The following is a 144,179-nucleotide window of genomic DNA, read 5'->3' on the forward strand; positions in this document are numbered from 1 at the left end:
AACACCAAACGTGTTTGCTAATTTTTTTCTTTAAGCAATGGCTTTTTTCTGACCACTCTTCCGTAAAGCCCAGCTCTGTGGAGTGTACAGCTTAAAGTGGTCCTATGGACAGATACTCCAATCTCCGCTGTGGAGCTTTGCAGCTCCTTCAGGGTTATCTTTGGTCTCTTTGTTGCCTCTCTGATTAATGCCCTCCTTGCCTGGTCTGTGAGTTTTGGTGGGCGGCCCTCTCTTGGCAGGTTTGTTGTGGTGCCATATTCTTTCCATTTTTTAATAATGGATTTAATGGTGCTCCGTCGGATGTTAAAAGTTTCTGATATTTTTTTTATAACCCCACCCTGATCTGTACATCTCCACAACTTTGTCCCTGACCTGTTTGGAGAGCTCCTTGGTCTTCATGGTGCCGCTTGCTTGGTGGTGCCCCTTGCTTAGTGGTGTTGCAGACTCTGGGGCCTTTCAGAACAGGTGTATATATACTGAGATCATGTGACACTTAGATTACACACAGGTGGACTTTATTTAACTAACTATGTGACTTCTGAAGGTAATTGGTTGCACCAGATCTTATTTAGGGGCTTCATAGCAAAGGGGGTGAATACATATGCATGCACCACTTTTCCGTTATTTATTTTTTTGAAACAAGTGATTTTTTTCATTTCACTTCACCAATTTCGACTATTTTGTGTATGTCCATTACATGAAATCCAAATAAAAATCCATTTAAATTACAGGTTGTAATGCAACAAAATAGGAAAAACGCAAAGGGGGCTGAATACTTTTGCAAGGCACTGTAAGAATGATGGAGGCCACTGTGTTCTTGGGGACCTTCAATGCTGCAGATATTTTTTGGTACCCATCCCCAGATCTGTGCCTCAACACAATCCTGTCTCGGAGCTCTACGGACAATTCCTTCGACCTCATGGCTTGGTTTTTGCTCTGACATGCACACACAACAGGTGTGTGCCTTTCCAAATCATGTCCAATCAATTGAATTTACCACAGATAGAAACATCTCAAGGATGATCAATGGAAACGGGATGTACCTGAGCTCAATTTCGAGTCTCATAGTAAAGGGACCCCTTTTTTTGCTTTTCAAGAATGTATAAAAAACTGTTTTTGCTTCGTCATTATGGGGGATTGTGTGTAGATTGATGAGGATTTTATTTTATTTGATCAATTTTAGAATAAGTCTGTAACGTAACAAAATGTGAAACAATGTCTGAATACTTTCTGAATGCACTGTAAGTGTTATCTGCACCTAATCTTTATCAAATATTGTTTATAAAGTATTGAAAAATGTATATGTATTAACTGGGCACCATGGCCAGTAAAGATGATCCCAGATTATAATCATACTGCATTAGTAATATAGTTTTCTAGCCCAATATAGTTCATAAAGAGTGGGTCCTCTATGATAAAACAGCCCTCAGTTTCCCAAATCATACCACTGATAAATCAATGTATCACTTGATTCATTTGCATAAAAATCCAGATTGGTCAACATAACTACCTTGTTTGATCTACTTTATGAAGAGCTCTCACAACGTTGGTTGTGAGTGTGAGTGGGCTCATGTGACTGGGCTGTGTGAGATAAAACCACTGACGGAGCTCAGTGTCAGCAGGGAAAGTGGTCCTCTCACATTCTCATTCTCTCACAGCTATTCATTATCAGTGGTCCTGCTTGTTTCCAGGAGTGAACCCTCTGCTCTCTAATGCAGGGACTTCTGAGCCCTGTACAGGATAGTGAGTGGATCCTATCATCATGCTATCACGCTGATCTCTCTGTGCCCCTGGCACTGCCCATTTATCTGCTGCGGGTGGGCGGGCAGGGAATGTCAGGGCAGCCAGTCACAGCCCAGCGTCACAGCTAGCTCGAGCCACCAGGGCTCCCCTCTGTGTGCCACTTCAAACACTGCAGAGATTACTGTTAATTACCCTCTTCTCTCCTCCACTACCTCCACCCCATCCACCTCACTCTGAACACACTCTCTACTCTCAACATTAGCCCAGTCAGTCACAAAACAACCACTTTTCCACTGAAAACCAGGGTTTTGAAAACTGATTGTGCGGCTTGCCTTGAACTTGAATGTGTTGTGAAATGTTTATATGGAAGGTGAGCTGAAGAGAACAAAGAGGCCCCTCCAAGGAGCGTGGCCACAGCCCCTCTTTGTAGCCAGTGTAGGAACCACTCAACCCTCCCTGACCATCATTTCAGTGTCCCTGCTGAAAAATGCTGGGCAACTCAAAGATGACATCATTGTTAGGCCTGAGTAAAGGGCAGGTGGCCTAGAGACTGTGTAATGTAGCGACAGGAGGCGCTGCCTGGCTGGTGCTGCAGTCTGAAGTAGCAAGACGAGGAGGCTCTTCAAACTGCCTTCCTCTTCAAGGAAATTGCTGGCTGGCTACGGAGTGATTAACAGCGCTTGATTGCATTAACATTTTTCATCCTTTATATGCTAGATGGAAAGACTTGATCCAGCAGCACAATTCTGATTCAGAGAGAAATTACGTGTTCTGTGTTTCTGTTCCTCACGAAGTCATCTCAGCAGGAGGAGTTAAAGCCCCTTCTCTCCTTCTCTCACTCTCTCTCTCACACACACCAATCTGTACCGCTACTGTAGGCCTCCCATACTATGCTGCCTCTCTCCAGCTAGGCAGTGCGTGTGGGAGCCCCTCAGTCCTCCTCCTGCTCCCTCTGGGGGCTAGGTCTAAATAAAGTCCCAGGCTTGATGAAGTCCTGCTTGTCAGATGTGGAGGGCCCAGGGCCAGCAGACTCAATGCTCAGAGAGGTGGAGGAGGTGGAGGTGTCCTTGCTGGATCCTTCTGCCTCTCCCAGGTCATCCTTATGGAAGGGGATGCATGCTGTAGAGTAGAAGGACACACAAATAAATAAGATGTTAACTTGTCTTTTGATTTTCCCTTGTAACATTTTAGAACTGGTTCTTCATTTTATGATGTTCTTCATTTTTTCTACATTAATGTATCCTCATTATAAATCATATGCCCTAATAGACCAAGTATTAACTATGTTATGGTCAAGTGATTTCAATCCAATTTGGCCCTATATGCCTAGTGGCCATTGTTGTTAGAAGGGCAATCTGATGCTCCTAGGCTAAAACTCCCCTTTTGAATATGATCTAGCTCAGTGATACCTTGTGTGGCTGATATTCTACCTACATCACTAGTATATAGTACCATCTTACTGAAAACTTAAACTCAAAACATCTTCATTTTCACTATATTCATTCCACTTTTTAAGCCATTCTGTCTCAATATAAGAGTTGGAGGGGAAATATCTGAAACACTTCCGGGGCCAATTTACACAGAAGTAAAAATAACTCTAAAACAATTGCAATTTCTAATATCTGCTCTCCTATCCTACTTTCCGTTAATAAATCAATCTGTGTTGGTCTCTCCCGAAGTTAGTGGCGGTCACACAGACGTTGTGAAAGGCAGTGCAGGAGCAGAGGACACAGAAAGTAAAAGTGACATTGTGGCTCTGGGCTGTCTCAAAGGATTAGGCATTACAGCATTCACTGGCATGTGCTTTTGCTCGTTCCCATTATATCTGCTTGTGACTCTTTCCAGATGAGTTCTTCCCCAAACTGATCCGGCAGGCTAGATAATTGATTAATATTTCTGGAGGGAATGATGACTAACTGTTGCTGTGGTTGAGCCCAAACACTTGGGCATCTCGAGTTAAACACAGTCAAAATTATAAATACAAATTCAGGGGGGTTTATTACTTGATAATGCCTGGGGAACAGATGACAGTGAGTCCAGTGAAACACTGATAAAGCAGAACACAATAGTATTTAATTGTAACTTTAATCAGGAGTGACTTTTCATCAATCTATATTTTCAGTGTTGTTTGTTTCATTAATCCATTTTTCAGTGACTTTCCATTAATCCATTTCTCAGTCCCTATGAAATATATACTGTGAAATATGCTACCTACTATACCTACACCATCTAATATGACACGTTAAACTGGGATACTGTGGAGGTCAATAAAGATGATATAAAGCAAAGATTTTGTGTCAATGGGAGAATTACATGCATTTGATTTGTGCAATAATGGGTGGAGTGAATGGAACCATCTTAGCATCTTAATAACTTCTCATGTGAGGCTGTTTAAAAATAATCATTACAACACTTCCTGGAACCATCTCCTCCCCTCCCTTTGTTTATCAATCAGCTAATTACACATTGACAGTAATGGGCCTGCTGATTCCCACAGTTAAATGAACAGCACTGAATGGGCCTTTAATCATTAGCCTCTGTGTGTTTCTCCCATACACTCCAGACTCCATCCATTTCACTGGACCACAGGAGGACATTCAAATCAAAACACTCAGAAGAGGGCTGGAACACTTAAACACTATTAGCACCTGACTGGTAGGGCTGTTCAAACCAGCTACTCTGTAGTAGTGCAGTTTGGTCCTGTAATGCAGAACTGAACATAGAATAACCAGTAAAGAGGATGACAGATCAATGAAGAAAACAATCATCATATGATCTATAAATAAATGGGATGCATGTGAAGCATCAGAAGAACGTTGTTCAAAAATGTATCAGAAACCTGCTAAAAAATCAAGCCTCCCACCAAAAGACCTTTGACCAAACTGTGTGTACTCGTGCATGTTCAGCCCATCTGAACAGCGACTCCACCCTGAAATTTTGGTGGAGCAGTGGTGGTGGCAGGGGCAAGTGGGTGGAGGTGGGTATTTTGAAGGACGCGAGAGGGGAGCGGAGTGGAGCGGGAGAGGGCGAAATAGTGCGGTGGGCTGCATTTCTGTCAGCAGAAGTGATGGCTGAGTGGTGGCGTTATTTGTCTTGTGCTGCCATACAGCCCTCGCACCAGCCTGGGCATTAATGAGAAAGGGCCGGACCGGCGGGCAGGAACACGCAGGGCCTCAGACGCAGGTGATCTGTCACACAACAGACCTGCTCCAACTTGACCAAGGAGACACACAAAGATGGAGAGTCAGGGGGACAGGGGAGGCTGGGGGCTGAACCCACCATGGGCATCCACTTGGGTCCCATGATAGAATGTAAAGCTGCTACGTTACATGCCAAACAGCTGCCAAAGATCAATTGGGGGGGATATCCACAAATGATGGTTGCCAGAAAATTATGCAATAAATGGTTTGCATAAACCAATCATTTACTGAGTCCACTGGTCCCACTCACACAGAACTACCTTACGCCCTGACCTCTTTCTCCCCTCTCTCTCCAGATGAAATCCTGCGACTAGTGATGTCCGGCCGCCCAACAACCTGCTCACTAGACTCCATCCCTTCCTCCCTTATCCAGAACATCTCTGGAGACCTTCTCCCATTCCTCACTTTCCTGACCTGGCTGCTTCCGCTCTGACTTCAAGATGGCCAGAGCCGCTCCCCTCCTCAAGAAACCAACACTCGACCCCTATGAAGACAAAAACTACAGACCGGTATCCCTTCTTTCTTTTCTTTCCAAAACACTGGAGCGTCCTCCGTAATGGCGCCGGAGGAGATGGCTGCCGTTTTACGGGCTCCTAACCAATTGTGATATTGTGTGTGTTTTATTTGTAACTTATTTTGTACATAATGTTTCTGCCACCGTCTCTTATGACCGAAAAGAGCTTCCTGATATTAGAACAGCATTTACTCACCTCATTCTGGATGAATAATTTTTCTGTAACGAGTCGGATGCGAAGGATTTACTTCAGACACCAGACAAGGCCCAAATTGTCACGACTTCGGCCGAGGCTGCCTCCCCTCCTTGTTCAGGCAGGCTTCGGCGTTCGTCGTCACCGGCTTACTAACCACTGCCGCCCCAATCATCATCACATTTGTCTTGTCTTGTTAATCACACACACCTGGTTCTAATTCCCTCATTAGTCCGTGTATAAGTGTTCCCTCTGCCCCCTTGTCCTTGTGGGTGATTGTTAGTTGTGAGAGTAGTATAGCTCGGTGGAGCTACTCGTACATTTTGTTGCCAGGGTAGAATTTCCCCTGTGCCTATGTATTATTGGATTCTACCATTACAGTGTATTTGCCAGGGATGAGAGTTTCCCCTGTGCCTGTTTCATTGATCGCTATTTGAGCGCAATTTGTGTCAACGAAGGAATAAACTCTGTATTCGGTGATTACCCTGCTGCGCCTAACTCCTTTCATCACACTCATCACAGAATCACCCACCCGCTATGGAGTCAGCGGGAGAAGAGCGCATGCCTGGAGTCGTGGCACGGGTCCAAGAGCATTCCACGATGCTGGCCAGCTTGGGGGAAGCGATGGATCGGGTTCTTCAGGTCGTCCAACGCCTGGAGAGGATTTGGCGCACGCGTGCGACTAAATTATCACCTCATCGGGCGGGGGATTCCGCGATAAACCTTCAGGTAGACGCTGTACCTACCAGGAGTCATGTGTACCCCCTGTCGCAGGCTGAAACGGAGGCTATGGAAACATATGTCTCTGAGTCCCTGGGCCAGGGCTATATACGTCCCTCCACTTCACCCGCCACCTCGAGTTTCTTCTTTGTGAAGAAGAAAGACGGTGGTCTGCGCCCGTGCATTGATTATCGATCACTGAACAAGAAGACGATTAGATTTTGTTATCTTCTCCACCTCATTCCTTCAGTGATTGAGTCAATGCATGGGGCGCGCTTCTTCACTAAGTTAGATCTCAGGAGTGCATACAACCTGGTGCGTGTTCGGGAGGGGGATGAGTGGAAGACAGCATTCAGCACAACCACGGGGCATTATGAATACCTGGTGATGCCCTACGGTTTGATGAATGCTCCATCCGTCTTCCAGTCCTTTGTGAACGAGGTGTTTCGGGACATGCTTGGTCGCGGTGTGGTGGTCTACATCGATGACATCCTGGTGTATTCCACTACTTGCGCCAAGCATGTGTCCCTGGTTCGCAAAGTGCTGGCCCGACTGTTGGAAAATGACCTTTATGCCAAGGCAGAGAAGTGTATGTTTTTCCAGTAGTCCGTCTCCTTCCTCGGATACCGCATTACCACCTCAGGTGTGGAGATGGAGGGAGATCGCATTTCAGCCGTGAGTAACTGGCAGACTCCAACCATGGTTAAGGAGGTGCAGCACTTCCTTGGCTTTGCCAACTACTAACGGGGGTTTATCCTGGGCTTTGGCAAGGTTGCAGCTCCCATTACATCCCTGTTGAAGGGTGGGCCGTCCCGGCTCCGCTGGTCTGCTGAGGCTGACCTGGCCTTCAGGAGACTGCGGGGTCTGTTCACCTCAGCTCCGGTACTGGCCCAGCCCGATCCATCACTACCATTCGTAGTGGAGGTGGATGCGTCCGAGGTAGGGATAGGTGCTGTCCTGTCCCAACGCTCGGGCACGCCACCCAAGCTCCGCCCCTGTGCCTTCTTCTCTAAGAAGCTGAGCCCGGCGGAGCAGAACTACGACGTTGGTGATCGGGTGCTGTTGGTTGTTGTCCGAGCTTTGACCGTGTGGAGGTATTGGCTCGAAGGGGAGAAACACCCTTTCCTCATCTGGAAGGACCACCGTAACCTGGAGTACATCCGGGCAGCGAGGAGGCTGAATCCTCGCCAGGCCAGGTGGGCCCTATTCTTCACCCAGTTTGATTTTACACTGTCAAACATTCCAGGTACAAAGAACATGAAGGCAGACGCACTGTCCCGGCTGTATGACACAGAGGAGAGGCCCAGAGACAACACCCCCATACTCCCGGCCTCCTGCATTGTGGCGCCGGTAGTATGGGCGATGGACGTGGATATAGAGCAGGCATTACGCACAGATCCATCTCCACCCCAGTGTCCAGCTGGGCTGTGGTACATGCCTGCTCTTATCCGTGATCGTCTGATCTTCTGGGCACACATGTCACCCTCCTCTGGTCACCCAGGTATCGGTCGTACAGTGCGCTGCTTGATCGGAAAGTACTGGTGGCCTACCTTGGCTAAGGACATGAGGGTGTACGTCTCCTCCTGCTCGGTGTGCGCCCAGAGTAAGGCACCTAGGCACCTCCCAGCGGGTAAGCTACAACCTTTACCAGTTCCACAACGACCATGGTCTCACCTTAGTATTGATTTTTTGACTGATCTTCCCCTCTCCCAAGGTAACACCATCATCCTGGTCGTTGTGGACCGCTTCTCCAAGTCCTGCCGCCTCCTTCCTCTGCCCGGTCTCCCCACGGCCCTGCAGACTGCGGAGGCCCTGTTTACTCACGTCTTCCGGCACTACGGGGTGCCAGAGGATATAGTGTCCGACCGAGGTCCCCAGTTCACATTCAAGGTTTGGAAGGCGTTCATAGAACGTCTGGGGGGCTCGGTCAGCCTGACCTCTGAGTTCCACCCGAGTCAAATGGGCAGATGGAACGGGTAAATCAGGATGTGGGTAGGTTCCTGCGGTCCTACTGCCAGGACTGGTCAGGGGAGTGGTCGGTGTTCTTGCCATGGGCAGAATATGCCCAGAACTCTCTCCGCCACTCCTCTACTAACCTAACACCATTCCAATGTGTTTTAGGTTACCAACCGGTTCTGGCACCATGGCACCAGAGCCAGACCGAGGCTCCTGCGGTGGATGACTGGTTTCGGTGCACGGAGAAGATGTGGGACGCTGCCCACGTTCACCTCCAGTGGGCCGTGCATCGTCAGAAGGCCAACGCTGACCGTCACCTCAGTGAGGCCCCGGTCTTCGCACCGGGGGATTGGGTCTGGCTCTCGACCCGGAATCTGCCCCTCCGCCTGCCCTGCCTGAAGCTGAGCCCGCTGTTTGTGGGACCGTTCAAAGTCCTGAGGAGAATCAACGAGGTCACGTATAGGTTATTACTTCCCCCTGATTACTGTATTAACCCCTCGTTTCATGTGTCTCTCCTCAGGCCGGTGGTGGTTGGTCCGCTCCAGGTTGGTTCCTCCACCTCCTCTGGACATCGAGGGGGCCCCGGCGTACTCTGGCTGCTCCATCCTAAATTCGAGGCATCGGGTGGGGGGCCTTCAGTACCTCGTGGAGTGGGAGGGGTACGGTCTGGAGGAATGGTGCTGGGTCCCGGTGAGGGATATCCTCGATCCCTCCCTGTTGCGGGATTTCCATCGTCGCCATCCGGCTCGCCCTGCTCCGCGTCCTCCTGGCCGTCCCCGAGGCCGGGGTCGGCGCGCTGCTGGAGCTGCACATCAAGTGGGGGGGGGGATACTGTCACGACTTCGACCGAGGCTGCCTACCCTCCTTGTTCGGGCAGGCTTTGGCGTTCGTCGTCACCGGCTTACTAACCACTGCCACTCCAATCATCATCACATTTGTCTTGTCTTGTTAATCACACACACCTGGTTCTAATCCCCTCATTAGTCCATGTATAAGTGTTCCCTCTGCCCCCTTGTCCTTGTGGGTGATTGTTAGTTGTGAGAGTAGTATAGCTCGGTGGAGCTACTCGTACATTTTGTTGCCAGGGTAGATTTTCCCCTGTGCCTATGTATTATTGGATTCTACCGTTACAGTGTATTTGCCAGGGATGAGAGTTTCCCCTGTGCCTGTTTCGTTGATCGCTATTTGAGCGCATTTATGTGTCAACAAAGGAATAACTCTGTATTCGGTGATTACCCTCCTGCGCCTGACTCTTTTCATCACACACACCACACAAATACCCGTCATTCGCATTAAGAAGAGACAGAGATATTGGGGACGTAGGTCGGGGTGCCTTGAAAGAATCCGACGGCGCGAGGGTAATCCGCCTCTACCATCCATCCTATTAGCGAACGTGCAATCATTGGATAATAAACTGGATGAACTCCGATCAAGACTATCTTACCAACGGGACATTAAAAACTTTAATATCTGGCTGAACGACGACATGGAAAACATACAGCTGGCTGGGTTTTCCGTGCATCGGCAAGACAGAACAGCTGCCTCCGTTAAGACAAGGGGTGGCGGTCTGTGTCTATTTGTCAATAACAGCTGGTGCACGAAATCTAATGTTAAGGAAGTCTCAAGGTTTTGCTCGCCTGAGGTAGAGTATCTCATGATAAGCTGTAGACCACGCTATTTACCAAGAGAGTTTTCATCTATATTTTTCATAGCTGTCTATATACCACCACAAACCGATGCTGGCACTAAGACCGCACTCAACGAGCTGTATAAGGCCATAAGCAAACAACAAAAATGCTCATCCAGAGGCGGCGCTCCTAGTGGCGGGGACTGTAATGCAGGGAATTTAAATCTGTGTTACCTAATTTCTACCAGCATGTTACATGTGCAACCAGAGGGAAAAAAAACTCTAGACCACCTTTACTCCACACACAGAGATGCATACAAAGCTCTCCCTCTCCCTCCATTTGGAAAATCTGACCATAACTTTATCCTCCTGATTCCTGCTTACAAGCAAAAACTAAAGCAGGTACTACCAGTGACTCTCTCAATACGGAAGTGGTCAGATGAATCAGATGCTAAGCTACAGGACTGTTTTGCTAGCACAGACTGGAATATGTTCCGGGATTCTTCCGATGGCATTGAGGAGTACACCACATCAGTCACCGGCTTCATCAATACGTGCGTCGATGACGTCATCCCCACAGTGACCGTACGTACATACCCCAACCAGAAGCCATGGAATACAGGCAACATCCGCACTGAGTTAAAGGGTAGAGCTGCCGCTTTCAAGGAGCGGGACTCTAACCTGGACGCTTATAAGAAATCCTGCTACAACCTCTGACGAACCATCAAACAGGCAAAGCGTCAATACAGGACTAAGATTGAATCGTACTACACCGGCTCCGACACTCGTCAGATGTGGCAGAGCTTGCAAACTATTACGGACTACAAAGGGAAGCACAGCCACGAGCTGCCAAGTGACACGAGCCTATCAGATGAGCCTAATTACTTTTATATGCGATTCGAGGCAAGCAACATTGAAGCATTCATGAGAGCACCAGCTATTCCGGTGTGATCACGCTCTCCGCAGCCGATGTGAGTAAGACCTTTAAACAGGTCCAGGACGTGTACTCCGAGCATGCGCTGACCAACTGGCAAGTGTCTTCACTGACATTTTCATCCTGTCCCTGACCGAGTCTGTAATACCAACATGTTTCAAGTAGACCACCATAGTTCCTGCTTTGAAAGGCTGGTCATGGCTCACATCAACACCATTATCCCAGAAACCCTAGACCCACTCCAATTGCATACTGCCCCAGCAGATCCACAGATGACGCAATCTCTATTGCACTCCACACTGCCCTTTCCCACCTGGACAAACGGAACACCTAAATGAGAATACTATTAATTGACTACAGCTCAGCGTTCAACACCATAGTGCCCTCAAAGCTCATCACTAGGCTAAGGACCCTGGGACTGAACACATCCCTCTGCAACTGGATCCTGGACTTCCTGATAGGCTGCCCCCGGGTGGTAAGGGTAGGTAACAACACATCTGCCACGCTGATCCTCAACACGGGGGCCCCTCAGGGGTGTGTGCTCAGTCCCCTCCTGTACTCCCTGTTCACTCATGACTGCATGGCCAGGCACTACTCCAACACCATCATTAAGTTTGCCGATGACACAACAGTGGTAGGCCTGATCACCGACAACAACGAGACAGCCTATAGGGAGGAGGTCAGAGACCTGGCCGTGTGGTGCCAGGCCAACAACCTCTCCCTCAACGTGATCAAGACAAAGGAGATGATCGTGGACTACAGGAAAAGGAGGGCCGAGCACACCCCCATTCTCATTGACGGGGCTGCAGTGGAACAGGTTGAGAGCTTCAAGTTCCTTAGTGTCCACATCACCAACTATCATGGTCCAAACACACCAAGACAGTCGTGAAGAGGGCACGACAATGCCTATTCCCCCTCAGGAGACTGAAAAGATTTGGCATGGGTCCTCAGATCCTCAAAAGGTTATACAGCTGCACCATCGAGAGCATCCTGACTGGTTGCATCACCGCCTGGTATGGCAACTGCTCGGCCTCCGACCGCAAGGCACTACAGAGGGTAGTGCGTACGGCCCAGTACATCACTGGGGCCAAGCTTCCTGCCATCCAGGACCTCTATACCAGGCGGTGTCAGAGGAAGGCCCTAAAAATTGCCAAAGACTCCAGCCACCCTAGTCATAGACCATTCTCTCTGGAGCGCCAAGTCTAGGTCCAAAAGACTTCTTAACAGCTTCTACCCCCAAGCCATAAGACTCCTGAGCAGCTAATCATGGCTTCTCGGACTATTTGCATTGACCCCCCCATTTTTATCTATGCATAGTCACTTTACCTCTACCTACATGTACATATTACCTCAATTACCTCGACTAACCTGTGCCCCCGCACATTTCTCTGTTCCGGTACCCCCCTGTATATAGCCTTGTTATTGTTATTAATATAATTTTTTACTTATGTTTATTTAGTAAATTATTTTTTAACACTTATTTTTCTTCAAACTGCGTTGTTGGTTAAGGGCTTGTAAGTAAGCATTTCACTGTATGGTCTACACTTGTTGTATTTGGCGCATGTGACAAATAAAATGTTATTTGATTTGATTTGCTGTCTCTGACCAACTCTCTCATTGTCTCTCTCAGAACGATTATCTTGAACCTTACCAGTCAGGCTTCAAGGCTGCTCACTCAACTGAGACCGCTCTCATCTCCGTCACAGAGGCTCTCCGCTCTCCGCTCTGCCAAAGCTGACTCTCTCTCCTCTGTTCTCATCCTCCTATATCTATCCTCTGCCTTTGACACTGTGAAGCATCAGATCCTCCTCTCCACCCTCTCAGGGTTAGGTGTCTCAGGCTCTGCACACTCCTGGATTGCATCCTACCTGGCAGGTTGCTCCTACCAGGTGGCGTGGAGAGGATCTGAGTTTGCACCACATGATCTCCCTACTCTTTTCACCAAGTCACTCGGCTCTGGATATATTGGAATTAATGGATATATGGAGGCTTAAATATCCTGACCTAGTGAGATATACATGGCAGAGGCTCAATCAAGCTAGTCGTCCTGACTACTTTCTTATGTCATTCTCGCTAGCACCAAAAAAAAAAAAACATGTTGATGGGGAGAGAATGCAGTCAGACCATCAAATAATTGGCATATACATTACTCTTACAGAATTTCTACGTAGGCGAAGGATATTGGAAATGTAATCAAAGCCAATTGGATGATAACTTGTTTTTAACTAGGACAGAAGAATTTGTAACTGACTTTTATTTGACATAACATACACTACCAGTCAAAAGTTTGGACACACCTACTCATTCAAGGGTTTTTCTTTATATAGGCAAAGGGTGGCTATTTGAAGAATCTCAAATATAAAATATATTTTGATGTGTTTAACACTTTTTTGGTTCCTACATGATTCCATATGTGTTATTTCATAGTTTTGATGACTTCACTATTATTATACAATGTAGAAAATAGTAAAAATGAAGAAAAACCCTTGAATGAGTAGGTGTGGTAAAACTTTTGACCGGTAGTGTAGGTACAGCAGATCCCCTTATTGTATGGGACACTTTTAAAGGTGCCTTTAGAGGCCATGCAATTCAATACTCATCTCTAAAACAAAAGCAATTTAAGTCAGAGTCCATATTAACAAAGGAAATAGAAGGACTAACAGTACAGATAGATAGCAATAAAAACTGTACCATAGACGCACAGAATAAGTTAGAGGGAAAACAAAAAGGAATGGAGGAACTTATTCAAGAAAGATCAAGTGTAATATATTATAAAACTAATGCGAACTGAATGGATTATGGGAAAAAATTCACCAAATTCTTTTTTAATCTTCAACATAAAATAATGTACTGAAACTTGTTACAAATGATGGAGTCACCCATGATTCAACAAACAATATTTTGAAAGAGGAAGCAAAGTACTTAAAACATATGTTTTCATTTCAGTCTCCTCTATCTCCACTAAACGAAGTTAATTGTTTGGATTTTTTTCTATTAATAATGTAAAATGAACAGCTGTACAGAAGGCCAATTACAGAGGAGGAACTTCTTGATGCAACTAAAGCCTTTACGTCTGGGAAAGCTCCTGGGCTGGATGGCTTACCAGTTGAGATATACCAAACCTTTTTTGATGTACTCAGAGGACCGTTATTAGCATGTTTTAACCACTCCTATAAAAATTGTAGATTATCAGATACTCAACAAGAAGGTCTGATTTCATTATTACTGAAACAGGACCCAAGTGATAAATATAAAGATCCAGTCCATTTAAACATTTGAGGCCCCTTACAATTCTAGCAAAATGCATAGCGCATAGAATTAAAAAGGTATTGTCGGATATTATTCATCCTAATCAGACAGGTTTTTTACATGGACGATACATTGGAGATAATATACAGTGGGGAAAAAAAGTATTTAGTCAGCCACCAATTGTGCAAGTTCTCCCACTTAAAAAGATGAGAGAGGCATGTAATTTTCATCATAGGTACACGTCAACTATGACAGACAAAATGAGAAAAAAATATCCAGAAAATCACATTGTAGGATTTTTAAGGAATTTATTTGCAAATTATGGTGGAAAATAAGTATTTGGTCAATAACAAAAGTTTCTCAATACTTTGTTATATACCCTTTGTTGGCAATGACACAGGTCAAACGTTTTCTGTAAGTCTTCACAAGGTTTTCACACACTGTTGCTGGTATTTTGGCCCATTCCTCCATGCAGATCTCCTCTAGAGCAGTGATGTTTTGGGGCTGTCGCTGGGCAACACGGACTTTCAACTCCCTCCAAAGATTTTCTATTGGGTTGAGATCTGGAGACTGGCTAGGCCACTCCAGGACCTTGAAATGCTTCTTACGAAGCCACTCCTTCGTTGCCCGGGCGGTGTGTTTGGGATCATTGTCATGCTGAAAGACCCAGCCACGTTTCATCTTCAATGCCCTTGCTGATGGAAGGAGGTTTTCACTCAAAATCTCACGATACATGGCCCCATTCATTCTTTCCTTTACACGGATCAGTCGTCCTGGTCCCTTTGCAGAAAAACAGCCCCAAAGCTGTTTCCACCCCCATGCTTCACAGTAGGTATGGTGTTCTTTGGATGCAACTCAGCATTCTTTGTCCTCCAAACACGACGAGTTGAGTTTTTACCAAAAAGTTCTATTTTGGTTTAATCTGACCATATGACATTCTCCCAATCCTCTTCTGGATCATCCAAATGCACTCTAGCAAACTTCAGACGGGCCTGGACATGTACTGGCTTAAGCAGGGGGACACGTCTGGCACTGCAGGATTTGAGTCCCTGGCGGCGTAGTGTGTTACTGATGGTAGGCTTTGTTACTTTGGTCCCAGCTCTCTGCAGGTCATTCACTATGTCCCCCTGTGTGGTTCTGGGATTTTTGCTCACCGTTCTTGTGATCATTTTGACCCCACGGGGTGAGATCTTGCGTGGAGCCCCAGATCGAGGGAGATTATCAGTGGTCTTGTATGTCTTCCATTTCCTAATAATTGCTCCCACAGTTGATTTCTTCAAACCAAGCTGCTTACCTATTGCAGATTCAGTCTTCCCAGCCTGGTGCAGGTCTGCAATTTTGTTTCTGGTGTCCTTTGACAGCTCTTTGGTCTTGGCCATAGTGGAGTTTGGAGTGTGACTGTTTGAGGTTGTGGACAGGTGTCTTTTATACTGATAACAAGTTCAAACAGGTGCCATTAATACAGGTAACGAGTGGAGGACAGAGGAGCCTCTTAAATAAGAAGTTACAGGTCTGTGAGAGCCAGAAATCTTGCTTGTTTGTAGGTGACCAAATACTTATTTTCCACCATAATTTGCAAATAAATTCATTATAAATCCTACAATGTGATTTTCTGGAGAAAAAAAATCTCAATTTGTCTGTCATAGTTGACGTGTAACTATGATGAAAATTACAGGCCTCTCTCATCTTTTTAAGTGGGAGAACTTGCACAATTGGTGGCTGACTAAATACTTTTTACCCCCACTGTAAGACAAGTACTTGAAACAATAGAAAACTATGACAAATCTGGGAAACCAGACCTGGTATTCATAGCTGACTTTGAAAAGGCTTTTGATAAAGTACGACTGGAATTTATATATAAATGCCTGGAATAATTCAATATTGGAGAATCTCTTGTTAAAATCATGTATAGTAACCCTAGGTGTAAAAAGTAAATAATGGCTACTTCTCAGAAAGTATTAAACTGTCAAGAGGAGTAAATCAAGGTTTTTCCACTATCGGCATATCTATTTATTATAGCCATCGAAATGTTAGCTATTATAATCAGATCCAACAATAATATCAAGGGGCTGGAAATCCAGGGCTTAAAAACAAAGGTTTCATTGTATGCTGATGATTCATACTTTCTTTTAAATCCAAAATGTGGATCCCTCTACAGCTTCATAGAGGATCTAGATACTTTTTCTAACTTCTCTGGATTACAACCAAATGTACTATATTACGTATTGGATCACTAAAAAATACAACTTTTACATTATCGTGTAGTTTACCAATAAAATAGTCTGACGGTGATGTGGACATACTCGGTATTCATATCCCTAAATAAATAAATGATCTCACTACAATACATTTTAATTGAAAGTAAGCAAAAATAGATAAGATCTTGCTACCATGGAAAGGAAAATACCTGTCTATTCGTGGAAAAATCACCCTGATTAACAGACGCCTCACAGGTCCTCAACTGGCAGCTTCATTAAATAGTACCCGCAAAACACCAGTCTCAACGTCAACAGTAAATAGGTGACTCCGGGATGCTGACCTTCTAGGCATAGTTGCAAAGAAAAAGCCATATCTCAGACTGCCCATCTTAATTTTTTATTTGTATTAGCCAGTCTGAGATATGGCTTTTTCTTTGCAACTCTGCCTAGAAGGTCACCATCCTGGAGTTGCCTCTTCACTGTTGATGTTGAGACAGGTGTTTTGCGGGTACTATTTAATGAAGCTGCCAGTTGAGGACGAATGAGGTGTCTGTTTCTCAAACTAGACATTCTAATGTATTTGTCCTCTTGCTCAGTTGTGCACCGGGGCCTCCCACTCCTCTTTCTATTCTGGTTAGAGCCAGTTTGCGCTGTTCTGTGAAGGGAGTAGTACACAGCGTTGCACGAGATCTTCAATTTCTTGGCAATTTCTCGCATGGAATAGCCTTCATTTCTCAGAACAAGAATAGACTGACGAGTTTCAGAAGAAAGTTATTTGTTTCTGGCCATTTTGAGCCTGTAATTGAACCCACAATTGCTGATGCTCCAGATAGTCAACTAGTCTCAAGAAGGCCAGTTGTATTGCTTCTTTAATCAACACAACAGTTTTCAGCTGTGCTAACATAATTGCAAAAGGTTTTTCTAATGATCAAATAGCCTTTTAAAATGATAAACTTGGATTAGCAAGCACAACGTGCCATTGGAACACAGGACTGATGGTTGCTGATAATGGGACTCTACGCCTATGTAGATAGTCCATAAAAAATCAGCCGTTTCCAGCTACAATAGCCATTTACAACATAAACAATGTCTACACTGTATTTCTGATCAATTTGATGTTATTTTAATGGACAAAGAAATTGACTTTCTTTCGAAAACAAGGACATTTCTAAGTGACCCCAAACTTTTGAACGGTAGTGTATATATTTACAAAAATATATATGGGGGACTAGAAATCATGACACCCAGGTGGCGACACGCATCTCTGCGTGCCTGGCAGACATCTAAGCTTGGATGTCGGCCCAACACCTCAAGTTCAACATCAAGAAAACTGAGCTGCACTCCCTCCCGGGAAATGCCTGCCCACGCCAAGACCTCTCCATCACGGTTGACAACTTCACGGTATCCCCCTCCCAGAGTGTAAAGAACCTTGGTGTGACCCTGGACAACACCCTGTCATTCTCTGCAAATATCAAAGCAGTGACTAGCTCCTGCAGGTTCATGCTCTACAACATCCGTAGAGTACGATGACCTTTCCTCACACAGGAAGCAGAGCAGGTCCTAATCTGTCACGAGAATTTTGTATCTCAATGTTCAAACTGAACTATTTTATATCTCTGTCTGAGTCCTGTAGGTTGTAAAAGCTCCAGTTCAATGAATCAGATAGAGTCCCAACATACAATGATCAGTATTTATTCAGAGTGCTCTGCCACAAAATGGGCGCACATTCTTTTTATACTCACACACACATACACACACACACACACACACACACACACACACACACACACACACACACACACACACACACACACACACACACACACACACACACACACATGTTCTTATCATAGCCTACTCCTTGCTCGGGCAGGCTGCATTTTTTCTCTATTCCCATACATAGTTATCGCTGTTCTCACAATATTCTGCAAGCCTCTCACTCCCCCTCCCTGTGTGGGGACATCTGTTTTTTGAAACCGGTCTTCTGTTATTGGTTTCAACATTTGCACTTCTGCTTGCCTAATTACAAGACACAAATACTTTGTTGCTGGGCAAATATGCATACTTATTTCCCTCATTAACATCCAAATCAATGTATAATTCTCACTGTTCAAATAAACCTACCATTAAAATTATAGACTGATCATTTCTTTGTCAGTGGGCAAACGTACAAAATCAGCAGGGGATCAAATACTTTTTTCCCTCACTGTAGTTCTTGCCGTATACTGTATCCATTCCAACCATAGATTCTGGTCCTTATAACCAGTCTCCACCTCTAATACCTCCTTCAGGTCTATAGTTTGCACTATCTTCACCACGGCCCCAGTCTCACTCCCTCCCTCAGAAATGTTTACTCTATAGGGTGCCCCAGTTGAAGAAGATATTTCACCTGTCGGGACTGTGTATAGAGATTCACATATCCCCCCCTCTCGGTATGAGCAACTACATGGTCCCTGGATGTACATAGTGACATACATGTTTGCTCATTTGTACCCCAGTATCTCTATTTGCACATCATCTCTTGCACATCTATCATTCCAGTGTTAATACTAATTGTAATTATTTTGCACTATAGCCTATTTTATTGCCTTACCTCCATAACTTGCTAAATTTGCACACTGTATATTATATGTATTTCTGTTGTATTTTTGACTTTGTTTTGTTTTACCCCATATGTAACTCTGTGTTGTTGTTTTTATCGCACTGCTTTGCTTTATCTTGGCCAGGTCGCAGTTGTAAATGAGAACTTGTTCTCAACTGGTTTACCTGGTTAAATAAAGGTGAAATAAAATAAAATAAAATAAATACATATATATCTCCCGTCCTTTATAACACTACCAGCCAACCTTGGCTCGAGAGACCACAACTGGTCCGTGAACACCTCAAAGGTGATGTCCTTTCCTACAGTCACTAGTACTTTCCCTTTCCCTACGTCAAGCTGTCTTTTCTGCATGTTTTTTTGCCTTCCCCGGGCATTACCTTCCTGTATGGTCTCCCAAATACCTTCTCGAAGGGGGATAACCCATCTTTATCTGGGGTTACTCTAATGGTGATCAACACTATTGGTAGGCATTGTACCCAATTTCTTCCCTTCACTCCGTGATAACTCTATAAAATCCATTTCCAATTGCTGGACTGGATATTTTGCCAGGGGATATTCCCCCTGGGGTGCTCTCTGTCTATCCTGGTGATTATTCTGTGCACAGATGACACATCTGGAACCAAAAATATCTTTTTTTAGTTATTCGTTATACCATAGGCCACAAAGTGTTTCCTAACCTGCTCTACCATCCCCCCTGTTGACACATGCCTTTACCCATGTGTCAATATTTCCGTATATCAAAACAGTGACTTTAATAAAATTAATAATTTATCCTTATGCCAGACATTATCTCGTAGGATTGCCCCTTTCATTTTCCACATGTTCAATTCTTTATCCTCACTTCTTTACTTGATCAATAACATAGGAAATATCTGTTTCCCCGTATTGTTCCTGCCACCCTTCTTAATGTCATTTTTCACTCATTTGCCAATATAATCCCTTACTCCGTGTAAGTAAGCAGTGATATTTTATCCCAGGCATCTATTTAAAAAGAAAAATTATACATTGTCTCCTACTGTCCCTTAACATATACTGTAGGGGATTTCCATCAATCCTGGGAAAAAAATTAAAAAAAACTCCCCCTCAGAACACATTGGATAACTCCACGTTTCATTAAATTCACTAAACCTATAAATAACAAACCCATAACCACTTTCCGGTAATCTACTGATTTAAACCTGTTGCATTAATTTATTAAAATATAAACCTATTGTTTAATAAATCCAGAACCTACGAAAAATATTTACTACGCCATCAGCCTAATAGTAAAAACGATCTCCCATTGTTCAATGTGAACTGTCTGCATAACTCACTGTTGTATAAACAAACTGTTCAGACATCCGCTTCACATTACCCTCTGCTTCGTTTACTAAATCCTATCTACACTCCACCAAAAACAAATAACATATTTGCATACACATAACTAGAAAGCATGAATTTAATACCATTCTTGCTTAAACAATGCAATTCAACATTTCTCATCACCCAATTTCTAGTACTTTCACACAGGAAACCCTGTACAATCTCTATCCTCTACCGCTGTCTTTCCATCTAACATTACTTTAACAGATAACCAATTATTTTTAAGTTATAGTCAAAACATTTATTCCCCGAGATGCAACTTAAACTACTATGTTATACTATCCACCATGTGTTGCTAGGACGATCTCTTTCGTATAAACTTATCAATTAGACCAGTCAGTAGTGGTTATCTTACATACTCTGCTTCCTTCCAACACTGCTTCATTATTCTTAGTGTTTAATAATCCTATTATTCTCTGAGTTCCCTTACTTCACTTCCCATGAATATAAGACATTCGCTTCTCTAGGCGTCGTAAAATACCTCCTATTACCTATGTTATCAACTGAAATTATAGCCACCTCTTATGAAACCCCCAATCCGTCATTATTTAGAATACAGCAGATCTAGGCAACTGTCCTTTCTAAGTAGGCTACAAGTAACACCAAACCCTTGCTGTATTTTACCATCATATATTGAATTCATATCCATATTATCAATATCCAATTTATTTATAGACATTACGCCACCATTCCCAATCATTTAATCTAGCAAACCCTTAGGCAATAATAAAAAAAAAGGACTACCACGCAAACGTTTCAAACCTTCCCTTCTACATCACCAAACAAAATACTCTGTAGTATTCGTTCCAGCAACACATACCAGCAGATAATTTACACTCATAAAGCCACATTTATTAACTTTATGTGATTAAAATGACAAATAAATCCCACTACTATCACAATTACAATGGTTTGTCGTCTTACCATCTGATACAAAATGACGTTCCTTCACTTACTACACCTAAGCTCCACTCTGATAATTAGCTTAATGGAAACCCTAAATTGGCTTTGTACAATATCATAACTTACGTCTTTAACCACATTACTTATGGTCAGTTTATTAATTAATCCTTATCTCTATTACATTATCCATGTCACACCCTGGCTCTGGGACTCATTATGTTGAGCCAGGGTGTGTTCATTCTATGTGTTCTGTTTCTATGTTCCGTGTTCGGTCATTGATACCGTGGACGTCACGAGTCGTGTTTTGTTTTGTATTTTTGACGCTTTAACTAATTAAAGTCATGTTTGTTCATCCCGCTGCGCCTTGGTCTACTCCTTACCTCGTCCGTGACAGAAAAACCCACCATGCAACGACCAAGCAGCGTGTCCAGGGGCAGCCCTTGGGGTGGACATGGGAGGAAGCGCCGGGAAAGGCCCTGGCGAAAGAGGAGCAGCGTGTCCAGGAGCAGGCAGCCTGGACATGGGAGGAGATATTGGACGGTAAAGGGTCCTGGACTTGGGGGGAAATCCTGGCCGGGATGGATCGCCGGCCATGGAGTGAGACAGTGGAGAGGCGACGGAGAGAGGAGCAACGGCGTGATCAGGGTCGTCGTCGGACGGTCGTGAGGCAACCCCAGAAATTTTTTAGGGGTGGGGCACACGGCATGGACGACGGGGCTGACGGAGGAGAAAAGGGGGCGGATCCAGAAGGCCACCAGGCCAGGGGTTCACCGCCCTGTACCTCCTGTGCGGATGCCTCACACAGAGTGTGTGAGGGTAGGCATTCAGCCAGGACGGGTGGTGGCCGCTCTTCACTCCAGGCCTCCTATCCGTCTCCACAGCCCGGTTCGGCCTGTCCCTGCTCCACGCACCAAGCCTACGGTGTGCGTCGCCAGCCCAGCCCGGCCTGTCCCTGCTCCACGCACCAAGCCTACGGTGTGCGTCGCCAGCCCAGCCCGGCCTGTCCCTGCTCCACGCACCAAGCCTACGGTGTGCGTCGCCAGCCCAGTCCGGCCTGTCCCTGCTCCACGCACCAAGCCTACGGTGTGCGTCGACAGCCCAGCCCGGCCTGTTCCTGCTCCACGCACCAAGCCTACGGTGTGCGTCGACAGCCCGGTCCGGCCTGTTCCTGCCACCCGCACCAAGCCTACGGTGTTCGTCGCCAGCCCAGTCCGGCCTGTCCCTGCTCCACGCACCAAGCCTACGGTGTGCGTCGACAGCCCAGCCCAGCCTGTCCCTGCTCCACGCACTAAACCTACGGTGCGCGTCGCCAGCCCGGCCCGGCCTGTTCCTGCCACTCGCACTAAGCCAGGGGTGCGAGAAGTCAGCCTGGTAAGGCCCGTTCCTCCTCCACGCACCAAGCCAGGGGTGCGAGTCGTCAGCCTGGTAAGGCCCGTCCCTCCTCCACGCACCAAGCCTACGGTGTGCGTCGCCAGCCCAGTCCGGCCTGTCCCTGCTCCACGCACCAAGCCAGGGGTGCGAGTCGCCAGCCCGGCCCGGCCTGTTCCTGCCACTCGCACTAAGCCAGGGGTGCGAGAAGTCAGCCTGGTAAGGCCCGTTCCTCCTCCACGCACCAAGCCAGGGGTGCGAGTCGTCAGCCTGGTAAGGCCCGTCCCTCCTCCACGCACCAAGCCAGGGGTGCGAGTCATCAGCCTGGTAAGGCCCGTTCCTCCTCCACGCACCAAGCCAGGGGTGCGCGTCGTCAGCCTGGTAAGGCCCGTTCCTCCTCCACGCACCAAGCCAGGGGTGCGCGTCGTCAGTCCAGCACAACCCGTGCCTGGGTCACCGGTGCCTGGTAAGGTACCGGTCAACTGCTCCACTATGGAGCTGAAGCTGACCGCTCCTGCTAAGTCCAGTTCGGCTCCAGCCGGCGGGGCCAGACTGGACCAGGGGCGCTATGGGGGGTGTATTGGAGGGTGGTGGTCAAGGCCGGAGCCAGAACCGCCGCCGAGGAGGTATGCCCGCCCAGCCCTCCCCTGTTTTGTTTAGTTGAGGCGCGGTCGCAGTCCGCGCCTTTAGGGGGGGGTACTGTCACACCCTGGCTCTGGGACTCATTATGTTGAGCCAGGGTGTGTTCATTCTATGTGTTCTGTTTCTATGTTCCGTGTTCGGTCATTGATACCGTGGACGTCACGAGTCGTGTTTTGTTTTGTATTTTTGACGCTTTAACTAATTAAAGTCATGTTTGTTCATCACGCTGCGCCTTGGTCTACTCCTTACCTCGATCGTGACAATCCAATTACGGTATAAACTTAGAAAACCTATATTAATTATGTCTCACCCATGACGTATGTCTACGTTTGGGTGAGCAAGTTAATATATCATTATTATTCCAATTATTATTTTATGAAATCTCTAGCCTCTCATTCAACACAAATCCCCTTCATCAAATATACTCCCAGCAGAAACGACAAAAAAAACAGATTGTGATTTCCAGGACACTGCACCTTTGTTCTGGCCTCCTATCTCCCCGAGAGTTGGCATGAGATACTCAACTCCCTTCAGGTCTCTCTCACTCCTCTTTTCTCTCCCATTCTGCTCATGGTGAACGGCATACATTTTAACCTCAATCAGTGTTGCTATTCCCCAGCCAATTAGGGTCTTTTTTATTGTTTGAGAAATGTCAGGCCTCATTCCGCCTAAAAAGGCTATTTTTAATTGTTGATGATACTGCCCATCTGCTACCTGTTTGCACTCACGGATTTTAGAAGAATCAGCATGTATATGGCAGTAATCTCTAAAATTGTTACATAGTTGATGAAGTTTATCTCGATACTCTCCGTCTACGGCCCACTGTAAAATAACTCTGTCCCCCCTTCCTGGGGTCCAGTCTCCCTTCACAGCTGCCCAATCTTTTCCTACCACTATCTGTCTCACTGCCCTTTCCAATTCCCCTGTGTTGAACTTAAACCTTGCAGTGAGCCCTTCCATATCTCTCCTGAATCTCTCTATTCCTGTTTTCGGGTGTACCACCTCCCCAGCCCGTGGGTTAGGCAAGGTTATCATTGGGTATTGCCCCCCTCCTGTTCCCTCATCTCCTGACTCATACTGACTCTCTCCTGAGCTCTGTTCTGAGTCCTCCTGTTCCTCCCTCCTGACTGGACTTTTGTTGTGGGGTTCAAGTCTCCTTAGAGGCATGGGTTTTCCACCCTTCTGTCCCTTGATCCCCTTTTTGTACCCTAGTACTCTAGTTACTTCCTTAGCCTTCTCTTTTCGTCTCCCTCTCTCTCTCTTTAATTTCTGCAATTCCAATTGGGTTCGCTGCTGTTCTTCCAGAAGTTTCTTAAGAACCTCAACTGTATTTTCTGCCTTTACCTTATCCTCTCCTACTCCCTGTCCTCCCTCAGCTTCCCCTTGGTTCTGCTAAGGGGGTGGAGGCTCCACGGCAGCAGCCTGCTGTGGCACCCTTCGCCCTATCACCACTACTTCATCGTCTGGATTTTCCCTCCAGGCCTGATCTGCCAAGGAGGGGTATACTCTGGATCCAGACCGTTCTACAGGGGGAGCTGTGGATTCTATCTTAGACCTTCCTTTCTTACTTTCTCTTTAACTTCCGTTTTCTGTCTCTCACCCTCTTCTCTCTTTCGAGACTCAGAGAGCCACACCCTGGCCGTATCTAGCCCTTCCACTCGCTCTCTCTCTGCTCTGCCTTTACACACCTTGTGCATCTGTTTTACCATGGATTCGAATTTGTCTTCGTCCAGACGCCCCTTGAATCCATACCTCTCCCTCCACCGATTTCCATAATGGAGGTTTCCTCTATCCCTTGACCCCATATACCTTTCATCCCCGGTTAACTCTGGGACGGTTAACCCCCCCCCCACCCCCCCCCATTGTCCTTATAATCTAGTAATAATTCACTCAAGAATTACTCTCCTTTGGACTTATTATTAGGTGCGACTTTTGAGCAAATGTTATGATCAACTTTTGTAATTAACAATTTAAATTATTCAACCCGTAACCCGTGTTTTAAGACCCCAGTTTCATGAAACGGATGGGACAACCATTCTTTCTCACGCGACCTATTTTAGTCCCTTCCTTGAAACAATTGATTATCGCGACTTTCGATGGATCATTAGGTCTCACACGTATACAACCTTATATGATTATTAGTTAACACTATCGGTAACCCAGAGTTTGTAAGGCTCCAGTTTCATGAAACGGATAGAGTTATGGCAAATCTACAGTTGTTTATGACTTTTGACTTGTTTAATGTATCTATCTCACACGATAATAGTTATTTCCCTTCTTGAAGTTTCACCCCCGTTTTATATTTATCTAGAATACTGGCGCATTGGGTTTTCTCTAGATAAACGTCTAAAAACGCCGAAGTTAACTTCCTTCCTTCCTGGTTATATTGTAAAGACTGTATCTTGTACAATCTCAATATTACCTAGTTTATATTGGTAGGCCTATTACCTTGAGTCAATTGCGGACCCACTTCCTTCCTGTACTATACCACTCACATCTTATATTTATCTAGAATACTGGCGCATTGGGTTTTCTCTAGATAAACATCTAAAAACGCGATGGCAAGTCTTACTGGATTTTGGTAATCATTCTCTGCCCTTTACAAGAATTACAGCAGTATTTCTATATTATTGCAAGTTCAGATCATTCTCCCCCAAAAGCCATGAATAAAGACTACTGACCTTATCCTTGCAGCTGGGATATCAATTTTTGTTAGATCTCGTCACCGTTCCTGTCGTGAACCAGTTCACCACCGGCCTGAAATAACCCTCAATCTCAGAGGTCAGGTCTTTGTCTTACGGATCCTGGATCCATCCGTGCACGGTTTCGGGGTTCCCTGGGACGTCAACAACGGGTGTTGAGATCCGGCTCGAAGGACCAAGTTGTCACGAGAATTTTGTATCTCAATGTTCAAACTGAACTATTTTATATCTCTGTCTGAGTCCTGAAGGTTGTAAAAGCTCCAGTTCAATGAATCAGACAGAGTCCCAACATACAATGATCAGTATTTATTCAGAGAGCGCTCTGCCACAAAATGGGCGCACAGTCTTTTTATACTCACACACACATACACACACATGTTCTTATCATAGCCTACTCCTTGCTCGGGCAGGCTGCATTTTTTCTCTATTCCCATACATAGTTATCGCTGTTCTCACAATATTCTGCAAGCCTCTCACTCCCCCTCCCTGTGTGGGGACATCTGTTTTTTGAAACCGGTCTTCTGTTATTGGTTTCAACGTTTGCACTTCTGCTTGCCTAATTACAAGACACAAATACTCTCTTGCTGGGCAAATATGCATCTTATATAAGCACATATGATTAACTCTTTAAGCTCTAGTCTTCTAATAGTCATACATTATTAGTTTAACTGAGGGTGTGACATTTTAGTAAAATCTTACTCACACATTTCTTTATCATAATCCAGGCACTTTTCTTCTCCCGTCTAGACTACTGCAATTCTCTGTTGGCTGGCCTCCCCACTTGTGCCATCAAACTCCTACAACTTATCCAGAATGCTGCAGCCCGCCTGGTGTTCAACCTTCCTAATTTCTCCCATGTCACCCGCTCCTCCGCACACTCCACTGGCTTCCAGTCAGAGCTCGCATCCTCTTCAAGACCCTGGTGCTTGCCTACGGAGCAGCAAGGGGAACTGCACCTCCTTACCTTCAGGCTATGCTCAAACCCTACATCCCAACCCGAGCACCCCATTCTACCATCTCTGGTCTCTTGGCCCTCCCACCCGTACTGGAAGTCAGCTCCCGCTCAGCCCAGTCAAAGCTCTTCTCTGTCCTGGCACCCCAATGGTAGAACAAGCCTCCCCCTAAAGCCAGGACAGCTGAATCCCTGCCTATCTTTCGAAAACGTCTGAAACCCTAACTCTTTGAAAAGTATCTTCAATAACTCTCACAGTGCCCCCGATGCTGACTTTGCTGATAAATACTTTGTTGAGGGAAAATGTACATGATATGATTGCGATGTGTTGTTGTCTCACCTAGCTATCTTAAGATGAATGCACTAATTGTATGTTGCTCTGGATAAGAGCATCTGCTAAATGACTAAAATGTAAAATGTACACAGATGCAAAATGGATAGAAACCAAGAAACTAAACCCATGCAATTTTTTTTTACTTATATGTCTGACTACTACCTAAAATAAAACTTTGACGTACCGAGGATACATTTACAAGCTTCTTGAAAAAGGTTAGTGAGTTGGTGCTTATTATCATCCCTTATTCAAATGAAGAGGAAGGGCATTGTGCAAGACAGCAGGGGAAGGGGGAAATTGGAATCATTAATTAGTTTGCATGTGAAACAAGCCAAGGGTATTAAAATCCATCAGAATCTTTACACTCACTGAATTATCCCTGCCAATGCCATACAATTAATTATACTTTATGCTAAATGTAGGTGAACCAAATGAAACATGCCCAACATAGGTCTCTTTTGATGGAATAGTGTACATTGAAACCTTTTCTTAATTTTCTTTTCAAACCTTTAAAACTTCCGTAAATCTCCCTCAATAATCCACTTTTTTCTTTCTTTTTTTAAAATGTAGAATTGAAGTCAAGATCTGAACACAGTATGCAACTTAAAGGGACAGTGTCTACATAATGTGACAATGGCACTTTTCTACGTTCTGAAGTTTAAAAAAATTACTCCCATTGATGTCAAGGTCACACAGGAGAACCCCAACCATGGCATTTTCTGTTCGTTTTTTTGGAAGGATGTTGTTGACTTTTTTTTATTGTTGGATTGATGGTAGTGAGAAGTGTACAGAATGGCCAATTTGAGCCTGAGAAGTGGAGTGGTCATCCAATACAAACAGATACCTGGGTTGATAAGTTATTTCACAGCCAGCTTCAACACTCAAGCTGGTAAGTACTAAAAGTATAAAGATGGAAGACACAGCAACAGCTGGGTTCTGTCTCAGCAATCCCCTCAGGAATCCTGGGAGACACCTCCCACTGCAGGCCATTCTCACTCCTTATTACAGAGATGAATTCAACCACAAAGCAAAAAAACTCACGGCCCAAATTCATATATTGTGTTTCTATACTTGAGGAGAAGAGACAAACAGACAATCTGCATGTGTATGTCTAAAGGAATTCTCTACCTCTCAGAAATGCCCTTGCAAATTCAATCTGACAAAATTGTTTATAAGGAAAACAACCCATTTAAATGATAAACTATTAAAGAAAACAAATGTGTGTGAAGAATAGGTCATTCCATAAATCACTCTGGACAGACTCCAGAACCAGGAAAAACACCGCTCAGAACAGTGGCATTGAGAGAGGAGGAAAATACTGTAAGCTTAAGCATTTCACTTCAAAAGGGTTGGGAATATATTAATAACTTTAATGAGGCCTATTAAGAATGTTAAAAAGCTCCCTCTTAATAGACATTATTATTTATTGAGAATTATTTATTAATTCCTCACCAAGTTGTCTGTTTGCACCTAGTCTACTTACAGAGTGTGTCATCATTTCTTTGGTGATTTTATTTGAGGTTTAATACAATATTTTCTTCAGTTGAACATAAACCCTATGTGTCAGTTCCAGCAGCTGGCTGTGATGGTAACTGAATGTCTCTCCTGGGGGGAATGTTGAGGGATCCCCCATCCCTGCCTCTGCATGGAGAATAAACATGGTGAATATGAGGGGTCTTTAAGGGCCAGGGGTGAATCTTTTTTAGTTTTATGGGAAGTGGGTGAGCGCCGGGGAGGTGAAGGACAGAGTCGCTGGCTATTCCATCACTCAGTGCAATAAATGGATGCAGTCTGCATCCCAGTTGAGCATTGGCTCTTTTTAAATTCCACCTCTTTTATCCAAATGAATGATGTACCCCGGTACAGTGCACTGTGCAGCAATATTAATATACATCAGGGGCCAGCGCCCCTCACTAAATCAGGGAACCACCGGCATTTGTTATTTAAATGACAAACAGAGGCTTCAGGAGCGGAGCAGGGAGAGGGGACTTTGGAAAAGAGGTGGACAAACCAATTCAGATTTCAATCCGGCAAAGATGCCAGGCCCGGAGCCATCAGTCTAATGAAAAAAGGCAGCTCTATGAGCCTAAATGGACGAGGGGGCTGCTGCAGGGGGCCACCTCTAATACGGCCTACTTCCAATGATTTATATACACACTAGATGACTAACAGGGGGTACTGTTTTGAAGTCACCGCGCCTCCATCTTGGCACTACCCCACCATTGTAAAACAATTTTTTGGAAGCTATAAAATTGCATTTACTTATGTCTACATTTGTTTTGTGTGTTCTATTACAGACACCTTAATGCATACTTTTAAATTATATTTTGTGAGCTAAACATAAAAATACAAAATATATAAAAACATTTTCAATAAAGTATAATTGTTTTAAAGTACTAATGTTACTGTGCCCACTAAAACAAAAAAGTACTTAAAAACATGTAATTTTGTCCTTGAAACATTTAAATGACACACTGTAGAATTCCATTCATTCCTACAGAGTGCCAATATGGCTGACCGGTGGCTTCAAAACCTCTCATTGGCCAATACATAGCATAAGCAATCCAAGGTTTATATACACATCATTGCCTGCTTCCCATCACACTTTCCCCAGACTCATTCAGACCACTTCCACATGGGAGGACAGGCAGGATGCTCACAGAACCCTGCTCTATCAATAACGCAGCACACTAGTCAAGTCTGAACTCTTCCCTCAGCTAATAAAAAGTAAACACAGTCTCACAAATATTGGAGACACTATTTGAAATGAAACTCATGAATTCACATATATCCTATATTCCTATATTAATGGATGTGATTCACATGTATCCCATATTTTTTGTTATAAAGGATAATCTAAAGTAGGATAAAGGATAATCCATTGCCCCAAAGCACTCACTTCTGTCATCATGAAGTGCTTTGAGAGACTAGTTAAGGATCAATTTGTATACCACCCCAACAGATCCACGGATGACGCAATAGCCATCGCACTGCACACTGACCTATCCCAACTGAACAAGAGGAATACCTATGTAAGAATGCTGTTCATCGACTACAGCTCAGCCTTCAACACCATAGTGCCCTCCAAGCTCACCACTAAACTCGGGGCCATGGGTCTGAACCTTGCCCTTTGCAACTGGGTCCTGGACTTCCTGATGGGCTGACCCCAGGTGGTGAACGTAGGCAACAACTCCTCCACCACGCTGATCCTCAACACGTGGGCCCCACAAGGGTGCGTGCTCAGCCCACTTCTGTACTCCCTGTTCACCCATGACTGCGTGGCCACGCACGTCTCCAACTCAATCATCAAGTTTGCTGATTACACAACAGTGGTAGGCTTGATTACCAACAACGATGAGACAGCCTATAGGGAGGAAGTGAGGGCCCTGGCGGAGTGGTGCCAGGAAAAATAACCTCTCCCTCAATGTTAACAAAACGAAGGAGCTGATCGTGGACTATAGGAGGCAGCAGAGAGAGCACGCTCCCATCCACATCGACGGGGCCCACAGTGGAGAGGGTGAAAAGCTTAAAGTTCCTCAGCGTGCACATCCCTGACAACCTGAAATGGTCCATCCACACAGACAGTGTGGTGAAGAAGGTGCATCAGCGCCTCTTCAACCTCAGGAAGTTGAAGAAATTCAGCTTGGGCCATAAGACCCTCACAAACTCTACAGACGCACCACTTGAGCATCCTGTCAGGCTGTATCACCGCCTGGTATGGCAATTGCCCGTCCGCAACCGCAGGACACTCCAGAGGGTGGTGCGGTCAGCCCAACGCATCACCGGGGGCCACAGCCTGTTCACCTCGCTAGCATCTAGAAGGTGGAGACAGTACAGGTGCAATTATGTTTACATACTGTTTTACCCACTTCATATGTATATACTGTATTCTAGTCAAGGCTCATTCTATATACAGTGCATTCGGAAAGTATTGACACCTTGACTTTTTCCACATTTTGTTACGTTACATTCTAAAATTGATTAAATTGTGTGTTTTTTTACCTCATCAAGCTACACACAATACCCCACAATGACAGAGCAAAAACAGGTTTTTAGAAATATCACATTTACATAAGTATTCAGACCCTTTACCCAGTACTTTGTTGAAGCACCTTTGGCAGTGATTACAGCCTTGAGTCTTCTTGGGTATAACGCTACAAGCTTGACACACCTGTATTTGGGGAGTTTCTTCCATTTCTATCTGCAGATCCTCTCAAGCTCTGTCAGGTTGGATGGGGAGTGTTGCTGCACAGCTATTTTCAGTTCTCTCCAGAGATGTTCGATCGGGTTCAAGTCCGGGCTCTGGCTGGGCCACTCAAGGACATTCAGAGACTTGTCCTGCGTTGTCTTGGCTGTGTGCTTAGGGTCATTGTTCTGTTGGAAGGGGAACCTTCACCCCAGTCTGAGGTCCTGAGTGCTCTGGAGCAGGTTTTCATCAAGGATCTCTCTGTACTTTGCTCCGTTCATCTTTCCCTCGATCCTGACTAGTCTCCCAGTCCCTGCTGCTGAAAAACATCCCCACAGCATGATACTGCCACCACCATGCTTCATCGTAGGGATGGTGGCAGATTTCCTACAGATGTGATGCTTGCCATTCAGGCCAAAGAGTTAAATTCTCTGCCAATTGCACGCTCCCTCAAAACTTGAGACATCTGTGGCATTGTGTTGTGTGACAAAGGTGTCCAAAGTGTTCCACAAGGATGCTGGCCCACGTTGACTCTAATGCTTCCCACAGATGTGTCAAGTTGGCTGGATGTCCTTTGGGTGGTGGACCATTCTTGATACACACGGGAAACTGTTGAGTGTGAAAAAACCCAGCAGTGTTTGTAGCGGGTGATTTAGGACGGAGTCAGGCGCAGGAGAGGAAATCACAGAATAAATGGTTTATTCGATAAACAGTGGTACACAGCAATGCGTAATACACACCAGTGCGGCAAAACGGCGCACTGGGGAAAACAAGGCACATGGGTGAATATCCTGGCGATACACAATTCCTTGTCATCTATCGCCCTCCAGGTTCCCTTGGAGAGTTCATCAATGAGCTTGACGCCTTGATAAGTTCCTTTCCTGAGGATGGCTCACCCCTCACAGTTCTGGGGGATTTCAACCTCCCTACATCTACATTTGAATCATTTCTCTCTGCCTCCTTCTTTCCACTCCTCTCCTCTTTTGACCTCACCCTCTCACTGTCCCACCCTACTCACAAGGCAGGCAATACGCTTGACCTCATCTTTACTAGATGCTGTTCTTCTACTAATCTCACTGCAACTCCCCTCCATGTCTCCGACCACTACTTTGTATCCTTTTCTCTCTCGCTCTCCTCCAACACTACTCACTCTGCCCCTACACAGATGGTAATGCGCCGTCGCAACCTTCGCTCTCTCTCTCCCGCTACTCTCTCCTCTTCCATCCTATCATCTCTTCCCTCTGCTCAATCCTTCTCCCTCCAATCTCCTGATTCTGCCTCCTCAACCCTCCTCTCCTCCCTTTCTGCATCCTTTGACTCTCTATGTCCCCTATCCTCCCGGCCGGCTCGGTCCTCCCCTCCAGCTCCGTGGCTTGATGACTCATTGCGAGCTCACAGAACAGAGCTCCGGGCAGCTGAGCGGAAATGGAAGAAAACTAGACTCCCTGCGGACCTGGCATCTTTTCACTCCCTCCTCTCTACATTTTCTTCATCTGTTTCTGCTGCTAAGGCCACTTTCTACCACGCTAAATTCCAAGCATCTGCCTCTAACCCTAGGAAGCTCTTTGCCACATTCTCCTCCCTGTTGAATCCTCCCCCCTCCTCCCTCTCTGTGGATGACTTCGTCAACCACTTTGAAAAAAAGGTTGACGACATCCGATCCTCGTTTGTTAAGTCAAATGACACTGCTGGTCCTGCTCACACTGCCCTACCCTATGCTTTGACTGCTTTCTCCCCTCTCTCTCCAGATAAAATCTTGCGACTTGTGACTGCAGGCCGCCCAACAACCTGCCCGCTTGACCCTATCCCCTCCTCTCTTCTCCAGACCATCTCCGGTGACCTTCTCCCCTACCTCACCTCGCTGATCAACTCATCCTTGACCGCTGGCTATGTCCCTTCCGTCTTCAAGAGAGCGAGAGTTGCACCCCTTCTCAAAAAACCAACACTCGATCCCTCTGATGTCAACAACTACAGACCAGTATCCCTTCTTTCTTTTCTCTCCAAAACTATTGAGCGTGCCGTCTTTAGCCAACTCTCTTGATATCTCTCTCAGAATGACCTTCTTGATCGAGCTGGGCATCTCCGGCGCAGCTTACTCTTGGATTGCGTCCTACCTGACCGGTCGCTCCTACCAAGTGGCGTGGCGAGAAGCTGTCTCCGCACCATGTGCTCTCACCACTGGTGTCCCCCAGGGCTCAGTACTAGGCCCTCTCCTATTCTCGCTATACACCAAGTCACTTGGCTCTGTCATATCCTCACATGGCCTCTCCTATCATTGCTACGCTGACGACACACAACTAATCTTCTCCTTTCCCCCTTCTGATAACCAGGTGGCGAATCGCATCTCTGCATGTCTGGCAGACATATCAGTATGGATGACGGATCACCACCTCAAGCTGAACCTTGGCAAGACGGAGCTGCTCTTCCTCCCGGGGAAGGACTGCCTGTTCCATGATCTCGCCATCACGGTTGACAACTCCGTTGTGTCCTCCTCCCAGAGTGCGAAGAGCCTTGGCGTGACCCTGGACAACACCCTGTCGTTCTCCGCTAACATCAAGGCGGTGACCCGATCCTGTAGGTTCATGCTCTACAACATTCGGAGAGTACGACCCTGCCTTACACAGGAAGCGGCACAGGTCCTAATCCAGGCACTTGTCATCTCCCGTCTGGATTACTGCAACTCGCTGTTGGCTGGGCTCCCTGCCTGTGCCATTAAACCCCTACAACTCATCCAGAATGCCGCAGCCCGTCTGGTGTTCAACCTTCCCAAGTTCTCTCACGTCACCCCCCTCCTCCGCACACTCCACTGGCTTCCAGTTGAAGCTCGCAGCTGTTACAAGACCATGGTGCTTGCCTATGGAGCTGTGAGGAGAACGGCACCTCCGTACCTTCAGGCTCTGATCAGTCCCTACACCCAAACGAGGGCATTGCGTTCATCCACCTCTGGCCTGCTGGCTCCCCTTCCTCTGCGGAAGCATAGTTCCCGCTCAGCCCAGTCAAAACTGTTCGCTGCTCTGGCACCCCAATGGTGGAACAAGCTCCCTCACGACGCCAGGACAGCGGAGTCACTCACCACCTTCCGGAGACATTTGAAACCCCACCTCTTTAAGGAATACCTGGGATAGGATAAAGTAATCCTTCTACCCCTCCCTTACCCCAACCCATAAAAAAAATATAAAAAAAGAAACAATAAAATTAGAATAAATAAATAAAAAAATTTACATAAAAAACTAACAAAACAAAAAAAACACATTGTAAAGTGGTTATCCCACTGGCTATAAGGTGAATGCACCAATTTGTAAGTCGCTCTGGATAAGAGCGTCTGCTAAATGACGTAAATGTAAATGTAAATATAATCTAGCTCCACCGAGCTATAATATCATCTACAATAAACAATCACACACAAAGACAAGGGGACAGAGGGAACACTTATACAGGTACTGATGAGGCGATATGAACCAGGTGTGTGTAATAAATAAGACAAAACAAATGGAATGATGAGATGAGGAGCGGCAGTGGCTAAAAGGCCGATGACGACGAACGCCGAAGCCTGCCCGAACATGGAGAGGAGTCAGCTTCGGAGGAAGTCGTGACAGTGTTACAGTTTTTGACACAAACCGGTGCACCTGGCACATACTACCATACCCCGTTCAAAGGCACTTAAATTGATTGTCTTGCCCATTCACCCTCTGAATGGCACACATACACAATCCATGTCTCAATTGTCTTAAGGCTTGAAAATCCTCCCCTTCATCTACACTGATTGAAGAGGGATCATGGAGCAGGTGTACTTAATGTTTTGTATACTCAGTATGTATATATATATATATATATATACAGTACCAGTGAAAAGTATGGACACACCTACTCATTCAAGGGTTTTTCTTTATTTTTACTATTTTCTACATTGTAGAATAATAGTGAAGACATCAAAACTATGAAATAACACATATGGAATCATGTAGTAACCAAAAAATTGTTAAATAAATCAAAATATATGTTATATTTTAGATTCTTTAAATAGCCACCCTTTGCCTTGATGACAGCTTTGCACACTCTGTAATGCTTATCCAACAGTCTTGAAGTTGTTCCCACATATGCTGAGCACTTGTTGGCTGCTTTTCCTTCACTCTGCCATCCAACTCATCCCAAACCATCTCAATTGGGTTGAGTTCAGGGGATTGTGGAGGCCAGGTCATCTGATGCAGCACTCCATCACTCTCCTTCTTGGTAAAATAGCCCTTACAGAGCCTGGAGGTGTGTTGGGTCATTGTCCTGTTGAAAAACAGATGATAGTCCCACTAAGCCCAAACCAGATGGGATGGCGTATCGCTGCAGAATGCTGTGGTATCCATGCTGGTTAAGTGTGCCTTGAATTCTAAATAAATCACAGACAGTGTCAACAGCAAAGCACCCCCTCATCATAACACCTCCTCCTCCATTCTTTACGGTGGGAACTACACATGCGGAGATCATCCATTCACCCATACCGCGTCTCACAAAGACACGGCGGTTGGAACCAAAAATCTCACATTTGGACTCCAGACCAAAGGACAAATTTCCACTGGTCTAATGTCCATTGCTCGTGTTTCTTGGCCCAAGCAGGTCTTTTCTTATTATTGGTGTCCTTTAGTAGTGGTTTCTTTGGAGCAATTCGACCATGAAGGCCTGATTCACACAGTCCCCTCTGAACAGTTAATGTTGAGATGTGTCTGTGACTTGAACTCTGTGAAGCATTTATTTGGGCTGCAATTTCTGACGCTGGTAACTCTAATGAACTTATCCTCTGCAGCAGAGGTAACTCTGGGTCTTCCATTCCTGTGGCGGTCCTCATGAGAGCCAGTTTCATTATAGTGCTTGATGGTTTTTGCGACTGCAATTGAATAAACTTTCAAAGTTCTTGACATTTTCTGTATTGACTCACCTTCATGTCTTAAAGTAATGATGGAGTGTCGTTTCTTATTTGAGCTGTTCTTGCCATAATATGGACTTGGTATTTTACCAAATAGGGCTATCTTCTGTCTACCTTGTCACAACACAACTGATTGGCTCAAACGCATTAAGAAGGAAATAAATTCCACAAATTAACTTTTAAGAAGGCACACCTGTTAATTGAAATGCATTACAGGTGACACTTATTTGGTTACTACATGATTCCATATGTGTTATTTCATAGTTTTGATATCTTCACTATTATTGTACAATGTAAAAAATAGTAAAAATAAAGAAAAAACCCTTGAATGAGTAGGTGTGTCCAAACTTTTGCCTGGTAGTGTATATATATTTTATAAAGGACACATCCTCTGTTTAAACCTGTAAGTGGTCTTGGGGATTAGTTACTGTATTGTTAGCAGGACGTGTAATAAAGTAAGCGTCCCAATGAGAGGTTAAGTGAATGTTGAACAGGTCAAATGTGCAGTAGTCGTGGCGACAGGTACCTGATGTTGTGGTAGGTGCGGTGACCGCAGTGGTCTTCCTCCTCGCCCGGATTTTGTTCCATTTTGTTCTGTTTTGTTGAAACGTTGACAGAAATATCAGCAGAGGAAGAAGGAGGTGTGGGGGTTGTGTGTCTCTGTCACTGCCAGGTCCAGAAAAACAAATGACCCCTGCTGTGGACATCCTGTGTCATATGTCAGGAGCCCCCAAACGGGAAGGGCCCACCACGGCCACTCCTAGCCCTGATTACTGGAATGTAAAGTTAAGGTCAAGGTCCCCGCCATGGCTGGGGGGAGGGGTTGAAGTTACCAAGAGCAGGCAATGTGAAAGGTTGACTCTGTGTGTTTGTGTGCGTGTGTGTGCGTGCGTGCACTCGTATGTGTGCATGTGCATGATATCACCATCTCACATTTAGTTTCACAACACTGTATCCACTTTGACAACAAAGGTGTTCTTTGGTTAAAAGCACCTGTATAAATACATCTGTAAAAAAAAGGAATTTCTGCAGTGCAAAACAACAAAGGAGGACCATAATACAGCAGACCCCGGTTAACGGCGGTGTCTCATCTTGAGCGGCCAGCTATATAAACCTCCCTGGCCAAACGTGTGCTAAGATAGGATAGGGTCCTGTCATGGCAGCCTTTTAACAGCCTGCGTGTTCCATCCATGACCTCAACACCCATTAATCACATGATGGCGCAGCAGGAGGGGGTGCAGAGAGCTATATGGGGAACGCTTTGAACCATGTCTCTATGTTGTATAATCAATAGGTATAAAAATAAATGGCTTGACCGTTATTCTCTCTCTGCTACCCCTCTCTAATAAAATCTCAGTAATGCATATTTCATTTACTTTTATACTTATTGATTACCTGTACTCCAGTTAGTAAATCACGCACCTATCGATCCCTCAATCGTACCTCTGTCGGATAACACATAATCAGCCATTTGCGCCCCTGATAAAGAGCTCAGACATTAAACTCCCTACAGTAAATCTTTGCAAACTAATTTTTTAATTCAAAAATCGATCCGTGCTTAAACGTCACATTATTTCTCGAGGCACACCTGCAGTATTAAAAGTAATACCCTGATGCATTATGGTCTTAATACATGGAGGTCCATCCTTCCATCTCTCCCCTCATTACAAGGAGCTCTGATCGGGCAGGCGCTCTGGGGCCTAGGCTGAAGCCTGGAGGGAGAGATCCTGTGGAGGGAGGCCTGGCTGCCTAGCCCCATCCCCTGCTGCTGCTCCAGGATCCAGGCTCCAGGCTGAGGAGCAGGGAACACTCAGGGACCACAGGGAGCCCACAGAGACACCCAGGCACATGCTAATCAAACACTAGAATACCATCAGCTGGCTCATTAGGCTAAACGAGACAACTCGTTTAAAAAATGGAACCAAAAGGCCTCTGGCAACAGGCTTGTTATGCATGCTTTGTAGCTGTTTCAGTAACTCGCTGCTGGATAACACAGCTAAAATTGAACTTAAAGGTGTAATAATTTGGAAATTGGTTTGCAATAGAGTTGGCCTTAAGATGTGTTCAAGAGAAGCAGTTAACAGATAAAAGATACAATACATGTGAGTGATCTTCTTGCAAGATTTACAGAACAGGAATGAAATCATCAACCTGTATTGATCATATATTTACTAATGCTGCAGAAATTTGTTTGAAAGCAGTATCCAAATCCATCGGATATAGTGATCACAATATAGTAGCCATACAGTGGGGGAAAAAAGTATTTAGTCAGCCACCAATTGTGCAAGTTCTCCCACTGAAGATGAGAGAGGCCTGTAATTTTCATCATAGGTACACGTCAACTATGACAGACAAAATAAGAAAATAAAATCCAGAAAATCACATTGTAGGATTTTTAATGAATTTATTTGCTAATTATGGTGGAAAATAAGTATTTGGTCAATAACAAAAGTTTCTCAATACTTTGTTATATACCCTTTGTTGGCAATGACACAGGTCAAATGTTTTCTGTAAGTCTTCACAAGGTTTTCACACACTGTTGCTGGTATTTTGGCCCATTCCTCCATGCAGATCTCCTCTAGAGCAATGATGTTTTGGGGCTGTCGCTGGGCAACACAGACTTTCAACTCCCTCCAAAGATTTTCTATGGGGTTGAGATCTGGAGACTGGCTAGGCCACTCCAGGACCTTGAAATGCTTCTTACGAATCCACTCCTTCGTTGCCCGGGCGGTGTGTTTGGGATCATTGTCATGCTGAAAGACCCAACCACGTTTCATCTTCAATGCCCTTGCTGATGGAAGGAGGTTTTCACTCAAAATCTCACGATACATGGCCCCATTCATTATTTCCTTTACACAGATCAGTCGTCCTGGTCCCTTTGCAGAAAAACAGCCCCAAAGCATGATGTTTCCACCCCCATGCTTCACAGTAGGTATGGTGTTCTTTGGATGCAACTCAGCATTCTTTGTCATCCAAACACGACGAGTTGAGTTTTTACCAAAAAGTTATATTTTGGTTTCATCTGACCATATGACATTCTCCCAATCCTCTTCTGGATCATCCAAATGCACTCTAGCAAACTTCAGACGGGCCTGGACATGTACTGGCTTAAGCAGGGGTACACGTCTGGCACTGCAGGATTTGAGTCCCTGGCGGCGTAGTGTGTTACTGATGGTAGGCTTTGTTACTTTGGTCCCAGCTCTCTGCAGGTCATTCACTAGGTCCCCCCGTGTGGTTCTGGGATTTTTGCTCACCGTTCTTATGATCATTTTGACCCCACGGGGTGAGATCTTGCGTGGAGCCCCAGATCGAGGGAGATTATCAGTGGTCTTGTATGTCTTCCATTTCCTAATAATTGCTCCCACAGTTGATTTCTTCAAACCAAGCTGCTTACGTACAATGTGATTTTCTGGATTTTTTTTTCTCAATTGGTCTGTCATAGTTGACGTGTACCTATGATGAAAATTACAGGCCTCTCTCATCTTTTTAAGTGGGAGAACTTGCACAATTGCTGGCTGACTAAATACTTTTTCCCCCACTGTATCTAGGAAAACCAAAGATCCAAAGGCTGGGCCTAATATTGTGTATAAGAGGTCATACAATACGTTTTGTTGTGATTCCTTTGTTGTTGATGTGAAGAATATTTGTTGGTCCGTGGTGTGTAATGACGAGCAACCAGACGCTGCACTTTACACATTTATGAAATTGCTTATCCCAGTTACTAATAAGCATGCACCCATTAAGAAAATGACTGTAAAAGCAGTTAAATCCCTGTGGATTGATGAGGAATTGAAAAATTGTATGGTTGAGAGGGATGAGGCAAAAGAGATGGCAAATAAGTCCGGCTGTACAACCGACTGGCAAACGTACCACAAATTGAGAAATCATGTGACTAAACGGAATAAAAAGAAGAAGAAACTACACTATGAAACAAAGATAAATTACATAAAGAATGATAGTAAAACGCTTTGGAGCACCTTAAATTAAATTTTGGGCAAAAAGGCAAACTCTGCTCATTCATCACAAAACCCACTGATATTGCCAACTACTTTAATGATTTTTTCATTGGCAAGATTAGCAAACTTAGGCATGACATGCCAGCAACAAATGCTGACACTACACTTCCAAGTATATCTGACCAAATTATGAAAGACAAGCATTGTCATTTTGAATTCCGTAAAGTAAGTGTGGAAGAGGTGAAAAAAGTATTATTGTCGATCAACAATGACAAGCCACCGGGGTCTGACAACTTGAATGGAAAATAACTGAGGATAATAGCGGACGATATTGCCACTCCTATTTGTCATATCTTCAATTTAAGCCTACGAGAAAGTGTGTGCCCTCAGGCCTGGAGGGAAGCAAAAGTTATTCCACTACCTAAGAATAGTAAAGCCTCCTTAACTGGCTCAAATAGCCGACCAATCAGCTTGTTACCAAAAATGGTGTTTGACCAGATAAAATGCTATTTTACAGACTTTCAGCACGCTTATAGGGAAGGACTTCCAACAAGTACATTACCTACACAAATGACTGATGATTGGCTGAGAGAAATTGATGATAAAAAGATTGTGGGGTCTGTTTTGTTAGACTTCAGTGCAGCTTTTGACATTATCGATCATAGTCTGTTGCTGGAAAAACGTACACTACCAGTCAAAAGTTTGGACACACCTACTCATTCAAGGGTTTGTCTTTATTTTTAGTATTTTCTACATTGTAGAATAACAGTGAAGACATCAACACTATGAAATAACACATATGGATTCATGTAGTAACCAAAAAAGTGTTAAACAAATCAAAATATATTTTATATTTGAGATTCTTCAAATAGCCACCCTTTGCCTTGATGACAGCTTTGCACACTCTTGGCAATCTCTCAACCAGCTTCACCTGGAATATTTTTCCAACAGTCTTGAAGGAGTTCCCACATATGCTGAGCACTTGTTGGCTGCTTTTCCTTCACTCTGCAGTCTGACTCATCCCAAACAACTGGCCAAGGCAGCAGCTAATGGGGATCCAAAAAAAATACAAATACATGGCAACATTACAAAATGAGTGGCAAAAAATTCTGGTGAAAAGTTATGTTTCCTTGCACATGGGAACATTTAAAATGTCAATGTAATGTAAGGGTAAACTAGAAGAGTCCTACAGAAAGAAAGGAAAGTCATAGAATTTGGGATTGAAAATGTATCTCCAGCTAAGAATAGCAGAGCTGTATTGAGCAATGGAAAAATAACCCAATATTCAATAAAGTAGACGAACAACAACTAAATTCTCCCAAAGACATGTCGAGGACATTCAAGAAAATGTCTGAGCAATAGATTTTACAGGTCATATGAGTCATACAAAGACAGTCCTAAATGCAGCGTGGTCCCTTAGGTAGGGAATAAAACAACAGTGACACAGGGTTAATTGTAATTCAGGCGCACACATCCAAAAGCAGATATATCAATTAAAAATAATACATCAAAAGAAGCGAGCGGAGCAGCAGTAACAAAATGGCCATCTATTTTCATTAGGCTACGTGGCGCTTCAGGTGTGAGCAGGATCGCAAGATGAATAGAGGTATTCAAATGAATCAGAAAGGATTAGGGTCTCCTGGGAAGCCAATCAATAGCCCCAAATCAATAATCAATAGGCCACTCACACCAATATACTAACTGCTGACACCGAGATCTCACAATTAAAATGAAAACTGGGAGTGGAATGGCGTAAGACTATGATTTATCTTGCGGCGCAAATGTCATTTAGAAATAAATACGTCAATAGATATAACCGGAGTGTGGCCGGCACAGGTGGGAGGCAGTTATGCATTCTAACATGGCCACCATCCCAGAGTCTTAGAGCTAAATCCCACTGTACACGGTGCCCATTCACACAGCCATACAAGGACAAATAACATGGAACCACATATAGCCTTTTAGCACTTCATATCAAATCCCTGATTGTTGCCATCAACTCTCCCAAAACAGGAGATGACAGGTTTTATTAATCCAGTATCATTTCAATCTCTGCAAGGTACAAGATTAATGTTCATACTTTCCTTACAGACCAAAACACTTTTCTTTCAAGTGTATTTTGAAACAAAGAAAATGTATAGACACATGAGAGCTCAGTGATAAAAATTGATCATTCGAAAAAGTTCCTCAAAATCAAAATAAACATACTGAAGCCAATTGTGGTAAGTGTAAAATGTGCAATGAGCAAGGTGTTATATAATACTGTTATTGACTCTGAGTATCGATGCTCTCTGTTAGAAAGAGACATCACTATATATCTCCACCCTTTTAGTACCAATGCTGATGCACTATATAAGAATATTGATGAAGTTTATGTAAGTGAGTGTGTGTGTGCCTGCGTACATCTGCATATGCATTGGTAAGCGTGTGCAATGTATCTGTTGGGTGACTTGGTTAGGGGTGTGTGGGGGGGGGGTGAGTCTGGACAGTTTGGGGGCAGGGTCATAGAGCAGTAAGGACAGAGACGCCATCTCACTGGAGGATGGATTTGAGCAGCTTGGAGAGATGGATTCAGGCTTGTGCCATCCAACGGGACACATCAGAAACACCACTCGTCAATCCCCCTCTCTCCCTCGTTCATTTGGGAGTATGATTTATACTTTTTGAAGTGAAGGGTCTTCGATCCCTCTATAAAGGAATTAAGAGGTTTCCCCTGAGACGGCATTCAAATGAGAGCATGCCAGAGATATGAGGGCTTTTTAATAGATCGAAATTAGTATTCACAATGCCTCAAACTGGAATCTGAAGGAACCTTTCAGGTGGAGAAGAAAGGGCCAGTTAAGAAAAGAAAGCTCTAAGAAGTTTAGCCTTTTCATAGCAGTCGTGTTTTTGCCCCTCATCAAGGAATGGTGGAGGGCTTTCTGAAATAGCCCAGGAGAGAGAGAGAGGGCTTGAAACAGAATTAAAAATGCTCTGTAAATAGGCACTGTGGAACTGGAAACAATGCAAGGAAGAGTCCCAGGCTGAGGGCTGTTCAGCTCCTCAAAAATCCCCATGCAGATCCAACCTTACAGGAGCTGACTTGGAGTCTTTGAGCAAAACTCTTCATATAAACTTCTGCATTTATTTATATTTTTGCATTTTCAGAAACACTGCAATTCAGAGATTCTACATGAATATATTCTATGTTTGAGAAAGACAACCTTGAAAAATACAGCAGTTATTATTAATTGGAGTCGTATATCCCACTGCAGAGTTGTCTGGGGTATAAAGCACAGGTCAAGCTTGCCCCATATACCTGACTGTGCTAGCTAGTCTTTCACAGGAGGCTGTGATGGGGACGTGGCTAATATCACAAAAGTCAGATAAGTGTTTCTACAGCTTTACCCATGTCCTCATCCTAACATGACCTTCTCTGTGGCACCATTCCTCTCATACACTAAAGACAAGGAGAGCCCACACCAATAGCAACAAAGCAGAACTTTACCATGTTACCCCAGCTGCTTGATGTGATGTCATCTACATGAACACCAGAGTCTGGAGGTCATAAGGTCACGCTTTGAGCTCCTGTCGCTGAGGAGTTGTTCAATGTTCTAAACCTCACAGACATTGAACACACGTCTCTGAAGTACAAACTTTGATGTAGCATGCATTGGTTAAAACACGACCTGTGTTTAGTGACTGGTTCATTTAAGAGAGTTAACCATGTCTGTCAATATATTGAGCTTCAGAAGGGAATGGGCTCAATGGCTCCAACAGGCCCAGGAGAGGCGGAGTCTAACCATGCCGCCAATAATGAGTGCTGTGCTGTGCTCCTAACTGGTTTTGCAGATGGAAGAGGATAATTTCCGATGAGAGCTGTCTGGCACCATGTCAATGGGATAAACAGGTAACAGACACAGAGGGCTGAGCTGGAACACATTTAGAATGTGTTCATCCAGACCTACCAAAATAGGGCTAGATAGCTGAAATGTCTTATTCAATAGTCAACACAAATATGCCTGGCTCCGGTTTCGTTTTCCAATGGAAGGCAGCCATTGGTAGGCGTCCTGAGAGAAATGCTTAATTCTCTCCACAGACACTGATATACTGTTGTCCTGCAACACACAACATTGTTGTGTACAAAACATTAGGAACACCTTCCTAATATTGAGTTGCACCCCCTTTTGACCTCAGAACAGCCTCAACAGAACAGCCTCAACAGCCTTGTTGGGGCATGGACTCTACAAGGTGTCAAAAGCGTTTCAAAGGGATGCTGGGGCATGTTGACTCCAATGCTTCCCACAGTTATGTCAAGTTGGCTGGATGTCCTTTGGGTGGTGGACCATTCTTGATACACAGCAGCTTTGCAGTTCTTGACACACTCAAACCGGTGCGCCTGGCACATACTACCATACCCCATTCAAAGGTACTTAAATCTTTTGTCTTGACCATTCACCCTCTGAATGGCACACATACACAATCCATGTCTCAGTTGTCTCAACGCTTAAATATCCTTCTTTAACCTGTCTCTTCCCCTTCATCTACACTGATTAAAGTCGATTTAACATTTGACATCAGTAAGGGATCATAGATTTCACCTGGATTCACCTGGTCAGCGTATGTCATGGAAAGATGTTTTGTACACTCAGTGTCTTTATCACATAACTTGTTAGATACCAGCATTAAAAGCCTGGTAGCCATTCATGTGGGAAGGATTGTGTCGATAGTGTGCCACTCTGCCCTCACCTTGCTGGGCAGATGGGCATGGCACCCTGCAACACCAAACCTCTGTTACCCAATCAGAATAGGAGAGCCTGGAGAGACACATTTACAGTGGAAGTGCATAGTATTTTGTATTAGTTATCAAAAGGCAAGACCATCACCTCTCTGAGTGAGGCGTGCATGCTGTAGGAAGGTGGGTGGAGTCTAGTACCTCCAGGACAGGAGGTGTGTCTGGGACCCAGCTGGGCAGCAGGCTGGGAACGCCCATCCCCCCCGCTCCACACTCCCCCTCAAAGAACGAGTCACTCTGCTCATCATCACCTACAGCACAGGCAGGAAATACAACACTATTAGCCACAATGTATACATTGGGCAATTCCATAACAATTCAATAGGATTCTGCATGACATATATATTTATTTTTTTCAAAAAAGTATTCATGGATGGCCTGCACCAATTTATAATTTAGTGGTGTACAATTAGCCATGGAATGAAGTACTGACTGCATGAGGGCCTATTTCCTAATTGGCCTGCATCACCCTCCCTCTATTTGTTGACAGACTCTCCACCACCACCACACCACCACAGAGCAGACAGACAGACAGAAGACCACCCGGGTCTCTCCACAGACCTGTCAGTCAGCGGGGCGCAAGCAGGGGGCATGCCTCTCACAGTCAAGGTGTAGTGACAACTGTTAAATCAGGGGCCGCCTCGCCCCACCACGGCTAATGAGATTAGCAGAGGCTTCAGTGCTCATTAACACGACATGACAACGCCTTATTAGAGCCGCCTGGGTGCCCGGCAACCAGCCCATTGTATCAGAACCTCTTTCTGTCTAGTCCCAGCATTCTGTTACACTTACAAAGAGCAAAGGCATTTCTCCTTCCTTTGAAACTTCTGGTAATGCTAGAATTAAAAGGCTTATTACATGCTTTTTGTTTTCATTTTGCTCCATTACTATAGTTGTATCTTATTTAATTTGCACATACCTGTTATGTACACTGAGTGTACAAAACATTAAGAACAGCTGCTCTTTCCATGCCATAGACTGACCAGGTGAAAGCTTTGATCCTTATTGATGTCACTTGTTAAATCCACTTCAAATCAGTGAAGATGAAGGGGAGGAGACGGGTTAAAGAAGGACTTTTAAGCCTTGAGACAAAATATTTAAGTGCCTTTGAACGGGGTACGGTAGTAGGTGCCAGGCACACCGGTGTGCGTCAAGAACTGCAACAGTTTCCCGTGTGTATCAAGAATGGTCCACCACCCAAAGGACATCCAGCCAACTTGACACAACTGTGGGAAGCATTGGAGTCAATATGGGGCAGCATCCCTGTGGAACGCATTCGACACCTTGTAGAGTCCATGCCCCGACAAATTGAGTCTGGTCTAAGGGGAAAAGGGGGGGTGGAACTCAATATTAGGAAGGTGTTCCTAATGTTTGGTATACTCTGTGTAAATGCCACAGAGTAATAATATTACATTAATACCTTGTCTTTGCTCGTCGTTAGTGAATAGGCCAGGATCACTGCTACATATGCTGCTAGTTTCACTGCAAAAGAGGAAGAATAATATCATTGTCAGTATGCATTTCATGTTGAAATTAGAAAGCAGTCTTTTTGTAGCGACAGTACTCATGTGTAACAATAAAAATGATTTATGTTGTGATGAATCATTTCAAAATTAACATTCAATAACCAAATAAAAATAATTCCGGAGCTAGGTCGACATAAATATAAAATGACACAAAAAGACAAGGGGAGCTCTCCTCACTGGTTACCATCCCCAACACAAAGGTATGGGGAAGGACTCTGATCGAAACCACTGAGTGACATGCACAATCTAATTGAATATCCTCCGCTGTCAGCTCCAATCTAATCTGTGCTGTGTTCTGGAGGATGACAGGAGCGCAGCAGATTCCCCTGCCTTCACCTCCGTCTGTAAGCAGGATACACGGACAACAACTGGCCAGACTTTGCTGTGAAGGCTGCTCCAGCCCAGGCTGCTCCATTGCTGGCCCTTTCTATGCCACCCGGCGGCCCCTGTGTCATCTCTCCACCCCCCCCTCTGCCCCGGGCCCCTACCCGGGTCTCTATGTCTCTGTCACACCTCTGCAACCTTGGGCTGGGAGTTAGATAGAGCCACCAAGGTCAAACATGAGTAAAAGGTCCAGTGGCAATTTTAGCATGTAAATCTTGGTGGGGCAAAACAAATAATAAGTGGGATGCATGCCAGCAAAGTCAATACACAACACAACACTAAACAATACATTAATTGCACTATAACGGTGACAAACGGTGCCCACAAACTGTGAGGGCCTACATAAAGCTGTCCGAACAGCAGAGTCCCAACAGCAGTCCCAACACCTTACCACTACTACACCTGGCTATCAGCGGAGCCTTGTCTGGCAGCGAAACAGTTCATTCAGCCTCATTTACTGCCTTTAAAAAAAACATAGCTGATATGGCTGACTTGCTTAAACAAATGTGGTTTCTAATGACAATTGAGATGTACAAACTATGGCATAAGGGGATGACAAGCGGATAAGAGGCAATCCGTAATTTCGATTAAGACATTAATGAGTGAGCTAGGACGGACGTAGTCAATATAACTATTTGTTTAGCACTTTTGAAATGTACAGCGACAGAATTCAGAACATCTGCCGTTCTTACAGTGTTCTCCCTGTACACCAAGTCAGAACTGTAGGATAAATAAAGGGGGTATATAAGTAGACAATGAAAGCTCTTACAATATTCGATGATTACATTTCTCTAAAACAGATTATAGGCTGCATGTGCACCACCAAGTCAGAACTGTAGGCGGAATTAAGAAGGGAAAATAGACCAAATTATTAGGGTGAGGCACATGGGCTACTAACAGCTTACTACACAACATTTAATTAGTATTACTTTCTTACAGTATACATATCTCCCTGGCATGTTACATCATTTACAGTGGGGGAAAAAGTATTTAGTCAGCCACCAATTGTGCAAGTTCTCCCACTTAAAAAGATGAGAGAGGCCTGTAATTTTCATCATAGGTACACGTCAACAAAAAATCCAGAAAATCACATTGTAGGATTTTTAATGAATTTATTTGCAAATTATGGTGGAAAATAAGTATTTGGTCACCTACAAACAAGCAAGATTTCTGGCTCTCACAGACCTGTAACTCCTCTGTCCTCCACTCGTTACCTGTATTAATGGCACCTGTTTGAACTTGTTATCAGTATAAAAGACACCTGTCCACAACCTCAAACAGTCACACTCCAAACTCCACTATGGCCAAGACCAAAGAGCTGTCAAAGGACACCAGAAACAAAATTGTAGACCTGCACCAGGCTGGGAAGACTGAATCTGCAATAGGTAAGCAGCTTGGTTTGAAGAAATCAACTGTGGGAGCAATTATTAGGAAATGGAAGACATACAAGACCACTGATAATCTCCCTCGATCTGGGGCTCCACGCAAGATCTCACCCCGTGGGGTCAAAATGATCACAAGAACGGTGAGCAAAAATCCCAGAACCACACGGGGGGACCTAGTGAATGACCTGCAGAGAGCTGGGACCAAAGTAACAAAGCCTACCATCAGTAACACACTACGCCGCCAGGGACTCAAATCCTGCAGTGCCAGACGTGTCCCCCTGCTTAAGCCAGTACATGTCCAGGCCCGTCTGAAGTTTGCTAGAGTGCATTTGGATGATCCAGAAGAGGATTGGGAGAATGTCATATGGTCAGATGAAACCAAAATAGAACTTTTTGGTAAAAACTAAACTCGTCGTGTTTGGAGGACAAAGAATGCTGAGTTGCATCCAAAGAACACCATACATACTGTGAAGCATGGGGGTGGAAACATCATGCTTTGGGGCTGTTTTTCTGCAAAGGGACCAGGACGACTGATCCGTGTAAAGGAAAGAATGAATGGGGCCATGTATCGTGAGATTTTGAGTGAAAACCTCCTTCCATCAGCAAGGGCATTGAAGATGAAACGTGGCTGGGTCTTTCAGCATGACAATGATCCCAAACACACCGCCTGGGCAACGAAGGAGTGGCTTCGTAAGAAGCATTTCCAGGTCCTGGAGTGGCCTAGCCAGTCTCCAGATCTCAACCCCATAGAAAATCTTTGGAGGGAGTTGAAAGTCCGTGTTGCCCAGCGACAGCCCCAAAACATCACTGCTCTAGAGGAGATCTGCATGGAGGAATGGGCCAAAATACCAGCAACAGTGTGTGAAAACCTTGTGAAGACTTACAGAAAACGTTTGACCTGTGTCATTGCCAACAAAGGGTATATAACAAAAGTATTGAGAAACTTTTGTTATTGACCAAATACTTATTTTCCACCATAATTTGCAAATAAATTCATTAAAAATCCTACAATGTGATTTTCTGGAATTTGTTTTCCTCATTTTGTCTGTCATAGTTGACGTGTACCTATGATGAAAATTACAGGCCTCTCTCATCTTTTTAAGTGGGAGAACATGCACAATTGGTGGCTGACTAAATACTTGTTTTCCCCACTGTATGCAGCAGCATACAATACATTTTTGGACTCACCTTGTTGTGCTGTGCTCACTTCAACAGGAAGGTGGCGCGGTGGTCCTTCGTGGGCAAATTTTTTCATCAAAGTCTGGCATTCCCTGGAGATGCATTCAATGACAACTGGGAACTCAGAAAAAAACAATGTCGAATCATGATGATGTCAGTGATCTTCAGGTCGTAGCTCTAGAAAGAGGCCCGAGGTCCAGATTTACAATTCCGAGTTGGATGACCGTTCAAAACTTATTTTCCCAGTCGGAGCTCGTTTTTTCCTGAGTTCCCAGTTGTCTTGAACTCACTGAAGTCAAGTTTTCGCAGTTCCGACTTAACAGTTGTTTTGAGCGCGACACAAATCATGCTTCATTGACAGCATGGCCAATATTGAATGTTTATCATTTTCAATTTGGAAAAGAGATCCTTAATCCCAGATTTTGGACCACACAGCCACTCCACTGAATGGCAGGCTAGTGATTGCTTTGCAATGCTTGCAGTTAGCCACTGATTCCTTCCAAACCACTCATTGTTGAATTTGCGATTTCCAACTTGTTGTGTAATGTTTATGTCCAATGGCTGATGAGCACCGATACCTTTTATCTATAATTTCTCTTCATTTTTACTCTTCATATGACAAGGATTAAAAAGGATTTGCCAGTAGATTGTCGACCATTTTTACAATTATTGTCTTAATGAAGTGGGCATTGATGGAGTTCATGTAGAACTGTGTTCTGTTTGACAAAAGGTGTGTTCTGTTTGACATTTTGCTAAAATTACATATTTAGTTTTTTAGATCATTAGATTCAAACTGCCATGGATGGAATAAAGTCACAGATTTTGAAATGGCTTAAATTATCTCACAGCATGCCAAGTGGCAATTGTAACACAAACGTCCAAGCTCAGTCCTTTGAGTCTTTTTGTCCAGTGGGTCAGAGGAAGTCTGACCGTCTTGTTCGCGGTGCATTTTGCTTTGTGGTGATCAGCGTTGACATTGTTCATGAGGGAGAGAGACTGGCAGGGTCAGATACACGCTGATATGGTTCTTTGCCATATTGCACAGGCGTGGCGGTGACGGCAGGCTCAGACTAGGCTGCTGCCAGATGGTACAGCACCATTTTCCCTCACACACCCAAGAAGCAGATGTGAGAGGGACCATGCCTCTCCAGGGAATGTGGAAGACATTTGGCCTAACCAAACACTGGACCATCCCTTCCTTCCTCCCTCCCCACCCCCTTCCCCTGGTTCCCCAGGCCTCTCCTCAGCTGTCCTCCACCTCTGAACACACGGCTGAGCATCTGGAGCACACTGCTTTCTGTTCAACAGCAGTAGAGGGCATATCTCCTCGCCATGCGTCCTCCTGGCTATATGCAGCAGCCCCTATAATAAGCACTAATGGCCCTTTCAGGACGATTGCTACTTTTCCCACAGCCCATCTAGTTCTCTCTCTCTGTCTCTTTATTTAGTCCCTCCAGGATTTCGGTGGGATTTGCTTGATTTTGCTGCGGCAATTCTGACATTTTGCATGGCAATATGCGATGATTTTGTAAATGTGTGGTGATTGGTTGAATTTGCGAGCCCTCTTTTTGTATTTCGGTGATGGGTCAGTTTTACGCGATAATATTGCGATGATTTGACTGTTTTATGCGGAAATAGTGCAGTGATTGGTCATTTGCAAGCCCTTCGCATAATATGCAGAGAATTGTTGATTTGATGCAACCAAAAAAAATGGGATTGCAGAATCCTGGAGGGACTGTCTATTATATAAATATACTGGTTTTAAGGAGAATATTCTGAGGACAGTTTACACATGTATAATAGGGCCGGGAATTTCCTGGGACTTCACAATGCGTTATTATCACGATACGTAGGTGCCGATACAATGTGTTTTGATGATTCTATATGTATTGCAATTCGATACTGCGATTTTATTGGGATTCGATGTTCCAAACATATTGCTCACTATATGTCCCTGACCTGTTCACCGGACGAGCTACCTTGTCCCAGACCTGCTGTTTTCAACTCTCTCTCTCTACCATACCTGCTATTTCAACCTCTAAATGCCCGGCTATGAAAAGCCAAGTGACATTTACTCCTGATGTACTGACCTGTTGCAACCTCTACAACCACTGTGATTATTATTTGAGCCTGCTGGTCATCTATGAACTTTTGAACATCTTGGAGAAAAATCTGGCCTTAATGGCCATGTACTGTTATAATCCACCCGGCACAGCCAGAAGGGGACTGGCCACCCCTCAGAGCCTGGCTCCTCTCTAGGTTTCTTCCTTTCTGCCTTTCTAGGGAGATTGTCCTAGCCACTGTGCTTCTACATCTGCATTGCTTGCTGTTTGGGGTTTTAGGCTGGGTTTCTGTATAGCACTTTATGACATCTGCTGATGTAAAAAGGGCTTTATAAATACATTTGATTGATTGTTTGATGTCTGCTGCAGGGGGACAAGTCATAAAAATAAAAGTGCTGAAAACAAATTGGCTCAATATTTTAAAAGAAGATGGAGTGCAAGCTAGGGTAATACTGTAGTTTTGGTGCCAGTACAGCTGACTAGCGTAAAAACATTGCAATATTGTAAACATGAATATAACGTTATAACATCCAAAATAATATATCAATATGTAACTGTGTCGATTTTTCCCCCATCACTAATGTGTAATCTTAATCTGGCTCCCAATACTCTTTCTCTTGAACCCTTTACACTCGTGGGAATTGGCCTATATGGATAGGGCTAAATTGACATGATTCATACAGAATATGAAATGCATTCCAATGCATTTACATATGTATTAGCATAGTACCAATTAAAAGGGAACAGTTTGGAGATTATGGGAAAATGATTAGACCAAAGTTGAGGACACAACAGTTCACCTGACACAAGACTGAATCCAAACATTAAACTGTTGATTTTATGTACATTTTACATTTACCATACTTTTCGCTGCATTTGTGGATAACAAAATCTGAAAATATTCTGGATACATTCAGTAACATGATAAGAATATTAGTGGAAAATGTAGGGTAGGTGCAACATAAGACAAAAAAATGACAAGGGTTTGAGTGAGAGGACTAACTGGTGTCTCTAAGTGGCCACACGCCTCTCCAAAGTGTGGCCACTAGTTGCTTTGTTTGGAACACAGCCCTGCTTCCCCGCCATCACACAACTACTGTTGTTGTTTAGGCAATCCAAAAACAGACCGTTATAAATCGCAACCTGGGTCAGGTGGGCATCATTTGAAAGCTTGTTCTATTGCCAACATGACCAGCTAAATTATAAAATACGATCTTACAATGTTAAGCTTTCACAGGTCAATTCAGAGAAACGGATCATAATTTTGTTGAGCATAGAAAGGAGTCCTGTGTGCCTCAGGTGTGTGTTCCGCGGCTAATTTTCTTCACAATAGAGAAACATAGGCTCATTCTGCTCAGAACATCCCAGGGTATGGCACCATGTCATCTTGTAACTGTACATCAAACATAGTGATCATAAACGTTGCCACTGTATATGACATGAGTTTTATGATATGAAAATGTGAAGTGCACATTTGGACTCACAGGGGTTTGGCTTGCCTGTATGACTTCAACACAGCATTTATTATAATCCTCAACGTTTCATCTTTCAAAATAATTTGAGTCTTCTTCATTTACAGCATTTTCCTCAATCAGAATATATATATCTTTTTTTTACAAAAGTTGCCCAATTAGCAGGAGGGATGGGGGCAACTTCTCAGAATGGCTGTCAGTCAAAACCATACAACACTGTGAAGCGCAGAGCCTGAGCTCTGGCGTCATTTATAGCATGTTATTGTACAGCCACTGCATTCCAATTTAGCCTCTTATCAGTGCCCAAATCTGCCATTTTCAACCTGTATACGGGTACGAGTGTAACAGGTTAATAGCAGAACATTTAGAAATGTGCACCTCCAAAAAGAAGGTATGGCTCACAGATGGCAGTGGTACAACAGCTTCTTCCATTTCTGAGTTGAAAAATGTGTTTGCTTCCTATAGGGGGATTTGGTGCAAAGTTAGAAAAAGATCACACGTATAAACAATGAATTAGAGCCACACATTAAGTATTTATCCATATTAAAGGTCTAATGTGATGTCGCAGGTAGCAGCCCTGAGCCAATGTGAAACCGTTTCCATATAAGTGCTATCTAATTAATTCCATGAGTAATTGAGACCTCCATTTTTCTTGGGACCAGTAGAAACACCTCTCTCTTTCATCTCCCATGAACTTTGTCAGGAAAAGTTGATAAACATTTTAGTCAAACTTAGTCTGTTTTACTTACACTTACGAGAAAAGGGATCATCCCTGTGTTAGTATCAACTACAGGTAACGCTCATCAAAACACTTGCCTTCCATTTCTTAATCCCAGAGAAATACCATCACATACTTTGCATCAGGCACCATGTCACTAAATAAGCCTTCACACTGACGTTCCCTACAATCATGGTGGCACTCAATTAATACAAGGACGGTTACATGTTATAAGACATGAAAACTGCATTCCAGTATCGAACAAAAGCTCCCTTCTTTTCCGTGAAGCAAAAACACACTATCCATTAGGATATAATCCCGGGCTCCTGGGAGAGGCAGGCTAGTTTACTCAGAGATTACGGGTCGGCTGCCATTTATTGAGCCTGGGCTCATTCAGCAGAGGAATAAAGAGGAGACAGAGACAGAGGGGGGCAAAGCGCTGATAACAATGGATCTGTGGGCTCTTCAAACAAGCCGCCCCAGCCCAAATCCATGCCCTCTTCCATGGGTGTCTGATTAGAAGGTTATCCCACCCTCCCTGAGCTCCTGTAATTGGATTAGTCTCAGAGATTTCTGAAAATAAACTTCAGCAAATGGAATACAGCTCTAAACCAAAAACTCCTCGTAGAGTTTTCAAAAAATCCTAATTACAAAGTCACGGAGTGGAGTGTGACGAATGCACGCCAATGGCTTGTGTTTTTCGGTGACAAGGTTGTCCACCAACAGTACCACCACCACAGCTGAAGACAGAGGCTGTGTACCTGTGTGCCTCCACCCACAGGTGAGGCCTGCTCTCTGGGCCAGACTGGGCACCAGGTGGCCATCCTGCCAGCAGGCCAATGCTACTCTAATCAAGGATGTGGAGCCCAGCTGGAGCTGCCAACATCTGCTCCCCATGCACTTGAGTGGCTAAAGGCAGGCTCTGGTCTGGGCACATACTGCAAGAGCTGTGACCTTGAGGCAAGGGATGTTTAAGGGATTAGATGCAGAATATGAAGAGGTTAATGGAACGAACACAAACCACAAACAGAGAGAGACCACTGAAACCTAAAAGGTTAAAAGACACTTTAAGAAGTAACTGAACTCTAAGACATCAAATGAATCATAGCTTTTCCTGGTGTCTAAATATGGCTGTTGCACCACTGTCAACCGCCCATTACTTGCTACCATTTTTCCATCTCCTTGAGCTCCAGTAGGACTTAACCCAAAGATTGTTCAGTCCTCAGTACAGAGCGGCAGTCTACTGAGCAGCAATCAGGAGCGTGCTGTTGTGTAAGTGAGAAATGATTGACAGTGTGCCACGGTGTTCCCATTTATTTATTCTCCGGAGCTGTTTTCTGTCAGAACGGTTATTGATTTTTCCATAAAGTAAGAAAACAAGTACCATTGAGAGGTCAGCACAAATGAAACCAGAAGATGTAAAGCCCTCTGTCTCCCTATTATTGGTTACCACAGACGTCTTCTCCCTATTTTATATATAAGCCAACAGATAATGAGATCATCAAGGGGAATACCCAGTGGAAGCAGGAGTCTAGCAGTGGGAGGGACATGGGAGGAAAGAGACCAACCAGATTTACACACAGGCAGCACTATGGACTTCTATGGGACTAGCCTATTGCGCCATGGTCCAACTTTCTATATTCGTACTAGTGTAGCATACTGACACTGATGATTTCCTCTCTGTTGAGGGTATCAGAGGTTAGGCTTGATCATTTATGTAAAAATGTTGACCTCTGGCTCAGGCCTACAGTGGCCAGGCAGGACTGTATAAGCCTATTTAGTAAACCCATTATTATAATGAATATGACAGCATGGTAATTGATTGGTTCCAATGTCACTTATAGAAAGTCACAGTTGTATATCTAATTTTGATCAAATAAATGCATTGGAATGCAATCAGTTGAACTCAGGACAACTATAGCTTCAATTATGAAGAATAAGATAGAAATTAACTTTGAAACCAATCAATACCTCACCAAGTGACATTCATTTGTGGCAATATTTCTTCCAACAAAGTAATGAGCTGAGTGATGCCTTGCGGCCAAAGAATCAGAGATCCCTCCCAACTGATCACCTCAGAGAGAGAGGAGATGAGCAGGAGAGGGGAATGCCATTCATTTTGAATGTCAATTTCATACTTAAAGGTGCAGAGGTATCAATGTGATACACTTTTTGTTTTAGATGAGGCCACATTGAATATTGACAACTAGATGAAGACAGGCAGTATAGATCATTTTAAATGTCGCCGTGTTTAATTGCCTCTGTCAGATAGTAGTTATGCCCATGACTTTTATATTACGGGCCAAACTGCCTCAGTAACTTCACCACATAAAGGGTAAATGGAGCATGTGATATTTAGGGGTAATTTGCAGTTTGACTTGGTCTGTGTCAACAAAGGCTAGTGATAACATATTTTACAATGGATATGTTGTAAATATTGCAAAGGTTGCAAACATGATGTAATATTTAGAAAAGTCTAAATGAAACCTCTTCATGTAAAAACCAAGACTATTTCTATCCTATAGGATGTTATATTATTGTCCTGCCCAAATAGATATTTTCTCACACAAAAATAAAATAAAAGTGATGTTAAGGTATATGCATAATGTTTAGAACATTACCCTTCAGACATGTTCTCTTAACAAGCCTCTCATTGCTCCTTGGCCTCTCGGACCAGTGGGATCTTATCCGTCCAGCACTCCTCTACCCTGAGGCCCACTCCATCAGCCTCCCTGTTCACTCCCACTCCCACCCAGCCTCCAGCCCCCTTCTTCAGCCTGGACAGATGCTGCTTTTTGGACGACCTGTGGTTCCCACCCGACTTGCTATCCATCATGACACCGTCAACTTCTGCTGCAGGCTGACCGTCACGTCTGAGGTCATGCGTTTGACCTTCCGCCTTCTCCTAAATGGCCGTCCTGGGGTGTTCGCTGTGAAGGTGTCCGACTCAGGCCATGAGTGCTGCTTGGTTTTGATGGCCTTGCTGTTGCTGGAACAGGAGGGCCAGCACTTGGCCACCATCATGTCGTCTGAGTCACTGTAGTTGGCGGTGGCGGCGGAGAGGGCCGGATCAGCATTCTCCCGGCAGTCTTTGGCTGCTTCATCTAGGCTGGACTCGGAGGCCTCGCTGAGCCAGCGGCCGTGCTCCATGGGGTGGAGGGAAGAGTCACAGATGCGTTTCCATCCCGACGTCGGCGGATCTGCCTGCGCTGCTGCAGAAGGGCTCAGAACCATCTCCTCCCAGAGCTCCTCTAGCTTGGTCTGCTCTGAGGTCAGCTCCAGGGCTGACACCAGGTCATGCACCAACATACCACGGCTAAGGGCTGTTCTTAGGCACAGCCCTTAGCCATGGTATATTGGCCATATACCACAAACCCCCGAGGTGCCTTATTGCTATTATAAACTGGTTACCAACGTAATTAGAGCAGTAAAAATAAATGTTTTGTCGTACCCGTGGTATACAGTCTGATATATCACGGCTGTCAGCCAATCAGCATTCAGGGCTCGAACCACCCAGTTTAAAACAGTATATACATCATGTCAGGTCAACTTTATGTTTCCTTGACCAGGCAAGCAATAGATGCCTACCTGTAGTCCAATATTATAGTTAGTATGAAAAAAGTATTCCCAGTGGGTTGCAGAAAACTTCCCTCAAAGTGACATTGTTCCTTGTGTGTGGAGCAAGACCAATACATTTAATGTATATAATACTTTTTTAAACAATAGAAATAAGTGTTTTTAGAATGTCTGACAAGTGCCAGTAATGGAAGTTTTCCTCAAAGCCAATGTGTGGCTGAATGAAGTGAAAAGTCCTTTACCACTCCTTTCATCTCTCAGATGAAGGCTGGCTAAATAATGAAAAAAATAAAAGTCTCTGCAAAAATGAGCACAAAGGCCATTTAATCTCTCTCATCTTCCTCTTAATAACTGCAAATTTCCCCTTGGGCCCATGGGAGAGGGCCTCTCTGTGCCGCTGCCACCTTATCTGTCCCCTCCATATTTCAGCGTGCTGAGCGGCTTCCTCAGTACCGAGCCCCCGGCCTCCTCTCGCCGGGCCTGTGGGAGAGCTGGGCTCCTGGGCCCGCCATTGTTCTGGCCTGGGAGGCAGTCCGGGGAGAGGCCTGAAAGCCGGAGAGGGGGAATAAAAAAAAATCTGCCACCGCTTCATTAAGCGCCAGCCTTTCACAAGCAAACATATCAGAAACAGTCCCCTTTCAGAGTCGGTAATTAGCAATTTGAAAACCTTGCCCCCTCAGGATATACAGTTTCAATTTAGTCGGCAGGACAGCTTTAGATTCTAAGGCACTTAATATTCATTGTTTCTACCATCTTCCCAATTTCTCAACGTACATTGTCTAGCCTTTCACTGGTGATAAAGTGTTTTATCTGTCATGTAATTCTTCTTTTCAAGTTAATTTTTATAAATCATTTTCAAAGGGATTTGTCAAGAATGTGTGGGATATGATAGCAAAGCGCTCTTCAAGAAGCACCAAGCTGGAAATCCTGTAGAGTTGTGCATGCTTGATTAAGTTGAGAAGTAAATAGTCTATGAGAAAACTTGAGGTAACTCCTTCTAGCCAGTAGCTCTGCCACAGAGAAGACTCTCCCCTCCACAGGAGAGGGCATATGGGTATTTGAATTTCAGGTCAAAAAAACCAGAATTTTTTTTTCAAATATGACTGTGATGACCAATGGATATTGTAAAAAAGGTCATCTTCAGACAGCTATTCTAGCACAGCCTGGGCATCCTTATACTGTAGTGCATGCTGTTGTATCCGGCTCGAAGGACCAGTGCTGTAATAGAGATAGCCTTTTTTTACAGATAGTGATACTGTAGTTTTACAGTATATGACGAAGTTTTATAATGTCTAATACTTTAACAGTATGGTAGCTGAAATTATTACCATTACTTTTTTGTATCATTGTTGGTACTGCTATACTACTTATTTTGCTGCCTGGATGAGAGGCCAAATGTTTGCAAAGTGTTTAATAACCCAAGCCTCACGCTTTACCTCAGGGGGCAAGAATAACACTTATCTGGGGCACTCTGAATCCTTTGTTTCTAAATGCTACCCATTCCATTGCAATCTGCTTTGTCTAATAAAAATAATTGATTTTTGCCTCTCACATAAATGAAAAAGGAATGTGATTAAGCATTTTGTCTCAAAATCTAAATTCAAGATCCTCATCAAAAATGGAAAAATATACAATTCATTAAAGCCAGAAAGAAATGGCTTAAAATGTAAAAAGAGGGACAGGGAATGAAATAATGAAGGGAGTCCGAGTGAGCTATCTTTCCTAGGCAGAGCGCCACTAGGGATGTAAACTCCCAGCCAGCAGAATGAGCTACCTATCTGTGAAAAGAGTGACTGTTCCATCCTATTTGATTTGGCTTCCCTATCATCTCTTAAGAAGATGTCAGCCTGACTTCGTCTATTGCTCTGAGCCTTTATCAACCCATAGACGCTCCGCTGCAAAAAGGGGAGCCTCATTTCAATGCCTTTCAAGGAGCAACACTAAAGAATAAGTGTTATGCGATAACAAGAGGGTTGTTAAATAGATCTGTCTATTTGTATGGTAATAATGATTGCTTAAAGACCTGGGGCGCCATTACTTGTAGAGCAAGGAAACAAATCTGTATTCAGGTATTGTGTTAACATGCCTCTCCAAATGACCTTGTGAAACTTTTACACAGTAACAAATGAGTTGCATGCTACGTTTTTTCATTTAATATTTTTCATTATTTTCTCTGCTCTAGTCAGACCGAAAGCAGCTTGGTATGGGAGCATCCTGTGGCTGCTCAGCACAACTCACTGTCTTATGATTTGATAGAAAATGTGGCTCAATGTTCCCCAATTGATACAATGTTTCCCACAATTATTGTTTGTTCTAGTCACATTCTGGGCTTAAAGATGACTCTGTTAGTAATGTTGACAAGGTCAGAACAATTTTCTTCAGAGGAAATCATCCTGACATTTCCCAATCCTTCAAAAGGAAATAGGCCTACCATTTTAGTAATCATTGTTGATTAAATAAGCTATTATCCTTAGTTGCTAGTGCTACATACATTTTTTGTACTTATAAATTAATGATATATGCCCATTGATTCTTGAAGAACATAACTTATAACTGCCTCATGATCTTAGTTCAACTGATGTACCCCTCAAAACATGGTTTAAACTATAATGTTTATATCATGGATGGTCAGTCCTTGCATCCATAGCTCTGTCTATAAATGTGAGAGTGGTTACATTTCTCCAGGCCCATCCCTCAGCTTTTTACCAAAATGGAGACAGGTTATTGTTTCAACTAACGATTCTAGCTTTAAGTCACTGCTAGCTACAACAATGACCGTATGACAAAAAACATCAACTGAACAATATGACAAAAGCCAATCTCTCATTAGGATTCAAATGATCCTGTTTTCTGGCCCCAGTTGGAGTAAGCTATTAACAACATTATCTGAAAAGCTGGTCCACAGACCTCAGGAGCATTGTTTTTGTTGTTAAGGAAATCAAACGGTTGTGAGTGTGTTTGTTGTGGGTCTGTACCTGAAGACCTCCTTGAAGCACATTGTTTCAGATGTGTTGTTTGCTACAGTTAGTGATGTCAGTTAGTCCCAACGAAGGCAGGGTTGACATGTCAATTTGGCAGAGGGGCGGGCCAGGGTTCACCTCAGTCATTTGATCCTTTATCTCCCCTTTTGATATCTCAGTCTTGTGTCAGTACAAACAACAACAGCCCGTCCAATGACGTCTGCCAGAGAGTGGCTGATGAACATGATTGATTCTTCAGGCATACCAGGGGATGAGTACAACAATGACATGAACACTTGATGAAAAAGCTCCCTTCTCTCCATAGAGCAGCTGGAGTGAGTCAGGGTGTATGCTTTGTGGCCAACCCTCTCAATAAAAATGATCTAATAAAAACACACAATAAAGGCCATGTCCATTTATTCAAATATCAATACACCTTGTGACATTTGTCCCTGAAAAGCAATGGGTTTCTCTGTATATTCTGTGTGGCCCCTACATGTCTCCATAGAATATATTGGGAAGGAAGGGAATGGAAGAACTGGGGATAAAATAGCTAATTTATCCATTAGCAACCCCTGGTTGACCTGTGAGTAATCTTTGTAACCCAGAAGTAAAATCTTGCGTAACTGGGTCAGCTGCGTGATTAACTTGTGTTCATTTGTGTTAGAAATTGTCCCGGCAAAAACAGTCTCCACCCTTCTGATCCATGTGGGCACACACGCAAAGCCAGGGGCGCAACTTTCACTGGGGACGGGGGGGGGACATGTCCCCCCCCCCCCCCCCCCCCACATTCTGAAATTGCATCAGTAATAAATGAGTAGGAAAGTGTATCTATAGGCTTGCGTTGTTGTTATTATTAGCGGCTTGGGTCTTTTTTAATATCGAGGAATATTTCACTTTCTCTGTTCATAGGAGTAACAACATGAATTTGTGCATGAGGCAGAAATAATGCAGTGCAACTCGAGTTTCACCATCATCTGGAAGACGGTGTCCCTTTTTGGTAAGGGAGAGTGGAGGGATGTTGAGAGGCGGACCCTTAGTCTGATGCTCTCTCCCTCCGCTGACACTGACCATCAGATGCAGGCACCATATGCCCAATAAAATAAAAATTAAAAGCTAATTATTTAGCTGTGCTTCACAAGTAATACAACAACAGATCTATTACCAGTGTGATCATATAGCCCACCTTAAATTTTGAAATATAATTTTAAAAAATGGCCCTAACAACAATGCATTGATGGGGCAATTCAAGCAAAGCCAATATGCAGCGATAATGTATTGGGCCTATAGCGTACTGCACAAACCTCCTTGCTACAGTACTGTTTTTAATTGGTTAATGTTGCATAGGCTTAAGTTTTTAAGCGGTAGAGCTCAGCTTGCATTTTGACTCAAAGTGATCTTGACTCAGAAAAGGTTGCTGACCACTGTTCTAGAGTTTTCCCTGTTAACACCATCAACGTTTCCCTTTACTGTGGCAATTGTGATCGAATCAATGCAATATTAGCCACTTTCAATGCAACATACTGAAACAAAACAAACTATGCAAGAGATTTTGTTGTAGCCAGAACACATCGGAGTAGGATTCTATTGCAATGACATGCACTACTCAGCCGGTACTCTACACAGACAGCTGTGGCATAAACAATCAGAGCTGCAGTAGGCCTATATGCAAATAGACCATTGCCATATATGGATCTGTGCAATTTACTTTGAACTGGACTGTGTTAACAGCATGAGCGGTCATGAGTAGACACACTTGTTTTGAGATCAAAGTGAGAGCTTTATGTAGCCACGTGTGCTCATTTTGTTGATATCCTTTGCTAGTTAGTGAGTTATTAGCCCAGTTATAGATAATTTGTAGTCAGTAATGGGGAGTGATTTCTTCCTACAAGAGCATAAAACGTATACATTTGAAAAGCGAGTCAGGTAAAGAGCTTTTTTTCTGTCTTCAAGGGGCATAGTTGTATTTTGAGACAGGCTTGAATAAGCTGAGTAGCCAATAGGCAGAGGGTAGCATAATTTGTCTGATTCTCTAATAGTGATATGGGAATAATAATGCATTTTATTTTGTAAAGTGGTTTCTTGCATCAAACAACACAACATTTTCAGTCACCTCCTTGTCTGCATGTTTTTTTTCAAAAGTCACATGGAATGTAGGCCTACATTGAGCACCACACATTGGCTGATACTGAATGATAGAACAGCTATTTCCATATTAAAATGTTATGGGATGCATTTTCTCCATTGTTTTTGATGGTAGGCCACTCTGGTAGGCCTACATTATGATCAAATAGCCACTGTAGCCTACATGGACACTGTTAAAACTGTAACTTAAAGCGGGTACAGCCTCAGTGTTCACAGTAAATGCACAGAATTGTCACAATGTTCAGGTTTACACTCAGCAGACCTGAAATTTGCTCAGTGCCTAATTTTTTTTGAGGGAACATTGCAGGAGGCATAGCAGTTCAAGCACCGCCTTCGCCCAATCCTGTTACGTCATGTTGGCCAATCCAGCTCTGCACCCCATGCCTGACTTCAGTATGGCCTTCCCCAGAACTGGTCACCTGCTTCCATTTATCTGGTGGGATAACAAAAAATCTGTCAGGAGGCAGGGGGAGGATTTTTCACTCTGCACCAGCCGAGCTGGCAGATTGAGACCCCGTAATGCACAAGTCTGTTTTTATTATTCTTGCTGGGGGAACACTATTTCATCAAGCGCATGATTCCACAGAAGAGAGGAGATAGCCCCAGCCGTCTATATTTCTTCCAATCAAACATTCCAAGGGGAAAAAATGAGTGGGTGCCATCAAATCCCAGAATAATGCTGCCAGATTTTATGTAAAAAGAAGGACTGATGGACAAATGCAGGAAGGCAAGACAGGTTTAATGACATGTGTTCAGGAGCTGAGATTGGAAAACTGACAGAGAAAAGCAGCCTCTTTGCTGGAATATAAATTGTTGTGCGCTGTAAAAAGGCTTTTATCTGGAGTGAATATGGGACATAATACACAGGTCAGGGTTAAGTCATTTTCTCTGGCAAGTTAAGCGAATAATGAAGGCGAGCCCGCGCGCAGAAGGAGCAGTGCTACTGCCAGTTTGTCTTCATTTATTAAGCCAAATCTCATGATTTTGGCGTTGCCACGGTGGGTGCTCTGGCGCGCACCAGTGGACGACATATCGCTTAATTTACACAAGGTAATGAAATCAGGGAATGGGATGACAAAACAATTTACCTGCTGACATGGGAAGAAGTGATTTGCGAACATGGAGGTGAGCGGAAGAGCAGGCAGAGGGGCAGAGGGGTGGAAGAGAAAGGGAGAGATGGAGGGGGTGATGAGGAGAGAGAGGGGAGTAGAGGGATGAAAGAGAGAGGGGGCTGGTCTTCTCAATGGGCACGTTGGTGGGGCTGGTGCGTACATCTCTATGCGGTAGCATAATGTGGTTAGGTAAAGACTAAGGAGAGAGAGAGAGAGAGAGAGAGAGAGAGAGAGAGAGAGAGAGAGAGAGAGAGAGAGAGAGAGAGAGAGAGAGAGAGAGAGAGAGAGAGAGAGAGAGAGAAAGGGGGGAGGAGGTGTACATGAGGGACTCACCACTTCTGATCACATGATGGCTCTGGTAACTCTGGTAACTCCAGTTTATCACACACACACACACACACAGACCAGAAACAGACACGCAATCAAGCTGTAATTGACTTCAAACCTGATGGAGGGTCTGTTCTGACAAGGCCCTTGTTTTGCTCTGTCCCCCTTCCCAATTTTAATCACTTAGACTACGCCACTCCAGTGAAGGGGTGGGTAACTATTATCATCACACAGGCCATGCAACAGGTATTTCTACCCACAGAAATCATGAGTCTGTAAGACTGCTATCTCAAACTGTTATGGTTGACAACCACATTACAATCATGTTATGTAAAGTTTGCCACATACGTTTAAAATCTTGTGTAATCTCTGACATTGCTCGTTCTGACATTTCTATACTTCTTAATTTATTAATAAAACATTTTTTTTTAAATGCATTATGTGTGTATTGTTTTTATTTAAATGTTTTATTGCTAGGTTTTACTGCACTGTTGGAGCTAGAAACACAAGCATTTCGCTGCACCTGCGATAACGTCGTCTGCAAATCTGTGTATGCAACCAATAACATTTGATTTGAATGATGACAATGTATTACAGAAATTAATAGTTTAATTCAAACATAGTAATTTTTTTCCTGTAAAGTATTCAAAGCTATAGAGGAATTTCACAGTTTTCCAAGATTGGCTTGTCTTCCCTTTAAAGGAGCTTACAGAGATGCTGAAACCCTCAGACTTGCCATGATGTTTTGTAACATTCTCTTACAGAGTTTACAGACATAATGCTAAGCTTCCAAGAATTGCCAGATGGACGGCAACAAAGTTCTAAATTGAATGATTGGTGGACAATCACTGGACTACATGGATGCTTGTGTTCTAAAGTGTATGGTGGCCATTCAGCTGATGTTCTTTCACCTGACCAGACAAGAGTCCAGCTGCCGGGACTTGTGACAATGCTTGCAGAAGCCCTGTCATTTTCCAATCACTACCTTTCAGGCCAGGCCACTCTTTAGGGCAGTAAGATCAGATGAGCTCCAGCATTTTCTTTTGTAAGAGGCCACAGTCTATTTGTCTGCACACTGGAACAAAAACAATCAGACAGATAATCAGGTTTTTTCTGTCTCTCTGGAGAGGGAGGGAGGGAGGGAGGGAGAGGAGGGGCGGAGGAGGGGGTGAGAGGGAGAGTCTCGTCCCCCTGGCTGGAGCGTCGTCGGAGTCTTGTCCCCCTGGCTGCACGCGGTGGGTGGTGATGATAAACGGAGTGGCGGCACAGCACCGGGGCTCTGCTGGACCAGACACAGAGAGGAAGTGTCACTCTCCGCAGGCTTGCTGGGTCAACCTGGAGTCTGCTGTGTCCTGCTGCTTGAGTCTTCACAACAAATCAAACACCATAACGCGCCTTCCCCAAACACAGCTGGGGGCCCTCCTCTGTCTGGAAGAATGTGCTAACAAACACTAGTGGGCATCCTGAATGAATTGAGCAGCACAGCTCTGCTCACTGAATATCTGAATGAAACATAACCATTCAACTGCTTACATCTCCAACTCAATATCTAGTCCTTATAACACAATGAGGGATGGGTAGCTGGGAGCTGTTCTTCCTGGGAGAGTAACTGGTCCTTGGGCCCTTGATCTGAGGGTGTTCCCCTCTGCAGGCTCTCCTCTCCTCCACCCTGCCCTGCCTACAGCACCATCCACTGGCTCATCTACCTTCCCGGCCCAGGGCCCTCCTCTCCTCCACCCTCCCATGCCCCTGGCCCCCTCTGTGGGCTCTCCTCTACAGGCTTATTTCCTCTCACAATGAGAGGTGACAGTGAGCAGAGGAACTCGTCAGTGTGAATAACACAGTCATGCTCTGCAAGACTCCATCTGGCTGCGTGCACACACACACATGTGAGTGTCACGGGGGGCTGGGGGCCTAGTGCAGAGCACTCTGACCCCCTCCATTACAGCTTAACTTGAGACAAATTGAGAGATTTGATGTGTTACTGTATATCGTTTGAGTCACTTTATTGTCTTACAATGCTGTAGTGCTATCGTAGACTAGTGTACAAACGAAATAACCTCTAGCAGGTGGAATGGCGTAAATGGCGCATTGACAAGGATAGAACGGCTGACTCCGGTAAGACAAGGGGTGGAGGTCTGTGTATATTTGTAAACAACAGCTGGTGCACGAAATCTAATATCAAGGAAGTCTCAAGGTTTTGCTCGCCTGAGGTAGAGTATCCAATGAGCTGTAGACCACACTATTTACCAAGAGACTTTTCTTCTATATTTTTTGTAGTTGTCTATTTACCACCACAAACCAATGCTGGCATTAAGACTGCACTCAATGAGCTGTATAAGGCCATAAGCAAACAGGAAAACGCTCATCAAGAGGCAGCGCTCCTAGTGGCCGGGGACTTTAATGCAGGGAAACTTAAATCCGTTCTACCTAATTTCTACCAGCATGTTAAATGTGCAACCAGAGGGAAAAAAAAACTCTAGACCACCTTTACTCCACACACAGAGACGCATACAAAGCTCTCCCTCGACCATAATTCTATCCTCCTGATTCCTGCTTAGAAGCAAAAACTAAAGCAGGAAGCACTGGTGACTCGGTTAATAAGGAAGTGGTCAGATGACGCAGGTGCTAACCTACAGGACTGTTTTGCTAGCACAGACTGGAATATATTCCGGAATTCTTCCAATGGCATTGAGGAGTACACCACATCAGTCACTGGCTTCATCAATAAGTGCATCGATGACGTCGTCCCCACAGTGACCGTACGTACATACCCCAAGCAGAAGCCATGGATTACAGGCAACATCCGCACTGAGCTAAAGGGTAGAACTGCCGCTTTCAAAGAGTAAATACAGGACAAAGATTGAATCGTACTACACCGGCTCCGACGCTCGTCGAATGTGACAGGGCTTGCAAACTATTATAGAATACAAAGGGAAGCACAGCCATGAGCTGCCCAGTGACACGAGCCTACCAGACGAGCTGAATCACTTCTATGCTCGCTTCGAGGCAAGCAACACTGAAGCATGCATGAGAGCATCAGTTGTTCCGGATGACTGTGTGATCACGCTCTCCGTAGCCGATGTGAGTAAGACTTTAAAGCAGGTCAACATTCACAAGGCCGCAGGGCCAGACGGATTACCAGGACGTGTACTCCGAGCATGCGCTGGCCAACTGGCAAGTGTCTTCACTGACATTTTCAACATGTCCCTGAATGTAATACCAACATGTTTCAAGCAGACCATAGTCCCTGTGCCCAAGAACACTTAGATAGCCTGCCTAAATGACTACCGACCCGTAGCACTCACGTCTGTAGCCATGAAGTGCTTGGAAAGGCTGGTCATGGCTCACATCAACACCATTATCCCAGAAACCCTAGACCCACTCCAATTTGCATATCGCCCCAACAGATCCACAGATTATGCAATCTCTATTGCACTCCACACTGCTGTTTCCCACCTGGACAAGAGGAACACCTACGTGAGAATGCTATATTCATTGACTACAGCTCAGCGTTCAACACCATAGTGCCCTCAAAGCTCATCACTAAGCTAAGGACCCTGGGACTGAACACCTCCCTCTGCAACTGGATCCTGGACTTCCTGATGGGCCGCCACCAGGTGGTAAGGGTAGGTAACAACACATCTGGCACGCTGATCCTCAACACGGGGGCCCCTCAGGGGTGCGTGCTCAGTCCCCTCCTGTACTCCCTGTTCACCCATGACTGCATGGCCAGGCACGACTCCAACACCATCATTAAGTTTGCCGACGACACAACAGTGGTAGGCCTGATCACCGACAACGATGAGACAGCCTATAGGCAAGAGGTCAGAGACCTGGCCATGTGGTGCCAGGATAACAACCTTTCCCTCAACGTGATCAAAACAAAGGAGATGATTGTGGACTACAGGAAAAAAAAGAGGACTGAGCATGCCCCCTTTCTCATCGACAGTGCTGTAGTGGAGCAGGTTGAGAGCTTCAAGTGTCCACATCACCAACAAACTATCATGGTCCAAACACACCAAGGCAGTCGTGAAGAGGGCACGACAAAGCCTATTCCCCCTCAGGAGACTGAAAAGATTTGGCATGGGTCCTCAGATCCTCAAAAGGTTATACAGCTGCACCATCGAGAGCATCCTGACTGGTTGCATCACCGCCTGGTATGGCAACTGCTCGGCCTCCGACCGCAAGCCACTACAGAGGGTAGTGCGTATGGCCCAGTGCATCACTGGGGCCAAGCTTCCTGCCATCAAGGACCTCTATACCAGGCGGTGTCAGAGGAAGGCCCTAAAAATTGTCAAAGACTCCAGCCACCCTAGTCATAGACTGTTCTCTCTGCTACCGCACGGCAAGCGATACCGGAGCACCAAGTCTACGTCCAAAAGGCTTCTTAACAGCTTCTACCCCTAAGCCATAAGACTCCTTAACAGCTAATCATGGCTACCCAGACTATTTGCATTGCCAGTCATCTTTGTTTTACAGAAATAACTACGCTCACATTACTGTAAATTCAGGTGTCCCATAGTTGCATGCTCTCTTCAGTTTTCCTCTGTCCTTCCGTAACAGACAGCTTTTCCTGCAGGAGCTGCTGTCTCCAGTTAAGCCGCTATAAGTCCACTGGTCAGGCTTAATTTACCCACTTTCCCTGTCCACTGCCCCATCAGCACATAGTATCACATAACTGCTAATGGGCTAATAGGGGGAGAAAGAGGGAGAGAAAGAGAGAGAGTGAGTGAGTGAGTGAGTGAGTGAGTGAGTGAGTGAGTGAGTGAGTGAGTGAGTGAGTGAGTGAGTGAGAGAGAGAGAGAGAGAGAGAGAGAGAGAGAGAGAGAGAGAGAGAGAGAGAGAGAGAGAGAGAGAGAGAGAGAGAGAGAGAGAGAGAGAGAGAGAGAGAGAGAATAGTTAGGTAAATGGAGCTCAGGTTCATCCAAACATTTAATAACTTATCCAATCTGGAGCGTTCACCTCTTACTGGGCTAATTATATTATTTAACTGGCCTGGATGAGTGGCCAGTGCAGCCACTCTCTCTTACACTGTCATCACATAATTATGACTTATGCCAGCGCAGCTTAGCAAGCTGGATGAAGTCAGCTCGCCATCAATTTTAATGATCACTTAGACGATATGAACATTCACACATCTTCCACCGCATTAACAGGAAAATATGGACACCATCACCACAGTCCGGAAGTCACAAAGACAGACCAGACACGAGGGAGAAGAGAGAGAACAAGAGGAGACACAGGGACTAGAAAGAGTAGGAGACAAACAGGGGAAACGTAACAGAGGGACAGCCAGGCCAGCTGATACGGGGCGTCTGTGGGATGGGTTTCTGGCTGTGGTCACTCTGCTGGTAAACACGAGCAAGAACCAGAGCTGCTGTTGCTGTGGTGTGGTGTGACACGTCCAGTCCAGCAGCAATGGAAAAACAGCAGCTGACACTCTATGCCTGGGGCGCTGCTGGTGACCTCATTTAGAGCATGGGCTTTTGGAGGAGGGGTGGAGGGAGGGGGGGGCGGGGGTACTGTACATGGTGGACAGGGAAGCTGGCTTTGACTCCTAAGGTCCAAAACTAAAAGCACTCGCACAAAGTTTCAAATAACTTTCAAAGGTTGAAATAAAGAGAAATTGAATAATGAACAATGGTGATATAAAAATAGATTGGACACAATGAAAAGGGCTGTGTGTCTTTTTAATAGCTATAAGATGGCTAATTACCCCAATATGATTGATCAATGGCAAGGTGCATTTCAGTTTTCTACCGAAATAATTCTACTTTTCTCGTGTAATTAAGAAATGTTCTATGACTTTACTGACCTTAAACAACTGTGAAAGAAGTTATGTAAAAACACAGATATCACAGAAAGAAATAAGCCTAGTGTGACACTCTGGCTCTATGGACTTTGAGAATTGAGCCAGGGTTGTTCATTTTCATGTGTTTGGGTGTATTTCATTTGGTGGTGTTGGGGATGGGTGAGTTTCATTTTGTTTGTGTCTATGGTGATTGGTCTGTGACTCCCAATCGGAGGTAACGAGTGTCAGCTGTCGGCTCGTTATCTCTGATTGGGAGCCATATATATTCTGTGTGTTTTCTCCTTTGTTTTGTGGGTTATTGTTTCTGTGTTGCTGTTAGTGTGTTTCAGTATTTTGAACTTCACGTATCGTCATTTGTTGTTTTCTTCGTGGTTGCTTTAATTAATAAAGTCATCATGTTCACTCGCAACGCTGCGCATTGGTCCGCTCCTTCAGACGATCGTGACAGAATAACCCACCACAAAAGGACCAAGCAGCGTAACAAGCGGCAACAGGACCTACCTACACAGGAGTTATGGACGCCTCCTAAGGTCGGGACATGGGAAGAGTTATTGGACGGAAAGGATCCTTGGGCACAACCGGGAGAATATCGCCTCCCTCGTGAAGAGCTGGAGGCAGCCAAAGCCGAGAGGAGGTGGTACGAGGAGGCAGCGCGAAGGCGAGGCTGGAAGCCCGTGGAAGAGAGGCAACCCCAAGAAATTTTTGGGGGGGGGGCACATGGCTTGGGCAGCTGGGCAGCAGGAGGCTGCCACAGGGAGAAAAGGAGAGAAGGCTAACGGAGTACGGGAGCCATTGGCGAGTGGAAGGAGGGAAGTTGTTGTGGCACGGCATGAGAGACTGAAGTGTGTTACCAGTCCGGTCCGGCCCGTTCCTGATCCGCAGTTAAGGCCATTGGTGTGTGTTCCCGGTATGGACCGGCCTGTTCCTACTCCACGCACCAGGTCCACGATGTGCGTCGCCAGCCGGCCAGAGTCTGCCGTCTGCCCTAGGGCGTCTGAACTGCCCGTCTGCCAAGCGCTGCATAAGCCGCCCGTCTGTACTGAGCCTGCAAAGCCGTCCGTCTGCCAGGAGCCTTCAGAGCCTTCCGCCAGACAGGAGCCGCTAGAGCCTTCCGCCAGACAGAATCATACACCTGCTATGGAATCAGCAGGAGCCGACGCAGCCCATACTAGACTGGAAGCTCGGGTTCGGGACCAGAAAGAGCAGCTCCTGCGGATGGGAGCCGCCCTGCTGGAGGTGATGACTGCAATCCGAGGCTGGGGTCCGCCTCCACCGCCAGCCTCCCAGCCAGCACCATCAGCCAGCCATGGGCAGCCAGATCCGTCAGCCAGCCATGAGCAGCCAGATCCGTCAGCCAGCCATGGGCAGCCAGATCCGTCAGCCAGCCATGAGCAGCCAGATCCGTCAGCCAGCCATGAGCAGCCAGACCCGTCAGCCAGCCATGAGCAGCCAGACCCGTCAGCCAGCCATGAGCAGCCAGATCCGTCAGCCAGCCATGAGCAGCCAGATCCGTCAGCCAGCCATGAGCAGCCAGATCCGTCAGCCAGCCATGAGCAGCCAGATCCGTCAGCCAGCCATGAGCAGCCAGATCCGTCAGCCAGCCATGAGCAGCCAGATCCGTCAGCCAGCCATGAGCAGCCAGATCCGTCAGCCAGCCATGAGCAGCCAGATCCGTCAGCCAGCCATGAGCAGCCAGATCCGTCAGCCAGCCATGAGCAGCCAGATCCTTCAGCCAGCCATGAGCAGCCAGATCCGTCAGCCAGCCATGAGCAGCCAGATCCGTTAGCCAGCCATGAGCAGCCAGATCCGTCAGCCAGCCATGAGCAGCCAGATCCGTCAGCCAGCCAGGATCCGCCAGAGCCGTCCAGCCAGGATCCGCCAGAGCCGTCCAGCCAGGATCCGCCAGAGCCGTCCAGCCAGGATCCGCCAGAGCCGTCTAGCCAGGATCCGCCAGAGCCATCCAGCCAGGGTCCGCCAGAGCCGTCCAGCCAGGGTCCGCCAGAGTCGTCCAGCCAGGGTCCGCCAGAGCCGTCCAGCCTGGATCCGCCAGAGCCGTCCCGCCGGGATCCGCCAGAGCCGTCCAGCCGGGATCCGCCAGAGCCGTCTAGCCAGGATCCGCCAGAGCCGTCCAGCCAGGATCCGCCAGAGCCGTCCAGCCAGGATCCGCCAGAGCCGTCCCGCCAGGATCCGCCAGAGCCGTCCCGCCAGGATCCGCCAGAGCCGTCCAGCCAGGATCCGCCAGAGCCGTCCAGCCAGGATCCGCCAGAGCCGTCCAGCCAGGATCCGCCAGAGCCGTCCAGCCAGGATCCGCCAGAGCCGTCCAGCCAGGATCCGCCAGAGCCGTCCCGCCAGGATCCGCCAGAGCCGTCCCGCCAGGATCCGCCAGAGCCAGCCAGCCAGGATCCGCCATCTAGTCCGGTGCTGCCCTTTAGCCCGGTGCTGCCCCTTAGTCCGGTGCTGCCCTTTAGCCCGGTGCTGCCCCTTAGTCCGGTGCTGCCCCTGAGTCCGGTGCCGCCCCTTAGCCCGGTGCTGCCCCTTAGTCCTGTACTGCCCTTTAGTCCGGTACTGCCCCGTAGTCCGGTGCAGCCCCTTAGTCCGGTGCTGTCCCTTAGCCCGGTGCTGCCCCTTATCCCGGTGCTGCCCCTTATCCCGGTGCTGCCCCTTAGGCCGATGCTGCCCCTTAGTCCGGTGTTGCCCCTTAGTCCAGGTGGGGTTAGTTGGAGGGTGGTCATTGGGAGGAGGCTACCGAAGCAGGTTGTGACTGTGGTGGGGATCACGACCGGGGCCAGAGCCGCCACCATGGACAGACGCCCACCCAGACCCTCCCCTAGTCCTGATGTTGGTGCGCCCGGAGTTCGCACCTTTAGGGGGGGGTACTGTGACACTCTGGCTCTATGGACTTTGAGAATTGAGCCAGGGTTGTTCATTTTCATGTGTTTGGGTGTATTTCATTTGGTGGTGTTGGGGATGGGTGAGTTTCATTTTGTTTGTGTCTATGGTGATTGGTCTGTGACTCCCAATCGGAGGTAACGAGTGTCAGCTGTCGGCTCGTTATCTCTGATTGGGAGCCATATATATTCTGTGTGTTTTCTCCTTTGTTTTGTGGGTTATTGTTTCTGTGTTGCTGTTAGTGTGTTTCAGTATTTTGAACTTCACGTATCGTCATTTGTTGTTTTCTTCGTGGTTGCTTTAATTAATAAAGTCATCATGTTCACTCGCAACGCTGCGCATTGGTCCGCTCCTTCAGACGATCGTGACACCTAGAAAGGGTGGAGTTTAAGAGAGGGGGGGGGTGGGGTACAGAAGGAGAGGGAACAATTCAATTTATAACACCTGTGTCCACTGATCACAGGAAAAAAGGGAACACCAAATTAAAATCTTGATAGGGCGTTGGGCCACCACAGGCCAGAACAGCTTCAATGTAACTTGGCATAGATTCTACAAGTGTCTGGAACTCTATTGGAGGGATGCAACACCATTCTGCTGGAGAGATGAGCTCTGAGGAGTAGCCTTGCACTTAATATTTATGTCTGCTTTTGTGGCTCTCCTATTTTAGGAGGACCTCGCCTAGCGGTGGAGCGATTGAATGACAGAGATTACCTGTTTGGAAAGCACCAGTCTGAGCACACACTACTTGATTTATGCATGTTTTTGTTTTCTCTCGTGGCTTTGTGGAGGCTTTGGGACTCTGTTGTTTTTCTGCTGTAACTTGACTCAGTAAACCAGAGGGTGATTCTTACCTAAAGGACTCAGAGGTCAGTCGGTTCCTGATTGAGAGTTAGCTCAGAGACTTGTAGGTGAGTAGCTTTTGACCACATAGTCATCCCATGGGCCTCTCATTGACTTAAAGGGGGGCAACAATATAAACAAATCTCTCACCACCACCACAATTCCATTCTTCCCCAACATTAAATGAGATTGAACGTTCCCCTGCACACTTTCCTGGGGCTGTCAAATGAGCTGTCCGTCAAGTGTCAGAGTAGGCCGATGCTCATCTGCTCTAATACATCACAGCCTTTTATATGGACCAGGATCAGGGAGGCTCCCCATTGCTCTCCTCTCTCACCAGCCCCCCACTGGGACCCAGAGTGATTGATAACAACATCCAGGCAGGGACTGAATCACACTGGTGCCCATTTGGAGAACGAAGTGATGCAGAGACCCTATTGTGTCCACTGACTCATGTCATGGTGCCCACCACAGCCCCTCTGGAGAACATGATATCAGCGTGTTAAATATACGGCAGCAGCATGCTGAGCATTTTCAATCACACTATGGGATGTTCTGGAGTCAAGCGCAACAGTGTTTTCATTCATAAAGTATGCTATGACAGACGTTGATAAATCATAAATCGTATTTACCCGATGTATAAAATAAAAAAAATTAAAGATAAGGACAGCCAAGTAAAGGTAGTCATCTGAGAATACAAACAACACAACCACATTTTCATATCCAAAGTAAAAGTAATAGCAGCATTTGTAGTAAAAGTAAAGTAAATTTCACATCCTTGTTCCGCTCTAAATGAAATGTAGACATCTTAACCATACTTTGTGATTACCTGCTTCTCTTTCCTGTGGAGGTTCAGTGCTGAGGTTTGTATTGAGGGGAATTCTGAACCAGTTTTGAGTACAGTATTATCAACCTGGACTCACGGGTAGAAGTAACATGGTAAACATACATTCGGGACACTCCAATTAGTATGATATGTTACGTTTCGTATGGTATGTATTCATTTATGGATGTCCATGAACCATTTCGTATGATATGTTACGAATTGCAATTTGTACAATATGTTATGAATTTGCAAAATTCACTCACTGCTCTAGAATGTAGTGAAATACAGTTACATTTAAGAGGGTGCTACTAAATGAATGTCTAAACGTAGTTTTCTTTAGCCTATGTCATTATGAATCACATACAATTCATAATGTGATTGTTTTCTACAATATTATAACTTTAATATGCTTGTACTTAACAGTATTGATTGAATAAGAACGTTTGTTTGTTGAGACCGTTGCTAGTTTTTACCGCGCCACTCTTCCATATTTCAGCATTGGGAGGTGGTATCATTTGGAGACGTTTCCATGTTTTGGACCAATCAAAATCAATTTGATACCTTCATCATTTTCATCTCCAGAGCCATTGAGAGGGGCCATTTCTATGGCGATTTAAAAGGAAAGACTCATAAATACACCATGAAAACTGGAACTTATTTTTTTCGACTAGAATACAATAGAATACAGTATATACATATGAAATGAGTAAAACACTATGTAAACATTATTAAAGTGACCAGTGTTCCATTATTAAAGAGACCAGTGATTCCATGTCTATGTACATAGGGCAGCAGCCTCTAACATGCTGACTAGACCGGGCACGCGCGTGCGTCCGCATGTTGATTTTGTACATCCACACCAGACACGATCAGGACACGCAGGTTGAAATATCAAAACGAACTCTGAACCAACTATATTAATTTGGGGACAGGTCGAAACGCATGAAACATTCATGGCAATTTAGCTAGCTAGCTTGCTATTGCTAGCTAATTTATCCTGTGATATAAGCATTTGGTTGTTATTTTATCTGAAATGCACATGGTCCTCTACTCCGACAATTAATCCATAGATAAAAGGGTAAACCTAGTTAGTTTCTAGTAGTCTCTCCTCCTTCGGTCTTCTTCTTCTTCTTCTTTGGACTTTATATGGCGGTTGGCAACCAACTTTAAGGTGCATTACCACCACCAACTGGACTGGAGTGTGGACCTCAGTTCATCTTTCAATCACACACGTGGGTATATGCTCCTAAAAACCAATGAGGAGATGGGAGAGGCGGGACTTGCAGTGCGTCAAGCGTCAAAAATAGAACCAAGTTCTATTTTAGCGACTGGCTACGCAGACACTCGTTGATGCGCTCGAGCAGTTTGGATGAAAATATTGAATAACATGTATGTGTACATTTATTTTGGAACGCTCGCGCACGTAACATGAGCGGTGTGGTCACCATGTAAGGTGCAGGGTTGGGTAACCGGGTGGTAGCCAGCTAGTGACAGTGACTAAGTTCAGGGCAGGGTACTGGTTGGAGGCCGGCTAGTGATGACTATTTAATAGTTTGATGGCTTTGAGATAGAAGTTAAATTAATATGTATAGGCTACATTTTGTTTTGTATTCTGCAAATGTAATTATTATCACACACGAACCTGCAGCCACTAGCTAGCATGTCAGTTGACGTTCAAAGTTAGCGGCGTTCTGCCCACTGAGCAGTGACAAAGTTCTATTGAGCAGCGATCGCTTTTGACCATGGCCGTAATGACATTGTATTCACTCCGTGTAAATCGTCTGTAACATTTGAACCATATATGGTATAGACATAGGATTTTGACAATTGTTTTTCTGATGCAATTCTCTATTGAATTAACATAAACATTGAATGAAATAATCATTTTATGGGTGAACACCCTACAATTTGTTGTGGTTAACGTTAGCAAGGTGGCTAGGTGGCGTTAGCTAGGCTAGGGATTAGGATTAGGGTTAAGGTTAGGATTAAGGTTAGGGTTAAGATTAGGGTTACGGTTAGGGTTAGGAGTTAGGCTAAAGGGTTAAGGTTAGGGCTAGGGGAAGGGTTAGCTAACATGCTAAGTAGTTGCAAAGTAGCTACAAAGTAGTAAGTAGTTGCAAAGTTGCTAATTAGATAAAATGCTAAAGTCGTCCGTGATGAGATTCGAAAATGCAACCTTTTGGTTGCTAGACGTTCACGTTATACGCTCACCCATCCACCCCGACCAACCACCCTATTTTATTTGTTGCCTTAATTAGCCTTCTGTCTTATGTAACCATACAAAACTTAACATATCATACTAATTTCAGTGTCCTGGATTTACATTTATTATGTTACGTCTAGTCTATGAGACCAGGCTGGTATTATTGTCATGTTGTGGTGCTGCCAAGCTAATGGCCACTTGGCACATATCTTAATCTCAGCCTGACTAATCCAATTCATGTGACCTGCTTGGCATCAGAGATACTCATCTGTCTTTACTGTTTATTAACAGACCTCCTCTTGGACTAATCCCATTCACATTCCGCTCCTCTGGATTTCCTGAAAGGGAACACTAGCATATAAACACCTGATCTAATCTGAAGACTCAATAGAAGGGATGGATACACATCATAAGAGATTCTACATAGAGCTAAAATCAACATTCACTTCACAAGAGGGACATGCTTTTCTGTCAGGGCGGCAGGTAGCTTAGTGGTTAAGAGCATTGTACCAGTAACCGTAAAGGTCGCTGGTTCTAATCCCCGAGCCGACTAGGTGAAAAATCAGTCAATGTGCCCTTGAGCAAGGCACTTAACCCTAATTGCTTCTGTAAGTCGCTCTGGATAAGAGTGTCTGCTAAAAAAAAAGACAAAATGTCAAACTGAAAATAATTTCTAGACAGCAACAGTACATGTTCCTCCAGACCAGTACAGGAAGATCTTCACTCAAACAAGCCTAATCCCTCATGAACCTCGCCCCTGACTCCAAGAGTTTGATCTCCAGATTTGTAGATCACTTTTCAGCATATTACTCTGTATCCACACAACATTGAAGGAGACCTGGGAGGAAGACCTTGGTATGGAGATTACTGGTGACAGTTGGGCTGATTGCCTTAGAGAAATTAACTTGTGCTCGATACACTCCCGACACCAACTTATTCAATACAAAGTGATTCACAGACTACACTATTCCTGTACCAAATTAAACTCTTTCTACCCCTCGGTCTCTCCGATATGCCCTAAGTGCATATCTGCCGAGGGTACCCAGGGTCACCTCTCTTGGTCATGCCCCAAACTGCACACATTCTGGCGGGATATTTTTAAGTGTTGCTCAGAAGTATACCGCTATAACCTCATACCAGCCCCGGACACTACAGTTTTAGGCAGGTCACAGCCCCTAACGACTTTAACCCACTGGGAACAGAAGACTGTACAATATGGCATGGTTATTGCAAAAATAAACAATTGAAGCCTTTGGAATAAGGAGACTGTACCTGTTTTTAAAACCTAGTTAGCTGAAGTCGCCAGTTTGCTACATATAGAAAGGATTTGCCATGGCAGATCTAATGTATTCGTTAAGATATGGCAGCCCTTTATAGCGTATCTTTCACGTGATGATGGGCAACCCGTGATGTACTTCACGTGATGAGTACTCCTGTACTCCCTGTTCACCTATGACTGCGTGGCCAAGCACGCCTCCAACTCAATCATCAAGTTTGCAGACGACACAACAGTAGTAGGCTCGATTACCAACAATGACGAGACAGCCTACATGGAGGAGGTAAGGGCTCTGGGAGTGTGGTGCCAGGAAAATAACCTCTCACTCAACGTCAACAAAACAAAGGAGATGATCGTGGACTTCAGGAAACAGCAGAGGGTGCACCCCCCTATCCACATCAACGGGACCGCAGTGGAGAAGGTGGAAAGCTTCAAGTTCCTTGGCGTACACATCACTGACAAACTGAAATGGACCACCCACACAGACAGTGTGGGGAAGAAGGCGCAACAGAGCCTCTTCAACCTCAGGAGGCTAAAGAAATTTGGCTTGGCACCTAAAACCCTCACAAACGTTTAAAGATGCACAATTGAGAGCATCCTGTCGGGCTGTATTACCACCTGGTACGGCAACTGCACCGCTCGCAACCGCAGGGCTCTCCAGAGGGTGGTGCGGTCTGCACAACGCATTACCGGGGGCAAACTATCTGCCCTCCAGGACACCTACAGCACCCGATGTCACAGGAAGGCCAAAAACATCATCAAGGACATCAACCACCCGAGCCACTGCCTGTTCACCCCGCTATCATCCAGAAGGCGAGGTCAGTACAGGTGCATCAAAGCTGGGACCGAGAGACTGAAAACAGCTTCTATCTCAAGGCCATCAGACTGTTAAACAGCCATCACTAGCACATTAGAGGCTGCTGCCTATATACATAGACTAGAAATCACTGGCCACTTTAATAAATGGAACACTAGCCACTTTAATAATGTTTGCATATCTTGCATTACTCATCTCATATGTATATACTGTATTCTATACTATTCTACTGTATCTTAGTCCATGCCGCTCTGACATCACTTGTCCATATACAGTGGGGGAAAAAAGTATTTAGTCAGCCACCAATTGTGCAAGTTCTCCCACTTAAAAAGATGAGAGAGGCCTGTAATTTTCATCATAGGTACACGTCAACTATGACAGACAAAATGAGAAAAGAATTCCAGAAAATCACATTGTAGGATTTTTAATGAATTTATTTGCAAATTATGGTGGAAAATAAGTATTTGGTCAATAACAAAAGTTTCTCAATACTTTGTTATATACCCTTTGTTGGCAATGACACAGGTCAAACGTTTTCTGTGAGTCTTCACAAGGTTTTCACACACTGTTGCTGGTATTTTGGCCCATTCCTCCATGCAGATCTCCTCTAGAGCAGTGATGTTTTGGGCCTGTCGCTGGGCAACACGGACTTTCAACTCCCTCCAAAGATTTTCTATGGGGTTGAGATCTGGAGACTGGCTAGGCCACTCCAGGACCTGGAAATGCTTCTTACGAAGCCCCTCCTTCGTTGCCCAGGCGGTGTGTTTGGGATCATTGTCATGCTGAAAGACCCAGCCACGTTTCATCTTCAATGCCCTTGCTGATGGAAGGAGGTTTTCACTCAAAATCTCACGATACATGGCCCCATTCATTCTTTCCTTTACACGGATCAGTCGTCCTGGTCCCTTTGCAGAAAAACAGCCCCAAAGCATAATGTTTCCACCCCCATGCTTCACAGTATGTATGGTGTTCTTTGGATGCAACTCAGCATTCTTTGTCCTCCAAACACGACGAGTTTAGTTTTTACCAAAAAGTTATATTTTGGTTTCATCTGACCATATGACATTCTCCCAATCCTCTTCTGGATCATCCAAATGCACTCTAGCAAACTTCAGACGGGCCTGGACATGTACTGGCTTAAGCAGGGGGACACGTCTGGCACTGCAGGATTTGAGTCCCTGGCGGCGTAGTGTGTTACTGATGGTAGGCTTTGTTACTTTGGTCCTAGCTCTCTGCAGGTCATTCACTAGGTCCCCCCGTGTGGTTCTGGGATTTTTGCTCACCGTTCTTGTGATCATTTTGACCCCACGGGGTAAGATCTTGCGTGGAGCCCCAGATCGAGGGAGATTATCAGTGGTCTTGTATGTCTTCCATTTCCTAATAATTGCTCCCACAGTTGATTTCTTCAAACCAAGCTGCTTACCTATTGCAGATTCAGTCTTCCCAGCCTGGTGCAGGTCTACAATTTTGTTTCTGGTGTCCTTTGACAGCTCTTTGGTCTTGGCCATAGTGGAGTTTGGAGTGTGACTGTTTGAGGTTGTGGACAGGTGTCTTTTATACTGATAACAAGTTCAAACAGGTGCCATTAATACAGGTAACGAGTGGAGGACAGAGGAGCCTCTTAATGAAGAAGTTACATGTCTGTGAGAGCCAGAAATCTTGCTTGTTTGTAGGTGACCAAATACTTATTTTCCACCATAATTTGCAAATAAATTCATTAAAAATCCTACAATGTGATTTTCTGGAGAAAAAAAATTCTCAATTTGTCTGTCATAGTTGACGTGTACCTATGATGAAAATTACAGACCTCTCTCATCTTTTTAAGTGGGAGAACCTGCACAATTGGTGGCTGACTAAATACTTTTTTCCCCCACTGTAATTGTCTGCATCACTGGTTCCAATCCCCCATACAGTGGATTGCTAAAGTATACACCCCCCTTGGCATATTTCCTATTTTGTTGCCTTACAACCTGTAATTAAAATTGATTTGTTGGGGGTTTGTATCATTTGATTTACACAACATGCCTACCACTTTGAAGATGCAAAATAATTTTTGGGGTGAAACAAACAAGAAGTAAGTAACAAATAAAACAGAAAACTTGAGTGTGCATAACCCCCCCCCCCCCCCCCTCTACTTTGTAGAGCCACCTTTAGCAGCAATTACAGCTGCAAGTCTCTTGGGGTATGTCTCTATAAGCTTGGCACATCTAGCCACTGGGATTTTTGCCCATTCTTCAAGGCAAAACTGCTCCAGCTCCTTCAAGTTGGATGGGTTCAGCTGGTGTACAGCAATCTTTAAGTCATACCACATAATTGGAATGAGGTCTGGGCTTTGACTAGGCCATTCCAAGACATTTAAATGTTTCCCCTTAAACCACTCGAGTGTTGCTTTAGCAGTAGGCTTAGGGTCATTGTCCTGCTGGAAGGTGAACCTCCGTCCCAGTCTCAAATCTCTGGAAGACTGAAACAGGTTTCCCTCAAGAATGTCCCTGTATTTAGCACCATCCATCATTCCTTCAATCCTGACCAGTTTCCCAGTCCAATAACAACAATAATTCTATTTAGTTTTTTTTACTCCTGAACTTCCTCTACCCTCAACCTCTCTGATCATTTTCATGATGTCCATCCGGTTTGCCTCTACATGCCATATCCCCCAAACTGTGCTCTTTCACAAAAGTTCTCAACCTATATACTTATTATGGACACAGTATGTTTTACATTAGTTATTTTGTTGTTATTAGTCCCAACCTTCAGATCCATTCAACCCCTCCCGTCTATCTCTTAACACCATCCATATTAGATTTCTACTTGCCATATATTTCTCAACTGCTTTTTACTGCAATGCATCTTTTAGATTTATCTGTGATTCTTAATATAATTAATGTCTAATTGCTATTGATAGATATACAGCTTTGCATTATTTGATGGGTATAGGGACAGTAACCAATGTAGCCTAATTGGTTATGATCTGAGGTGAGCCCTCGCGCAGTGCTCCTGTTGTCCTAGCTGTCCACTCCGGTGGTGCTGAAATTGAATCAATGGTTACGGTGTGTGCTGTTTTAATCAGCGCATCTTGGGCTACCAGTCTTCATGGGGCTTCTCTTCAACATCGCGTGCTTTATTGTGTGCAATATGACAGTTGTTGTGTATATTTTGTATGTCGCAGTAGTAAGACCAACACCATGTGTAGCCTACTAAAAGAAGTAGGCAAACGTTGACTCTGTTATCATTAATTTGCAGAACAGTCGTTGAGTGATAGGCTACTGTAAAAGTGATGTCAATACTGTGAAAATGACACATAGCCTACTTTTTCGCCCCCTCCCTACTCTCTTGCTATAGCATGTGTGTGTGTGAAACTCTCCCACACAGAAAATATATTTTTGTTGATATTTTTGTTCAGTGTATATAAAATGACAGTTGTTGATTTTTGTACATTTGAACAGTATTAGGAGCCAATCTACCTTGTTTTATTAGGGCTATAAAACAATACTAGTTGTGTCCCCACATGGATTTAAAATGCCCCTTCAGGCATGTCATCCTGGAGCTGGGGTATGTCAGTGAGTCTGGAAGTAATAAGTATATCAGTTGAGGCTGTCATGTGTAAAAGTGTGTGAAGCGATGTAATCATGGCAGTCACAGGGCTTAGGTACAGGACAGCTATTCACCATGCTACGATAGGAGGCTGTGGGTAAACGGACCTGTCCTGATAATCACACAAAGGCTACACGCGCGCACTCGCGCACTCATGCACACATGCACACATGCACACACGCACACACGCACACACGCACACACACACACACACACACACACACACACACACACACACACACACACACACACACACACACACACACACACACACACACACACACACACACACACACACACACACACACACACAGCAGCTAGTTCCATCATAAATGACATCCCTCCCTGGATCCAGATCCAGATGACAGGGAATTCATGCTTTTGACAGAAAATCATGCTCACTTTCTCTCTACAGCTATCTCCAACGAGATGCAAGTCCAACTGTCTTTTTTAATCTAGACACTGTCAAACATCCAACTGTGTCTTTTAATCTAGACACTGTCAAACATCCAACTGCCTCTTTTAATCTAGACACTGTCAAACTACCAACTGTCTCTTTTAACCTAGACACTGTCAAACTACCAACTGTCTATTTTAACCTAGACACTGTCAAACATCAAACTGCCTCTTTTAATCTAGACACTGTCAAACTACCAACTGTCTATTTTAACCTAGACACTGTCAAACATCAAACTGCCTCTTTTAATCTAGACACTGTCAAACTACCAACTGTCTATTTTAACCTAGACACTGTCAAACATCAAACTGCCTCTTTTAATCTAGACACTGTCAAACTACCAACTGTCTATTTTAACCTAGACACTGTCAAACATCAAACTGCCTCTTTTAATCTAGACACTGTCAAACTACCAACTGTCTATTTTAACCTAGACACTGTCAAACATCAAACTGTCTATTTGAACCTAGACACTGTCAAACATCAAAAAGCATGCAATTCAAATAAAATAAAATTGTATTTGTCACATGCTTTGTAAACAACAGGTGTAGACTAACAGTGAAATGCGTACGTATGGGCCCTTCCCACAATGCAGAGAGAAAGATAGAAAAATAATAGAAACAAATAATAACACGAAGAATGAATACACAATGAGTAACGATAACTTGGCTATATATACACGGGGCACCAGCACCGAGTCGATGCGCATGGTGCACCAGGCAATTGAGGCAGATTTGTGGTAGGGGTAAAGCAACTAGGCAACAAGATAGATAATAAACAGTAGCAGCAGCGTATGTGATGAGTCAAAAGAGTTAGGGCAAAAAGGGTCAATGCAGATTGGGTAGCTATTTGGTTAACTATTTAGCAGTCTTATGGCTTGGGCGTAGAGGATGTTCAGGGTCCTGTTGGTTCCAGACTTGGTGCATTGGTATCGCTTGCCGTGCGGTAGCAGAGAGAACAGTCTATGACTTGGGTGGCTGGAGTCTTTTGACAATTTTTAGGGCCTTCCTCTGACACCGCCTGGTATAGAGGTCCTGGATGACAGGGAGCTCGGCCCCAGTGATGTACTGGGCCATACGCACTACCATCTGTAACGCTTTGCGGTCGGATGCCAAGCAGTTGCCATACCAAGCGGTGATGCAGCTAGTCAAGATGCTCTCAATTCTCAATTTCTCAACTAGACAATGTTTACAAGTCAAGCAAAAGCGTTTCGGTAGATTTCTGCCATATCCTATTCAAATATATATCGGAATACTTTGTCCCAAGCTGAGTGACTACTTGGGATCCCCCCTCTCTCCTCTTTCCCAGGCTGTGACAGGGACTTTATGTCTTGGGGTGGAATGATAATAATGTTTCTAATCTTGTTACATTGCACACAGAATTGTGTTCCATGTTAATGATGAACTGGCCCCCTCCCAGCCCTGCCGAGCTGCTTACTTTCAATTTGTGTACTGTCATCTCCCTGCAACGATGCTGAAATTTATGCGCCCTCTTCCTTTTAATTAAATCAAACCCAGTTGGGGCCGGGCAGGTGGGGGGCCTGCGCCCATACAGCCGTCAAAAAGACCTGCCTGACTTTCAGCCAAAACTGAGTGCTGGTTTAAACTCTGGTTTGTGTTTGGTATCCCATTAGTTAGTGTGTCCTTCACCCTTCTCTCTTATTATAGGCTCTTTGAGGCATACAGGACATTCAGCATACTGTAACTTACCATAGAGGTGTAACCCACTGCTTCCATAAAAACTCATTGAAAACATAGCATGGGCAAGGGATGTCAACTGTCTAATGTATAGATTTAACTAAAATAAAATATTTACCTTGCTTATCTTGGTCTTTCCCAATCAGCCAAAAAAGGAATAGCTTGTTGGTTGGGTTATGAAAAGCTTGAAAAAAACATTTCTGGAATTATGTAGGTTACATCACAATACAATATAATAGTCATGGAATAATTGATGGCAGCTGAAACATTGCAGTTTCCCAATCTCAAATCAGACATTTTGGAGTTATATGGACACTGCCCCAGCTCTACAAAATCTCTGCTAGAAAAGTAGTCCCTCCAACCTGCCTTGTAGCCTTCACAGGTACAGTGGAATGTTGGAGCCAGCCAGAGCATAAAAAAGGGAAGAGATTCCCACACATTTGAAGTAGGATAATTGGATTCCCTGGCTGTGTCCTGTATGGTGGGCTGTGGGCGGAGGTGATATTATCAAGGTAACATAAGGCTGCGGTGCTGTGGCGCAGGGCCGCCCGGCAAAGCCCGTCCTCCAGGTTCCACATTACTGCCTGCTTGGCTATTCATCCTGTGGACCCTGCAAATGAAATTATGGGATGAAGAGCAAAGGACATTCTTTGGGAATTAATCCCATTTATGCCTAAACCTACTTCAAAATGTTATAGTGAGGCACTCTTAAGATGTAAGGCGCATGTACAATTAGACAAGGCATTGGGAGGATTGGAGCACACAGTATGGTTGTTTCTTGGTAAGCAGGGCAGACGTGAGAGGCTGGAAATGATCAAACAGTTGGATAATCAATTTGAACAAATAAAGAAATTCAACATGTACAGATTTAAACACTCAAACAGTCTGAAAGAAAGATTCACACCTGGTGTCTTGTAGGCAACCTTCATTATGTCCCTGTTATCCAAATGCACACCTAATGAAAGTCAACATTTTTCTAAATATAAGTATTTATAGGACAGTCATCTTACATATTCAAATGAACTCAAATGAGCATTTCTATTATGGCTTTCGTATTTTGAATATTGCCCTAGAATTATAAACATTTTGTTTTTGTTTTTATATCTAGGCCTCTAATAACCCTGTTCCTTGTTCAGAAAAGGTGTGAGGATTATTGTTGGTATTTATGGAATACTTTTTATTGAATGGATTACATTTATTAGATCTACAGTATGCACATTGATGTGAAGGCATCCCAAAGTAATCAAATGACCATGCAAGGCATCAATAAGCACTGGCTCAGGTGAAATTATCAGCTGATGCCAGGCATCTACACCGTGCTTCATTTGACCATCTTTGAAATGGAACATCGTTTTTAATTCAATAATATAAAAAAATGTATATACATTGATTTAATTTGTTTAGCCCCCATAGGCCTATATAATTGTATTTTTAAATACAGCTTTCATAGATTCATTTTCACGTGATTCTAAGAATAACCGTTGTTTTGGTGTTTGAAAATTAAACAATCATTGTAAAATTCTAATCGGTCTGACTGGGCCTTTAGTTTTCTAACGTTTTTATATCGTATCAGTTTTACAGGTCATCTACAGTAGCTGGTGGCCATCGACAATCCACCTGTCACTACGAAACAGGGCTGGCTATATGGGCAATGTCAATGCATGGACTTCCTTGCATGTAAATATATCACCTTTCAAATGAAACACCTGCCTAACTGGTCACTCAGCCTATTGTTGAAATATTACACCTAATCACAAAATATTACATTTTGAACAAAGGCTACTGAACATAAGTACATGTGTGCTGTTTAAGCTTAACTTTTTTTGAATAATTTTAGCCATGCAAATGATAGAATTACAATAATATAGCAGTAGGCCTACTAACTTAAATATGAATATGAATTAAGCATATAAGAGCATAGGCTTATCGAGACTGATGCAATTATTATTTGAAATAAAGTTGCAGGATTTCCATGTCATTTTACAAATCTAACCTGTAATTATCTGATTAGAATTTATTACATCCTCATCAGCCAATTTACGTCAAAAAACGAAATACTATTAAATCAAAACAATTAAACTGCATGCAAAGCCTGAAGCCACAAATACGGATATTTCACCTGCCCGCCTTATATGAAGTTAACCACATTAGGCTACAGTGCGTAGTGTGATCCTCTTGGCATTGCAGATAAACACTGCCCCCTGCTGATGCCTTTAAAAATCAGATACTATTTGCACATTCTACATTAATTCATACATTATTACACAAATTAATATATTTCCATACACAGAAGCTTCGAAAGCATTCTATTTTAAAAGAACATAAATCAAGAACATATACCAAGTATGATTTTCCCTATAAATCACATTGTTGTTCGTGGAACAACAATATGACTGCAACATACATTTCAGCCTGTCAATAAGAGTAAAACATAATTTGATGGGGCTTATATACTGACATAGCAGTATTGCCTGTCCTACAAACCTGGAGGAGTACTGTAAAAGATAGGATGGGGTATACTAGTGTAAGCATATTGCCTACAGTAAGAGTTTGAATCTCAGGAAGGCCTATCACTGTATTCAAAGTTGTTTATTCCAAAACTCTATATTTTAACAAATCTAAATATTAACATTCTATATATTTGAAAAAAATAATGCTAGACATACTGTACACAAGTTCCAGGGAGGGCAGTGGCCCTAAATGGTCATATAGCCTGATTACCTGACAGGTCCTTCACTGTCCTCCTCATCAGGAACAGCACAGAGCCCAGCCAGGACTAACAGGCCACACAACTGAGCATGTCTCTTCTCCCTTGTTACACATCTCCCTCACCCAATGCAAACAAACACAACATGCACAGTAAACAGGATATTGACACACACGCACACACAAGCAGCCATGCACGCACGCACGCACACACACACAAACAATAACACACACTTGCACACTCCTCAGTAGACCCAGATCTCCTGCTTGGCCCTGCCATTATCCCCTACTCCAAACACACAGTTTTAATTTCAAAGCTCTGATTAGCTGATGATTGCGTGACAGCCGCCGACCAGGTTCCCTTTTCGACAGGCTCCCAGACTGCAACTCAATCATGCCCAATTAGTGGGTCCCCAAACACTCTCTCTTATTAGACGACTCATAATCGACTCATTGTGTTCTGATTTGGCAAATAAATCACTCTGGAGGTCTCTCTCTCTCTCTCCCTCTCTCTCTCTCTCTCTCTCTGTATCTCTCTCTCTCTCTCTCTCTCTCTCTCTCTCTCTCTCTCTCTCTCTCTCTCTCTCTCTCTCTCTGTCTCTCTCTCTCTCTCTCTCTCTCTCTCTCTCTCTCTCTCTCTCTCTCTCTCTCTCTCTCTCTCTCTCTCTCTCTCTCTCTCTCTCTCTCTCTCTCTCTCTCTCTCTCTCTCTCTCTCTCTCTCTCTCTCTCTCTCTCTCTCTCTCTCTCTCTCTCTCTCTCTCACTCACTCATTCACTCACTCACTCACTCACTCACTCACTATAACCCCCCCTCTTTTCCTTGTCCAGGGGTTCAGTGAAAATGTTTTCAGGCAAGCTTTTCATTGGAGCTGACAGTTTGAGCTACTCTGCTGGACTGCTTTTTTATTACCCAGAAGAATGAAGAATCATTTAGCGGCGAAGGCATGCAGCATGCGGGTGTCCTTGTCCTACAAGGTTAAGAATCCATTCCGTCTGGACAAGAAAGGAGTGAATTAAAATAAATGATGGCCAGATATTTATTGCGAGTTTGTAGATGAAGCCAAGTCACTCCAGTGGACCAGCGGGGGCTGCCAATCGCTCAGCGTCACCGCATGACCTGCTAGCTCTTTCTGCGTGGCACAAGGGAATAACGCTCAATGTCACATCACTCCTCTCATGCTTGTATTTTTATTTTTATTTTTGGTATACTGCATTTAAATGCATGTGTTGTTGCAGACGTTAGGGGTTAGACGTCAAATGAGATAGAAAGGCATATGAAATAATCTAGTGCTGGATGCAAAAAATATTTGTAATTTGATCGAAATAAGAGAAATCCTGAAAAATGGAAGCTTGGTAGACAGACAGAACTGGCAGCTGACATAGACAACAATATCTAGAATGAAGGGGACGGATGGGATACAAGTGGACAACCTTAATATTGTCCTTGAACGTGGAGACACCTATCTCAAGGCCACTTCTTTAGACCAACATCTGTAATTTAACAAATTAATCCAAAAGCATTACTATCCATTTTCATTAAGGGGACACAAATATTTAAAGTTGAGCGTTACATGCCCCCAGTTTCCAAGTTCATGTTCAGGACCAATACAAGGAGACTCAAGTTGGTTCAGAGGCAGTTTGCCCCTTGACACTGTCCATTCATTCATACAACATTCCACAGACTCCCAGCAGAAATCTGTATGTGAGCCTCAGATCTCAGCACAAGGGTATAACAGCCTAATTAATTAAGTGGACTGTGATGAAGTAGCTTTATCATAGTGGAAAGACGTCCGGTGCCAAGGATAACAATAAGGTTTTCAAACAGGTATTTCCACACAGTGATCATGTGCTATGAACATAGAACATAAATTAATCACTGCGCTTCATAGGCTCTGTGGGGTGTACTGGGTGGAGCTCCAGGGGCTTGAGGAGCAGGCAGGAGGTCTATGAAGTGATGGACTTACAGGGAACCGCCTAACTCTGTGATGTAGTGCTCAGAACCCCTAGCCTACAAAGTGGGCTCAGTGGTCTCCCACTGTCATTCTGAGCCTGGTTATTGGGCTCATATGGCTTCTGCCAGTACTGTGGGTTTGAGCATGCCCAGTGGGCTCTCAGAGGGGTCTGTGAAGTAACCTCTGGATTGTACGTACAAGCTCAGAGACAGACAGTACAGTAGCCCCTAACAGGGTGTTGCTGGGGGGCTGTGCATGTTCAGATGTCCCTCGCATATGATGATGATTACTGTCACATGCTTTCCACTGTGTCCAAATCACACAGCAGAACACAGTCCTCATCATAGGAAACTTTCTTTACTTTAACCATTTGACTCTTAGGCAGGGTTGGGGAGTAACTGATTACATGTAAGTAGCTACATGTAATCTGATTACAGAAAACTAACTGTAATCAGTTACATTACCAGCTAAAATATTGTAATCAGATTACAGATTCTTTTGGAAAACTAGATGATTACTTCTTGGATTACTTTTAAATTCAGAAAGGATGTTTGCAAAAAAATACATTATGACACCTTTCTGTTTTCTAAAATGACATTCAATTCAGCATTGAAAAAAGGTGCACGTTTAAGTTTGTTCCACCTGAGCAAGTCTGACCACAAGTCAGTGACCACTATGACGACACACCAAATGCATTTGATGGATCCTTTACATTACTGTCAGTTACATTACTGATAAAACATTTGGACAGGTAACTAGTAACTGTAACGGATTACATTAAGAAAGTAACCTACCCAACCCTGCTCTTAGGCATGTGTGTCTCTCTTAACTTTGAACCAACTTATTCCCCCCAAACTCTCTCTCCCACCCACCACTATCCTTCTCTGCTCCTTCATCCTTTACCTGGTGCTGTGTGCGGACTGAGGCTGTGTATGTGTGTGTGGTGGTCATTAGTCTCTGTATACAAGGTAAAAGGAAACGTCCTGGCCAGCTGGCGTGTGACATGGGGTGCAGCGTGGTGTGGTCTGCCACTATGAGACCCCCACGGCTGAACCACCGAGGCCTGGTGCCCCCCTCCCCCTGGCAAGCCGCTGAGACCACCACAGGCACTCAGCAGATGGAGCCTCCAGCTCTCCTCTTTCTCTTCCACAGGAAGGCAAGGAGGCTGGGGCTGGGACTGGCCTAACTAACCCCCGTCACAGATGGCAGAAGAAGCCTGGGCCTCCAGTGGAGCCCTGCTCGGGAGATGCTGGGCTGCAGCAGGTGTGATCTCAGCCCCTCTCTCTCCCCTCTGTCAGTACCTCAGTGGTGGAGCGCACACTCTGCACTCTCTCTCTCTTCCTGTCCTCACTCCTCCTCACTTAGACACCTTCTGTGCTGAGGTAACAGGACCACATCCTCCCCCTCACTAACCAAAGACATGTCCACTACATTACAGTACATAGCACAGCAGTTTCACATCTCTGTAGATCCAGATATTCTGACAAACCACTCTTTATCATTCACTAACACGATGAAAGAGAGGTTACTGACAGATGACTCTGACTGACGCTGGCTGTGGACTGAATTGGATATAACAGATGAAGCATGAGGTACAGTGAATAATATGAAGTACCAAGATCAAAAGTACAACAGCCAAAGTAGATGTTTTTGCCCATTTGAGGGCAAATTATAATATAATAATAATAATATGCCATTTAGCAGACGCTTTTATCCAAAGCGACTTACAGTCATGTGTGCATACATTTTTACCTAATTGTCTCAGTCTGTTGACTCAGGTGTTTTTTACTGCTGGAAATGAAAAGCTCTCCACCTGACCTCACCACTGCCATTGCCTGGCCCACACTACCACTACCCATCAGCCCCTTCTATATCACCACCGGCTTCAAGACAAACAGGTTGTGCTGCAGGTTCACACATGTCTGCAGCCAGCGTTCTCCATGATGGAGAGGGTTTATAGGGGGTGCCACCACACTGTGCGGCAGAGTCCCTCACCTTGAACTGTCCCTGTCCACAAGGCCTCAGTGAACCCTGTCCCCTGCCCCCCGGCCTCCCCAGCGCCCCGGCCACTCCGTCTGCCGCTGAGTTATTATCATAATTTCCCAGAGAGGCATTGCAGGGCCTCCACAGCGTGAGAGTCGCCCGTGTTTTACAGAATGTTTTGTGTTTTATTGCCTTTAAGTCACTCGTCGGCCAGTGGAGAGGGCCCACAAAGATAAGAAAACCACTCATGTGAAAAATGAAGGGCCTCGCGTCCTGGACTGAGAGGAGAAAAGACGAAATAATAAAATACATGACAAATGTGGACCCTGACTATATCTCATGTCCCCCCTTCCAACCCTCCAACCCTCCAACCTTCCAACCCTCCAACTCTCCAACCCTCCAACCCTCCAACCCTCCAACCTTCCAACCCTCCAACCTATTAAAACAATATGAGGAGAAAGAGGAAAATAACAATCTCTGCGTTACAAAAAGAACATACGCTTTTGTCTTGGTTGGTTTGTACTTGAAAAAACCTCCCATGAACGCCACCCGCCACCCGCCCCTCTCACTCCCCCTCCCGACTACCGAGCCCTTTGACAACCTGACACCCGTAAGATGCCCAGGGGCATTCCAAGCTGCCGCTGTCCTAGTCATTTCATGTCCAAGCCCACCTGGGGTAAACTAAAAAAGGACTAAAAGCGATAGACAAAACAGGAGAAAAAAACAGCACTGTCGAAACTGAAAACCCTTTTCCAACTCACACAGCTTTTATCTTTACATTTTGGCAGACACTCTTATCCAGAGCGACTTACAGTTAGTGAGTGCATGCATTTTTTTTTCTTTTCATACTGGCCCCCCGTGGGAATCAAACCCACAACCCTGGCATTGCAAGCACCATGCTCTACCAACTGAGCTACACAGGACATCAAAGTGCACTGAAACTATTTGAATATGGTTTCATTTGCATTTCTTTAATGTGGTCAGGAGAGCCCCTCCCCTCAAAGCCCTCCTGTGGTTACGCAGTATAAAGGTGCAGCATATTTCATGGAAAATAAAACATCTGTTTAATCTATTACTTTCAAAGGCAAATCCCCTTTTGATCAAAGAATGATATTGATTTGCCTGCCTCATTTGCCTGCCTTCTATGACCGGGATTTATCTTTCAAACTTGAAATATCATCAAGTCTTTGTGGCAAATCAATACAGGGGCTAAACAGCTCTACTATTTCAAGTCATTTTCAAAGTGCACTGAAACTATTTGAATATGGTTGCATGAATGCATGGCTACATTCAGGTTGCCCATGTAAACAGAGCGTATGTAGTGCAGTCGACATTTGCACTAGAGTTAAAACATTGCTAACGTTTCATCATACATATAGCCTACAAAGCTTAATAATAAACAAACTCAGGGTCTGATTATTTATTTACTGCATCTCTGGAATAATCAAACCAGATCACTCATCAGAGAAGCTGGACATCCAGGCTTGGCTTGGTTTATTGCACCTGACTCAGCCTGTAAACCCCTGACCAGGCCAGTGACTGACTGAGGGCCTGTGACAGGCCAGACACGTGGCCCCTAGTGGAACGAGCAGGTCAGCTCCTAATATCCTGTGAGCATTGGCGTGTCTGTCCTCACCCGTCACTCTGTGTGTGAGGGGCCCTGGCTGAAGGCTCGGGCTATCTTCACATCTCCTCATTTTCTTAACACTTTAATTACACATCAGCATATTGCTTTTGGGCCATATGGAAGGCAGATATTGAGACCAGATAATATGTATAAACTTCTGTCAACACCACAGCATATTAGGGGGAGTTGGAAGTATATTATCTCTAATTCTTCTTCCAATTAGCGCCCTGTATCAAAATACATTAAGACATGCCGGTCAACCCCGAGCAGGAAGAACACGTTTTTTTAGGAGGTCTTGGTCCATTTTTATTAAAACTGTTTTACTTCCCCTGTTTGTTTTCTTTGCCAGAAAATGAAAAGTCATTTCCACACAGGGAGTCATTTCCACACAGGAGTCATTTCCACACAGGGATCCAATAAAAACCCAGATAAAGAACCCAGTAAACTTGGCGGCCTCTCAAGGTTTTACAGTTGGACTTAAAATATATAAGAAAACTTCCATAAAAAATAACCAGTGTAGATTCACGAGAAACAACTTCTACTAAATAAATACCGGATGGGAACGTCGCTTTTAGATAAAAACTGATGTAACGTCTGATGAAAGAGCTACAACATTTTATATGGGACCCTGACAAATGCTAAGAGTTCAACCTAACAGTTCTTTATTCCATTGTGCAACAGTAAGGATATCATATTCCACATTAAATACTGTGTATTTTTCCTGTACCATCATGAGGTCAGAGGATCCCACTAAAATAATACCTTGATAAATAAATCACCATCACCAAAAAACAAATGATGACCTCAAACAAAATGAGGCCTTATCCTCCTAAAATAGCTCCCTACGTTTGATCAGAGGCACACAAATAAGTCTCTGCTCACCTCTCTGTGACACTGTGTTCTTCTGGAGCCAAATACATCTACACTGTGAGGAGCTCTAGGAGCAAGGGCCGTCTCTCTTCGTACAAATAACGTATGTGTTACAGATGGTTTGACGTGATTAAATTCAGTGCGCCCAGCTACTGAGAGGTCATTCTGAGCCTTGCTGCAGCATCAGGATATAAGAGAGCGGAAGAGAGATGGAGAGAAAGAGAGAGGGAGGGGGAGCACGAGAGCGGAAAGAGGAGAGGATGAGGGACAGAGAGAGGTCACTTTGAGGAGCTGGATGCAGGCACATGCCAAACAGTGTCTCCTCTCCCTCTCTAATCCCCACTATGATCCACTGGTGTTCTGGCCAATCGTCTGAGACAGGCCACAACCCGTGATCACTGCGCCCTAATCTGGGTCCTCCGCCCGCGAGCCGTCCACCTCAAACGCCAGTGGCCTAGCGCCAGCAGAGGAGTGGCAGGCGCAGCCATCTCCAGAGAGACAGCTAGAGGTTGTCTCTACATGGATGGGCACTTCGCAGCTCTGCAGGGGTGGGAGGAAGGGGCAACGTGGCAGCTGCTCGGGGCATATGGGCAGAATTCATTAAAGCTGGCTAAATAAGCCAATTGTGGAGAGACTGTACTGTGTGTGAATGTTGGAGAGAGAGAGTGTGAGGGAAAGAGAGAGATGGAAGAGAGGGATGGAAGAGAGGAGAAAGGCCGACCAGACGTTACAGTAATTCTGAACTCTGGGCATTAACTTACAGAACTCTCCGTTTCTGTAATACCCACAAAGACTGATTTGAGGACTACCAAGTAACTGGCTGAATGGTTATATATGTGTGACTGGAGATAATTGAGCTGTGAGCTGTGTAGGTTGTGTGTACTCCAGGCCTTTCGTGTGTATCCACAACTGTCACGAGACCTCTCTCTGCTTCAGGGAGAAATAAACCTAATCACAGTCTGTAAATGTTAAACCTGTTTTCCCAATTGCCAGTGTGGCTTCGGAGGCCTGCGACTTTATTCACACACATGAACCAGACTACTCTGAGTGAAGACACATTTCTCTGACAAGGCATAAACACACACTGACACATACTAAACGTGTGTGCAAACTATGAATATCTTAGCTATAAATGATTCCTGATATATTAACGGCAGAGGACATACACCATGAGAACTTTTTAACTACTAATAATCTGTATTATTTGGACCCATGTGCAGGCCCATAGGCATGTACAGTGCAGTCGGAAAGTATTCAGACCCATTGACTTTTCCACATTTTGTTACGTTACAGCCTTATTCTAAAATTGATTAAATAGTTTTTCCCCCTCATCAATCTACACACAATACCCCATAATGACAAAGCAAAAACAGTTTTGTTGAAATTTTTGCACAAAGAAATTAAATAAAAAATATATAACATTTACATAAGTATTCAGACCCTTTATCCAGTACTTTGTTGAAGCACCTTTGGCAGCGATTATAGCCTCAAGTCTTCTTGGGTATGACGCTACAAGCTCGGCACACCTGTATTTGGGGAGTTTCTCCCATTCTTCTCAGCAGATCCTCTCAAGCTCCGTCAGGTTGGATGGGGAGCGTCGCTGCACAGCTATTTTCATGTCTCTCCAGAGATGTTCGATCGTGTTCAAGTCCGGGCTCTGGCTGGGCCACTCAAGGGCATTTAGAAACTTGTCCCGAAGCCACTCCTGCGTTGTCTTGGCTGTGTGCTTAGGGTCGTTTTCCTGTTGGAAGGTGAACCTTCGCCCCAGTCTGAGGTCCTGAGCACTCTGGAGAAGGTTTTCATCAAAGATCTCTCTGTACTTTTCTCTGTTCATCTTTCCCTCCATCCTGACTAGTCTCCCAGTCCCTGGCGCTGAAAAACATCCCCACAGCATGATGCTGCCACCACCATGCTTCACCGTAGGGATGGTGCCAGGTTTCCTCCAGACGTGACGCTTGGCATTCAGGCCAAAGAGTTCAATCTTGGTTTCATCAGACCAGAGAATGTTGTTTCTCATGGTCTGAGAGTCCTTTAGGTGCCTTTTGGCAAACTCCAAGCAGGCTGTCATGTGCCTTTTCCTGAGGAGTGGCTGTCGTCTGGCCACTCTACCATAATGGCCTGATTGGTGGAGTGCTGCAGAGATGGTTGTCCTTCCGGAAGGTTCTCCCATCTCCGCAGAGGAACACTGGAGCTCTGTCAGAGTGACCATCGGGTTCTTGGTCACCTCCCTGACCAAGGCTCTTCTCCCCCGATTGCTCAGTTTGGCCGGGCGGCCAGCTCTAGGAAGAGTCTTAGGTGGTTCCAAACTTCTTCCATTTAAGAATGATGGAGGCCACTGTGTTCTTGGGGACCTTCAATGCTGCAGAAATGTTTTGGTACTCTTCGCAAGTTCTGTACCTCGACACAATCCTGTCTCGGAGCTCTACGGACAATTCCTTCGACCTCATGGCTTGGTTTTTGCTCTGACATGCATTGTCAACCCTATATAGACAGGTGTGTGCCTTTCCAAATCATGTCCAATCAATTGAATTTACCACAGTTGGACTCCAATCAAGTTGTAGAAACATCTCAAGGATGATCAATGGAAACAGGATGCACCTGAGGTCTGAATACTTATGTAAATAAGGTATTTCTGTTTTTTATTTTTTATAAATTTGCAACAACTTCTAAAAACCAGTTTTCGCTTTGTCATTATGGGGTTTTGTATGTAGGACATAAAAATAAAAATAAAAAATAGAATAAGGCTGTAATGTAACAAAATGTGGAAAAAGGGAAGGGGTCTGAATACTTTCTGAATGCACTGTATTACCATAGACATTAAAACCAGTGGATAGTGATAGCACTGACGTCATCCACGTATTCCTATGGAAAACTCCCAATGGCGCATGAAGACGGAAGTATTTTAATTTGAATCGCAAAGGATCATGGTGAAAGTGGCCATAACTAGGATCATGGTCGATGTAGTCGTTTTCATCAGTGGAGTGTATTCATGGACGCCAAGAGAAGCCAGGCTTCCCAAAAAAATTGACTTAGAAAAAAAGAAAAAAACATATAAAATAACGTATCTTTCGTCTCTCTGTGTTTCATCATTTTCCTTCAATTCACAAGAGGCTGAATGTATCTCACCGGAGAAAGCATCCGAGCGAGCGAAACAGCACCCTTCTGTTTCTGTATGTGTAGGCCATCTATCTGATGCTGTCTGGTCAAAAAGAGTATGATATTGTTGCCGCTGGTAGCATTGAATGCAAGGGAAGCCAGCGAGCATTTGGCCTCCCTTGGTAAAAAAAAGTTTAAAATAATAGCCAATCAGCATTGAGCTCAACTGTGAATTGTCCTGGCGCACCAAAAAAAAGTGTCAAGGGAAACCAGTTTGTATTTGGCTTCACTCCTATCACGTCGCATCGAGAGAAATACGTAATTGACAGAAAATACTTGAATTGTTGCATCTCATTGTGTTGTTGTCCTCCAGTGGCTAGCTAGGTAGCTAAAATTGGCCCTTTCCTAAATTAGCCATGGATGGAGATAGGGATTTGGACTTGGTTTTACTTAATTCTCCATACTGGCCAATGATTATAACAGCAATTCTGATCCAACCATAAATTCATACATTGTGCCCCTGGACTGAGAGGATGGAAGTTCAATATGTAGCTAGATGTAGAAGGCTAATGTTAACTAGCTAACGTTGCCCATGAAAGGAAGATAGGCTAGCGAGCAAGCATTTTAGCCAGGTAGCCTAGCACAACAAAAACTAAAAGCGTGTACTCTATGACAGTCATAGAATGTTTCGTCAACATGAAAGAGAGGAGGACGGCATTGGCCTTTCTCTACAAGTAGGGTGAGTCAACATGTTTTTTTACTTGCACAAACGAACGCACACACACACACAAATCAGAACAATAGACAGCCACATCATATTTAGCTTACGTTGATTGGACTGAATTGTTTTTGGTATCTTTTAGTTATCACTGTATTAGACTAAGCTTGGAATACTGGAGGCAGCTCCTGTTTTCTTTGCGACTTGCGGTAACTCTCCGTGGTTCTAAATCAATAGCTGTTTAGTGGTCCGAACATTTCTGAAACATTAACTTGCTTGACCATGCTGTAGGCCATGTAACTGTCTGTTACATGCAATATGCTTTGTGGACTTCACCGGACAGAGGTTGCTCTCCGGTTTTGTGATGAAACAAAGGTGTGGTTGAATTTATTCTGCCATTGTTTCTTCTTATTGTCTCGGCCTTAGGCCTATATATCACGGTTGCAAGGCATATGAACTAACAGGTTATAGAGCAAGTAACGCAATTAACACAACACATACAGTAGGTTGTAATATGGCTTTTTTTTCTGGCTTGGCTTCCCCAGTGATTTTACCCACACACAACTACTGGTTTTCATCCTGTCTGAGAGAGTCAATCTTAGTGGGCTTGTTCGACAATGCAGCCGACAGTGCAGGTGGCTGCTGACTGACTGATCTACAAATCCCCTTGCATCATAAATAACTACTCATTAATATTTATAGATCAGTCAGTCAGTCCCAATTTACCCATGATACATTTAAGCAATAAGGCCTGAGGGGGTGTGGTATATGGCCAATATACCACGGCTAAGGGCTGTTCTTAAGCAAGACGCAACGCAGAGTGCTTGGATACAGCCCTTAGCCGTGGTATATTGACCATATACCACAAACCCCCGAAGTGCCTTATTGCTATTATAAACTGGTTACCAACGTAATTAGAAGAGTAAAAATAAATGTTTTGTCATACCCATGGTATACGGTCTGATATACCACGGCTTTCAGACAATCAGCATTCAGGGCTCGAACCACCCAGTTTATAATATGGTTTTGATGCTCTCGAACATGGTCAATGTCTATGGCCTCGGGGTGCGAGCCTCCTCGTCGCCTTCCGGCCCGTGATTGGTCTGTGTTAGCACGTGGTCCTGTGTGAAGACAAATGTAGTAGTCAGAATGGATCACTATTTAATTAAATATCTCGATTTGTATCGAACTTTAAAATAATTCACCACAGGGATCGAACTTGATCATTTTAAACTAATTTTGGAGCCCAAAATGGTTGTCTACATTTGTTTTGTTTGACCATAGGCTTTCTAGGGCAGACCAGGGCTTTTGCCACCACTAGGTTGCTATGCAGTAGCCGACCAGCAGATCACGTGACTCACGCTCCAGACCAGACACTGGGGGCCTGTGTATTACTGCCTCTCCTAAGGCCCCATGGTTTAGGTTTGATGCATGGTTGTTCTGTAAGTTTTGAGAGAGCATGCACCTGGACACCCCTAGCCATCTGCTAAAGAGGAAGATGTCTTCCTATATAATGTATGCTAATCCCCTAGGTGTCAATAGGAAGTGTGTTCAATTAATTTGAGATAATAGTGAAGAAGGGGCTGCTCTTGTCGAAGAGCTGAAAGATAAAGTCAATGGCACAGTCAATAACAATAAGGTTGTGGGCTTTAATGAACAATGTTAATTTGAACACAATCAAATGGATTTCAGCTTAGCTGATTATCAACCTTGGACTTGTATCTGACTGAGGTTGTAGGGGGGTTGATAATACAGGCGGAAGACGAACGAAGGGGCATGTTGATCTTTATCAGATCATTTAGAAGGCTTTCTAAAGTAAAAGTGAGTTTGTCTTTTAGTAGTTTTGATAGAGTTAAACAGATAGCACTGCAGTTAAATAACATGTGTTACTAAAGTTCTGTGTTTAAGAGGAGATAATTCATTTGGAACCTACTATAATATTAGAGTAATTCATTTCACAATAAATAAAAATGAACAACAATATGAGGCAAGCTATGTATATTTGATGGTCCCTATGTTTCAACGGAGCATTGACATGCACCCACCCAGGTCCCAGAGGAGGCGTTCTGGTCCACTTTATCCCATCCTGGGGAGGCTTGTCCTCATAACACAGACAGCAGGACCTGCTCCTCTTTCTCTCCTTGATCCCATTCTGTCAGCAGCTCTGAGGACACCTCTGTAAACAGATGATCCCAGTTCCAACCCATGTCCTCCTGAGACAGAGAGAGAGAGAGAGAGAGAGAGAGAGAGAGAGAGAGAGAGAGAGAGAGAGAGAGAGAGAGAGAGAGAGAGAGAGACAGAGACAGAGACAGAGACAGAGACAGAGACAGAGACAGAGAAAGAGAGAGAGAGAGAGAGAGAGAGAGAGAGAGAGAGAGAGAGAGAGAGAGAGAGAGAGAGAGAGAGACAGACAGAGACAGAGACAGAGACAGAGACAGAGACAGAGAGAGAGAGAGAGAGAGAGAGAGATAATATGGGAAAAGAAAGAGATGAAAATGGGGAGGAAGAAAATATATAGGGTAATAAAGATGAGGGGAAAAAAAAAAAAAGATGAGGGAAGTGTGAGAGAAAAGAGGGGTAAATAAGAAACAGAGAGAGAGGAAGGGACCAGAGGGGGAGAAGGAGCGCAAGGCAAGGGAAGGTGAGAGAAAGAGAGTAGAGCTTGTTAATGCACACATCATAAATCTTGATTACCTGGGAGACAACCTCCCCTGGTGCTTCAGGAACATCTGGACACCCCCTCACAGGGTACACAGTGCCTATATTTACAAAAAACTCCCTCACCTCCTGCTCTGGAGCTAAAACCTTGGTGAGGAGCTTCAAGTCAATCTCACCGTCCTAGCGAGAGGCAGAGACCTTATGAGAACACCATGAGCTTGCAGAAACACACTCCACAGACAGAGGTCATTTATATTGGATGCATCCTAAAAGGACCTCCTTAAGGAAGAGAGAGGACTGGGTAATCTCTTACAGAGTAAAAATAAATGAGCCGTTGAAACCTGGCTGTGTGTGTGTTTTCCCATATGAGATGTCTTACCAGGATCTGGAAGGCAGAGTACTTCATGAGGTCATTGTCCAGATCTCTGTATGTTATTACCTTGTTCACCTGGATGCTGGGGAGAAGGACAACCACTTTGTAAACAAAAATCCCATAATAAATGTAGCTACCAGTGGAGGCTCCTCAGAGGAGGAAGGGGAGGACCATCGTCCTCAGTGAATTTCATAAAAATAAAAATAGTAAAACATTACAAAAGTTATCATTTTTAGATAAAACTAAATTAAATATATTCACGTCACCAAATAATTGATTAAAACACACTGTTTTGCAATGAAGGTCAACACTAGCCTCAATAGCACTTTGTAGGGTAGCACCATGGTGTAGCCGGAGGACAGCTCGTTTCCGTCCTCCTCCGGGTACATTGACTTCAATACAAAACCTAGGAGGCTCGTGGTTCTCAACACCTTCCATAGACTTACAACTGACATGTTGTCCACCCAATCAAAGGATCAGAGAATGAATTTAGTACTGAAAGCATAAGCATAATACAGATAGCTAGCACTGCAGTGCATATCTGAATTTGTCCAATAGAAACTCTTGTTTGCAACTGTTGGACTAAAGATTACACTCTAGATCAGCTACAGTGAGGGAAAAAAGTATTTGATCCCCTGCTGATTTTGTACGTTTGCCCACTGACAAAGACATGATCAGTCTATAATTTTAATGGTAGGTTTATTTGAACAGTGAGAGAAAGAATAACAACAAAAAAATCCAGAGAAACGCATGTCAAAAATGTTATAAATTGATTTGCATTTTAATGAGGGAAATAAGTATTTGACCCCTCTGCAAAACATGACTTAGTACTTGGTGGCAAAACCCTTGTTGGCAATCACAGAGGTCAGATGTTTCTTGTAGTTGGCCACCAGGTTTGCACAAATCTCAGGAGGGATTTTGTCCCATTCCTGCAGATCTTCTCCAAGTCATTAAGGTTTCGAGGCTGACATTTGGCAACTCGAACATTCAGCTCCCTCCACAGATTTTCTATGGGATTAAGGTCTGGAGACTGGCTAGGCCACTCCAGGACCTTAATGTGCTTCTTCTTGAGCCACTCCTTTGTTGCCTTGGCCGTGTGTTTTGGGTCATTGTCATGCTGGAATATCCATCCACGACCAATTGTCAATGCCCTGGCTGAGGGAAGGAGGTTCCCACCCAACATTTGACGGTACATGGCCCCATCCATCGTCCCTTTGATGCAGTGAAGTTGTCCTGTCCCCTTAGCAGAAAAACACACCCAAAGCATAATGTTTCCACCTCCATGTTTGACGGTGGGGATGGTGTTCTTGGGGTCATAGACAGCATTCCTCCTCCAAACACGGCGAGTTGAGTTGATGCCAAAGAGCTCCATTTTGGTCTCATCTGACCACAACACTTTCACCCAGTTCTCCTCTGAATCATTCAGATGTTCATTGGCAAACTTCAGACAGGCCTGTATATGTGCTTTCTTGAGCAGGGGGACCTTGCGGGCACTGCAGGATTTCAGTCCCTCATGGCGTAGTGTGTTACCAATTGTTTTCTTGGTGACTATGGTCCCAGCTGCCTTGAGATCATTGACAAGATCCTCCCGTGTGGTTCTGGGCTGATTCCTCACCGTTCTCATGATCATTAGAACTCCACGAGGTGAGATCTTGCATGGAGCCCCAGGCCGAGGGAGATTGACAGTTCTTTTGTGTTTCTTCCATTTGCGAATAATCACACCAACTCTTGTCACCTTCTCACCAAGCTGCTTGGCGATGGTCTTGTAGCCCATTCCAGCCTTGTGTAGGTCTACAATCTTGTCCCAGACATCCTTGGAGAGCTCTTTGGTCTTGGCCATGGTGGAGAGTTTGGAACCTGATTGATTGATTGCTTCTGTGGACAGGTGTCTTTTATACAGGTAACAAGCTGAGATTAGGAGCACTCCCTTTAAGAGTGTGCTCCTAATCTCAGCTCGTTACCTGTATAAAAGACACCTGGGAGCCAGAAATCTTTCTGATTGAGAGGGGGTCAAGTACTTATTTCCCTCATTAAAATGCAAATCAATTTATGACATTTTTGACATGCGTTTTTCTGGATTTTTTTGTTGTTATTCTGTCTCTCACTGTTCAAATAAACCTACCATTAAAATTGTAGACTGATCATTTCTTTGTCAGTGGGCAAACGTACAAAATCAGCAGGGGATCAAATACTTTTTTCCCTCACTGTAGATGCAGGCAAGATTTTGCAAGGCGGTATTGAATGTGTCAATGTCTGTCACCTTGATTACTCAAGTTGTAGCAACCTCATGATGGGTACAGGGAAAATTTGAGTATCATGTAGTAGCCTAAACCTATCGATGTTACATTGAACTAGGTGAATGGAATATGAATGACAGTCATCCAATATGCAGTAATAGAAATAAGGCCATGCTCATTAAAAAAAGGATTGTCCTCCCTCATCTCAAACAGCACCGACCATCACTGGTAGCTACTATACCAAACATGTACTTGTTGGCATGCTTTTCCTCACTAGCCTGATTAGTGCATGTCTATTGAAATACAGTAAAGTATTCACTACCTGCATCAGTAAGGTATCACCAGACCAAACTAGAAGCTGTATCATAGTACAATACAACTTGCAAGTATCACTCTGTGAGACAGATAGCTTCTCAGAACTTTGAGGTAATGCACACAGGGCACAGAGAGTTCATTAAAGAACAGAGAGATCAGGAGATGGGCGCCAAGTGGTAACCACCTCAAATTGAAACCCAGCTGCTTATCTGTAGTTGGAATTAAGAGGGGGGCTCTGAAAGTGGCCAGGGCCTAGCAGTGCATGCCAGTCCTACTTACTGCACATTACACGCTACATTGCCCCCGCAATGAGTTCAATGCGGATATTATCTCGCACAGAGAGCAGGTCCCAGCCTAATAACCTCCGCCGCTGTCATAGCAGCGCTACATAGCGGACACATGTCGGCGTGTCTCTCACTGCCCTGTAAATCAAAGGGCCCTGTTAGTAAGGGCCTCGCTAACAGCCGCGCATAAATCACATCTCAACTGTTATTTCTGCATAATGGCCCAATATGCCAAGACACCTTCAATACCATGAGAGGAGGCAAAGTAACAGTCAGTCACCATGTAAGACCAGCGCATTCTTATATTTTACTCTCCTTGATGTTAAGATGTAGGACAGGTACTGCACATGGCTCTGAGGATGGGTCAGTAACCCTCCAGAGGTATGGTGAATCTGGTAATATATGAACATCTGAACAGCTGTCAGGTCACTTATAACAGAGTTCTGCAGTCAGAGACAGAATTTGTGAGAGGGTGTGCAGGTGTGTCTGTATTCACTTAAGTGCAAGACTGACCAAAAGGATGCACTTCATCAACCATGAAAATGGAGTGATGGTATGCCATCTAACAGTGAGAGTAACTGGAGTCAACTAAAGTAGAGCGTGAGATGTTTTTACAGTACCTTGGAGGAGCAGCAACTTGCATGGTAAGGTCTTCCTCTTGTTCTTCATCAAGGTCTGGGATCACTGGTATATCTAAAACACAACATACATCCAGGACATATCAATATCTCATCAATGTCACCCTCTCCATTATTTAGTAATTCAATCTCAACACCTAAAGTGTTAACTGCGATGCAATAGTGGTCAACCACATTAAAAACTGGACATGGATTACAGAAACACTCATTTCAAAGATACAGTCTTCTTTGTGTTTGGTATGACAGTTTGTGTGTGTGTTTGTATGTGTGTGTGTGCGTGTAAGTGTGAGTGTCTGGGAGTAAATTGGCACCTGATTCGTCCTCTCCCACTCTCTCTCCCTACATCCTCCGTAGAGCTGCCCTGTCACAATAGCCAGGCGGCCATGAATATTCAGGAGACCAGGCGGCAGCTCTTCCTGCTGCGAGAGGGGCGCTGGCCAGGGGCTCCCCGGAAAGAACCCCCCGCTACCCCAGCATTTTGGCCCTGTCAGCGCCACCCACCCCCAGGACCCGTGGTGGCCGGCAGGCCGACCTCAGTGTCCACTCTGCCACTCGGACCGGGGCGGCATCAAGCCATGTGCAAGAGTATTTGCTGGCGGGCCCATCTGTGTGGGGTCGGAAGTCACGGTGCGGCCTGGCAGGGGCTGCGGTGCCAGGAGCCACTAGCCCGCTGCTCAAACAGTGGGAACCCGCTTTAATTGGCAAAACGCAACAGGACAGAGGATGGCTCAGCTCCCAAGAAGGACGGGCAAACTTTCACAGCACATTTCAGATGGACTTTTGTTAGAGTGGGAGAAGGGGAGGTGAGCAAGACAGACAGACTGTGATGAATATTAAAATGTTGAAGCCACTAAATGTACCTGTACAATTCATATGAAATTAATACATTCATTATGCCATGTTATAAACAAACACAACAAAATAGAAATAGATGAACTACAAGTATATTACATCATCTGAGGGAAAGTAGGTCTCCACTACTGACACAACTGAAACCGATCAATTCATACTTTTGCAATGACACTCTTAAAAATAAAGGTTCCAGTCGGAACCAAATAAGGTTCTTCAGAGCGATGCCATAGGGGAACCATTTTAGGTTCTCTGAAGAACCTTAAATGGGATGGTTCTTTGAAGAACCACACACACTCAACACCTTACTTTATGCAAATATTTATTTGCATATTTCCCAGGGTTCCTTTTGAGTGAATTTTAGAGTTACCAGTACCACCCATGACTGTGTTTGCTGGTGACAGAGACATTGTTTTTGCATTCATTCATTTTCAGTCCTGTGACCTTTAAGTGAGATCCTAAGTGAATGTGTATATTTCATAAGGCCTTATTTTAAGCACCTAGTTTTACCTTAATAAAGTGGCCTGAAACTCTATTAACACCAACACTGGGGTTATTGTACACCACTGAGAGTTAATTTAACTCTTTACAGAGTTAATTTAACACCTGAATCAACACTAGAAATGTTACACTGAAAAATGTACACTAGTTAAAACTGGCCAATTTGCTGTGTGCTATGAAAGAGACACATCTGCAGGCATCCATACATTTCAAGAAACGTTTAAAATTCTGAAGAAACGTAGATGACACGTCAAGAACCCCTGATTTAACTCAAATGTTCTTTATCGGGCAAGAGTTCTCCAAGGAACCTTAAGAGCAGAGGAAGAACCATTTAAGAACCTTTTTCAGTGTAGAGTTTTGCCTGTCAACATTAAAGTCACAGACATCTACCTAGTCCTTGTTGCCATGTAACAACTTTAAAGGAACACAAAAGCAGAGACAGAACAACCCACGTGCCCTAAGAGGATATGTCTTTTTTCAGGTGTTTTGTCTTTTTTCAATACTGGTTTTGTTTGAAGGCAGTTGAAAAGGTGAGGACTATATGGTATACAACTATGAACAGAAATCAGCGGGTTAGAATAACTTATTCAGCAGGTTAGGATAATGAATGTAGCAGGAGAATTAGGTTAAGGTTAGGACAATGGTTAGGTTTAGGGTTAGTTAAAATGCTTAAATGTTGACGATTTATACGCACTTCCATCCGTAGCTGTATACCATCTAGCCATAACCGTTGAACAGTGTAGCTACATTTCCTTCTGACTTCTTCCAGACAGACAGTGTGCTAGGTGTCAGTGAATAGGCCGGGAGAAACAGGGGAGCGGTAGGGAGGGAGCAAAAGAGGAGCTAAAGAGGCACAATCAAATATTTGTACATCTGTGTCACTATTCCTTCAAAATACTTTTTTGAAAACACACTGGTGGTTGCAAAATAAAGATGCTCTGAGATGTTTAGTCTCTAATATTCTCATATAACTGTATAAGCAAATATTTCAGCAATGACAAAAGAAAAATACTAAAAAAGGAAGTTATTTGTGTTCATAGAATAAGCTAAATGAGAAAAAGGATTAAGGTTCTGAAGGATTCTTCAGTTGAAGGAAACAGGAAAAAACCTGGTCAAATTCCATCCACTTTGCACAGATAACAACCCTCATCATCAGTTGATAACTCATTCCTTTCTCTTAAAAAAAAAAAGAATTTAAAAAGATGCCACACTCGTTTAGCCGCTGACAAGATTCATCTGTGTTTCTGATATCCAAATAAAGGCAGGCCGGCTATTTCATATTCATGAGGCCCCGGTGACACTTTGTCCTCTCATTTACAAAGCACAGCAGAATCCGTCCCCCCCGGACCCCCAATCAAATGTAATGGTCTTAGGGCAATGACATCAAAAAGCTTCGCCGTCCAGCTCTTTGCAAATAGCTTCCTGGGTTGTTTCCCCCCCCACCCCATCTCGGCCAATAATGCACTATCAACACTATTTTATGAGAGTTCAACGTGAAGCAGTGAGGGGTAGGTTCTCTATATGCAAACTCTATTATTAAGTGAAAAAAGGAACAACATTTTTAAATGAGCTTCAAATTCAACCTATTACTGGAGGTCAAGAGGGGTTTAATAGGAGCTGCAAACAAGCTAGAGTTTTTCTGAAGGAAAGGGCAATTCCATCAGAAGGAGCTGTCTGTTCCCAGCACTGCTGGCACACATTACCTGATACATTTCCTCCCTTCCACATACCAGCCTGGACATCTATCAAGGTTGCTTTGTCTAGCGGCGACTGGGCCAAGCGTATCCTTATTACACGGTCATGGCGAGTTTCCTCGCTGAAGCATGTAAATATCAAAAGGGGATCATTTGCTGTGAATGTAGACATCCTCCCGGCAGGCACGCCTCAGTCAGCGACTTTGGGGAAACGTCCCCACATCACCAGGCAGGCAGGGCTGTTATAATCTAAGCAGCGAGTCAGTGGGATGATTACCTAGGCACAGGACACATTTCAAAGGCTTATGGGACAATATTCAGCAGATCACTGAGAGCGAGAGAGAGAGAGAGAGAGAGAGGGGGGAGAAAGAGAAAGAGAGAGAGAGAGGAGAGAGAGAGAGAGAAAGCGAGAGAAACAGATTTAGAACAGATGAGTGTGTTTGTAATGGCAGTTCTTTGTAATGTGACTGGCAGGGGACTGAACGCCAGCCGAGGGGAAGAGGGGGACAAGGGGGTAGGGTCTAGCCCTCGCTCTCTCTGCTTCTAGCCAGTGGACATAAGGGATAGGGTAGGGGACATAATCAAGATCGGAGGGGCTATCTCACTAACCCTCAGCACTGCAATTTCCACTGCCCCTGCCTCCGGCACTGTATTAAGAGGTCTCCCTCCACTGAGGAATAATCTTTCCAGCTGCATTTACTGGGTAAGAACCATACCACTGGGGTCTCCACACAACTGACCCTTTCAGCCACTGTGTGTGTGAGCATGTGTGTGTGTGTGTGTGTGTGTGTGTGTGTGTGTGTGTGTGTGTGTGTGTGTGTGTGTGTGTGTTATCGCAACTTAAAAGCAGTGTCAAAAACAGGATGTATGTTTACGGCCATTTGTTAAAATCAAAATAATAAAAAACAGAAGACAAATGAAAAAGGCTTTGTAAAAACAAAGTGGCCATAAAACTAAAAGAGGATATACACTGAGTATACAAAACATTAAAAACACCTGCTCTTTCCATGACATAGACTGAACAGTTGAATCCAGGTGAAAGCTATGATCCCTTGATGTCAATTGTTAAATCCACTTCACTCAGTGTAGATGAAGGGGAGGAGACAGGTTAAATAAGGATTTTTTGTGTGCCCTTCAGAGGGTAAATGGGCAAGACAAAAGATTTAAGTGCCTTTGAACGGGGTATGGCAGTAGGTGTCAGGCGCACCAGTTTGTGTCAAGAACTGCAACACTGCTGGGTTTTTCATGCTCAACAGTTTCCCATGTAAATCAAGAATGGTCCACCACCCAAAGGCCATCCAGCCAACTTGACACAACTGTGGGAAGCATTGGAGTCAATATGGGCCAGCATCCCAGTGGAATGCTTTCGAAACCTTGTAGTCCATGCCCCAATGAATTGACGCTGTTCTGAGGGCAAAAGTGTGTGGTTAGGAAGATGTTCCTAATGTTTGGTATACTCAATGTACAATGTTTACATTATTTTGTCAATCTAATTCCAGTAATGTAGTTCATGACATCAAACCTATAACAATCTAGAAGATGAAACATTTTGATTAGTATTTTAAGCATCTAAATGCACAGAAAATAAAAGGGCTATGGTGGGTATATGTGTTTCATTTATTTAGCGACGTGTGAGAGTAGTAACTACAGCCGCAAACACACTGCTTCTGTTCCTCATCAATATGTCAGCTTAATACCTCAGAGACAACCTCCTTATACAATGCCAGCCAGCCTGGCCATTGTCATTGGTATGTATTTAACTCCTCAGTGTTTTAACAGGGAATCAGCACTCCTATCTTTGCTAAGGCAATTTCACCCTTATTTCCCCTGCTGCTTTGCTCTGAAAAATTTAACAATTATCGCAGGCTGTGCTTTGCTGAAATGTCCCCCCTCTATCCTGACATTGTTTGTGATGCGGAGAGCCGGACCCTGAGGTGACCGCTGGATCCGTGCTCTGCAGCACCTGCCCCGGTGTGTGTGTGAAAAGCTCAATGGGGAGAGCCACTTAAATCCTGCCACACTTCAGCCAATGAATAGGATAATTAATTGAGTGAATACTGTATTTGAGGTCTGTTATGGACTTTGTGTAATGTAATTGAATGGGGGGGATTACCAGTGATCCCCCAGCTCTAACCTTATTAAATGAACATATTCACCTGTGACTTTAATCTATAAACGATTCTGTGCTCTGGTTAGTTATGTGGTGTCTCACAGTAGGTGGTCTAAACAGAGTTCTTACGGAGGATTCCTCAATAGCACTGAGAAGAAATATGTAGGGAGTGTCAGAGAAAGCGATGAGAGGCTATTTATATGCTCTATTTCCAGTGGATGAATGTGCTGCAGAGGGACTGGAGGACTCAGCTCTGCTCGCCAGAAGAGAAGCGGGACTGGGATGCAAGGGTGCTCTCACCTCCTTCATCATCCTAGCCCTGGGGGGGTTTGTGGTCGCAAGCGTCGACTGCAGAAACAGGAAGTGGGAAAGTATGAATTATTGAAGGCATTCAGTGGTGAGGTCATCAGAGAGAGACAGACTTGGATTGGGCTGTTGTGCTTTGATGATGGGCCTGTTTCTGTGGGATGAGCGAGGCTCTAGATCAGCCTGATAGGAGGCTTGCCCTGCCTCTGTCTGTCTGCTGCAGGCTGACTGGGACTGTGTCTACAATACACCAGCAGACACAGCCAAAAGGCTCCGCAGCCACAGCAGCATCAGTGGGACTGCCTGCCTGACTGTCTCTGTGAGCAGCCCAGGGCTTCAGCTACCTCAACAGTATCCCTCCAAGAATCAGGGATTTTTCTGCCATTGAAATCCTTGGGCGGGTCACCTAAGAATTTTTCGGGTTGCCTAAATCCAAACAGTGTAAAAAAAATGTTTTAATGGAAAAACACTTTAAAAAGATAATGGACCTATATTTTTTTTTATAAAATAATCTTTGAGAACTAACAATCACCTAAATAAAAGCTAGACAGTCAGGGAGAATTTAAAATTCCAAAAACAATGAATTTAGCAGTATAGATTTAGTTATTATGTTTGAGCAAAATAACAAAGCATTAGCCATTGCAAAATGCATTCCATGTCTCTCAGCTCCATGGAGAAATTTGTCGAATTGCAGGAAATTGGCATAACATTTCAGAAATTCTGTCACGCCCACCACCGAAGCCCCTTTCTGATCCAGAAAAAAACCCAGAGAATGAATCAAAACTAACATAGCGGGGGCAGTAAATAACTGTTACTGAGATGTGCTGGTGGCGAAAAGAGCATAGATCAAGGGACTATTTTGCAGTGCTGCCTGTGTTTCTTTCAAAGCCCATTTCTCAACACTGCTATTTAAGGAAGGGGCTCCAGCCATGATGAGTAAAACACACCATGTTCTCTAGTCTCCTTCCATGTCACTACTGTCTACTCAAGGCCTAGTATGAAAGTTGGAAACATGGAAAAACTCAAATTACAGGCTAACTTGTCTCCCAACAACAATAAAAGTGATGACAACTCAGTCACGCAGGCTTTTAATCATGTTAAGTGATTGTTCTTGGGAGGCGAGGATTAGTTGCAACCAAGGACAATCTCAAAGTACAGCAATTTCCACATCAGAGCATCGGGTATAAACAAACATTTAAATTGGCCCAATTTTGCCCCTGTGTTTTTTTTACAAAATAGTTATTTCATTTCATCAACAACTGAGGGGAAAAAATCTGAGTGAAAAGACGAGACTGAGAAAACGTACTCTTCCACGTCCTCCACCATGGCAGGTCTTCTTCCAGACCTAATGAATAAAAAAGATAATGGTTAGACTTTGCAACAAAGGAATACAGAGAAAATACTTTTGTGCCACAGGAATAAAATAACTAGAATCCATTCAATTTTTACAAACAAAACAATTACCAATTCTGTTATTGAACAGTTCTATTTCTATTTGTAAGATCCATCTTTAAAAACCAGTGCTGGTTTCTTATGTAGGCTAGTTGTTCTGTCTGATTTGAGCCTCATAGGGCCTAGGTCAGGGGTACTCAAGTACTGTTTGAGAAGGTCCGGTCACACAAATTACCGAATGGATTTTGTCATTTATCTGCGTAGTAACAAACCCCCACCTCGCAACCCATGCAATCCCAAACTGTTCACACCCCTCTTGTTGGCAGAGGAAACATTTAACAGTTGTAATTCTCATTTCCTGCAATTGTACACATTTGTGTGTTCTAATGATACCAGGGGTAGAAAATATATATATAAAGAAATCTGGCCCGCGGTCGACCTATTGAGTATGAGGAGCCTAGGTTGTGTTCTCTGTTGTCCGTCTCTCTATCTGATCCCTCAGCTTCCTCCTCTACTGGACCACAGGGCTATTTTCAGACCCTGCTTGACTGTGGCACCCCACGCCACGCCCTACACACACTGACCAAATCACTGTCTTTTCACACATTCTCACCTCAACACACTATTCTTAGCATAACACTGTTTCACACCAGAGAACTGGGTGAGATAATATTAAACAAAACAGGGCTACTGTTAAATAAACTAATGTTAACCACAAGCAGCATTAGAAAGGCAAATCAAGTATTACATTCTTTACATTTTAGACCAAAACAGTCTGGGTATGTTTGGGTGTGAAGACAACTTCATACAAAGTTACATTAGATATGAGTGTTTCTGGGATTCTTTTGGGGAGGAGATGCATGTCACCTTCTACAGGTTCTCCTGGTTGAGGAGTGCCCCCTACTGGTTTAAAAGAAAACACATACTGTCATTTTCTCTGGACTGAAAAAACATTGTATGGCAAGTCAATGTTGCCCTACAAATATGTTTCTTATTATTTTTCATTAGTGTGTATCAATAACCTGAATAATAAATATAAATTACATTTAGTATGCTTATAAATGGTACTTTATGAATGATCCATTCACTCATCTATGGAGGCTCTGGAGTCTGCCATGATGGTCAGTGAAACAGATCAGAGAGGGCAGGGCTGAGGGAGCCCACCTTGCTGCCCTTGGACTATGTCCTGTCCTGTGTGCCTGGCACTGGGGGCGGGGCTGGTGACGCTTAAGACACATTACAGGGCCCTTGATTAAGACTCATGTAGGCTGAAGCGATAGACATGGTAAAACTGTCTGGGAAAAGTTGTTAGGGATAAAATATATTGTGACAACCCGGCTTCAAAGGTTCATCAATAAACTGACAGATCATTTAGTGTCAATTAGGAGTGATAGATCGACAAATCCTGGGATTTCTGTGCTGGGATTAGTGGGAGGAGGGCGGCAGTGATTGAGCATGAGGGGTGACATTGAAGGGAAAAGTCCTTGCCGGTTCCAGGGGGGACCATTACTTACTTTGTTTCAGAGAGGATCAATGCACGTGAGAAACCCTTAACACCTCCTGTATTCCAATCTCTCTGAACGCAGGAATCAAGACGAGTTACACTAAAGCAAGGAAGCGACACCCTGACCTTCCCAGAGTGAGAAAGATATATTGAGTTTTCTGTTCTCTTTACATGCACTATCGGCACAGAAAACCATGCAAATAAACCCAATTGAATCGGCTTGTTCACTTCAATGTATGGATTTATGCATCTCCCCGGCTCTCCTCCCCACAGAGACTGGAGTAGAGTGGTAGATGGAGCCATCTGGAAGAGTGGAGAGCCAGTTCCACAGTCTGACTACAGTCACACTGACAGCACATAGGGAGACGTACAGTAATGTAAATGTCTTATTTTGGGGGGAAATTATTTTCTTCCAGACATTCCATCTGTCTGTGGTATGAAATATTCATACATTCATTGTACAGAGATTTTAATGAATTCACAACGGCATGTGTGCCTTTAAAGGCGAGCGTGCGTTGGTTAGACAGCCATCGTAAGAGGTGATAAAGTGGCCTAACCCCTGTGATGAAGTGGATAGCTGACTAACAGTGCCCTCCTGTGGCTGACACATTAACCATGTCAATTACCGGATCCCGCTCAGATGAAGATGAATGTGGAGTTCACTGCTCAGAGAGGCTCCCTGGAATGTTGTTGATTCAGAGCAAAAAGTGTAAAGAATTTGCATTGATAAATAGCCTATTCTCTGTCTACAGCATTAGTAACAAAATAATGCATTTTGGAGACTGTAAGGTGGAGTTACCTAGAGGCTGGAGATACAGTTTATAGAGAGAAGGAGATACTCACTTGGCTGATCCAGAAGTCTCTTCAGCCCAGCCGCCCTGCCTGCGGGCTGGTTTATGAGGGGGTCCCAGAGGTGAGAGAGATCATTAATGACAGGCATAACAATGGTCTGACAAGACAACTCCTTTAAACAATTAAATTCTACACTTATGTTGAAAACATAAAGGAGGAGGAAAATTTGAATTTGAGTCCAAAATAGCAAGGGTGTTGTGGCATGTCATGAGAAAATAATACTTTATATCAAGCTTAATCAGAAAAAAAAGTAAAAGCATGCAGCCATGCACAAACATACTTCCAAAACTGAGCAGACCTAATACGTTTTGAGATGAGTCAACAGGAGGCTCTCTGATGTTTCAAAACACAAACCAATCATGGAACTGAATTTGTGAGGTGTAGGCTACAACAAAACAAGTAATGCTTAGTATCCCATATCACTGGGGAAAGACTACTTTATCCATTCTTCTCTTCAGTGTTCTGGTAATCTATGTTTGCTGCACTATACCATCCTACAGATGGCTGCACATTTCTGGCAATGAATGACATTGCTTCTCACTTAGTCCACTTACAAAATACTTAGGAATGGCATGCACAACATATTGCCCTCTATACGCAAACAATTGTGTTGTTTATTATGGTTTTAACTACTGTCCAATCACAGAGCCTGAACATATGGAGCAGAGTGTGGGAACTGCGACACAGAGGACTGCCCGGGGGCTGCGAGTCTGACCTAAAATAGCTTCACAGGAAAGAATGACCCTCTCCCTCTCATTCTTCGATTCTGAAAATAGTACTGAAAATAGTCAATTGAGTTTGGATTGTGGTCCTGAGACCGGAGCCCGGGGAGTCAGGGACCAGCACTTGAATGAAATAATTCCTCAGAGCACACAAAGGGTGGGCAGCAGACAAATTAATTTGGGAAAAAAGCACAATATTCTCATTACCAAATTGGGTCTGCAAAAGACACAGTGGCCAGGAGGAACTTCTTTGTTGCGACATGAAAGAGGAAATAATTTTTCATGGCTGGTTCCTTCACCAAACCCATTTATAAATGTGAATATCAGCATCTAGAGGGGGAGGGGGGGGGGGTGGAGCCTACTGGTGTTAAGCTGGACAAGTAATTTCATGCAATTAGTAAAAAATGGGATTTCAACAAGAACAAGGGAGGCTAAATTAATAACAAATGTGGTAGCTCAGTGTCACGGTCGTCTATGTCGTCTAAGTATGACCAAGGCGCAGCGTGTCCAAGAAACATGACTTTATTAATTAAACGTTATAGAACTACAAAACAAAAGACGACTCAATGAAGTCCACGGTACACTGACCGAAACGGAAACAAAACCCACAATTCCCACAGGAAAACAATCAGATTAAATATGGCTCCCAATCAGAGATAACGAGCCGACAGCTGACACTCGTTACCTCCGATTGGGAGTCATTGACCAATCCTAGACATAAACCCCACAGAACTGCAAACATAGAAATACACCCAAAACCCAACATAACCAAACCAAAACCCAACAAAACAAATACACCCTGGCTCAAATATAAAAGTCCCGGAGCCAGAGTGTCACAGTACCCCCCCCTAAAGGTGTGAACTCCGGGCGCACCAGCATACAGTCTATGGGAGGGTCTGGGTGGGCGTCTGTCCACGGTGGCGGCTCTGGCCCTGGTCGTGGTCCCCACCCCACCTTAGTCACTATCCGCTTCCGTAGCCTCCTCCATATGACCACCCCCCAACTAAACCCCACTGGATTAAGGGGCGGCACCGGACTAACGGGCAGCACCGGACTAAGGGGCAGCACCGGACTAAGGGGCAGTACCGGACTAAGGGGCAGCACCAGGATAAGGGGCAGCACCGGACTCAATGGCGGATCCTGGCTGGCTGGCTCTGGCGGATCCTGGCTGGACGGCTCTGGCGGATCCTGGCTGGACGGCTCATGGCTGGCTGAAGGATCTGGCTGCTCATGGCTGGCTGATGGATCTGGCTGCTCATGGCTGGCTGACGGATCTGGCTGCTCATGGCTGGCCGACGGATCTGGCTGCTCATGGCTGGCCGACGGATCTGGCTGCTCATGGCTGGCTGACGGATCTGGCTGCTCATGGCTGGCTGACGGATCTGGCTGCTCATGGCTGGCCGACGGATCTGGCTGCTCATGGCTGGCCGACGGATCTGGCTGCTCATGGCTGGCCGACGGATCTGGCTGCTCATGGCTGGCTGAAGGATCTGGCTGCTCATGGCTGGCTGAAGGCTCTGGCTGATCCTGTCTGGCGGAAGGCTCTGGCTGATCCTGTCTGGCGAAAGGCTCTGGCTGATCCTGTCTGGCGGAAGGCTCTGGCTGATCCTGTCTGGCGGAAGGCTCTAGCGGCTCCGGTCTGGCGGACGGCTCTGAAGGCTCATGGCAGACGGGCGGCTTATGCAGCGCTTGGCAGACGGACAGTTCAGACGGCGTTGGGCAGACAGGCAGTTCAGGCGCCGTTGGGCAGACGGGCAGTTCAAGCGCCGTTGGGCAGACGGGCAGTTCAGGCGCCGTTGGGCAGACGGGCAGTTCAGGCGCCGTTGGGCAGATGGGCAGTTCAGGCGCCGTTGGGCAGACGGCAGACTCTGGCCGGCCGAGACGCACATAAGGCCTAGTGCGTGGTGCCGGAACTGGTGGTCCCGGGCTGAGGACACGCATCTCAGGGCTAGTGCGGGGAGTAGCAACAGGGCATGCTGGACCCTGGGGACGCACATAAGGCCTAGTGCGTGGTGCCGGAACTGGTGGTCCCGGGCTGAGGACACGCATCTCAGGGCTAGTGCGGGGAGCAGCAACAGGACGCACAGGACTCTGGGGACACACAGGAGGCTTGGTGCGTGGTGTAGGCACTGGTGGTACTGGACTGGAGCGGGGAGGTGGCGCCGGAAATACCGGACCGTGCAGGCGTACTGGCTCCCTTGAGCACTGAGCCTGCCCAACCTTACCTGGTTGTATACTCCCCGTCGCCCGACCAGTACGGGAAGGAGGAATAACCCGCACCGGGCTATGTAGGCGAACCGGGGACACCATGCGTAAGGCTGGTGCCATGTAAGCCGGCCCGAGGAGACGCACTGGTGGCCTGATGCGTTGGGCCGGCTTCATGACATCCGGCTCAATGCTCAATCTAGCCCGGCCGATACGTGGAGCTGGAATGTACCGAACCGGGCTATGCCTGCGTACAGGAGACACCATGCGCTCTACTGCGTAACACGGTGTCTGCCCGTACTCTCGCTCTCCACGGTCAGTCCAGGGAGTATGCGCAGGTCGAGCTGGGCTGGCGACGCACATCGTGGACCTGGTGCGTGGAGTAGGAACAGGCCGGTCCGTACCGGGAACACACACCACTGGCCTTAACTGGGGATCAGGAACGGGCCGGACCGGACTGGTAACACACCTCAGTCTCTCACGCCGTGCCACAACAACTTCCCTTCCTCTACTCGCCAATGGCTCCCGTAATCCGATAGCCTTCTCTCCACCTCTCCCTGTGGCAGCCTCCTGCTGCCCAACCGCCCAAGCCATGTGCCCCCCCCAAAAAACTTTTTGGGGTTGCCTCTCGTCCCTCCGACGATGGCCCTGCCGACGCCGTTGTTCCTCTCTCCGTCGCCTCTCCACTGTCTCGCTCCATGGACGGCGATCCATCCCCTCCAGGATTTCCTCCCAAGTCCAGGACCCCTTTCCGTCCAAAATCTCCTCCCATGTCCAGACCTTTGGAGCTGGGTCCTGTTGCCGCTTGACACGCTGCTTGGTCCTCTTATGGTGGGTTTTTCTGTCACGGTCGTCTATGTCGTCTAAGTATGACCAAGGCGCAGCGTGTCCAAGAAACATGACTTTATTAATTAAACGTTATAGAACTACAAAACAAAAGACGACTCAATGAAGTCCACAGTACACTGACCGAAACGGAAACAAAACCCACAATTCCCACAGGAAAACAATCAGATTAAATATGGCTCCCAATCAGAGATAACGAGCCGACAGCTGACACTCGTTACCTCCGATTGGGAGTCATTGACCAATCCTAGACATAAACCCCACAGAACTGCAAACATAGAAATACACCCAAAACCCAACATAACCAAACCAAAACCCAACAAAACAAATACACCCTGGCTCAAATATAAAAGTCCCGGAGCCAGAGTGTCACACTCAGCGATACTGTCACGCCCTGGCTCTGGGACTCTGTTATGTTGAGCCAGGGTGTGTTGTTTCTATGTGTTTTGTTTCTTGGTTCTTTATCTAGTTATTTGTTTCTATGTTGGCCGGTGTGGTTCTCAATCAGAGGCAACGTGAATCAGCTGTTGCTTGTTGTCTCTGATTGGGAACCATACTTAGGCAGCCTGTTTGGCCACAGTGTTTGTGGGATCTTGTTCCGTGTATGGTTAGTGTTTGTAACCAAGGACGTCACGTTATCGTTTTGTTCTCTAATAAATAAGTATGTTCACTCATCACGCTGCGCATTGGTCCACTTCCTCCAGCGATCGTGACAGATACTGTTAAATTCCTCAGGGTAAAACCCGCTTTTACAGTCTGCTACCAAGAAAAATGCTCAGAAGACTATGTAATTAGGAATTAGGAGGGTAAATACTGATGACAAAGACCATACAAAAAACAAGTGTTCTTTGAACACATACAGTGGGGAAAAAAAGTATTTAGTCAGCCACCAATTGTGCAAGTTCTCCCACTTAAAAAGATGAGAGGCCTGTAATTTTCATCATAGGTACACGTCAACTATGACAGACAAAATGAGAAGAGAAAATCCAGAAAATCACATTGTAGGATTTTTAATGAATTTATTTGCAAATTATGGTGGAAAATAAGTATTTGGTCAATAACAAAAGTTTCTTAATACGTTGTTATATACCCTTTGTTGGCAATGACACAGGTCAAACGTTTTCTGTAAGTCTTCACAAGGTTTTCACACAATGTTGCTGGTATTTTGGCCCATTCCTCCATGCAGATCTCCTCTAGAGCAGTGATGTTTTGGGGCTGTCGCTGGGCAACACGGACTTTCAACTCCCTCCAAAGATGTTCTATGGGGTTGAGATCTGGAGACTGGCTAGGCCACTCCAGGACCTTGAAATGCTTCTTACGAAGCCACTCCTTCGTTGCCCGGACGGTGTGTTTGGGATCATTGTCATGCTGAAAGACCCAGCCACGTTTCATCTTCAATGCCCTTGCTGATGGAAGGAGGTTTTCACTCAAAATCTCACGATACGTGGCCCCATTCATTCTTTCCTTTACACGGATCAGTCGTCCTGGTCCCTTTGCAGAAAAACAGCCCCAAAGCATGATGTTTCCACCCCCATGCTTCACAATAGGTATGGTGTTCTTTGGATGCAACTCAGCATTCTTTGTCCTCCAAACACGACGAGTTGAGTTTTTACCAAAAAGTTCTATTTTGGTTTCATCTGACCATATGACATTCTCCCAATCCTCTTCTGGATCATCCAAATGCACTCTAGCAAACTTCAGATGGGCCTGGACATGTACTGGCTTAAGCAGGGGGACACGTCTGGCACTGCAGGATTTGAGTCCCTGGCGGCGTAGTGTGCTACTGATGGTAGGCTTTGTTACTTTGGTCCCAGCTCTCTGCAGGTCATTCACTAGGTCCCCCCGTGTGGTTCTGGGATTTTTGCTCACCGTTCTTGTGATCATTTTGACCCCACAGGGTGAGATCTTGCGTGGAGCCCCAGATCGAGGGAGATTATCAGTGGTCTTGTATGTCTTCCATTTCCTAATAATTGCTCCCACAGTTGATTTCTTCAAACCAAGCTGCTTACCTATTGCAGATTCAGTCTTCCCAGCCTGGTGCAGGTCTACAATTTTGTTTCTGGTGTCCTTTGACAGCTCTTTGGTCTTGGCCATAGTGGAGTTTGGAGTGTGACTGTTTGAGGTTGTGGACAGGTGTCTTTTATACTGATAACAAGTTCAAACAGGTGCCATTAATACAGGTAACGAGTGGAGGACAGAGGAGCCTCTTAAAGAAGATGTTACAGGTCTGTGAGAGCCAGAAATCTTGCTTGTTTGTAGGTGACCAAATACTTATTTTCCACCATAATTTGCAAATAAATTCATAAAAAATCCTACAATGTGATTTTCTGGAGAAAAAAAATCTCAATTTGTCTGTCATAATTGACGTGTACCTATGATGAAAATTACAGGCCTCTCTCATCTTTTTAAGTGGGAGAACTTGCACAATTGGTGGCTGACTAAATACTTTTTTCCCCCACTGTAGCCTAGAAAATAAAATAAAATAATAAAGCCATTAACATACCAATGACTTAATGAATTTTTTTCATCCTCACCCAAAGAGGGAGGTTCATTGAAAACGTCATGGCATTTTTAGCTACTTCACAGTGGAGGCTCCTCAAAGGAGGAATGGGAGGACCATCCTCCTAGGTGAATTTAATAAAAAATAAAAATATTGAAACATAAAAAAAGTTATCCTTTTTAGATAAAACAATACTAAATATATTCACATGTGCCCAAATAATTGATTAAAACACACTGTTTTGCAATGATGGTCTACAGTAGCCCCAACAGCACTCTGTAGGATAGCACCATGGTGTAGCCGAAGGACAGCTAGTATCCGTCTTCCTCTGGGTAGATTGACTTCAATACTAAACCATGGTCCTCACCCCCTTCCATAGACTTACACAGTAATTATGACAACTTCCGGAGGACATCCTCCAACCTATCAGAGCTCTTGCAGCATGAACTGACATGTTGTCCACCTAATCAAAGGATCAGAGAATGAATATAGTACTGAAAGCATAAGCTACAGCTAGCTAGCACTGCAGTGCATAAAAAGGGGTGAGTAGTTGACTCAAAGAGAGAGAAAGACAATAGTTGAACAGTTTTTAACACATTTATTTATTTAATGCAGCTAGCTAGTTTAGCCTACTCAAACACCCGGCTCAAACAGAGAGGGATGCTATATTAGCTAGCTGGCTATGGCTATCCAACACTGGAACTCTTCCAAGTCAAGGTAAGCTTTTGGTTTTATTAATTTATTGCCACCGCGGCCCGCCGGTGTAACTGCTAAACTGCTTGCTGACTGTACTACATGATTGTAGCAGGTTTACTAACGCATTAGTTCTAGTAGCTATGTTGACTATACATGTGTCTCCTGAGTGGCGCAGTGGTCTAAGGCACTGCATCGCAGTGCTAACTGTGCCACTAGAGATCCTGGTTCGAATCCAGGCTCTGTCGCAGCCGGCCGCGACCGGGAGACTCATGGGCGGCGCACAATTGGCCCAGCGTCGTCCAGGGTAGGGGAGGGAATGGCCGGCAGGGATGTAGCTCAGTTGATAGAGCATGGCGTTTGCAACCCCAGGGTTGTGGGTTCGATTCCCACGGGGGGCCAGTATAAAAAATAAATAATGTATTCACTAACTGTAAGTCGCTCTGGATAAGAGCGTCTGCTAAATGACTAAAATGTAAAATGTAAAAATGACTAGCTATGACATTAGCTAATATGGTGGCAATGGTGTAGGCTGTGTGTAGCGGTTAGCGGTTATGATATGAAGGTTTGGTTTGGAAAGGTTTTTTCACCTGGTCACAAACAGCTGATGTGTTGTGCACTGAAGTCCACAAGCTAAGGGAGAAGATGAGAGAAGGAATTCTACAACGAGCAAAATTATCATGCTGTTTGTATGTGGCTGCTATGAAAGTGAACTGTGTTTGCTTGTGATCAGGAGTGTATTCATTCTGCCGATTCTGTTGAAAAACCTTTCTTAAATGGAAGCAAACGGAACGAAACTGGGATAAACATACCTGAATTTGTCCAATAGAAATGCTCTCATTTGCAACTTTTGGACTAATGATTACACCCTAGATCAGCTAGATGTAGGCAAGAGTGTGCAAGGTCTGTCACCTTGATTACTCAACATTTTCTCTCGACCTGTGCACCTACAATGTCAACTTTCACTCATAGGCTAGGTTGTCGCAATCTCATGTTAGGTATAGGAAAAATTTGAGTATCATGTAGTAGCCTAAATCTATTGATGTTACATTGAGCTGGGTGAATGGAATATGAATGACAGTGTTCCAATATGCTGTAATAGAAATAAGGCCATGCTCATAAAAACAATTATCGTCCTTCCTCATCTTAAACATTCCACAAGACTGTATGACCATATATGAACTTTACATAGTGGCAGTGGGGTGTATTTAGGCAATAATGTCATCATAGTGAAGGGTTAGGCTACATATTTTCTATTTTAGACTTTTCTGAATGTCCAAGCAGTAGACCCTTGTGGTTGTCAAACTCAGACTAACAGCCCAAGAATGCAGTTCAGCCTTTGTTTAAAAGGATGTCAAGAATGTGACCAATCAGTGGGTATTTATAGAAAAAGCAGACCAGGGCTGATAAATAAATCTACTAAGTCGCACGCCACCGGGGAAAAAAATGCATTTAATGTGCACGGCAGGTCACTAGGGGCGCGAGAATCCTGATTCTACATTAGGGAAGTTGGCCTAATTTGGGAAGATTACTGCAAAAGCATCGCTGGAATTCCTGGCCAGGGAATTTTGGGTGGCTTACAGTTTGCCACTTCTAGGGACAAGCAAGACCTCCATACCATGAATGCCAATGCTTTGGAAAAAAGTGGTTGACATTGTCATATGTCGTTTCCAATTTGACTTTGAAAGCAATTATGCCTGTAATCACTTTATGTGTGTCTGTGGGAGAGGAGTGTCCAGGAGCAAGGGCAGGTATGAATCAGCATGGTTCAATACAGTAGAGCAGTAGACCTTTAGCCTCTCCCCACACAGCACTGAAAATCTGACTAACTAAAAACGATCCTCTCTCTTCATACCAGGGGAAGTTATAGAATGGGCAATGTTGTACCAAAGCAAATAGCATAGGCCCATTTCAAAATTAACACCTAGACCCTGCTCCTTCGGTTTGATATCTGAAGAAAATGGGTAGGTGTGCTTTGCCTAAAAAAATGTCATTCGAGACCACTAGGTACGTAAGACAACTTTTAAGTAAAAGAAAGTGCATTATCCACTTCAAACACATTTTACATAAAAGTAGCAGCATCCAAAGGAACTACTGTACTGTAATATCCCTACATCTATAAAGCAGAATAGAGCAGTGCATCCCTTGAATACAACATGATGTAACTTTATACCACAATGTGAGGTATTCAGAACAGAAGTGACAGCTGAGTTGGTATATAAAATGTCTACATTCAAATCATATGTTATGTGTATGGATTTGAGTATGTAGTCTACTGTACACTATGACGGTATACTGTATGTTATTGGGGTATAAAGTTACTCTGCAGGGTTTGAAAAGGAATACTGCCAAGACATGCCATATCATTACTTAAGTGTCCTCATACAATACCGCTTCCTCTTCCTTGGTTCATGCATAATACATTATTCACATGCATTCAGGTTGAGTGTATGCAGTGAAGTTAATGGCCATGACAAGTAATATATGATATTTGGTTTTAGGTACATACAAATTCATTACAAGCTGCACTGATAATCAATCACAAATCATAGCTACCTCTCCCATCGATGTAGAAGAAGAGGATTTCCTGACGTGTCGAGGCTCCTCCAGAGATGGTTGCTCTGCAGCCTGTTGAGCCCGTTGACCCAACTTTGCAACCTGAAAATCATATTTCAAGTCGATTCAAATGATCTTAAAATGACACGAACATGGTTGTAAACTCTCAAGCATTAGCTAGGAAATGACTTTTTTAGATACAATTGCTGGCTTTATGGTAGCCCAAGAATGTACTCTTAAGGAGTGTATGCGAATAGTCCATCTTGCCTAATCGTGAATTGATTCTCAATTGCGATGCGGTTCTAGAAACATAAAGCCCTTTACTTTCAGTGGCAGGTATCCTAGCGCTTAAGAGCGTTGGGCCAGTAACCAGAAGGTTGCTGGTTCGAATCCCCTAGGTGCTAAAATCTGTCAATGTGGCCTTAAGCATGGCACTTAACCCTAATTGTAAGTCGCTCTGGATAAGCACATCTGCTAAATAAAAGAACATTTAAAATGTCTTTCACATCAAAATAATGTTTTAACTGGCAACACAGTTGCAGCCAACAGTATTTTTCAGTTACAACACGTTTCTGGCAGTCTTATTCTGTTACAAGGAGCATGCTAGCCTTTGATTATGACTCTCAGTTCCATTCCATTACACATAAAAGTCATTGGACGAAGGCATCTTCTTTAGTGGGGAGCTCGGTCTGAACATTAACACGCATCGCTTGAGTTATGGTTTTGGAAGCATAAGGACCTTATCTTTCATATGGGGGAGAAATAATTTTCAAAAAACAAAAAGTTAAATTGATACACATCTTTATAGGGTTAGGGTTTCCACACTGCCATATTTCCATGTTACAGCGCTTGTTTACAGAAAACAGAGTGGACTACCTGTGCTAATTAGCTATCTGAAGACAGACACCACAAAGGTGTTGTCACTGAAAAATACTGTCGGCTGCAACTGTATTTAAACCGGTTAAAACAGTGTACCGTAAGTGTGTATTTTGCATTTGTGACATTATTATGATGTGATATGAAAGGTATAGAGGGATTTATGTTTCTAAACGGCAATTGAGAATCATTTCACGTTTAGATGGAGTATTTGGCTGTTTTGGCTTCCAGAGTCAATTCGCCTTTTAAACAGAACATGTAAGGTCCTTGGACTAAGGAGTACAGTAACATTAGCCTACTTTAGTCCTATAGGAACATGTTAGATCATTAGCACAGGTGGTAACCTCTGTCTTCCATAAACACACGCTGTAACATGAATATATGGCCGTGTGGGAACACACTAACCCTAACTGTCTTGTTTTGTATGCTTTGTACAAAATAATAAACTGCAGGACGACAGGATATTTATAAACGTAGCTCTTTATTAACTAGCTATAACTGGCATGTTCATGTGTCTCCGGCCATGATCATCTTTAGAATGACCTTACCACCTGGGTGGTCTTAACCAATCATAGCACAGTATGATATGACAGTAGAATGCATCCAATTACAATTCAGTATGCAGACACATATGAATATTACATCCCCCTTCTTTAAAAAAAAGAAAAATACGTAGAACAACAAAGCGTTTATTTTGAATACATGCTCTGTAGTTTGAACTCGAGGTAAGTAACCATTTAAACTGCACCAACTGCATCAACATAACAGACTGAAACAATGATTCAGCATACTGTTATTTTTAGAACAAATATTTCTCAGCAACTCAGCTTTTCACTGTAGCATTGACATCTCAACATATCAAACAAATATAATACCAAAGCATTTCAAAGCAATTTGACTTTGAAAGCAATTATGCCTGTAATCACTTTATGTGTGTCTGTGGGAGAGGAGTGTCCAGGAGCAAGGGCAGGTATGAATCAGCATGGTTCAATACAGTAGAGCAGTAGACCTTTAGCCTCTCCCCACACAGCACTGAAAATCTGACTAACTAAAAACGATCCTCTCTCTTCATACCAGGGGAAGTTATAGAATGGGCAATGTTGTACCAAAGCAAATAGCATAGGCCCATTTCAAAATTAACACCTAGACCCTGCTCCTTCGGTTTGATATCTGAAGAAAATGGGTAGGTGTGCTTTGCCTAAAAAAATGTCATTCGAGACCACTAGGTACGTAAGACAACTTTTAAGTAAAAGAAAGTGCATTATCCACTTCAAACACATTTTACATAAAAGTAGCAGCATCCAAAGGAACTACTGTACTGTAATATCCCTACATCTATAAAGCAGAATAGAGCAGTGCATCCCTTGAATACAACATGATGTAACTTTATACCACAATGTGAGGTATTCAGAACAGAAGTGACAGCTGAGTTGGTATATAAAATGTCTACATTCAAATCATATGTTATGTGTATGGATTTGAGTATGTAGTCTACTGTACACTATGACGGTATACTGTATGTTATTGGGGTATAAAGTTACTCTGCAGGGTTTGAAAAGGAATACTGCCAAGACATGCCATATCATTACTTAAGTGTCCTCATACAATACCGCTTCCTCTTCCTTGGTTCATGCATAATACATTATTCACATGCATTCAGGTTGAGTGTATGCAGTGAAGTTAATGGCCATGACAAGTAATATATGATATTTGGTTTTAGGTACATACAAATTCATTACAAGCTGCACTGATAATCAATCACAAATCATAGCTACCTCTCCCATCGATGTAGAAGAAGAGGATTTCCTGACGTGTCGAGGCTCCTCCAGAGATGGTTGCTCTGCAGCCTGTTGAGCCCGTTGACCCAACTTTGCAACCTGAAAATCATATTTCAAGTCGATTCAAATGATCTTAAAATGACACGAACATGGTTGTAAACTCTCAAGCATTAGCTAGGAAATGACTTTTTTAGATACAATTGCTGGCTTTATGGTAGCCCAAGAATGTACTCTTAAGGAGTGTATGCGAATAGTCCATCTTGCCTAATCGTGAATTGATTCTCAATTGCGATGCGGTTCTAGAAACATAAAGCCCTTTACTTTCAGTGGCAGGTATCCTAGCGCTTAAGAGCGTTGGGCCAGTAACCAGAAGGTTGCTGGTTCGAATCCCCTAGGTGCTAAAATCTGTCAATGTGGCCTTAAGCATGGCACTTAACCCTAATTGTAAGTCGCTCTGGATAAGCACATCTGCTAAATAAAAGAACATTTAAAATGTCTTTCACATCAAAATAATGTTTTAACTGGCAACACAGTTGCAGCCAACAGTATTTTTCAGTTACAACACGTTTCTGGCAGTCTTATTCTGTTACAAGGAGCATGCTAGCCTTTGATTATGACTCTCAGTTCCATTCCATTACACATAAAAGTCATTGGACGAAGGCATCTTCTTTAGTGGGGAGCTCGGTCTGAACATTAACACGCATCGCTTGAGTTATGGTTTTGGAAGCATAAGGACCTTATCTTTCATATGGGGGAGAAATAATTTTCAAAAAACAAAAAGTTAAATTGATACACATCTTTATAGGGTTAGGGTTTCCACACTGCCATATTTCCATGTTACAGCGCTTGTTTACAGAAAACAGAGTGGACTACCTGTGCTAATTAGCTATCTGAAAACAGACACCACAAAGGTGTTGTCACTGAAAAATACTGTCGGCTGCAACTGTATTTAAACCGGTTAAAACAGTGTACCGTAAGTGTGTATTTTGCATTTGTGACATTATTATGATGTGATATGAAAGGTATAGAGGGATTTATGTTTCTAAACGGCAATTGAGAATCATTTCACGTTTAGATGGAGTATTTGGCTGTTTTGGCTTCCAGAGTCAATTCGCCTTTTAAACAGAACATGTAAGGTCCTTGGACTAAGGAGTACAGTAACATTAGCCTACTTTAGTCCTATAGGAACATGTTAGATCATTAGCACAGGTGGTAACCTCTGTCTTCCATAAACACACGCTGTAACATGAATATATGGCCGTGTGGGAACACACTAACCCTAACTGTCTTGTTTTGTATGCTTTGTACAAAATAATAAACTGCAGGACGACAGGATATTTATAAACGTAGCTCTTTATTAACTAGCTATAACTGGCATGTTCATGTGTCTCCGGCCATGATCATCTTTAGAATGACCTTACCACCTGGGTGGTCTTAACCAATCATAGCACAGTATGATATGACAGTAGAATGCATCCAATTACAATTCAGTATGCAGACACATATGAATATTACATCCCCCTTCTTTAAAAAAAAGAAAAATACGTAGAACAACAAAGCGTTTATTTTGAATACATGCTCTGTAGTTTGAACTCGAGGTAAGTAACCATTTAAACTGCACCAACTGCATCAACATAACAGACTGAAACAATGATTCAGCATACTGTTATTTTTAGAACAAATATTTCTCAGCAACTCAGCTTTTCACTGTAGCATTGACATCTCAACATATCAAACAAATATAATACCAAAGCATTTCAAGTTAACTTTTCAATAACAAGTTTACAGTCCGGAACTCTTTTAGGGCAGCGATCCGCCTACACCATTTTACATTTCACAGGTCTAGGACAGCTCTAGGCTTGACCTCTCTTCCTGACCTTGTGTGATATGAAGCTGAGTATGCTTCTGTGTCAGTCAACAGTTCTTGTGGTGTTGCAGGTCAGTATGGTGTATGTTGTGTTGTGTGTGTGTTTAGTCCATCCCGCTTCTCACACCATGTCTTGTTTTGTATGCTTTGTACAAAATAATAAAATGCAGGACGACAGGATATTTATAAACGTAGCTCTTTATTCATGTGTCTCCGGCCATGATCATCTTTAGAATGACCTTACCACCTGGGTGGTCTTAACCAATCATAGCACAGTATGATATGACAGTAGAATGCATCCAATTACAATTCAGTATGCTGACACATATGAGTATTACACTAACCATAATAAAGGTGTGTATCAATGTAACCTTTTTTTTTGGTGAAAATTATTTATCGCTGATATGAAAGATAAGGTCCTTATGCTTCCAAAACCGTACCGGCGCAAGCGATGCGTGTTCACGTTCAGATCAATCGTCAGGGCTCTTAACTAAATTTAGCCGGGAAGAAGATAGCTACTGTACCTTCTTCAGCGCTAAAGGTAGTTAGCTAGCGTCTGACTATGAATGGGGTAAGGTTAGCTTTATGGTAGTTAATTTATTATGCTTATTAATACTAGCTAGCTAGCTGCCTGGAAAAGCCAACATAAGCCTGGACAACAGAGAGATCGCAAGAAAGTTCAAGGTTTGCCATGTCATCCCAAACATTGCTAGCTACTTCTGTAAATACTCTGTATGCATACAAGTTGAAAGCGTAAATCACTCACATTCTTTACAACTCCACTGTCTCTGATGTTTAAGATTATCATCCATTTTTCCTTGCGTTGACAGATGTAGCTTGCAACTTCCTGGAGACCCGGAGCGTCACACAGCAACCATCTCCATGGTGACACCAATTAGGGGGCGTGGTGTTTGGTCCATGCTCGAGATGCATAGCGGTCTGGTAGAAGAACAACTGGCCTTAAACGTAGATATTACAAAAATACATTCATCATCATCAATTTAGCCAAGGCTGTCACAGTCATGTAAAGAGCCTGTATTAACTCTGTTATTATTAGCCTTACATGCCCTGTAGTCAAGGTTTGGTATAGCTCATTTGAGTTTATGGCAAATAAACTGCAGAGTTTATTTTTGTTAGTCAATGGGTAGTTGGGTGCATGCCAGCAACTGGACTGGAGGTCCAGTATTGTTTACTAGGATATTGCCAGTAGATGTTGATTCAAGCCCATTGGAACTGGCCATATATAGAGATGCTGATATGGAACCTCACACTGGAACTACACCAAATATTTCATACCAGTACGTTCATGTCATTCATGACCTGAAACATCATGCTACATCTCGATCAATTTTAGTGGTAGAGATTACTGAAATTATATTGTATAAATCATTGGAGAAACAACTTTAACAAAATTGAAGGACATAGGCACTTGTTGGACATATGCCTAAATGCCGCCTCAGACGCAATAACTCAAACTATCAGCATACAGGCTAATACAGGCTTATCAGAATCACCTTTATTCGCAAAGTACATTTACACATACCCAGAATTTGCCTTAGTGAGAAGGTGCTGCCAGCAATAGACAAGTCCACATACTGTAGACATCATACAGAATATACAATAGGCCTATCAAAACAGTAAACATAAAACATAAAACTCTGGAGTATAGGCTAGTTACAGTGGGAATATAAAATTTATAGAGGGGATATATCTATATAAGCAGAGGGAGGGATGATGCGGTGACATCACCCTCTGAATGGCACGCATAGACAATCCATGTCTCAATGCTTAAAAATCTGGTCTCTTTTTTTTTTTTTTTTTTACATTTAGCAGACGCTCTTATCCAGAGCGACTTACAGGAGCAATTAGGGTTAAGTGCCTTGCTCAAGGGCACATCGACAGATTTTTCACCTAGTCGGCTCAGGGAATAGAACCAGCGACCTTTCAGTTACTGGCACAACGCTCTTAACCACTAAGCTACCTGCCGCCCCACTTGGCATCACTTACCCCAGGTATGGGGTAAGTTGAGCCATGGGACAGTGTAAGTTAAGCCGCCTACAAATGTCTGTATTGAATGACATTTTAACACTACCTTTATAAAACTATGTCTATCTTTATTTCCCAAATTCAACACAATCACAATCGTCTTTTGTCTTTTAATCATTTTAAGCATCTTTTAACACAGGCTTAATATCTAACAAATAACATAGGCCCTGTTGTTACCGCATATCCTAGCGATAATTCCTTGCATTATGCGTGGGAAAAAAACACTTCAATTTGCTCAACCATTGGCTCAACTTATTGGTTTGAGTGTATTAGCCCACAAGGGACAAACCTTACCTTACATTGAGGAGATCTTTAGATTTTTCAGTTAAGTGCCTGCACCTGCTGCCTTTTCAAATCCAAGTGTTTCAGTTGGGCAGTTAGGTTCCTGCAAGAACCCCCACCAACTAAAGAAGTTCCTCGATGAACCCCACTTCCTATGGGGTTCTTGGAAGCATCTTTTGGGGGCCATTTTCAGTGCCAAGAACCCTAAGGTTCTTCAAAGAACTTTGAGGATCTTAGAAGACCTTGTTGAACCCCTAAGTTTTAGAGTGTATGTCCTTCTTTGCCGTACCTGACCACACAACTGGACAGTAGTCCAGGTGCGACAAAACTAGGGCCTGTAGGACCTGTCTGGTTGACTGAGATATCAAGAAAGCAGAGCAACGCCTTATCATGGACAGACCTCTTCCCATTATGTGTAACCATTGAGTTTATATGTTTTGACCTGGTAGCTTGCTAACTAGGGTGACACCCAGCAGTTTAGTCTCTTCAACTTGCTCAATAGCCACATTATTCAATAATAAATCCAGACCAGGGTTGAGCCAGTGAATTGTCTCACAAAATATGCATTTCGTTTTTGAGATATTTAGCACCAGCCTATTGCTAGTTACCCATTCTTAAACTGACTGGAGCTCTATGTTAAGGATGGCAGTTATTTATTTTACTGTAGGCCTATTCTATCACTAAATTATTGTCGGAATTTCAAGTCATATGCTATGCAGTGGATCGTCTTCCGCATTAGCTTCATTTATCCACTAGGGGGCAGACGGTCACTTCTTGAAAATGTCCAAAGCTCTTGTGTGATCCAAACTATTTTATGACCTGACGTGCCCACGTAGGCTATTATTTGTATAAATTTATGAACTACCGTATAGGACAATCACAAACAAGTTGTTGATTTTTCTATATTACATGACACATGGCTCCAAATAGACAGACATCATAGAGTGTGAAATGCGCTCCCAGAAATGTCCCAGAGGAATGATAATCTGCAATCCCTCCTTCTCAGACGTCACAACTACCGCTTACTATAAAGTATCAGTGAAATCACAGCGCGCCCATTGAGGACGATACTCTTGTTGCGCAAAGGGGACAGAAGCGTGAGGGAGAGCGGCACTGACTTTACACCAGCAACAGTTGATGGAAAATAAAAAATGCAATGGAGAAAGTACATTTAGTCATGATGAACGAATGAAGAGGGAAAACGGACGATGTCAAGGGTGTGATATAACATTTGAAGGAAGAACAGAAAGACTACAGATTGAGTGAAAAGGGGTCTCAGATAAGATAAAGATAATTTTCAAGAATGATCTGGACTATTCTTGGAATGGACACCCGGATAGCACCCAGATGACACTAGCCCTATATTGACAAGATGGGATTCCTCGGGGGAAAGAACTCATTGACCTCCTGAATGCAAAGAGATAGAGGATAACATTTCACCTGGAATTTAGTGCAAATAATTTTGTGTCTTTTTCTGTTGCTCCTTTACCATACTTCCTTATATTTCATCGGCTTATTAGCTAAGCAAGGGCAGATAGAAATATGCATTTGGGTAAAGCACTTCTGTTTTTCCTCCTGTTGAACTGTGTGACCATGACTTTGTCACTATCCACTTGCACCACTGTGGACATAGACCACATAAAGAAAAAGAGAGTAGAGGCAATCCGAGGACAGATTCTCAGTAAACTTCGACTGACCAGCCCGCCGCAAACAGTGGGTCCGAATCAGGTACCGTTTCAGGTGCTGTCGCTCTATAACAGTACGAAGGAGCTGATCGAGGAGTTGGGAAGAGACAGACAGCAAAGTTGTGGACAGGATAACACAGAGACTGAATATTACGCCAAAGAGATTTACAAGTTCAATATGATTCATGGACCACCAGAAAACAGTAAGTGCTGTTCATTTATCTATTTTACGCGTTTTACACATGAAGGCCACTTTTCTACCCATGCGCTTTGTTCGTTTTGTCAAATCATGATCCTACCAACAGCTGATCGTGTTGCCACGGTGGCTTCTATTCACAGGAGGTTGGTGGTATCTTAATTGAGGAGGACAAGCTCGTGGAAATGGCTGGAGCGGAATAGGTGGAATGGTATCAAATTAGGGCTGACCCCATTTAGTCGACTGGTCAAGTGTTTGGTCCATAGGCTGTTGGTCAACCAAGATTTTGTTAGTTGAGCAGTGGCAAATATATATATATATATATATATATGTATATATATATATGTATATATATATATATATATATATATATATATATATATATATATATATATATATATATATATATATAAATGTATGACACACCAGACACCTGTCTGATTCATGCCTGTCTGAGTGGACTTATCTGAAGACAGAGGCTGCGGGGATGACACACCAGTATCACCAGTTTACCATTTACCGTTAATGACCATCATTTATCATCTACAATGTTTGTTTGGTTATGGTCATTTCTGTTAATACATTCAATATATTCATATTACAGTATTACGGTTGTCATTGTAGGAGTGGACACGTTGTTTGCAGAGTGCAAAACCTAGGCTACACTTGTGGGGGAAAAGTTTTGGTTTATTTCATTTCATTTATGAGTTGTCAATTTTATTCATTGTCTTTTGTTTGGAACTCTCCTGTCAATCTTGAGTAAGGACACGCACCTGATTATGCATATAACTAGCCCTAGGTTTATAAATGTGCCCATTTGGGGATCTGATACTATTTCTGATTGTCTTAACTCACCATTACTGTGGAGCTTTTCAAGGTAATTTTTTCTAAGCCTAAAAAAAAAAGCAAGTAAACAAAGCCTGTTTTTACATCCATTGAGAATGACAATAGTTCCTCAACATAGCCTATTTGAAAAATATTTCCAGCTTGCTCCATTTCAATTACCGCTCAGCATGAAAGGGGAAAAAATGTAATGCTCTGTTCCGGTGGAAATATCATAAAAAAGGCCTACCTGATTACTTCTTATCCCTTGCGCAAATAGCCTACAGCTGTGTCTGTCTGTGTCTGGAGCTCACTGGCGCAGGAAACTCTGAGGGCCCAGAATATTTTATACAATGTTGCAAGTTTGCTAGCTGCAAGCTTCAGGCTGGACCCAAGTTAAAACTTGATACAATGTTTCAAGTTCCTTGCAGACAGGCCCTGCATAGCCAATGTGATTTATAGGATATTTATTTTTATCAGGATATTTTCTACCTGAAGGCTGCAATGTTTTTATTTGTTGGCTTTATGTAGGCTCTTTTATTACATATTGGCAATATAAGTTACTTTGAGATTTGTATCATTTTCATTTGGATAGAATTTGGATTAACCACATTACATTGATTTTGAGATATGAAAACTATTATAAATTAAATAAATAAAAAAAATCCACAAAAATCTGGCACGCAGATCAGTAGAAATGGTAAGATAACTTGGCACTCCAAATGGAAAAGGTTGCTGACCGCTGTTACAGCCTATTACTGGCAACTTCAGGTGCTTAATGGCAGAATCTGCGAAGGCCAGCATCAGCGGGCAGTGGGAGGAGGATGGTCAGGTCAGGAACAGGTTTTTTTCTTCTGGTTAGGCTATATATTGATCTCTGGCTCCCTCTTTAGAAATGTGTGTTTTCATTTTTAATTGCAGTGATTTCCATGTGTTTGATTCCATTCCATTCGCTCCATTCCAGCCATTATTATGAGCCATACTCCCCTCAGCAGCCTCCACTGCTTTATATTATGTTAGGTATGCTTCTGATCAAAACCCTGCTTAGCTAAATGTAAATAGCCCATTTCTCCATGGAGAGAGTCTGGGCAGTCCAGGTCTGATGATGCCTAATTTCTTAATCTGAATGTCCCAGCTGGTGACCAGCTCATGCAGATGTAATATTGATCTCTGGTGGTTTGCCATAGAAATGATTGAAACTAATAGAGGAACATACCTCTCCAATAAAGACAAATGTAGTATGAAAGATCAGTATAGCCTAGCCTAAAACAAATGAAAGCAACTTTAAAAAATAGTTTTCATTGAGAACTGAAGAAGAATCTCCATATAGCCAATGTATAACTCCCCTATTCAAAATGTAATTCTTCTGATTCCGCTGCAGAGTTAAGCCCCCTGTGTCCAGTTTATGTGTCAGTGTGCAATGCAAGCAGTCTATGATTTATTTTATGGCATTTGTCCATACAACTGCCATATGATATGTTCCAATTCCAGCTGAATTGATCTATAAAAGCACCCGTAGAACTGCAGCATAGGCTAAAACCTACTGTAAAAACATGGAGACGATGTTAACAAATTGTACTAATGAAATAACGCAAGAAATAACGCAACAACCCTGCTCCGCCTAAAGAGGAATTTGCCAACACAACGTTAACGCACGGTCGCATCCCTGCGCAGTGGAAAGAGCGCGACTGATGGAGGGCAAAGCAAACAGTCTAATTGGCGTGAGCGCCATTCCTCCCTCATACCTCACATAAAAGCCATGGGAACTCCCAATAGCCGACCCAGCACAGGACCATCTGAGACATTCCATTGGAACACTTTTTTCAGGCACGCCGGTGAGTTTAGCATCACTCCAACCACTGCTCCAACCACTGCTCCAATTACAGTTTTTTCCCAACTCCAGATATAATTAGTTCCCAAACCTTTTGGGATTCTAAGACCATTGTTTTATCATGTATTGTGTTCACCTCACCACTGTTTTCTTTATTGGCACTATTTAAAAGTTCAAACACAGCTAATTCAGCTGCAAATTGACTTGTGCACTAGAACAAAATTGTCTTGCTCATCCTAGTTGTCATTTCCTGTATAAACGGAACAATTGATTGTTCCAGTCTAATCAGAGTGAGAAGTTTATTGGAGCATCTCTCTCTATTGCAGTGAATTGTTTAAAGAAGGGAATTGTTTACTAAGTGGAAGACTTGGAGGCCTATTCACTGTTCAGATGCTGGATCATTGCATCATGTTACTTCTTTATAATCAACAGGTGTTTAAAGCCATTCAATGACATTGAACAGAGCTTCCTCTGGCAACAGCTCAAGCCCCTGTGTCAAATATGTTTCCTGAGGGCTTCTGACTCTCAAAATAGTCACTACTACAACCATCTTGGCCAGAGGTAGCTAGAGGCCGCAAAACAAACAGAGGTCTGGTGCGTGGGCTCTGGGCTGCATCATAGCCAGGAGCCCTAGTCACATCACTCTGTCATGACACTGTCATGAGCATAGTAAATAAACAGGGCCTATTGGCCACAGTTGTCACAAGGGCCGGCTCCAGGCATAAGTGACATAAGCGGTCAACCAATTTTTATTTTATTTATTTATTCTAAAAATATATATTTTAGGAACTCAGTCAGGGTCAGGGTCTCAACTAACAGTTGAGAGTTAATTTGATGGAAACACATCTCTGGTGGGATATATTGTTTTTATGCAGATTTTAGAATCTAAAATCTTCATAAAAACAATATATCCCACAAGAGATGTGTTTCCATCAAATTGACTTTTTGCAGATAAAAGGCTGTGTTTGATAATGTAGTGCACATAAAAAAATAACATTATATAGCGTGTGCCCACTCTGGTATTTTCAAGCGCACGTATAGCCTACATGATGAGATTTTATGGACAAAAGAGCGAGATAATTTTTTCAAACGGCAGCCACGCATTGATTATCATGTCACCAGAATAAGACCCTAGATATTTATCGGACAGGAGCATCAAGCTCATCACCTTGCACTTTCACCACCCTGTGAAGTTCATCATAACTCTGTAGCTTAATAAACTGCATGATTTCCCGACAAATTGTAGTGGGAGGACCACACATGTCATCGCGTGACTCCAAGTTTACATCGATATGATGGTTATTATATCAATATTTGCACATAAAAGCGTTTCCACCAACATTTCTCACATAATTAATTTTATAGACACAAAAAGATATCACCTTGTCTAGCGTATTTTGTTTTGACAACATTTGGAACGTTTATTGAACATTTTTCTGTTTCCATCTGGCCTGTCATGACATTTCTTATCCGACATGTACTTTACTGGCATAAAAAGGTTGGATGGAAACCTGGTTACTGACAGTCACTCAATTAGCCATGTCACCTAACCATTTTTAGATTGGTAAATTAGTCTAGCCAGTTATGTAAACTTGTAGTAATCATGGCCGAATACCGACCGGGCACGCAGGGCACGTGCCCGGGGCCCTGACCTCCAGGGGGCCCCCATAGATTTTTTAGTCACTCTGACTCAGATATCATTAACATGGCATAACATGGCCCCCAACCAAATCTCGCTTAGGGCCCCCAAAGGCTAGAGCCGGCCCTGGTTGTCACTCATTGGCCATTGAACTAGACTAATTCCATTAATCTCGTACATTTACCTAAATGTAGCCTACAATGCACTTTTTTCCCCCTGTTGTTTTCTCTTTGTTTAATCCTGTTCTTTGTTCATGTCCAGATACACCCTCTAGAGGAGACTGTAAGGGAGGGAGAGTGTTTGTCCCCTCAATAACAAGGCCTGCAGTGTGGATGAATAATCACTTTTCTCTTCCCTTCACTTTCCATTATGTAATTTTCATATGAAGAAGGGCCTGTTTCAGTATCAGTGAGCGTAATGTCTATCACCACAGTAATACAGCAATACATATTTTCATTTCATTTCCATAATCTAATGGGTTTTACATACACTCTTTTTGGAAGGTGGGAATATCTTGGATAATTTTCAGATTGGTGCTTTTTCACTCTTTTTATTACTCAGTTACAGGGCTGAGTGTAAGACGAAGAGACTTTTCCTCCCAGACTCATATGCTTTAATAACTAGAGTAATTTGCCAAAATACTCATGGTACCATTAGTTAGGTGTCTCTGAATATAAACAGTGTTTTCCAGTAAAGCTGTGGATATGACAAGTGCAGATGGGAGCCATTTGGTGAACACTGGTAGAGGAGCCAAACTAACGCCACAAGGGCCAAGCGTCTCCATAATCCACAGCACCCAGTCCTAGGTTTGGTTTGGGTACTGAACTCCAGTTGTAATCACTCATCCACATATATTAGCACTCATTCACTCTTTATGTTGACATTTGGCATAGTACGTCTGTCCAAAGACAACCACTGAACCATCTAAGAATACCACCTATTGGCTCTCATAGCTGCAAATTAGGCGAAACCAGGTTTATTTAGAAGAAAAGCATGCAGTGAGTGTTTTGGCATAGGGCAATCATTGATTCAGCGTTTGGAGGGAAGGAGAAAGATGTGGACCGGAGCTGAGAACAGCAGTGTTTCTGATATATGGAATTGTAGAAAGGTGATGTCATCCCAAGCAAACAGACTTCTCTGGTCCATTCCGAAAGACAGCCCCCCCATCCTTGATCAAGTGGAAAAAAGCTGTCTTACTTCAGCAGAGAACTCCATCACATTATCTCATCTATAGCAGTCAGCCACAGGGCTCCATGTGTAGAGACTTACTCAGGACAGGAGAGCTGGAAATGTCTTGTTCTGAGGAATGTCTTGGTCTGAGGAACGTCTTGGTCTGAGGAACATCTTGGTCTGAGGAATGGCTTGGTCCACACTAGAGTGTTGTGTTTAAATTACAGTAGCACACACAGGTGATTATGGCTGGTATATTGTTATTGACATGACCATTCATTCATATGTAATAAGTTTGTGTCGCAAAAGTGTGAATTGTAATTGAATAATAATTTGAGCAGTAAACTCTAATGTTTATTCATCTGGAGATAGCTATAATATTTTATTGACATATTAGAAAGCATGATTGGTTACTTATTATTTTAAGATAAAACTGTTAGTTGAAAAAATGCTACGGTATGTGTATGGCCTTCAGGATAAAACAGATTAGTCTAATAAGATTAGTTATTAGACATTAGAATACCAGCTTTTGCAATGCCGTTGCCATTTTTCACTGGTAAACGAGGTCCAGACTCCTCAGCAGCTGGCCAGCACCTGCTTTCTATGCTCCCCATTTCCTTTGTTTACCTTCACATAGCTTTGGCGAGACTGACATCACGGCCGGCCCTCTGGGCACTGGGAACAGGCTGATTGCTGGGAGTGTTTGATGGGAGCTTCTGTGTGATGTCACCTACCAGGGCAGGGAGAGGAGAGGAGCTAGCGTGGTGGGGCATCCCAGACACAGGAAGCAGTGAGGTGAGGGCGGAGGGGGACCAGTGTCTGTCTAGGGTGGAAGCTTTATGAGAAGCTTTAGAACAGAGCTATTCAAAGTCTGTCCTTAGGTGCTCCTGTGTGGAAGATTTCACTACTATTGCAACCCTCACCTAATACTCTTCTATTGACCAGGCATGTTATTGATCTAGAACATGAATATCTAGTCAACTGCTCAACATTTTGACTACAAATACACTGCTGTCAAGTTTCAGCGTTTATTCGCCAGGTGCACAGGATACAACAGGTGTAATACAGTACAGTGACATTCTTACCTTGAGAGATCTTTCCCAACAATGCAGTGATAATGACAATAATAATAATATAGATAATAGGAAATATCACAACAAATAAAAGTAAGAATAAAAACCTACGATGAGCGTTAAAGAACACCAGAATGCAAGTATATACAGGTCAGTGCCAGTACTTTATCAATGTGCAGGGGTACTGGAATTGTTAGTCCTCAGCCCCGCAGTCCATGGAAGTCATTGCAGACACACTGCCACATATAAAAGAGAAAGGTTACAAAAAGCAGGACCCCATTTTCAGTCCCTTGGGAAAAGTGGGAGAGGTATTTGTACCACTTCATATGAAATGCCATGAAAACCTTGTATTTACATAGTAGTTACCGTGTAGATACAACATTTTACATAGTGTGTAGTACGTAACTATGATACCTGTTTGTGGTTTGTGTCATTACACACAGGATTTATTACATGTATTATATTTGCAAACAAAGCCACATTTGGACAGCTTTCTTTCACCACAAAAGTTACTATTTTCAAAATTTTCACAATGAATCTCAAAAGAAAGGTGAACAACCTTGAGAAATGGGAAGGACTACAATATAATGGAAGTTTGTCACATTGACAAATAAACTATTTTGAGGGGCCATAGAAGCTCTTTGGTTGCTTCAGATAAAGTTCAGGTCAAGATCCCGCTGATGTCAGCATGCTTATGCTGCTGGCCTTATAACCAGATCTGATAATGGAGAGGAGAGAGACTGTAAATTAGCCTGCTGTGTATTTCACTCTAATTATGCTGGCAATCTCTTACACTCACAGCCATGGAACAAATTACCTTCAGACCCTTGACAAAAATAACCCATAATGTGAAATCCACCTAAAACCATTGCAATGGGAAAAATGAGGTCATCCAAAAGGAAACCAAAGACTTGATTAGAATTTCAAATCTCATCTTGAAGGGGGGGGGGGGGGGGGTGGGTTTGAGACAGGCCAAGGGAGTAGAGGGCTACTGAGCCCTTATAGATTGTGAGGAAGCACAGGACAGATATTTGGCTAGGGGTGAAGAGTCTAACGACTGAAAAGGTCACATATAAATAGGGGGACTTCAAAATAAAATAGTCCATGGAAATATCAGATAATGGCTATGCCGCGGTGAAATAGGATTATGGGTCATAGGAAGTTTAGGTAGATGTGTGAGCTCACAATGCATTGTACACAAACATCCTTCTCCATTGCTATAAACAGATCTAGATTCATGTCAACCAAAGGTGTGATATCCTTGTTAACCATCACCAGCGAATCACAGGGTCTCTAATAAAGCTCAGGCTTGGGGTTATAAATTAGCGATGGCTTGGCTGTAAATGAGTGTTTCCACTTGGCTCGTAAAACGCTTGCCGTGTGCTTGTTTTGCTCAACGCTGCATGCGCTCTGCCTGTTAAAATAATAAACGATTCAATGGTATTAGGGTTGGAAAAAAAGAAAAGCTTCCTTGACTGGGCAGTGCAACAGGAAGTATTTCAGAAGGGGCCCATCGAGAAGTGTTCTGTGGCTGTTACTATAACTACTGTACTGTACTACTGTAGCTGAGTTCACTGTCTGCCTTACACAACCACACCACACAGGTTGACAGGACTGGTTCCCCTTCCAATTGATGGTTAAAATAACCTTAAGGTGCTTCTCTCAGTTATACATTCAGCCCCCCTGACAAACAGTCACTGAAGGACTCTCTCTCTCCCTTTTAAATAACACATTGATTGAGCTAGTGGTATGTATCTACCTGCAAAGTGACTGAACTGAGCTAAACTGGTTGTTCCAGGGAACACTTGGCTTCTGACGTGTTGAGCTCTGGAGCAGGAGGCAGGGAGGAGGAGCACCCTGCCATCTCAGCCCAGCCTGTTCAGTTCCACCAACACATGGGACATTTGGTTTTCATTTCATGACTTCAACTTGTTGCTAACTCGGACTGCACAAAGCATAAACAGATGGCCCAAGGCTTCGTTTTATTCACTGGCAATGGTTGGAGAATGGTTAACTGTATTTCTTCTGTTGTAAAGGTCATTCGTTTGGAATGTCAAACACTACGAAATGCAGAAGATATACAGATAAAAGATTGAAAAATAATTAAAGAGTGAAGACTTTAGTCACAGTCCTTCTGTGTGAAAGCAGTGAGGATTGCATCATTAGAGTTGTGTTTTAAGGTGAGCCACTTTGTCTCTGTGTCCTGCCCTGCAGATGACCTTCCCTACTGCCCCAAGGGCATCACTTCCAAGGTATTCCGCTTCAACGTCTCGGCCATGGAGAAGAACTCCACCAACCTCTTCAGAGCCGAGTTCCGAGCCCTTCGTGTCCCCAACTCTAGCGCCAAGAGGAACGAGCAGAGGATTGAGCTCTACCAGGTGTGTGAACGTACTATTCCATTCCCACTGTACTCAAGCATGCGGGTGTGTAGTGATCCAATTCTCCCATACAAGCATCAAAAAGTCCTGAATTGACAGGAGCTCGTCCCTTTAAATGAAGGCTAAAGCTAGGTTAAACACTGAAAATTAAGTGGGGGCAGTCAATGTTTTGACCCCTAGTTGCACCGCACTTTCCCAAACCATCTTGCTGTTCAATGTGTAAATTGATGTTTTTTAAACTGTAGTGCTTTATGTTGTGAATATGTCTGCAACTTTGTGTACTGCTATTTTGTCCAGGTCTCGCTTGTAAAATAGATTGTTCATCTCAATGAGACTAACCTGGTCAAATAAAGGAAAAATAATATATAAATAAAATATGTCTCAATGCACATGGGACAGTGAAGTCAGTCTACATGGAAAGAAGAAAACATTTATATCAGGGCCCCTAACTCCCCCTCTCTTTAAGTGATGATCATTATTCCATGTGCCTCAAGTCAAGTACATTTGCACACAATTCAGAGCGTGCTACAGCAGACTCTGAGAAACTCTAGATTACCATTTTGCAATTGCTCCTTTCACAGCTGTCAATCTCTGAGCTTTTGTCCAACCACCCTTTTTTTCCAAGTTCAGTTAGATGTTTTCAACAAGGGATTCAGACATCTGCACCTGTATTTGTGTTTTTTAGGATGTATGTATGTGTTTCTGAGTGGTGTGTGTGTGTGTGTGTGTGTGTCCGTGGATTGTGGGGTGTATGTGGGTGGGGTGGATGGGATGGATTTTCGTTTCCTCATTCATCTCCCGTGAGAGACTGGGAGCTATGATCAGGTTCCAACATTTCCTGCCAGGGAGACAAGCGTCTCCAGCCTGCATACCGCCTCTGAGGCAGGCTACTCTCTGGCCAGGGCCGAGCTCAGCTCAGACTGGCTGTCAGGCCCCCAGATTCTTTCCAGGAGCCCAGAGGAGATAGAGGCAGGGTCAGCCGCTGCGCTGGAGGATTAAATGAAGCTGCTCGCCCCCACACATTAGCCGGGAGCTGATTGGCAGGCGCTGGCCGTGCTCTCTTGCTGGGTCCCCTGTTCCCACAGGAAGCCGGATTAGAAGCTGACAATGTTCAGGAACCTGTTTATGCAGCCTGCTGTGGTGCTGAGCCCCCCACTTCACTGGCCTCTCTCTGGAGATAACACTTATCGTTCACAGAAACCTTAGGAGTTATTTAAAGTGTGGATCCCTAAATCATATGCATTAGGACTGGATTCAATCCGTAACGTGGAAGATCGGTGCTTAAAATTTTAAGGTAATTTCCAATTGAGCGGACATATGCAGTGTTTACAGTTTTTTAAATTACTATTATTATTTATTTATTTATTATCAGTGGGTGCTGCAGCACCCTCAGCACCCCTACTTCCCGTGGCTATGTTGCATTTACATTTCAATCTAGCTATAACGCGGATCTTCCGCGATACTTTGGCGATATGGATTGAATCCAGCCGTTAGTCCGTCAATTTGAGACGTAGAGTAAAGTATATGTCCATGCTGGTATACAGCACATAATCAGAGACACTCAGAGATCTGAATCAATAGCAACATTTGCAGTGCCTCATCCTGACTAGACCAGTGTTAGGAAACCAAACATTTTGAGAGCCCAATTGAAATTTGAAGTGTAGATGGGAGGGACAGCCAGGTTCTCATTGGCAGTACGGCTACACACAGGCATTAACTTGCAAAATGGGGATATCAACACAGGGAGTCACTTTTTCCATGAGGAGAAGACGTTTGGCCCAGGGCATCCTGGAGCGTCTGGCTCAGACAGTCCTGGCTGGGTTGCCGTCTGGTGTGTGTGTGTGTGTGTGTGTGTGTGTGTGTGTGTGTGTGAGAGAGAGAGAGAGAGAGAGAATATATGCAGCTGGGTCACTCTCTTACCTCTGGCTGGCAGATTCTGCGGCCAGACGACCACATAGCCAAGCAGCGCTACATCGGGGGCAAGAACGTCCTGACCAAAGGAACGCCAGAGTGGGTCTCCTTCGATGTCACAGACACAGTCAGGGAATGGCTTATGTACCGAGGTGAGTGGGCCAAAGCCCTAATGGTCCCTGTCTCATACCATATGTTGCATATCAAAGCATGAGCCAAAAGGTATTTGGAAACTCAATTTCATTTGGACAAAGGAAAATGGCCTCAAGGAAAATACCACTTCCTCATATTGCCGTGCTCTCTTTTTCCCTCAGAGACCAACCTCGGCCTAGAGATCAGTGTGCACTGCCCCTGCCACACCTTCAACACCAACGGTGACATTATCGAAAACGTCAATGAGGTGCTAGAAGTCAAGTTCAAAGGTAAAATGACATGAGGTGCCTCATTTAAGAAACCAACCATTTCTGATTCCTCCTTTTTGGCTTTTCCACTGCTCATCACAGCCCCTCTTTCTATCCGTATGAGCTCTGATTTAGAAAAAGACCAGTGAACATGGGCCTCAATGGGTAATACTTCTTTGGCACTTTTTTTTATGAAGATGATGGTTTTCTTCTCAGAGAGAGTGAGGTGAGAGAGAGAGAGATAGAGGAAAGATAAAGGGAGTGAGAAAGGCAGAGAGAGAGTGAGGAAAAGAGAGGAAAGGGAGACAAGAGGACTAGAGAGAGGAAAGAAAGAGAGGAGAGAAGATCATGGGAATACAATTGGTCTGGTATCTCACTTAGCATTGGGGCCTCCGGGTCCCTGGTCCTGGGAACGATCCCCTGACTGGCTTGGCCACAAGGAATGTGCTACCACGGCACTCAGACGCTTGGCCCCAAATTAAAGAGGGGCTCCATATCCACCGGCAGGGTCTCTCCTGAGATCTCTACTGCTTTTGCTATCAGGGGCAGATTGGATGAGCAGACACTAACCCAGGGGGAGGACAGAGGGACCAGCTCTGGTGGAGAAGGAGGAGGAGGAGGAGGAGTGAGAGAAGAAGGAGTGAGAGGAGGAGGAGTGGGGCTGTAGGTGATGCCTGAAGTCCAGCCTCTTACCAGTGAAGACAAAGCTTTTAATACATTACAGAAAGTACTATGACTAAAACAGCAGTGGTGAATTCTAATTCTGTATAACTGACTCAGACATACACTATGATACCCCATTCCTGAGCTGAGGGGCAGGGTCCCTTGCTCACAATTCTGTTAAAATATTTGGGTCTACATTTGAATTGACCTGAACTTTGCTTCTAATGGACTAGGACTGCACTTCAGCTTGATTCACCAAATCTATCCCTTTTATTTATTTATATGGAATGGTCTTGGTCTATGTAGTTTCATCCACTAATGACACCTCCGTACTAACGCCTGACGTCCCTGTGTCTTCCTCCTGTAGGTGTGGAGGGTGACTACGATGAGAGCCGCTGGGACCTGGGCAGACTGAAGAAGCAGAAGGAGCAGCTCTTCCCTCACCTCATCCTCATGATGCTGCCCCCTCACAGGATAGACGCCCAGTCCTCATCCCGCAGACGCAAGAGAGCCCTGGACACCAACTACTGCTTCTCGTAAGTAACTAACCACCTCACTCTTCTAAATAAATTACTAAGTTACTGTGCAAAATCAACCCGTGAAATCATAGCTGAAAGAACAACGATTTTAGAGTGCATGTCATATATTTAGATGAAAATTTACTGCAGGATGAGTAGCCACATTTTTGTCCAATAGATAAATAGCCCCTGGTTACTCCTGTAAGCAACACAGTAGATCAAGTTGGATCTCAAATGGCAATGGTGGCTTCTCTCATTTCTAATTTACTTGGCAGAGGAGCGATGTGTAGGAATAAGCTGGTTAATTTGCTATCAGATAGTCTGTGGCATGGCAGAGGCATTAGCAACCTGATACAAGTCGAGATCTGTCCCTGTATTGAAGTGTACGACAGCTACCTCCCTCCCCTCTCTTACATGCTGTCTCCTCCCCTCCTCTATGGAATCCCTCTGTCAGTCTGACTGACAGCAGTAAGACACCTGGGCTGCCTCCCAAGGGAACTGAGGACACACCTTCCAGTGGAATGTCTGGTCTTCTTAGGGCTCAGTCAGACTGCATGCATGTAGTGAAATGT

The 144,179-nt window shown here is 44.1% G+C and overlaps 1 protein-coding gene and 2 pseudogenes across 3 annotated transcripts in view; 1 reads left to right on the plus strand and 2 right to left on the minus strand.

Annotated features, from left to right (window-relative positions):
- Window positions 1–2,674: 2,674 nt before the first annotated feature.
- LOC311145354 (G patch domain-containing protein 2-like) lies at window positions 2,675–57,063 on the minus strand (annotated as a pseudogene). The gene is made up of 6 exons: window positions 56,376–57,063; window positions 46,448–46,509; window positions 45,169–45,278; window positions 44,982–45,023; window positions 37,966–38,089; window positions 2,675–2,862 (listed from the first exon to the last, which is right to left on the minus strand). The product of its transcript is annotated as a G patch domain-containing protein 2-like (transcript).
- Window positions 57,064–99,338: 42,275 nt separating this feature from the next.
- Window positions 99,339–127,804, minus strand: LOC311145515 (intraflagellar transport protein 43 homolog B-like; annotated as a pseudogene). Its single transcript has 9 exons — window positions 127,759–127,804; window positions 125,123–125,224; window positions 112,941–113,005; window positions 110,508–110,546; window positions 109,196–109,243; window positions 103,724–103,796; window positions 100,274–100,349; window positions 100,012–100,074; window positions 99,339–99,449 (listed from the first exon to the last, which is right to left on the minus strand). The product of its transcript is annotated as an intraflagellar transport protein 43 homolog B-like (transcript).
- Window positions 127,805–130,377: 2,573 nt separating this feature from the next.
- Window positions 130,378–144,179, plus strand: part of LOC311146111 (transforming growth factor beta-3 proprotein-like) — an 18,165-nt gene continuing 4,363 nt past the window's right edge. Inside the window, exons 1-5 of the mRNA XM_084182580.1 lie at window positions 130,378–131,208; window positions 139,951–140,114; window positions 142,048–142,177; window positions 142,340–142,447; window positions 143,457–143,625. Coding sequence (XP_084038706.1) covers window positions 130,863–131,208; window positions 139,951–140,114; window positions 142,048–142,177; window positions 142,340–142,447; window positions 143,457–143,625 — 917 coding nt within the window. The 5' untranslated portion in view covers window positions 130,378–130,862. The remainder of the gene's footprint in view (window positions 131,209–139,950; window positions 140,115–142,047; window positions 142,178–142,339; window positions 142,448–143,456; window positions 143,626–144,179) is intronic.

Source organism: Coregonus lavaretus (assembly GCF_964263955.1).
Source record: "Coregonus lavaretus genome assembly, chromosome: 18".
Lineage (NCBI taxonomy): Eukaryota > Metazoa > Chordata > Actinopteri > Salmoniformes > Salmonidae > Coregonus > Coregonus lavaretus.